The sequence below is a fragment of the Delphinus delphis genome, chromosome 9 (genome assembly GCF_949987515.2).
Source record: "Delphinus delphis chromosome 9, mDelDel1.2, whole genome shotgun sequence".
Lineage (NCBI taxonomy): Eukaryota > Metazoa > Chordata > Mammalia > Artiodactyla > Delphinidae > Delphinus > Delphinus delphis.
Genome location: NC_082691.1, coordinates 65,286,957 through 65,431,135, shown reverse-complemented (window position 1 = coordinate 65,431,135; position 144,179 = coordinate 65,286,957). Strand labels below are relative to the sequence as shown.

Below are 144,179 nucleotides of genomic sequence, written 5' to 3'. Positions count from 1 at the left end.
TGGCAACATATACATAACATAAATTTTAACCATGTTTTAGGGGACAGTTCAGTGGCATTAAGTACTTTCACATTATCGTGCAACCACAATCCCCAACCATCTCCAGAACTCTTGTGACAGATAAAAGAGACTTTAATATAGAAAGGGAACAACTGATGCCTTTCATTTAAAAAAATAAAATTACATATTGTATTTATTTTTCCAATGGACAATTTCTTTTTTCTATTTTACCAGTAAAAATATGAGAGAAGGAAGACTCATAAATGTTGGGACGTGTAATAACTCAAGTAATAGGGGTTCCCCAGGGGGCGATTCACGCATTCCTTCTTGGTGAGACAGAGACCTCTGGGGTAATGTTGCACCATAAGCAAGAGAGGTGTGACATCCACGTGGCCAGTGTTAGTGGTCAAGAGAGGGTATTGAGTCACAGACTTTGGGCCCTGGGGATACTAAAACCAGCTCCTTAGTGTCCCCATAAGGCATACTTCCCAGATTAGAGCACAAAGCTGGAAAATACAGCCCCTCCTGCTAGTCTGTCATGCTGTGTTAAGTGCACAACCAGACAAACCCAGGCATTTTGCTCTCTGGGATCCAGAACCTTCCAGGAGTTAGATTCTCAGAATCAGTGTAACCTTCTGTCTTCTTCTATTTCCTCATCCATAAAATAGACATACATGTGCTTACCACCCACCCTGTCCTGGCCTTGTTATTATTCCAAATAAATCCAGAACACTAAAGTTTCTAATCATTCTCCCAGCACCGTACTGAAAAGTAAAAAACTGACGTTATGAAATGATTCTTGAAGCACCTTTAGTGGCAGAGTCTGTCCCCAGAGTTCAAAAGGTAGAGAGACTCACGGGGTCTCTAAGCAATACTGTGACCATTTCAGGCTGAGTCCAAACTGTATCTTTAGAAGAGAGCTGCCTGGTTTGGGCAGCATCCAGTGGCCAACAGGGCTAACACCGTGAGGTGTGGCTGCTGGCACCTACTTTACTCCTTCAAAGTAAACTCCAAATCCAAGTTCCAGCGTGGAATTTTACCTAGAGGATGAGTAGTTGGTGGTCTCACTGGTGGTTGCCTTGAGTTATCAAGTTCCAAAAAACAAGGAAGCTGTGCAGGAAGGTCAATATTAGGCTTGGGAATCTCCTCTGCAAACCACTAATTAGTTCTTTCTTCCCGGGGGATCACAAAGGCATTTCCACCTGTCTGTCTCCCCAAGGCTCAAGTTTCTTAAGATAAACAGAAACCAGAAAGAAGAGGGTCCAAACTTTAGCCATGGAGGAATAAGACTGCTGCCCTGCAGCTCTGCTTACAAAGTGGTCCCACAGGTTACGGGCACTTTTTCCTCTGTGACTGTTTGGGAGCCTTAACTGAAGTCCCATCATTTGTATTTTCCATTTGTACTGTGCTTATGCATTTCTCTTTGCAGTGAAGAACCCAGTCTGTTCTCACATCACTGCTGCTCGCTGGAAAAAATAATGGCCATAATGACAATTATGGCTACCACTTATTGTCCATTTTCTATGCAGCCATCACTGTACTGAAGGCAGTACAGGCATCATCTCACCCAAGAACATGAGGCTAGATCCAAACTGCCTGCCCTGCACCGTAGTATCTGAGACAAAATTTGTGAGATTATGATGTGAGCTGACAGTGGGAAAAACTTAACAGTGTGTTTGAAAGCACTGATAATGGTCTGTGTGTTATCACTTGGAAAACCTGAATCAGGAAAGGGAGCAGTCTTTGGATGGCATGCTGTAAAATAACTCTACTCCAGAGTAGCCAACCTTGTGTTACGGCCACCCACCTGCTCCCCTCCACATTGGCCAATACACACACTGCTGTATCATCACTAAAACTCATGTTTTACTCCTCAGTTGACCCTGGAAGGCTACATTCTGTTTTGGTTTGCACTTTGGAGGAATGACCAAAACAAAACTAACCATTAAAAAACAGAAAGCAGCATGAAACGGAAGAAAGAGATAACTCACTGAAATCCCTCTCTGCCCCTGCTAGTTATGTGACTCTGGGCATGTGGCTTAACTCCCTGAACCTCAGTTCTTCATTGGAAAATAGTGATAAGAAAAATTAAATGAGACAATGCAACGGATAGGCACTTAACAAATAACTTAAAACACTCCATTTTAAAAATGGATTGTACTTCCATTTTCTTTGTAGAGCCTAGAACACATACTTACTTGTCCAAACAAGAAAACAAGATGATGCATTTTCTAAACACGATGGGAAGCCCTCATTTAACTTTTCATGAAAGCTATGAATCAGCAGTACACCCACTCATTTCTACCTCTTAAAAAAGTCTCCAAAGAGAAGACAGATTTTCTGGATCCCAGGAAAATGAACATGGCTTGCTTTTCAGTCAAGCACAGGCTAATCTCTTCGTGCTTTCCTCCGGCCTTGCCCGAACACTTGGCAGGGAGACTGTCAAGGGGTTGGTTTGTGTAGATTCTATAAACATATCTCCTGTAACCTTACTACTCTGAAATGCTGGGCTTCACATCAGGCTTTTCTGTGGCAGCCCTGCTGCCCCTATGGCCACAGCCCTCCTGCCTGGCAGCTGCAGAAAGAACATTCCCCATAGTTAAGGCCCAACAAGATTCAACTTTTACCATCAGGGTCTGGGCCTACCCTGTGTGATTGCTTTGGAGCCAGCCTCAAAGGTTTGCTTGGCTGGCTAGGGAGGAATTTTTACAATTAAAAAGAAAAAATGTTGTCCAAGACAAATTCTGTAGGGTCCTGAGGGAGTCCCGAGGGTAGCTAATTGGAAAAACCATTTGCCCCCTTCACTGTCCCTCCCCCCACGGCCTCCCCAGCCTTATCCAGAGCAGCCACCCTATCTGGAAATGGCGACCATGGAAAATGTACCCTGGCGACTTGGTGTGAAAGATAGGCAAGGCTCCTAAAAAATCTTCTCGGAGGCTTATCACCTTCTTCTGGCTCCACAGCAGGCTCAGCCTCTGGGCCTGGAGGAAACTGCCTGTCTGTGAGCCTAGACAGGGTCTCATCAACAACTGATAAGGCCCTCTGTGAACGAGCAGGCGCTGTGGGGCTCGCTCGCCTCTCAAATGCCAGAGACATTTGTAGGAAAATATACAGGGTCCAATGACCTCCCGTGAAGGAGGCCGGGCAAGCCTGCCATGTCAGCCGTGAAGCAGAGTTGCCCTACCCCCATCTGGGAAAGGAGAAAACCTAAAGGTCACTCCACAGGCCAGGGGACAAACGTTTGGTGGTCAGCTGGGACATCCGTGCACTGGCAACACTGATATACCTGATGAATTTATCACAAAATAAGCTCCAATCTATTCAGACTCTGAACAACCAAAGAGCTCCTATAACTGGAATTTCTGCAACCCTGTATATGAAGACAAAGAACATTAAAATGATGTGCTCTCATATTGTAAGACCTTGAGGTCCCTTCCAAATGGAACCACTGAGTTCAACAAGGCACAGCACTGGAAAGGAAGAAATCAGATTTTATACCCCAACTCTGCCCTCTAACTATCCATGTAACACTAGATAAATCAGGTTCCCCAGGAAAATGCAAATATTTACTCAGACTGGTTCTCATTATGTGAAAGACATTTATAAATAAATGGTACAACACTATATAAATAAAGGATTACTCCATTAAATATAAAATAGACTATTTTCAGCAGTGAGTGCACTTGTACACCCGGATCCTTTGAAAACTGCCAATTCCTATGCAGCATGGTGAATTCAGTTAATCAAATGCATACCAAGTTCCTTGCACTGTGGAAAATAACACAGTAGAAGAAAAGACACAGCTCTCATACAAAGAACTATAATGTCAGGCATATGCTATAATAAAAGAGTGAACATACTGTAATGGCAGGAAGATTACTGACAAAGTCTCTCAGACAAAGTATAATCTGAGTAGAACCAAATGATGGGATGGCTTTGACCAGACACAGCAGTTGAGGAGAAATCAACAGCAAAAACCAAACAACAGGACAGATGCACTGGGAGAGGGTGATAGCAGGAAGCAGGCTGGTGGGGCTGCACTGAGAGGGGTAATGAAGATACTGGGGTGGGTGGCGGTGGGCAGGGGCCGTAAGGAGGGGTGTTCAACGCCAGGCTGAGGAGCTCCGATTGTATTATGTAGGCATGGAGAGCAACTGTAGGTATGTGAGGTGAGTCATGCTGAGGAAGCGGACTGTGGCAGGAGACACAGGACAGACGGGAGGTGGGAAGAACCACAGGCGCTAGATGGAGGGTGTCAGCTGAGGGGAAGGCAGGGGCTGCTCAGAAGAGGCTTTTGCTGTATGTTGAGTCTCTGATAATCCAAACATGTGCCATTCTCCTTCCTTTCTGGATAAGTAGGGGGTCACTCTACTGAATGGGCATTTTTTGCCTGGGCACTTCCTCAGGCTCAGCTGCAGTGTTAGGTCTCTCTCTCCTGTTCCGGGTCAAATTGATTTCCTAGCCTCTGATTCTACACCAAAGCTTCACACTGGTCAGAGGGGGGAAATAGGTCAAAGAATATACAAGAAAAAGAAGAATAAAAATGGAGAACGATAAACAACTGTTTACGATTTTTATTATCACAAACAAAGTTTAGAAAACAATTCAAGTAGAAAAATGAAAACCACATGTATCTAGAGATATTTACTTTGGTAGATACCCTTCCAGTACTTTCTATATGTGTGTGTGGAGGGCGGGGAGGACCATTATAGTACTGTTTATATACTATTACCATTACAATTACTAATATAACTACTGTACTATTGCTTGTACTATTTAGTACTGTCTAGAGAATGGCACATATTGAGACTTAATCAATATTTATTAAAGTAATAAATGACCATGAATGACTTAAGACATTGTTTTATAAACTGATTTTTCATTAATTACACTGTATATTGTAAACACCTTCCCAAGTATTAAAACAATCTTTTGATAACTACATGATATTCTTCAATATATACAGAACGCTGAACTTCACCAAACCTCATATGGGTGGGCACTTATTTTAAACAAAGCTTCAATGAACGTTCTTACAGTTAAAGATGGACATTCGTCATAATACCTTAGGAAAAAAAAATACCAGAAGGAGTTTTGCTGGATCAAAGAGTGTGCTTATTTTCAAGACTTTTGATCTCCACTACTGGCTTTGGATATCCCCTAATGAATTACCCTGTAAACACCTTATGTCAGTTCACGCCCCCGTCTGCAGTAGATGCAGATTCATTTCCCCAACCAGGCAGTCTGACCGTTGAGGTTATCTTTCCCTTCATCTTTGCCCATTTGATGGGGGAAAAGTTATCCCATCCTAACTTTCCATTTCTTTGATTACTTAATGACTATGAATTTATTTTACTTTTTTTGCCTTTAGTTATACTTTGGGGTGCGGGAGGGATTTCTTGCTCCTATCTTCTAACTCTTCTTTGAAGTTCTTCTTTATTTGTGAAGAATTATAGGCATTAAGAATATTAACCCTTTGTGGGAAATATTGCAAATGCTTTCTTTCAGTTTGTCATTTTGTGTGTGTGTGTGTTTTCAGCTGTACCATTTAAAATACTTATAAAATGAATCCATTTTCTTTCCTTTATGATTTCTGCCCACAGCATCATGTTTTAAAAAGCCTTTGCTGGGCTTCCCTGATGGCGCAGTGGTTAAGAATCCGCCTGACAATGCAGGGGACAAGGGTTTGAGCCCTGGTCCGGGAAGATCCCACATGCTGCAGAACAACTAAGCCTGTGCACCACAACTAATGAGCCTGCACTCTAGAGCCCGCAAGCCACAACTACTGAGCCCACATGCTGCAACTACTGAAGCCCACGCGCCTAGAGCCCATGCTCTGCAACAAGAGAAGCCACTGCAATAAGCCTGCGCATTGCAATGAAGAGTAGCCCCCGCCCGCCGCAACTACAACTAGAGAAAGCCCACGCGCGGCAACGAAGACCCAATGCAGACAAAAATAAATAAAAAAATTTATTTAAAAAAAAGAAAAAAAAGGCTTCGCCACTCCAAGATTAAATATACTTGTAATCATGATATTTATCTATATTTTCTGATATTTCACAGCTCAAAGCCATCTGAAAATTATTTTGGTTAGATTTTTTTTGAGCTCCAGCTTCATTTCTTCCAGCTGGTTAGGTATTTGCCCCAAGATCATTTATTAAATAATCTATCCTTTATCTCTTGATTTGAAATGTCATTTTTATCAAATCTCGGTATTTAATTCCAGTAATTGGTGTGACTGTCTCTTTAGGTACCAGTATTGTATTGTTTTACTTATTGTAACTTTACAACATTTCTTCACATCTCTTAAGGCAAGTCCTCCTTCGTTATTCTTTTTCTAAATTTTCTTTGTTAGTCTCCCTTGTTTATTCCTCCACATGAATTTTTAAAATAATTTTGATGTATTCTCAAAAAATGATGATATTGGAATTTTTATTGGAATTGTACCTCATTTACAAATTAAATAAAGAATTGACATCACTACAGTACCGAGCTTCTGCGAGAGAACTTGGCTTACATTTCCATTTACCCAAATTTGCTTTTATGTTCCTGAGTAACGCAGTGAAGTGTGTTACACATAGATACCACCCAGTTCTTGTTCATGTTATTTCTAAGTGTTTTATGTTTTCAATTGCCAAATGGGACTTTTCCTACTATATTTTCCAACTCATTATCACTGTTATATAGGAAAGCCATTATTTTATCTCCCTGTTACCTGATAAATTCTATTATTAATTCGAATAAATTTTCAACAGATTCCTCTGGATTTCCTCAGTATGACAATTTGTACTGCATCAAGTTGGTTAAGCAGGAACCATGTTGTCCACGAGCCTCTTCTCTGCATTGTTCTGAGTTAGAGTTAGCCAAAAGGGGAATATGGACAACGTTTGGACATGGAGGTGAAGCAGCAGCTGTTATTCTCTGACGGTCGTTCACAGTGAGTGTCAGGCAGATATGGGATCACCACGAACCCCAAAGGCCCGTAGACACTTAGCAGCAGGTGCTAAGAGGTAATAGCTACACAGAGACAGCCTTCCATAGACCTCCCTGTGCTTCACTTTGGTGGCTGGAAGTGCTCGGCCTCTTGGATTGACTGGTTTGTTGACTCTTTGATCCTTCAACTTCCCTCCTGAGCTTTCACTTCCCCAATTTCTTCCACAATTGTGTAAGGTGCAACTCTTGTAATAAATCTCTTCTATAGGACACCCAGCTACATTTGAATTTCAGAGAAAAAAATTTTAGCCTAAGTATGTTCCAAATATTGAATGGGATGTACTTACACAAAAAATTATTTGTTGTTTCTCTGAAATACAAATTTAACTGGAATTTAACACACGTACACTTTTTTCCCCTTTTAAATTTGTCAGTCTTACCTTAAAGTTTACCTAGTTCAGTCTCTTCAATTTACAGAGAACAAAACTTCAACCCAAGGCTGGTAATAGAACTTGGCTAAGGTTACCCATCCTTTAGTGGCGGAACCTTGGAAGAGTCCAAGAGGCCTGACCTCTAGCCCGCGATGTTTTTTTGTTTGTTTTCCCCATTGCATTGATGAGAAAGCTGATATCAGAACTGGAAATTTGCTCTCCTCATCACAACTGCACAATTGGCAACAGAGAATTTGTTTAGTGGACTTAATAGCATATTTGGAGATGGTTCTCACATAGGCAATCTGTGTGGCAATCCAGAGTAAGTTTGTTGGACAAAGATTTTGAACTTTGGTTTTATATGTGTATCAACTATATTTGCTTGGGACCTCAACTGCCAGAATCTCTGACTGAGACTAGAAGTTTGGCTACAAGCTCCTTGTCTTAACAAAGGGTTGCCAAAGGGAACTGTGAAAGGGCAGAGGCCCTCTCTTGAAGGCATGAGTGTTTTGATTAAGCCTTGCATTTCTGTTAGCATTGGTTACCTGCAGGAGAATAAGACTCCAGGAGAAGGAAGGAAGGAAAGGGGGGAGGGGAGGAAGGGAAAAGTGGGTTACTAAATGGGATATTAGATGAAGAGCTGAATTTACTAAGATGAAAATAACAAATACAGGTTTCTCCAGCTATCCAAAAGTAGAGTGTTCCTAAGAAACTTTCATAAAGCAGAAATGACATAAAGCAAAGAAGCACTTTTCTTTTTTATAAAAGAGAAAATTTCTTCTGGGTGGCAAAAACAGGTACTGATGATGGTTTTCATAAGAGTGAAGTGGCATATAGCTAACTTTCAAATAGTAGGGGATCCCTGTGTAAGGTTCTTTTTTTGATAGTAGCCTCTTAAGAGAAGTGAGGAGATTTGCTGTCCTCATCACAAATGCACAATTGGTGACAGAGAATTAATTAAGGATCAAGGAATAGGGGTAAATAAAAATAAGAATTCTGGTGCTAAGACCCTCCTTGTGGAGCTGAGGCTGAGCAGGTCACTTTGCATGCTTCCCTCCCACACAGATGCACACATACATCCTACCCTTATATAGTTGAAACTATTTTATTTTATTTTTTTAACAACTTTATTGGAGTATAATTGCTTTACAATGGTGTGAGTCAGCTATATGTATACATATATCTCCATATCCACTCCCTTTTGTGTCTCCCTCCCACCCTCCCTATCCCACCCCTCTAGGTAGTCACAAAGCATCAAGCTGATCTCCCTGCTACTGGGCTGCTTCCCACTAGCTTTCTATTTTACATTTGGTAATGTATATATGTCCACGCCACTCTCTCACTTCGTCCCAGCTTACCCTTCCCCCTCCCCGTGTCCTCAAGTCCATTCTCTACGTCTGTGTCTTTATTCCTGTCCTGCCCCTAGGTTCTTCAGAAGCTTTTTTTTTTTTAGATTCCATATATATGTGTTAGCATATGGTATTTGCTTTTCTCTTTCTGACTTACCTCACTCTGTATGACAGACTCTAGGTCCATCCACCTCACTACAAATAACTCAGTTTCCTTTCTTTTTATGGCTGAGTAATATTCCAGTGTATATATGTGCCACATCTTCTTGAAACTATTTTAAAATAGTTAAGAGTAATCATGAAAAGGAAGTATGAATTATAAGGTGTATGTGGAAAAGAGGGTTGCTGTCTCATATCCCACTTTATGAAATACTAAGAATAATAACAATAATTATTATTAACTAGGCATCAGGAACTCTGACATACATCAACCCAGCTATGGAACACTGCCTTTGTTCCTTGATTTCTCCTAAATGAACACAATGGGAAGTGGTATAAAGTAAGCATTTACTGATACTAACATTTTGGGGGTCACCATGAAGAAAGAGTATATCAAAATAAAGTTGGTCCTCTTTTGATGTTTCCACATTTGTGAATTCACTTACTTGATAAAATTTTTTTGTAATCCCCCAAATCAATACTCACAGTGCTTTCATGGTTATTCATGGACATGAGCAGAGTGGAAAAATATTTGACTTACCCGACATGCACAGTCTCAGCTGAGGTGAGAACAAGGCAACACTCTGTCTTCTGGTTTCAACTCATACTGTAACTGAGAGTCCTTTTTGCAGCCTATTTATTGCCACTTTTCCACATTTTTGTGCTTTTTGTTGGTGGTTTCACTGTTTAAAGTGCCCCTCAAGCATAGTGTTGAAGTGCTGTCTAGTGTTCCTAAGTGCAAGAGACTCTGATGTGCCTTACAGAGGCAATGTGTGTGTTAGATGAGCTTCTTTCAACCACAAGTTATAGTGCTATTGGCCATGAGTTCAATGTTAATGAATCAAAAATATATTAAAAGGTGCCTTTAAACAGAAACACATGAAACAAGGTTATGTACTGACAGTTGATGAAAATGTTGTGACCAGAGGTTCACAGGAACCTAAACTTGTACCTTCCCTAGGAACAATGAATGGGTCAGAATTCATTAATTCAAGGTTTGCGGTAAGACTAAGACAGAATCGACTGTATGACAACTTAAGAGTAGCTTTTAAACAATTCAGTTATTAAAAGTATCTCCATCATAACAACCATGGGGAACTCTGCATGACTGTCTTTTCTCCTGAGCTTTCCACCTCCAGCTATTTTCTTAGGCTGTCTTTCTCCAGTCTTTTGTCATCTTACCCCCCATTCCCTATTCTGGGACCTGCTATCCTCCTTCTGGAGATTGCTCTGGAAGCCCAGCCGTGGACTTAGGAGGCAGAGCAGCTCTATGGGGTCTTTTTACAACAAGATGGTCCATTAAGGCACTGCACAAAACAAAAACAGATTTCCCCCTGACAAATTCTGCCAATTTTGAAATTAACCTTTTTTCCCTCCGAAACACACACACGCTTACGTGCATTTTCTGATGCTTATTTGATGAGCCAATTGATGGTACTGTAGGCACAACTGTATCTGGGGTTTAGCTTGGAAATAAACTTTCAAGAGACACATTGGGCCACCTTTGTATTTCTGCCAGTGAGGAGAGTAAAGGCAGTGCTGGTGGTAAGAACCAGAGAGTCTTAATTTTCACATCAACACCTATTTTTAAAGGAGGCAGATGAAGGTGATTTAGACAAGTTTCAACTCCATTTTGCCCTAAGCAAGCCAGGGGAGGAGCTGACTGGATAATTTTTTTGTTTTTCTGAACTAGTCTTGTCATCTAAGAAAAAGTTGACAGTCCCCTATCAGTGCCCCTTTATGTCATCACCAAATCACTCCTGCCTCCATAAGAAAAACTTAAGCAGGAGTCCAATCTGCTGTACAGACATGACCTCACAGGGTCTCAGATATAGGGCCTCATTTTATGTCAAGTGATATTTTTTTCCTTTTTTGTCTTGCCACATGAGAAATCTGCTTTTAGAATGCATGGGAGAGGACTGTCTGCTACTTCTTATTAGTGTAACTTCTAAGAGACCTGAGAAAACATGATTACAGCCATTGTTCAAACAAAGAAAAACATCAGACTTAAAAACAGTAAATGCAATGACTTAGACCATGTTAACTGCTTTAAAAAAAGGGTCAAAAGAGGGTGAGGAGAATTGATCGGTAAGCTGGCTGCTAAAACATTTTAAATGAAAAACGTATCTATCTATCTATCTAGCCTATGGCTTCCTGATTTTTTTTTTAATTGAGCATTTCTCTTCCTCTGGTTCTGTAGCTTATGGAGTTTCCCCAACTATTTATTCTCAGTTATGAAGGGGAAAAGTTTGGGATTGGTTAAGGTCAATGTGTAAAACAGGATTATTGTAGATGATAAATCAAAAGTCTGAGTTTTTCCAACATTTTGCAGTAATCTTTCTTAGGAAGAAAATACACATTTTTCTACAACTTGTTTATCAGTTTTTATTTTGAAAATAAATTCTCTGCCATTTAAGAATTGCAAAAAATTCCTATGGGAAGAACCAGACTAGAAATAGATTGTGCTGGACTTGGAGCTCAGCAAGCACTGTGAAAGATAGTGTAATAGGATACATAAGGGTTTGCTAATTGGACTGGGAATTCATGAGGGAGAGCAGCTGATAACTCTGAAGTGATCTGGGATAGAATAACATGTCAGAATTAGAATAAAATGAAAAAATGAGTCAGCATAAAATGATTTTGGAGATCATCTGTTGTGAATATACTTAGATGGGATGCTATTTTTGGCAATAGTTGCAATTATTTTACTTTAATAAATATTTATAAATTGTTTCAAAATCCTTTATCAACTGTCTGTAGTGAGTGCACAGTGTGAGTATTTAGTTTTGGCATATTTACGTATAAGAGTGTGTAGAAGGAGGTGAATATGATAAGAAAAAACAGCAATGTGTATTCATTCAAAATAAATGTCCTAGATTCTGGCTGGATTTTAAAATAAATTCTAATACTTTAAAAATACACTAGAAATGGCGTTCTAGCTCAAAATGGCATTGGCTGGTAGCTCTGTGTTTAATAGTGTCCAACTCCTCAATAAATTAAATAGGAATACCAAAAAAGTGATGAAATATAAAATGATACTTCATTTTTTACCACCACTGATTCAGAGACTCCAGTATGTACCACCCATAAAATTGGGCATAAGTTTTTCCTTCAATGACTGAACACATCTGCCTACAAACTCCTCTGCTCTGTTTCACATCTTCGTACAGTCAAAGAGCAAAAGCCAGATATCAATTGTGTGGAAAATACAGGTAGGAAGCTTTCATTTAAGCATCGTACATGGGATAGGTAACCATCATGAGAAACCATTATAGATATGCACAGACATAGGGTGAAAGTTGACAGACATGGGAATGATGCATGTTCATGCATTCCATCAGTACCAGACAAGTGAACGTCAGACACAGGGAAAGATGTCATCTGAATGGAAAAGAGACACATTAGTTGTAAGCTACGAATTAGACTGAAAACTATGCACATCAATTAGCCTGCAGTTGTCGATCTGAAAAGGGACTTAGACCATCACATAAACAGGGTAAGAGGAGGGCCAAGGTTAATTCACATACCCAATGTCTAGAAAGATTTCACCTTCCTCATGATTAATTCATTAAACAAATGTCCACTGAATCCCTATTGTATGCCAGGCCCTGTTCTAGACAGTGACTGAATAAGAGAAGAAAACCAACAGAAGTTTACTTTTTTGAAAGTACTGCAAAACTGAGGAAAAATCATAACGTAATAAAGATTCAGAACAAAAGCATAAATGTAGGAAATGTCTACTGTAAGATTCAGAATAAAATTTCAGAAAACAAATTGGTATATACAGAAGAGTACAACAGGAAATAACCTTAATAAATATGAGTAAATCTATTCAAAAAAGTCTAAAATCAAGAGAATAAGAGGTAACAAAATAAGAAGGTGTTACTTTGCAGATAAATAACTAAAAAACAAAAACTTTTGGAAGTCAGTAGAAATACAGAATAAGGAATGGCAAATCACCATTTGAATAACAAGTAGTATTTAAAATTGAGAGACCAGAATTATTACTTAACCAAAAAAGCTACGTAAAGCAATAATTATCTAATAACTTTTCTGAGCTGAAGAAAGACCTGGAGATTAAATGAACTGACTAAACTCCAGGTAAAAATTATTGGAAATTGGCCTACTTCTTGGAAAAATTTAAACTACAAAAATAAATTTAAAATGTCATTAGCAGGAGGGGAAATCCGTTTCTTATAACAATGCAAACAAGGGTAGCCTCAGATACCTCTATATTTCTACTTCTAGATGACAGTGAAGCCACATCTATAGATTTTGAAGAGAAAATGTTATAACCTAAGAATTTTATACCTAGGTAAGCTGGCTTTCATGTATGACCAACAGAGAGAAATTTTCAGGGAGACAGGGCTTTAAAAAAGTTTTATGAGAGGGCTTCCCTGGTGGCGCAGTGGTTGAGAGTCCGCCTGCAGATGCAGGGGACATGGGTTTGTGCCCCGGTCCGGGAATATCCCACATGCCGCAGAGCGGCTGGGCCTGTGAACCATGGCCGCTGAGCCCGTGCATCCGGAGCCTATGGTCCACAATGGGAGAGGCCACAACAGTGAGAGGCCCGCGTACCACACAAAAATAAATTTTTTTTTAAATAAATAAATAAAAGTTTTATGACATATGTGGTATTTTCTTTGAAAATAATTAGTTGAAGACATATTACAACCATTTGAATTGAAACAAAATTAAGTGATTAATTATTGAGATGTAATAGTATAAAAATTAAAATACAGATGTCCAAGTAGAGGAAAGGAAACAATAAACACAAGAGCAGAAATTAATAAAACTGAAAAGAGAAAAGCAATAGAGAACATTAATAAAACCAAAAGCTGATTCATTGTAAAAAGAATTATGAAGGTAAAACTATGAACAGATTGACAAAAAGGAAAAAATACAGAAGACAATAATTACTAACATCAGAAATGAAAGAGGGAATATCAATACAGACCCCACAGACATTAAAAGAATAATATGGAAATACTACAAGAACCCTATGAATAAAAGTCCAACAGCTTAGACAAAATGGTCAAATTCCTTAAAAGCCACAAACTACCAAAATTCATCCACAAAGAAATAGAGAATCTTACTAGTCCTATGTCTCTTGAAGAAATTGAAAATTTAGTTTAAACCCTCCCCAAAAAGAAAGCTCCCAGTCCACATAGTTTCATTGGTAAATTCTAACAAACATTTAAATAAATAATAGCAGAAGTTCTACACAATGTCTTCTAGAAGATAGGAGAGGGGAAAATACTTTCCGAGTCCTCTCATGCAGCCAGCATTAACCTGATACCAAACAAGACAAACATAGCACAAGAAAAGAAAACTAAGGCCATACATATATCCTTACAAATAGAGATAAAAGTCCTTAAGAAAACATTATCAAATCAATTCCAGCAATCAATAAAAGAACCAATATATCACCAAAAAATGGGTTTTATTGCAGAAACACTAGGCTGTTTCAACGTTTAAAAATAAATCAATATAATCTACCATATTAACTGACTAAACAAAAAACCACATGATCATATATCAACTGCTGCAGAAAAAGCATTTGACGAAATTCAACGCAAAGAAGATCCTAGGACTAATAAGTGAGTTTATTAGCAAGATCACAGGATACAAGGTCAACATACAAGAATCAATTGTATTTCTATATATTAGCAATCAACAACAATTGGAAACTGAAAAAAATTAAATACTATTTAAAGCTTGAAAAAAAGAGAAAACTTAGGCATAAAACCAAAACAAACAAACAAAAAAACCCAACTAAAACCATGTTCAGGATCTGTATCTTGAAAACTACAAAATCTGATGAAATATCAAGGAAGACCTAAATAAATGAAGATACATTCCATATTCATGAATTGGAACACTCAACACAGTTAAGATATAAATTTTCCCCAAATTGATCTATAGATTTAACTCAATTGCAATCAAAATCCCAGCAGGATTTTTGAAGATATAGACAGGCTGACTCTAAAATTTATATGGAAAAGCAAATGAACTGGAATAGCCAAAACAATTTTGAAAAAGAAGAGTAAAGTTGGAGGACTCAAACAGAAAGAGACCCACATAAATATGGTCAACCTATTTTTTTTTTTTTTTTTTTTTTGCGGTACGCGGGCCTCTCACTGTTGTGGCCTCTCCCGTTGTGGAGCACAGGCTCCGGACGTGCAGGTTCAGCGGCCATGGCTCACGGGCCTAGCCCGCGGCATGTGGGATCTTCCCGGACCGGGGCACGAACCCGTGTCCCCTGCATCGGCAGGCGGACTCTCAACCACTGCGCCACCAGGGAAGCCCCGGTCAACCTATTTTTGATAACTAATAGTCCTTTAAAAAATGCTGTTGAAACAATTGAACAGTCATATGCAAAAAAAAAGAAGAGAAAAAAAAAAACTCAAATTTTACCTCACATCTTATAACATTAACTCAACTAATCACAGCTCTAAATATAAAATTTTGTAAAACCATAGAACTTTTAGAAGAAAACACAGGAGAAAATTTTTGTGACTTTGGGTTAAGCAAAGAGTTCTTGCATATAATACCAACAGCATGATATGCAAAAAATATTTTAATGATAAACTAGACTTAATTAAAATTAACAGGTTTTCCTAATTAAAATTAAAAGATTTTCTTCTGCATAAAACACTCAATGGAATTAAAATAAATACTTGCAAAATATTTGCAAGCCATATTTCTGACATAGGACTTGTACCCAGAATATATAAAGAACTCTCAAAACTCAACAATAAGAAAATAACAATTCAATTTTTTAAAAATGGTCCAGGGCTTCCCTGGTGGTGCAGTGGTTGAGAGTCCGCCTGCCGATGCAGGGGACATGGGTTCGTGCCCCGGTCCGGGAAGATCCCACATGCCGCGGAGCGGCTGGGCCCGTGAGCCATGGCCGCTGAGCCTGCGCGTCCGGAGCCTGTGCTCCTCAACGGGAGAGGCCACAACAGTGAGAGGCCCACGTACAGCAAAAAAAAAAAAAAAAAAATGGTCCAAAGATTTGAACAGACATTTCGCCGAAGAAGATATCTGGATGGCAAATAAACACATTAAGATACTTAACATCATTAGCCATTAGAAACATGCAAATTAAAACCACAATGAGACACTTCTATACACCTATCAGAATAGCTAAAAAAAATTCTGACAATACCAGATGCTGACAGTCAGAGAGTAACAGAACTCTCATTCTTTGCTGGTGGGTCATCAAACTTTTTCAGTAAAGAGCCAGATAGGAAACTGAACATTTCCTGCCAAGAGGCAACATAGAGGATATTATGTAGGTACTGATAGATCAACCATTTAGAAATGTAAAAACCAGTATTAGTTCATGGGTCATACAAAAATAGATGGTGGCCAGATTAGGGCTATGGACCATAGTTTGCCAACCCCTGTTCTACAACATAGCCAGTGCAAGAAGAAAACACACACACACACATACACACACAAATTGAAAGAAGGAGGACAAATTATAATTATTTCTGATGATATAATTGTCTTTCAGGCAAACTCAAGGCATTAACTATTCAACTTGGAGAATTCAGGAAAACGGGTAATTATAAAATGCCCACAAATTATAAAATACCAATAAACATGGACCTAGATCCATTTAAAGCCAGTGGTTCTCATCTGGTAAAGTAGATCTTCTGGGAGAATTTTTAAATGCAGATTTTGGGGCTCCCACCCCAGATTTTCTAATTCAAGAGTCCTGAGTCAAGGTCCAAGGATCTATATTAAAAACAAGCTCTCCAGTTGATCCTAACATAAGTAGTCCACGAACCATACTTTAAGACGTTCTGTTTTAATTCTTCACATTAATCTCTTCTAAATTGAAGTTTGTTAACCTTTTGGGACTCTCAAATACCTGTGAGAATTTTATAAAGATTCATACAGGGACTTCCCTGGTGGTGCAGTGGTTAAGAATCCGCCGGGAAGATCCCACGTGCCTCAGAGCAACTAAGCCCCTGCGCCACAACTACTGAGCCTGCGCTCTAGAGCCCGTGAGCCACAACTACTGAAGCCCGCGTGCCTAGAGCCCGTGCTCCTCAAGAAGAGAAGCCACCGCAATGAGAAGCCCGCACACGGCAATGAACAGTAGCCCCTGCTCGCTGCAACTAGAGAAAGCCCACACGCAGCAACAAAGACCCAACACAGCCAAAAATAAATAAATAAATAAAAAATTTTTTAAAAGATTCATACAATATAAAATGGACACTGCCCCACCCCACCCCCACACTCCCCTGTAAATCCACATATATACCAAGGAGTGAAAGAAAAGTCTCCTATTGCAATGGGATGGGGGACAGATAGGTTTTAGTATGGCTTCACTTGAATAAGGGACTTGGGCTACAATACTGGGTTACACTTGCTTGAATTTTGAGAAACAATTAGGAGAAATATTGGAGGGCAGTGAAGTGTAAACAGAGAACTAGCCCACAGGAGTAGATTTTAAGTCTTTTTGTGCAGACCATTTTGGGTCTTCAAAGGCAGCTTTCTCCACCTTCCCTCAATACCCACCCCCTCCTACCACCACTACCACCATTCACAACCACAGTATATCTGTCCATCTTGTATCTTGCAGTTATCATCCCCAGCTTTATGTACCTAAGGGCATGTTCAGCCTTGAGCAGAAGGTCCAAGAAGAGGAGGAAGTGACAAATACAACTGGAAATCTTACTTGGGGGCAGAAAGTCAGGGAAAAGTTTAGAACTTTATCCTAAAAATAATGGGTAACAGTTAAATGATGGGGAAATTGGGGAGAGTAAAATGACAAAAGGAGAGTTTTCATGTCAATATAATGTCTTTCTAAATGAGTAAAGGGACATTTGCATGTTTTTTATTATTTTCACTTAAGACTTCGTTCACATAATCTCACAGTTGACTGAACACTCCCCTCTGACCTCTTCCTCCTCAGGGACCAACTCAGGTTTAATAGAAGCTTTTGTCTCTATCTCTGGCTTTGACAGCTGGGAGATTAGCAGCAACTTGGCTAATTAGTATTTAACTGTTTGCTAATGTTCCAGTGGGTCTGTCGATCACAATCTAGTTTAAAATGGATTCAAAGTTTTCAAAATCTTGAAAAAGGATGCTGTGTCAGAACTGATTCAATTTCTTGAAAGGATTCAAGCAAGAATCAGATTTACATTTATGATCTTTTCAGTCACATTCCCTAACAAAACCATGTTTTGAACTGGAAATATGCCACAGTCCTCTTTAGGTGCAGGGGCTATGGAATGAGAGTAAAGAATGAATTGAAGGGTCTCCATGGAGACATGAGCTCTCATGGGTCTCCACAGAAAGCAGTCCTGCAATGACATGCTCTCATATGCTTCCCGGGGGGCTTAGGAGACACATGAGGAGATAAGCCTCAGTATGTGATATTTAGCCCCTGAAGTTTACTAAAAGGTACCATTCAACTTGATGCCTACTTTTATTCATTTGGGCAGTCATTCAAAAAAAATTTCCTTCTTATGTGCTAGGCAGTGAACTAATGGTGAGGATACAGAGATGGAAAGATCTGGCCTCTAAAGAAGCTGACATTTTAGAAGGGAGACAGGCGTGTAGACAATTACCACGCTATATGCAACACGATGTCTTAATAAGGCATAGCATGGAGCAGTAGGGGCACAGAAGAAGGAAGACCTAAGACATCTGCTTAAGAAAGACTTCAGAGGAGGTAGCACTTTGACTAGGTCTTAAAGGATGAGTAGGAGATTCCCAGAGGAAAAGTAGGGCAGAGAATTCTAGGCAGAGGGAACAGCATTTTTAAAAGCATAAAACAAAATGTAAGGCAAAAGGCAATGGTTAGATCATGGGCGTTTCATATGCCATGTTAAGGAATTTAGACTTTAGTCTTTAGAGCAATATGCTCTAAAGTCAAGACATGCCAATTGACTAGCTGTGTGAGCTTAAGTTAATTACTCTAACTTTCTGGAACCTAGGGTCTTCATCTGAAATGGGGGTAACCGAATGTCCAAGTGCCAGCACAGTGTTTCACATATAGGAGGTGCTTGAATCTACTGCATATAAAAGTAGCTCAAACAAAACAGGTGTTTATATCTCTTCACATAAGAGTGCAGAGGCAGGCATTTCAGAACTGATACGGCAGCACTGCTACCTTCAGGGACCCAGGCTCCCCTACCCTAGAATGTGGATTCCACCTTTAGGATCTCCTCATGTACAAGGTGGTTATCAGAGCTCCATTCTGAGCAAGAAGAAGAGCAAAGGGGAGAACCTCCCAGCTGGATCAACTTGAAGCTTTAAGCAGCCTTCCTAGAAGCTCCACACAACCCTTCAACTTTCATCATATCGGCTTTCATATGCCTATGCCTTGGCTGCAGGAAGTCTAGACTATAGAGTTTTTTAGAGGAGCATATTTCCATACCAAATAAAACCAGGGCTTTGCTACGAAGAAGGAAGGGGAGAATGGACGTCGGATGGTCATTAAAGGGTGGTAACAGAGTACTCGACTAAGACTCGTTTTATCCCCTCTTTGGCAAGTCAGCACAGTTTAAAAGGAAAACATGTTTTGAAGTCAAACACATTTGGGTTCACACCCCACATCTGCCATTCATTCACTACATAAACTCATTCACCTTAAACACTCTGAGCTTCAGATTTATCACATATAGAACAAAGGCAGTAATGCTGACCGAACAGGCTGTAGAATACCTGACACGTGTACTCAGTAGATAAAGATCACCCCCCGACCCCTTCCAGTCCTCTCTCACCAACCTGACAGAAGTGTAGAGCATCAGGTCTAAGTCCAGCTTGTCAGTCAAGTGTGTTCTTCCATCCTTGGGAGAGAGACACCAGAGTCAGGATCTTCTGAGTGAGTCAAAATCAAAGTCAGAGAGTCCAGGTCTGGCATCTGAAGAAGGAAGGCAGAGAAGGGGGATCAAGGTGTAAGTCAAGAGAATGCAAGCTAGAGAAAAAAGAACATAGCAAGAGACAGAGTCTAGAGACATTGTTGCCACTGGAGAAGCAGGATGTGACGTTCTGGGTGGGGGAACTCTAATTTTCAAATATCAAGGGGACACTATTAAGTAACAGATTATATTAAATAAAGCCTGGACTCTGTGTGAAATGGACCTGATGTTAAATACAATTCTTTGGTGTATGATCTGTCCAATACAAAAGCTCCCTGGTAGAGGGTTGAGGGGTCCAAACACAAAAGCATCTAATAGTGGTATCTAGGGGCTGGTAACCTTGAAGTCTGCAAACAGCATGAAAAATAAGCAATTAACTTCATGAATATCTTAGTCCCTGATATTTGATTGCAAGGAACAGAAACTCACACAAAGCAATTCAAATAAAAGAGAAGTTTATGGAAAGGATACAACTGGCAATTTCACGGCCACTTGAAACCAGAATGGACTTGAATGGTCTCTTTGGGAGCCCATGAGGCCTGGACCTTGTCAGCTAGGAAGGAGGCTGCTGCCTGGTCTTTCATTTCTGGTTCTCTCTGCCCCCTGCTTCATTTCCTGCCTCTATCAGCACATTGCCCTTCTCTGTTTACTCATAACTTGTGAACTCTTTCTTAACCTTAACGGTACACAGCATTTCATTGCAATGGTGATGACTCAGGCTCTTACTCCACAAGTCTCTTCCATTCAAGTGTCTACATCTAATAGCTACAATTTCCTAGTCTCTTAGTTAAACTCAACCTCTAGGTTGAAAATCTTAGCTCAACCAGCCTAGACTGTTTCCCGAGGCAGATGTCCAGTTCTAGTCTAATCAGCTGTGGCTAAAGGGTAGGACAGGGTCATATAGCTCTGTGGACAATCAAGCCTTCTTCTGTTCTCCTAAATTCATGATATGAGTAGACAAGAGTAAATTCAAGACTTAAAGTTATAGTTGCATAGCTAAGATGTGCCATCTACTACCACACTCCTACCACAGTCACCAGGACATGACCTTTGCTGTTATTTCCACTGCTATGACTCCCTCCAGCACTATAACAACCCATACCACAATCATTTCTACTATCACTCCATCCTCATCACCACCATTATCACCACCACCACCCTCACCACCACAGTCCCTACCATAATCACTTGCCATGATTACAATCATACCACCCCCTCCATCATTAAAGCCATCTGCACCTTCACCTCTCTCATCACACAACCACTAGTACCACTACTTCCATTACCACCATCACCACCACTTCTATCACCACCACCATCGTCATCCCCCTCCAAAATTCCCACCAGCACCATTCCATTACCACCATTATTGCTGCCACTACCACCACCTCCATCACTGCCACTACCACCTACACGATTGCACCCAACCCCTACCACAATTATCATCACTATCACATTACTACCACCACTACCACTGCCTTCAACATTGTCATCACCACCATCATCACTATTTCTGCCACTGCCTCCATCACTACCACTATCTCTACCATCATCACTACCACTACCACCACTGCTATCGCCACCTGTAAAAACCTAGGCTGAAAACAGGATTATACTGTGGGTGACCTACTCTTAGCAGAAAGAGGAGGTGTAAATAGGATAGGTGCCTATTACTTTTCCAGCTACAGCAATGCCAGTAGTTCTCCATAGTCATCTAGTCCTGAAAACTGACAGGTGTCTTGTCCTCCATAGCCAATCAGTCATTAAGTAATATAGATTCTTATTTCTAATTTGCCATCTCTTCCTAATTTTCCTTTCTGCTGCCATCATCCCTCATTTCACAAATGGATGATTAACCTGTTTCCTAACTGGCTCTCTGCCTACAGTCTATCTCCCTCCAAAGCATATCTCACATCTTGCCAAATAAATCTTTTTAAAATATTGATTTCATTGCTTTTCTGCTCTGCTCAAAAAGCCAAATTTTCCCATCTAGAACTAAAACTCTAAATCCATATTACTTTTCAAGTCTTATTTCCCATGACTCTCCCCCTGGACCTCTGGGATCCTGCTAGGCTGACACACTCATTATTCTTCAAACCTAACATGGTCAATGCACATCTCCACACTATTGTTCAAACCTGTCCTCTCTTTGGTCTGTCTTCTACAGTCCTCTATTTCTGCATAAATTCTACTTATTTCTCAAAACTGGGCTTAAACCAAACATCCTCCATGGAATTTAAGGGATTCCTCTTAAGTAGATTAAAGGATTCCACTTCAGGATGACAGACTAAATTCCCATGATAGACTCTCCATCTCCTGAGTCCTTAGAAAAATGATGGTAAAGCAACAGAAAGGTATAAACCTATAACAACAAGTGAATAGAAGGATACTCATCAACAGACAAGAGATTTTAAAAAATTTCCAGATGATAGAAAGTAAATGCAGGGGCATCAGTGGCTTGAAGCAGAGCAGGGGAAACAGCAACTCTGAGGAAGCTGCAGGAATCCAAAAGCAGCAGAACCACAGAACCTCCGGACTCAGAGGGAACACACACAAGAGTGGAAATAAGAAGCAGAGCTGAAAACCAGGGAATGAGTGACAGGACTATAAACAAAATAGCAAACACCTCCTTCCTTGCACAAATCTCAAGCAGGCAGGCATTTATCCATAGCCAAAAAAGGGGGGGGGTATTTTTCTTTAAAAAAAAATTACAGTATATCTGGAGTGAACCAAGGCAACTCCTGGAGGTATTAGTGCCTAAAAGTAAAGCAGTCATCATCCTGGCTTTTGGAAGCAGAATAATTAGCTCCCCAACTGCTCGCCTGAAAGGCATGTCTGCCAGTAACAAGTCCATGCCCATGTACAGAGATTTGCCTGCCTAGTCCATACTCTTAAATATCAACAAACACTCAAAGGTTTCCAGACATTTTAGGGGAAAAAAGCAGTTTGAAACAGAAAGAACAAGGGAAACTGAACATGAACATAATTAAAGTTCAGTGATTTTAAGAAATAAATCTAATCAGCAGGCTCAATGAGATTTGAAAAGCTGTTTAATCCACAAATCAAGAATAGGGGAAGGAATGATCAGGGTATAAGAAAGTAGTTTTGGAAATTAAAAATATGATTGTGAAATAAAAATTCAATAAAAGCACTGGGGAAAAAGTCTAGAAAATCTCTCAGAGCATAAAAGTAAAAAGGCAAAGGGATGAAAAATATGAGCAATAAAGATTAGAGACGCAGAGCATCAAACCAGGAAGTCTAACATCCACTAAGAGAAGAGTGAAATGAAGAACAACAAGTAAGTGCAGAGGAGATAATTATCAGAGAAATTTTCCAGACCTAAAGAGGAAAGTGAATTTCAAATTGAAAAGATCTACAAAATACAAAATGGAATGAATCAGAAAAAACTCACCCTTAACCTATCATTGTCAAAAATAGCTATTTTTCATTTATAAAGCCAGATAGGACCATATAACATTTGGTAAAATCTATGTATACATACATATACAACACTTAATATATGCAGTCAAATGTATCTTTAACAAAAATATACATAATACATGCCATCAATAAAAATAAAAACAAAGGTAATGGGGAAAGAAATGGAGGCTTAATATAATTTAATACTAATACAAATTATGCCTACAAATAACTCTATATTGGCTGTTTTGATATCTGGTAGAGTAAGTCCTCCAGCTTTGTTCTTCTTCGATTGTTTTGGCTATCTTTAGTTCTTTTCATTTCTTTATAAACTTTAAAATTAGCTTATAATTTCCACAAAGAAAGAATAAAAACAATGAGATTTTGCTTGGGATTGCACTGCATCTATAGATCAGTTTGGTAGGGAAAGAATACACATCTTCTAAAAATATTTAGTTTTCCAATCCACGAACATAGTACAGTTCCATTTATTTAGGTCTTCTCTAATTTCTTGCAATAATATTTTATAGTTTTCTGGGTAATAGCCCTGAATATCTCACATTAGACATATTTGTAGGTATTTGATGTTATTTTTATCCTATTGTAAATGATATATTTTTTAAATTTCATTTTCTAACAATCTATACAATTGATTTTCATAAGTTTGAATATTGACATGTATACGCAGCCACCTTATTACGCTCACTGATTAATCCAAATCTATAGACTCTTTTGCATTTTCTATGCTCAGCAGTACAGCATCTGCTACTAATGATGCTCAGAATTGGGATTACTGTGTCAAAGGGTATGAATACATTTAAGGCTTTTGATTAATATTGCCAAAATACTGTCCAAAAATGTTGTTTATTATTCTTCAATCAGCAATAAATAAAAGTGCTGATTTCATCATTTTCCCATTAGTATCGAGAATTAAATTTAAAGTGTTTTTTTAATTAATTAATTTATTTTTGGCTGAGTTGGGTCTTTGTTGCTGTGCACAGGTTTTCTCTAGTTGCGGTGAGCGGAGGCTACTCTTCCTTGCAGCGCACGGGCTTCTCATTGTGGTGGCTTCTCTTGTGCAGCACAGGCTCTAGGCACACAGGCTCAGCAGTTGTGGCTCACAGGCTCTAGAGCACAGGCTCAGTAGTTGTGGCGCACAGGCTTAGTTGCTCCACGGCATGTGGAATCTTCCTGGACCAGGGCTTGAACCCATGTCCCCTGCACTGGCAGGTGGATTCTTAACCACCTGCGCCACCAGGGAAGTCCCGAGAATTATCTTTAAAAAACAATATAAAATCAGAGGATATTTTAAAATGAGACTTTTTTCTAGTGTGATCAGTGTTGGTCCTCAATTTTCGAAATTCCAAAGATCCAAGGGGTTCAGATGTGTGTAACACAAGAATATTTCCAAAGAGCTGGAAATTCAAAGACAATGTTATCAATTGGCTGTTTATATACACTGTTTATATAAGTTTTGTGCACTGCTATTTTCTGATAATATTAGTATATTAGCATTTTCCCAGATTATTATAGGCATTTTGTAAAGAAAAGTCATTGGCACTAATGGTATAATATTCCAACAGGTGAATATATAATATTGTACTTTGTCATTCCCATGTTGTTAGTCATTAAAGTTTACCCATTTTTTTTGTTATTATAAATAATGCTGCAATAGACCATAAGGCTGTTCCATTAATCTAGTTAATTTTCTTACACTAGATTGCCAAAAGGAGAATTACTGGGATAAAACGTGAATATTTTTAGGCTACTGATACATTGTCAAATTGCGCACAAATCACTTGAAAAGCATTTTTAGAAACATAAAGTAATATGGTTTGGGGGACAAGAAGGATGTGTTTTCATTTTTTTAAGAGGAAAACATTCCTACAGAGGCAAATTTGCAATGAAGGTAATGAAGCATGGACTGCAGGGCTCCTCACTTGCACAGGCTCCTTCCTAGGCCTTGGATGACCACTGGTAATGTGCTCGCATGGTCACATGTTGTTTGTTTTTTAAGTTGCTGAAGTAAGACATTTTAACCCAATTTGCAAGATTGCTGTATCTTTCCACTCTATCTGCTACTTCATCACACCTCCCATCAGGTTGGTGGTTTCAAAATGTCATGTGCAAGCTTTCAAGCCTCACAAAACCTGCATCTGTCCCTAAATTTCTACTTAAGATCGGCAAGTTGAAAAATGCCGGTATCCATATACTAAACCCTATGGAGTTCATGTTCCCAAACAGAGCTGGTTTTGAGAAAAGCCAAGAGCTGTGCTCTGGGCCAGCTCTTGGATGCAAGAGCAGGATAAAAGCTCCTAAAACTCTATTTGTTGAAAGATGGCTTTCCTGGACAGATGGAAAAGAAGACTGCCAGAGGCTCAGCCTTCAAGAGGAAGAAAAAGTCTCCATCAGGATCCTTGCTCTGGATTCCAGGAACATGATCCAGTTCCTTTCGTCTGTGTGACTGTGCTCACAGCCCTCGGCACCATTCCAATGATCAGCCTGAAGGAAGGGCTCTCCAAAGCACCACGCCAGGGCCACGCTTCAGAGGCACTGAGGGTGCCAAACAGAGATCAGAGAACTGCCCAAGAAGTGGCTGAGATACTCAAGACTAGGATATGGTCTCCTGGTGCCCACCAACTTCATCCTTCATTAGGGCCTTCATTAGAGAAAAGGAGTGAAAAGCGACAAAAAAATTGTATTCTCACATACAAAACTCTGTTCCCCCATCCAAAATCTTTTTGTTTTTCCCTTTACTCTTACAGGAAAGTAGGAATAGGAATTGACTGATTGAGATTTCTTACAGGAAAGACTGACTGAGGAAGAAAAATAGATGATGGTAGGGACATTTAAGGCCCCTTAGAAGTGGAAGGCGGGGAGAGGCACTTCAAGCTGACTAAAGGGCAAGCATATGTCCTTGATTGGAGGGGGAGAGTCTCAGTTCTTAATATTCCCTTCTGTTGTTTTGGTTTGTCATCTGTACTGATGGGATAAGTCTCTCTCCTTCACAGAGTCCCATCTTTGCTATTGGAAATAAGGGCCATAAAAGAGAGAGGAAAGGGGACTTCGCTGGTGGTCCTAGTGGTTAAGACTCCATGCTTCCAACGCAGGGAGTCTGGGTTCAATCCCTGGTCAGGGAGCTAGATCCTGCATGCCATAACTAACAGCCCACATGCCGCAACTAAAGATCCTTGAACGTGGCAACGAAGATCCCGTGTGCCACAACTAAGACCCGGTGCAGCCAAATAAATAAATAAATAAGTATTTTAAAAAAGAGAGAGAGGAGAGGATCTGAGTTTGAGAGGGAAGAGGAGTGAGGGAAAATAGAGGAGGCTTGGGAAAGAGACCACAGGGTGCAGCGAGAAAGTCATGACTTCTAGTTCTTGAATTTTGATTCATATATTAAAGCAAAAAGAGACTTCGAGTCTTTTAAGTCGTCTTTTAAGTCAGAATTTTGCATATACAACAATAATCAATACACAAATTAAAGCTTTCTGGGGGGCTGATTTCAAAACTCCATCTGAGAGCAGTCTCCCTTGTTTCCTGCAGTCTGCTCTGCCTGTGCTCCCAAGAGCTGGACTACAACACTCCAATGCCATGTCTGAGGCAGAATCTAACCCCAGACTTGAAGGATGCTAAATCTCTCCTAGTCCTTGGAATGTCATTACCATTACGGTTGAAAAACGAGGGCGATGAACAGTAGTGGCAGGTTTTTTCAAGTTTACATAAACACTGGCTGCAGGGAGAGGGCTGGAACACTGGAATCAAAGTATCCTTGTCACATCAGTGCTTTAAATCTCTAAGCAACTCCTTGAAGATCATCTGGCCTCTGTGAACACAGAAGCTGATAAAAGGCCCCTCTCAGCTCACTTATCTGCTCCCACAAGCACAGACTGTCCTAAAGTGGCATCCTGGGGAACCCAGCCACCCAGTGGTGCCTGGGAGGTGAGTTGGTCCCACAAGACAGAGGCAGGCTTCTGGGACGTTCCTGCAGGTGTACTGGGCTCAAAAAAGACTCCAGACTGTGGTGTTCTTCCAGGTAAATTACACTTTAATCCCCTGCTAAGCCGTATTTGTTACATCTGGTCAAATAAACTCCCAGGGCTACCAAAGGGCTGCATGCTGCCTGTGGAGAGCAAGGCGAAAGAGGGGGAAAGGGTCTGTGTCCTTTGGCTAAAAGATCAGGGATCTATCACTTGAACAAAAGAAAAAGCTGGACCCAAGAGGTCTTCCCCAGGTCTTGCCCACCAGGGCACTCTCTGAAGCACTTTCACTTTTGAAAAGTAAATACTGATGTGAGCCCAGTATCCCCTGAGGGCCTTGCTTGGCCTCTAGCACTGCTCTTGAGCATGTTAAATCACGAAGACAAACATTAAAGAGGAGAAAAAGTTCCTTAGCCTCAAATCAGCAAGCAGCCAATGACCAGTAGCCATGTAGACAGTTCAAGTGAGTGATTTCAGCCAGCTAATCCAATTTTCCCTCCATTGGAGGCCACTTTAGACAAAAATAACCAATGTAAACTGCCTAGTACAGTGCCAAGCACATCATATTTCATCAAAAAATGTTGGTTCCTATTAAACGCATGCCCTGCGTTTCTTTGTGGGGCTGGCTCTTGAATAACGTAAGCTCAAAGGAAGTCATGACATACAGAGGATATGGGTCAAGATGCAAGATTTTATTCCCACTACTGAGATGGGAATTGTTAGATCAGTTACTAAAATTAATCTTGGGAAAATTTCTAACAATAGAAAAAAGTAAACATCATAAGCAACTTCTTTACGATGGTATGATGTGTGTTATTCTCAATGAAAAAACTGTGACTAATTTCTTTTAACTTTATTTTTTTATACAGCAGGTTATTAGTTATCTATTTTATACATATTAGTGTATATATGTCAATCCAAATCTCCCAGTTCATCCCACCACCACCCTCCCAGCCCACTTCCCACCATGGTGTCCATACGTTTGTTCTATACATCTGTGTCTCTATATATCTGCCTTGCAAACTGGTTCATCTGTACCATTTTTCTAGATTGCACATGTATGCATTAATATACAACATTTGTTTTTCTCTTTCTGACTTACTTCACTCTGTATGACAGTCTCTAGATCCATCCACATCTCTACAAGGGACCCAATTTCGTTCCACTTTATGGCTAATATACCATTGTATATATGTACCACAACTTCTTTATCCATTCGTCTGTCGATGGGCATTTAGGTTGCTTCCATGACCTGGCTATTGTAAATACTGCTGCAATGAAGATTGGGGTGCATGTGTCTTTTTGAATTATGGTTTTCTCTGGGTATATGCCCAGTAGTGGGATTGCTGGGTCATATGGTAATTCTAGTTTTAGTTTTCTAAGGAACCTCCATACTGTTCTCCATAGTGGCTGTATCAATTTACATTCCCATCAACAGTCCAAGAGGCTTCCCTTTTCTCCACACCCTCTCCAGCATTTGTTGTTTGTAGATTATCTGATGATGTCCATTCTAACCAGTGTGAGGTGACACCTCATGGTAGTTTTGATTTGCATTTCTCTAATAATTAGTGATGTTGACCGGCTTTACATGTGCCTCTTGGCCATCTGTATGTCTTCATTAGAGAAATGTCTGTTAGGCTTTCTGCCCATTTTTTGATTGGGTGGGTTGTTTTTTTAATATTGAGCTGCAGGAGCTGTTTATATATTTTGGAGATTAATCCTTTGTCCATTGATTCGTTTGAAAATATTTTCTGCCATTCTGAGGGTTGTCTTTTCATCTTGTTTATAGCTTCCTTTGCTGTGCAAAACCTTTTAAGTTTCATTAGGTCCCATTTGTTTATTTTTGGTTTTACTCCCATTACTATAGGAAGTGGGTCAAAAAAGATCTTGCTGTGATTTATGTCAAAGAGTATTCTTCCTATGTTTTCCTCTAAGAGTTTTATAGCGTCTGGTCTTACATTTAGGTGTTTAATCCATTTTGAGTTTATCTTTGTGTATGGTGTTAGGGAGTGTTCTAAATTTTTACATGTAGCTTTTACATGTACAAGTTTTCCCACTACTACTTATTGAAGACACTGTCTTTTCTCCATTGTATATCCTTGCCTCCTTTGTCATAAATTAGTTGACCATAGGTGCCTGGGTTTACCTCTGGGCTTTCTATCCTATTGATCTATATTTTCGTTTTTGTGCCAGTACCATATTGTCTTGATTACTGTAGTTTTGTAGTATAGCCTGAAGTCAGGGAGTCTGATTCCTCCAGCTCCACTTTTTTCCCTCAAGATTGCTTTGGCTATTCGGGATCTTTTGTGTGTCCAGACAAATTTTAAGATTTTTTGTTCTAGGTCTGTAAAAAAATGCTATTGGGGGCTTCCCTGGTGGCGCAGTGGTTGAGAGTCTGCCTGCCAATGCAGGGGACACAGGTTCATGCCCCGGTCTGGGAGGATCCCACATGCCGCAGAGCAGCTGGGCCCGTGAGCCATGGCCACTGAGCCTGTGTGTCCAGAGCCTGTGCTCCGCAACGGAAGAGGCCACAGCAGTGAGAGGTCCGCGTACCGCAATTAAAAAAAAAAAAATGCTATTGGTAATTTGATAGGGATTGCATTGAATCTGTAGATTGCTTTGGATAGTACAGTCATTTTCACAATATTAATTCTTCCAACCTAAGAACATGGTATATCTCTCGATCTGTTTGTGTCATCTTTGATTTCTTTCATCAGTGTCTTATAGTTTTCTGTGTACAGGACTTTTACCCCTTTACGTAGGTTTATTCCTAGCTGTTTTATTATTTTTGTTGCAATGGTGAATGGGATTGTTTCCTTAATTTCCCTTTCTGATCTTTCATTGTTAGTGTACAGGAATGCAAGACATTTCTGTGCATTAATTTTGTATCCTGCAATTTTACCAAATTCACTGATTAACTCTAGTAGTTTTCTGGTGGCATCTTTAGGATTCTCTATGTATAGTATGTCATCTGCAAACAGCGACAGGTTTACTTCTTCTTTTCCAATTTGGATTCCTTTTGTTTCTTTTTCTTCTCTGATTGCCATGGCTAGAACTTCCAAAACTATGCTGAATAATAGTGGTGAGAGTGGACATCCTTGTCTTGCTCCTGATCTTAGAGGAAATACTTTCCATTTTTCACCATTGAGAATGATGTTTGCTGTGGGTTTGTTATATATGGCCTTTATTATGTTCATATAGGTTCCCTCTATGCCCACTTTCTGGAGAGTTTTGATCATAAATGGGTGTTGAATTTTGTCAAAAACTTTTTCTGCATCTATTGAGATGATCATATGGTTCTTATTCTTCAATTTGTTAATATGGTGTTTCACATTGATTGATTTGCATATATTGAAGAATCCTCACATCCCTGGGATAAATCCCATTTGATCATGGTGTATGATCCTTTTAATGTGTTGTTGGATTCTGTTTGCTAGTATTTTGTTGAGGATTTTTGCATCTATATTCATCAGTGATATTGGTCTGTAATTTTCTTTTTTTCTAGTATCTCTGTCTGGTTTTGGTATCAGGGTGATGGTGGCCTCATAGAATGAGGTGGGGAGTGTTCCTTCCTCTGCAGTTTTTTGGAAGAGTTTGAGAAGAATGGTTGTTAGCTCTTCTCTAAATGTTTGATAGAATTCACCTGGGAAACCACCTGGTCCTGAACTTTTGTTTTTTGGAAGATTTTTAATCACAGTTTCAATGTCATACTTGTGCTTGGTCTGTTCATATTTTCTGTTTCATCCTGGTTCAGTCTCAGAAGGTTATATACCTTTCCAAGAATTTGTCCATTTCTTCCAGGTTGTCCATTTTATTGGCATAGAGTTGCTTGTAGTAGTCTCTTAGGATGCTTTGTATTTTTGCAGTGTCCATTGTAACTTCTCCTTTTTCATTTCTAATTTTATTGATTTGAGTCCTCTCCCTCTTTTTCTTGAAGAGTCTGGCTAAAGGTTCATCAATTTTGTTTATCTTCTCAAAGAACCAGCTTTTAGTTTTATTTATCTTTGCTATTGTTCTCTTTGTTTCTATTTAATTTATTTCTGCTTTGATCTTTATGATTCCTTTCCTTCTACTAACTTCAGGTTTTACTTGTTCTTCTTTCTCTAGTTCCTTTAGGTGTAAGGTTAGATTGTTTATTTGAGATTTTTCTTGTTTTTCAGGTAGGTTGTATTGCTATAAACTTCCCTCTTAGAACTGCTTTCCCTCTTAGAACTGCTTTTGCTGCACCCCATAGGTTTTGGATCACTGTTTTTTCATTGTCACTTGTCTCTAGGTATTTTTTGATTTCCTCTTTGATTTCTTCAGTGATCTTTTGGTTATTCAATAATGTATTGTTTAGCCTCCATGTGTTTCTGTTTTTTATGTTTTTTTCCCTGTAATTGATTTCTAATCTGATAGTGTTGTGGTCAGAAAAGATGCCTGATATGATTTCAATTTTCTTAAATTTACTGAGGCTTGATTTGTAACCCAAGATGTGATTTCTCCTGAAGATGTTCCATGTGCACTTGAGAAGAAAGTGTAATCTGCTGTTTTTGGATGGAATGTCATATAAATATCAACTAAATCTATCTGGCCTATTGTGTCATTTAAAGCTAGTGTTTCCTTATTAATTTTCTGGATGATCTGTCCATTGTTGTAAGTGAGGTGATAAAGTCCCCCACTATTATTGTGTTACTGTCGATTTCCTCTTTTATAGCTGTTAACAGTTGCCTTATGTATTGAGGTGATCCTATGGTGGGTGCATTTGTAATTGTTATATCTTCTTTTTGGATTGATCCCTTGATCATTATGTAGTGTCCTTCTTTGTCTCTTATAACATTCTTTATTTTATGTCTATTTTATCTGATATGAGTATTGCTACTCCAGCTTTTTTCTGATTTCCACTGCATGGAATATCTTTTTCCATCCCCTCACTTTCAGTCAGTATGTGTCCCTAGGTCTGAAGTGGGTCTCTTGTAGACAGCTTATATATGGTCTTGTTTTTGTATCCATTCAGCAAGCCTGTGTCTTTTGGTTGAAGCATTTAATCCATTCACATTTAAGGTAATTATCGCTATGTCTGTTCCTATGACCATTTTCTTAATTGTTTTGGGTTTGCTTTTGTAGGTCCTTTTCTTCTCTTGTGTTTCCCACTTAGAGAAGTTCCTTTAGCATTTGTTGTAGAGCTGGTTTGGTGGTGCTGAATTCTCTTAGCTTTTGCTTACCTGTAAAGCTTTTGATTTCTCTGTCGTATCTGAATGAGCTCCTTGCTGGGTAGAGCAATCTTGGTTGTAGGTTCTTCCCTTTCATCACTTTAAACATATTATGCCACTCCCTTCTGGCTTGTAGAGTTTCTTCTGAGAAATCAGCTGTTAACCTTATGGGAGTTCCCTTGTATGTTGTCGTTTTTCCCTTGTTGCTTTTAATAATTTTTCTCTCTTTTTAATTTTTGTCAATTTGATTACTATGTGTCTTGGCACGTTTCCCCTTGGTTTTATCCTGTATGGGACTCTGTGCACTTCCTGGCCTTGGGTGGCTATTTCCTTTCCCATGTTAGGGAAGTTTACGACTATAATCTCTTCAAATATTTTCTTGGGTCCTTTCTCTCTCTCTTCTTTCTGGGACCCCGAAAATGCAAATGTTGTTGTATTTAATGTTGTCCCAGAAGTCTCTTAGGCTGTCTTCATTTCTTTTCATTCTTTTTTCTTTATTCTGTTCTGCAGCAGTGAATTCCACCATTCTGTCTTCCAGGTCATTTATCCGTTCTTCTGCCTCAGTTATTCTGCTATTGATTCCTTCCAGTGTATTTCTCATTTCAGTTATTGTATTGCTCATCTCTGTTTGTTTGTTCTTTAATTCTTCTAGGTGTTTGTTAAACATTTCTCGCATTTTCTTGATCTTTGCCTCCATTCTTTTTCCGAGGTCCTGGATCATCTTCACTATCATTGTTCTGAATTCTTTTTCTGGAAGGTTGCCTATCTCCACTTCATTTAGTTGTTTTTCTGGGGTTTTAGCTTGTTCCTCCATCTGGTACACAGTCCTCTTCCTTTTTATTTTGTCTATCTTTCTGTGAATGTGGTTTTCGTTCCACAGGCTGCAGGATTGTAGTTCTTCTTGCTTCTGCTGTGTGCACTCTGGTCTCATCTCTGTACATTTCTTGACCAAATCCAGAATCAGCCATTTCTCAAACAGCTTTGATTCCTGTCAAAGATCATCTGCAAATCCAAATGATAACTATAATGTGAGGTTAAGAGCTCAGGCTCTGGATTTGAATGCCAGGTCTACCATTTACTTGCTGTGTGATCTTGGGCAAGTGAGTTCACCTCTCTGAGCCTGGTTTCTCATGTAGGACTTGACAAAACTGTAGCTGGTGTGATGAGCAGCGGTCAGAAGCACAGGCTTTGAGGACAGACAGATCTGGGGCCCTGCACTCTGGTTTCTTTCCAGATCTCTCAGAAATTCCTCAGGTCAAAGAGCAATCAGGGCAGCACCGCCTGCTGGAGAGGAAACCCATGTGTGAGGATGCCCTGCGAGACGGCACCATGGCACGCTATTGCACATGTGCACCACCCAGGGTCCACCCGTGCCTGTGACGAGTTTCTGATGACACTAGCAAAGCAAAATAAAGATGACATTAGGTTTGTCCAGGAATCTGAGATTATAACTTCACAGATTCCATTTTTGCATAGTGATACCTACTCTTGACTTTGAGTCTGGAATGATGTAAGGAGCCTTACTTTGACCATCTTCTCACCTAGTTTAAGAACTACACCAAACCATATCGATCATGTAGATTGCAAATACTCTTAAGCAAAGCAATCATTCTCATTTAACCTGATAAACTAATAAAAAAAGCAATGATCATAAAAACAATTTTGAACTGATTTGTCTAGTGAGAGTGGGCAAGCACTGACTCATTTGCTCACCAGCTGACTTACTCATTTAGTATGTTCTAGGAACTGTTTCAACTATTGAACAGAGATGAACAAGACCCAGTCTCTAACCCACTGTCCCCCACAACCATAAACACACACAGGCATACACATATAGGATCCTATAGTCAAAGGGGGTGACACTCATATAAAGGAAGAATCACAATACCAATCTGATAAATAGCAGAGACCTGCCAAAATGATCCAAGATCACAGGAGAAAATCCAGATTGTCAACCCATTCAATTAAAGAAGTCTTTGCAGAAAAGGTGAGCTTTCCGTTGGTCCTTAAAGCAGCCAATCTGGTTTGCATGTCTAAACACCCACCCAATTAGCTAACCAAGCAGACAAGAACATTACATACAGAGAGAAACTCACCTATTAGTGTCATGAGAATATGATGATAAAAAGAGAGAAAGGAAATGAAAGGAAGGAAAATCAGGAAAAAATGTACTGTTATTTTAAAAGTACCTTTTAAAGTGCACTAATGGCTGCCACTTCCTTGGAGATTCATCAGAAAGGAAAGAAGAATTTACTGATGGATAGAGGAATGGATAGATCTGAGATAAAGCAAACAGAGTTAACTGTAATTGTCCAAACTAAGTGAGTATATGGGTGTTTCCTGTACAATTCTTTCAACTTTTCTGTATGTTAAATTTTCTCATAATATAATGTTGGGGAAATGTTACCTTACATAAAGTTTTCCTGAATGATATGTGCAGTTTTAGATTTTATTTATCTTTCATTAATTGTCCATTGCCATTTTAAGTAGCCAATGAAAAAATATTTTCAAAGGGCTTTATTCTAGTTTTTTCTCCTGTAATCCCCTACAGATTATTTAGGAGCACAGGGGCTAATTGATCTCTAGGGATCCATGAATCCTAGGATAAAATTCCTGCTTGAGGGATTTCATTTAGAAACTAAAAGATAATTTAAATTAGCATCTACATACTGGTGACGGATTACATTTGATTAGCCTGTAGAACCTTAACCGTGGATCAAAAATAGGTGAAGACTTCCATTTTAATATGGCAGGCTAAGTACACACATGTACCTCCTCTCTCTGCCAAAGTCTATTTGAAATGACACAAAATATGTAATTGAAAAATAAATTTATAACAACCTGGGGAACAGGACATGATATCACCAGTAGACCATACGTTTGGGAGAATTTCTAGAAGTTAGAAAACTAATAAGATCAGATTGATAGAGAAACCAGTAGAATAAACTATACACAAAACAGGAAGGGGAAAAGGCTGCTGAGAAGAGAGTTGTTCACCCCAGGAGTTTTAGAATCTTCAAATGCAGAGAATACAAATCAAATCCTGGCCATGGGGCAATGCTCAGGACAATTAAGGGACTGCTAGATGAGCAGCTTGGTCTGTAGTCCCCATCCACTCCTGCATATGTACAGGGAGGCTAGGTGTTTGTCTCCAGGACAAAGCCTTGAGAATACTTTCCATGGTGGAAAGTCCGCCTTTAGTGGCTGTGGGAAGAGGGTGTCCTAACACTTTTTGAGTTTGGAAAGAGAGAAAAGTAGAACAGAGCTCCAGAAAATTCTCGTCCTACATAATGATCATGCAGGGAAGGTAAGTAGGATAAAAAGCGTTTTTCTAGGAATGAAAACACCAAAGTATTCTAGTATCAAGGTAAAAATCTTCCTTATTTTGATAAGTGTGTGGAACCCCAATTTGCCTCCCTCACCCACTCTAAAATGAAACATGCCTGTCAGCAGGCCCATCTACTCCTTATTCCTTCCAATCAGGGAGAAACCTATTATGAAAACAGATATGCACAAAAAAGGAAATCCATGCCAACCTCAAACACTCATCATCCAAGTCTTTCATTTATAAATTTAAATGAGCAATGAAAGATCACCAAACATCTGAGAAAAACCAAGGGTAGCAAAGAAAGAGTCAAGATGAACAGGCAGAAAGAACAATTCTGAAGAAAACGAAAGATATAATATTTGAAAGTGAACTTTAAAAGTTCTAATTAGCAACCTCCAAAATTTTCAGGAGGATGTTTTGCTCCTGAAGAACAAGGTACTGTAAGGTGCTATTTTTAAAGAAGAAATCAAAGAATAAGGAAACAACTGCTCAAAAGAAATGCATGAAATTTAAGTAATTAAAATGGACCACCCAAAGGCCAAATTAGAGATATGGAATACAAAGCAAAGAAATTTTCCATAAAATAGAACAATAAACAAAGAAATAAAAATATGACAAAGAAAGACTTAGAGGATATATTTAGAAGATCCGTTTAATATAAAATGAAGAAAGAGATAACAGACTGGAGAAGGGGAAACAATAAAAGAAACAATACAGGATAATTGAGATGAATAAAGACTTGGGACTTCACTATTGACTGCTGAGCAAAAATATTGAAAAAATATGTTTATCTAGACATATCCCCCCAAATTTCTTAACTCATCCTGAAAATAAAGGAATGAATTATTTACGAAGGAACTACCTTTTGACCACTGTCCAACTTTATTTTTCAACACAGGATGCTAGAAGAATATGACATTGTCACTTAATGTATATGGTAAAATAAATGTATCTTCAATTTTCAAAAATAAATGCAAGGAAATTCTTCATCAAAACAAAATGAACAAAGAGGAAGACTTGAGGTAAAAGGGTTGGTGATAAGCAAAGATAACTAAAAACAATGGCTAAAGGATTTTAATATGGTTGTGAACTTGAGGCAATTGTTAGGAAATATTGAGGCAAACTATGAAATCAAAAGTAAACAGTCTTAAACTAAAATTAAATATGATTTTAACTAAACAAAAATTTGTGGTGGTAGAGAGGAAAAGCAAAATAAACTTAAAAATATTATTCCATATGTACAGTATAGTCCATATGTACAGTATAGTCATATTTATTCAGAAAATCACACTTATTTATGCATCAATAAATCTGAAAGTGTAATATTCATTAAGAACATTTCCAGGGGTTGTAATGGACTTTCACTTTTACTGTTTAGACTTCCATTCTTCTGTAACTTTATAACAATTTGTGTTGCTTTTATAATTTAAGAAATTAATACATTTCCACAGATGTTCATAAAAATTTAAGAACAGTCATTAGAATAATAAAATAACGCTCACCAATGAAGATATACAGATGACAAAAAAAAGCATATGAAAAGATAATCCATATCATATGTCACTAGGGAAATGCAAATTAAAACAATAATGAGATACCAATACATACCTATTAGATGGCCAAAATCCAAAACACTGACAACACCAAATGTTGGCAAAGATGTGGAGTATCAGAAACTCTCCTTCATTGCTGATAGGGATGCAAAATGGCACAGCCACTTTGGAAGACAGTCTGGCAGTTTCTTACAAAACTAAGCATATGATCCAGCAGTTGTGCTTATTGGTAACTAAGCAGATGATGAAAACTGTTCACACAAAAACTCACATAAGAATATACAGCAGCTTTATTCATAATCACCTAGATGTGGAAAAAACCAAGATGTCCTTCAGTAGGTGAATGGATGAATAAACTGTGGTACATCTAGACAATGGATTATTGTTCAGTGCCAACAAGAAATGAACTGTCAAGTCATGAAAAGACATGGAGGAAGCTTAAATGCATATTACTAAGTAAAAGAAGCCAATCTGAAAAGGCTACATACTGAATGATCTCAACTATATAATATTCTGGAAAAGGCAAAACTATGGAAACAGTACAAAGATCAGTGGTTGGCAGGGGTTAGAAGCAAGAAGAAAACAAAACTGAAATTATAGCTCTTCCCTCCGCCGTCACTGAATTGCCCTGGAGCCCGAGGGGAGGGTGGGCTCACTGAGGCTGCCAGCTCTGGAGGGGCCCCAGCAGCCAAAGCAGCGACAGTCCTGGGGACCGCAGGCCGGATCACTCATCCTGGGGTAAGCCAGCTGCCTTGTCATGAGGACACTCAAGCAACCCTAAGGAGAGATTCATCTGGCAAGGAACTGAGGCCTCCTAGCTACAGCCACATGACCAGGTGTCAGGGCTGTGCCTCTGAGGTGGGAGAGCCAAGTTCAGGACACTGGTCCACAAGAGACCTCCCAGCTCCACGTAATATCAAATGGCGAAAATCTCCCACAGATCTCCATCTCAATGCCAAGACCCAGCTCCACTCAACAACCAGCAAGCTACAGCGCTGGACGCCCTATGCCAAACAACTAGCAGGACAGAAGCATAACCCCATCCATTAGCAGAGAGGCTGTCTAAAGGCATAAAAAGGCCACAGACACTCCAAAACACACCAACAGACGTGGACCTGCCCACCCGAGAGACAAGATCCAGCCTCATCCACCAGAACACAGGCACTAGTCCCCTGTACCAGGAAGCCTACACAACCCACAGAACCAACCTTAGCCACTGGGAACAGACACAGAAAACAATGGGAACTGCGAACCTGCAGCCTGAGAAAAGGAGACCCCAAACACAGTAAGTTAAGCAAAATGAGAAACACACAGCAGATGAAGGAGCAAGATAAAAACCCACCAGACCTAACAAATGAAGAGGAAATAGGCAGTCTACCTGAAAAAGAATTCAGATTAATGATAGTAAAGATGATCCAAAATCTTGGAAATAGAATGGAGAAAATACAAGAAACGTTTAACAAGGACCTAGAAGAACTAAAGAGCAAACAAACAGTGATGAACAACACAATAAAAGAAATTAAAAATTCTCTAGAAGCGATCAATAGCAGAATAACTGAGGCAGAAGAACGGATAAATGACCTGGAAGATAAAATAGTGGAAATAACTACTGCAGAGCAGAATAAAGAAAAAAGAATGAAAACAATAAAGGACAGTCTCAGAGACCTCTGGGACAACATTAAACGAACCAACATTCGAATTATAGGGGTCCCAGAGGAAGAAGAGAAAAAGAAAGGGACTGAGAAAATATTTGAAGAGATTATAGTCAAAAACTTCCCTACTATGGAAGAGAAAATAGTTAATCAACTCCAGGAAGCACAGAGATTCCCATACAGGATAACTCCAAGGAGAAACACTCCAAGACACATATTAATCAAACTATCAAAAATTAAATACAAAGAAAAAATATTAAAAGCAGCAAGGGAAAAACAATAACACACAAGGGAATCCCCATAAGGTTAACAGCTGATCTTTCAGCAGAAACTCTTGCAAGCCAGAAGGGAGTGGCAGGACATATTTGAAGTGATGAAGGAGAAAAATCTACAACAAAGATTACTCTACCCAGCAAGGATTTCATTCACATTTGACAGAGAAATTAAAACCTTTACAGACAAACAAAAGCTAAGAGAATTCAGTACCACCAAACCAGCTTTACAACAAATGCTAAAGGAACTTCTCTAGACAGGAAACACAAGAGAAGGAAAAGACCTACAATAAAAAACCCAAAACAATTAAGAAAATGGTAATAGGAACATACATATCAATAATTACCTTAAATGTAAATGGATTAAAAGCTCCAACCAAAAGACACAGACTGGCTGAATGGATACAAAAACAAGACCTGTATATATGCTGCCTATAAGAGACCCACTTCAGTCCTAGGGACACATATAGACTGAAAGTGAGGGAATGGAAAAAGATATTCCATGCAAATGGAAATCAAAAGAAACCTGGAGAAGCAATTCTCATATCAGACAAAATAGACTTTAAAACAAACACTATTACAAGAGACAAAGAAGGACACTACATAATGATCAAGGGATCGATCCAAGCAGAAGATATAACAATTGTAAATATTTATGCACCCAACATAGGAGCACCTCATTACATAAGGCAAATACTAACAGCCATAAGAGGGGAAATCGACAGTAACACAATCATAGTAGGGGCTTTTACACCCCACTTTGACCAATGGACAGATCATCCAAAATGAAAATAAATAAGGAAACACAAGCTTTAAATGATACATTAAACAAGATGGACTTAGTTGATATTTATAGGACATTCCATCCAAAAACAACAGAATACACAATGTTCTCAAGTGCTCAAGGAACATTCTCCAGGATAGATATCTTGGGTCACAAATCAAGCCTTGGTAAATTTAAGAAAATTGAAATCATATCAAGTATCTTTTCTGACCACAATGCTATGAGACTAGATATCAATTACAGGAAAAAGTCTGTAAAAATGCAAACACAAGGAGGCTAAACAATACAGTACTTAATAAGCAAGAGATCACTGAAGAAATCAAAGAGGAAATCAAAAAATACCTAGAAACAAATGACAATGAAAACACGACAACCCAAAACCTATAGGATGCAGCAAAAGCAGTTCTAAGAGGGAAGTATATAAGCAATACAATCCTAACTCAAGATACATCTCAAATAAACAACCTAACCTTACACCTAAAGCAATTAGAGAAAGATGAACAAAAAAACCCCAAAGTTAGCAGAGGAAAGAAATCATAAAGATCAGATCAGAAATAAATGAAAATGAAATGAAGGAAACTACAGCAAACATCAATAAAACTATAAAAGCTGGTTCTTGAGAAGATTAATAAAATTGATAAACCATTAGCCAGACTCATCAAGAAAAAAAGGAAGAAGACTCAAATCAATAGAATTAGAAATGAAAAAGGAGAAGTAACAACTGACACTGCAGAAATACAAAGGATCATGAGAGATTACTACAAGCAATTATATGCCAATAAAATGGACAACGTGGAAGAAATGGACAAATTCTTAGAAATGCACAACCTTCTGAGACTGAACTAGGAAGAGATAGAAAATATGAACAGACCCATCACAAGCACTGAAATTGAAACTGTGATTAAAAATCATCCAACAAACTAAAGCCCAGGACCGGATGGCTTCACAGGCGAATTCTATCAAACATTTAGAGAAGAGCTAACACCTATCCTTCTCGAACTCTTCCAAAATATAGCAGAGGGAGGAACACTCCCAAACCTATTCTGTGAGGCCACCATCATCCCGATACCAAAACCAGACAAAGATGTTACAAAGAAAGAAAACTACAGGCCAATATCACTGATGCACAGAGATGGAGAAATCCTCAACAAAATAAGAGCAAACAGAATTCAACAGCACATTAATAGGATCATACACCATGATCAAGTGGGGTTTATCCCAGGAATGCAAGGATTCTTCAATATATGAAAATCAATCAATGGGATACACCAGATTAACAAACTGAAGGAGAAAAACCATATGATCATCTCAATAGATGCCGAGAAAGCTTTCGACAAATTCAGTACCCATTTATGACAAAAACCCTGCAGAAAGTAGGCATAGAGGGAACTTTCCTCAACATAAAAAAGGCCATATATGACAGACCCACAGCCAACATCGTCCTCAATGGTGAAAAACTGAAACCATTTCCACTAAGATCAGGAACAAGACAAAGTGGCCCAGTCTCACCACTATTATTCAACATAGTTTTGGAAGTTTTACCCCCAGCAATTAGAGAAGAAAAAGAAATAAAAGGAATCCAAATCGGAAAAGAAGAAGTAAAGCTGTCACTGTTTGCAGATGACATGATACTATACATAGAGAATCCTAAAGATGCTACCAGAAAACTACTAGAGCTAATCAATGAATTGGTAAAGTAGCAGGATACAAAATAATGCACAGAAATTACTAGCATTCCTACACACTAATGATGAAAAATCTGAAAGTGAAATTGAGAAAACACTCCCATTTACCATTGCAACAAGAAGAATAAAATACCTAGCAATAAACCTACCTAAGGAGACAAAAGACCTGTATGCAGAAAATTGTTTAACACACTGATGAAAGAAATTAAAGATAATACAAATAGATGGAGAGATATACCATGTTCTTGGATTGGAAGAATCAACCATGTGAAAATGACTCTACTACCCAAAGCAATCTACAGATTCAATGCATCCCTATCAAACTACGAATGGCATTTTTCACAGAACTAGAACAAAAAATTTCACAATTTGTATGGAAACACAAAAGACCCCAAACAGCCAAAGCGATCTTGAGAAAGAAAAACGGAGCTGGAGGAATCAGGCTCCCTGACTTCAGACTATACTACAAAGCTACAGTAATCAAGACAGTATGGTACTGGCACAAAAACAGAAATATAGATCAATGGAACAGGATAGAAAGCCCAGAGATAAACCCACGCACATATGGTCACCTTATCTTTGACAAAGGAGGCAAGAATATACAGTGGAGAAAAGACAGCCTCTTCAATAAGTGGTGCTGGGAAAACTGGACAGCTACATGTAAAAGAATGAAATTAGAACACTCCCTAACACCATACACAAAAATAAACTCAAAATGGATTAAAGACCTAAACATAAGGCCAGACGCTATCAAACTCTTAGAGGAAAACATAGGCAGAACACTCTATGACATAAATCACAGTAAGATCCTTTTTGACCCACCTACTAGAGAAATGGAAATAAAAACAAAAATAAACAAATGGGACCTAATGAAACTTAAAAGCTTTTGCACAGCAAAGGAAACCATAAATAAGATGAAAAGACAACCCCCAGAATGGGAGAAAATATTTGCAAATGGAGCAACTGACAAAGGATTAATCTCCAAAAGTTACAAGCAGCTCATGCAGCTCAATATCAAAAAAACAAACAACCCAATCCAAAAATGGGCAGAAGACCTAAATAGACATTTCTCCAAAGAAGATATACAGATTGCCAACAAACACATGAAAAAATGCTCAACATCATTAATCATTAGAGAAATGCAAATCAAAAGTACAATGAGATATCATCTCACACCGGTCAGAATGGCCATCATCAAAAAATCTACAAATAATAAATGTTGGAGAGGGTGTGGAGAAAAGGGAACCCTCTTGCACTGTTGGTGGGAATGTAAATTGATACATCCACTATGGAGAACAGTATGTAGGTTCCTTAAAAAACTAAAAATAGAGCTACCATACGACCCAGCAATCCCACTACGGGGCATATACCCTGAAAACCGTAATTCAAAAAGAGTCATGTACCACAATGTTCATTGCAGCTCTATTTACAATAGCCAAGACATGGAAGCAACCTAAGTGTTCATCGACAGATGAATGGATAAAGAAGATGTGACACATATATACAATGGAGTATTACTCAGCCATAAAAAGAAACAAAATTGAGTTGTTTGTAGTGAGGTGGATGGACCTAGACTGTGTCATACAGAGTGAAGTAAGTCAGAAAGAGAGAAACAAATACCGTATGGTAACACATATATATGGAATCTAAAAAAAAAAAATGGTCATGAAGAACCTAGGGGCAGGATGGGAATAAAGATGCATATCTACTAGAGAATGGACTTGAGGATACAGGGAGGGAGAAGGGTAAGCTGGGACAAAGTGAGAGAGTGCATGGACAGATATACACTACTAAACATAAAATCGATAGCTAGTGGGAAGCAGCCGCATAGCACAGGGAGATCAGCTCAGTGCTTTGTGACCACCTAGATGGGTGGGAGGGTAGGAGAGAGGGAGACGTAAGAGGGAAGAGATATGCGGACATATGTATATGTATAACTGATTCACTTTGTTATAAAGCAGAAACTAACACACCATTGTAAAGCAATTATACTCCAATAAAGATGTTTTAAAAAATTGAAATGATAAACTACTTAGCAATAAATGATAATGAAAACTCTACGTTTTGATATCTATGAAATGTGACCAAAGAGTACTCAAAAAAATTAACAGCCTGAAAATAAACCAAGTGTTCAATGAATGAAGCTAAAAAAAAATAAGGAAGAGATTAATTAATAATAAGAACATAAATTAATAAAATAGAAAACAAAATACCAAAAAGAGTAGATAATTATAAAATCAAATGCTGTTATTCTAAAGGTCAATTTAAGAGTTAAGGTTCTCAGAGAAAGGCAAATAGTATGATATATAGACAAATACAAATGATTTAACTTAATGTGAAGTCTAAAAAATCCTGAACTTATAAATACAAGAACAGACTGGTGGTTGCCAGAGGTGGGGGTGGGAGGTATGCAAATGGGTCAAGGTGATCAAAAGGTACAAACTTCCAGTTATAAGATAAATAAGCCCTGGGGATGTAATGTACAGCATGGTGACTACAGTTAACAATATGTATTGTATATTTGAAAGTTGCTAAGAGAATAAATTTTAAAAGTTCTCAACACAAGAAAAAATTGTAACTATGTATGATGACAGATGTTAACTATTGTGGTAATCATTTCACAATATAGACACATATCAAATCATTATGTTATACACCTAAAACTAATATGATGCTGTATGTCATCTATATCTCAATTTAAAAGAAAAGAATAAATGGAAAAAACGTTGAAGTTCTGATGTGTCTGATTAGTTTGGAGAAAGTGTGAAAGAGAGAGAGTGAGAACATGTAAAAAATTAGGAATGAAAAAAGAAATATCACTATAGATAGGAAGGAGGTTAAATTTATTAGTAAATACTATGTACAGATACAATGTGAAATGTTGTATTTATAAAAATATAAATTACTAAAATTGTTGCAGGGGTTGCAGAGGCACTAGATAATGCACAAATACAAGAACAACTGAAAACTGTATCAATTTGGGAGAGAGGGAGAGACCAGTGTTTTTTAAATAGAAGTTCCAATTGTCTACCTAGAATATAAAAGAAACCACTTAAAACGTTATTAGAATTGAAACAAAATTTCAAGTACGTGGCTGGATATAACAACAAAGTGGAAAAATAAATAGCTTTCCCACATACCAGCTCAAAAATATAATATTAAAATTTTTATCTCAATAACAAAACCAGACAAAAACATTATGAGCAATATCTCCCATGACCATAGATACAAGAATTGTCCACAAAATATTAACAAATCAAATCTAGTAATATATAAACAGAATGATACAGTATGACCAAGTGGAATTCTTCCCAGGAATGCAAGGCTGGTTCAACATTTAGAAACCAATCATTATAATAACAGGTTAAATAAGAGAAAACATATTATCGTATCAATAAGGTAAAAAAAAGCACTGGACAAAATTCAACAACCATTTATAATAAAAACTCTCAGCCAACTACAAATAGAGGAGAATTTCCTCAACTTGATAAAGAGAGTCTATAAAACTCCTATAACTCACAGTAGACTTAATGATGAAAAACTGAACGCTTTCTCCCCAAAATTTGAAACAAAGCATGATGTTGGCCATCACCACTTTTATTTAACATAATACTGGAAGTCTTAGCCAGTGTAATAGGCAAGAAAAGGAAATTAAAAGGCATACAGGTTGGAAAGGGAAAAAATAAAACATTCCCTATTCACAGATAATATGATTGCCTACATAGAAAATCCCAAGGATTCTCTGAAAAAAAAAAAATACAACTAACTGAGTTCAGCAAGGTTGCAGAATACAAATAAAAAATAAAAATCAACCATATTTCTATAGCAGTGAACATGTGAGAAATGACATTAAAAACACAATACCATATATAACATATACAATCACTCCCCAAAATGAAATACTTATATATAAATCTAACAAAACATGAACAGGCTCTGTATGCTGAAAATTACAAAAAGCTGATGAAAGAAATCAAAGATCTAAATAAACAGATGTACAATTTTCGTGGATTAGGAGACTCAATATAGTAAAAATGTCATTTCTCCCCAAATTGATTCATAGGTTTAATGCAATTCTTGCCAAAATCCCAGAAAGGTTTTTATAGGTATAGATAAGCTTATTCTAAAATTTATATGACAAGACAAAGGAATTAAAACAGCTAAAATAATTTTGAAAAAGAATTAAAAAGTAGAAGAAATTCCACTTTACAGACTTACTACGTAGCTACAGTAATAATATCTCCCTATTAAGGCTATTTTGAGGATTATAAAAATAAAATATGTTAAGAGTTTAGACAAGTATCTTGCACACAGTAAATGCTTAACACACATGAGCTATTAAATAAACATTTTACAGCTCAGGAAGTGGCGTTTAAGAAGCGTAAAGTAAAATGCCCACATTCATATAGATAATAAGTTTAGGAATCAGAATTTGAGCAAAGTCCTGCTGGTTCCAAGTCCCAGGCAACTTACCACCATAATATAAACATAACCGAAAATAAATTACCTTTCCAAAGGCCACTCCAGTTTTATCATTCACGGAGTTTTATTTGCCTGTGGATGATAAACTCTGAGACCTCATCAAAATATCCCACTTCACAAATGTCAGAATCATTTGTGGCCCCAATTGGTCTGCCTATTCAAGTTGTTTTATTTTTATTAGTATTTTTCCTTGCCAGGAGGTCAATCCAATGGTTATCCTTGACTCCTTCAGTAATGGGACTCTGATAGATATTTAAGGATCCAAAAGTCCCACTCTGTAAAACATAAGAAGCCTTGTCCCCTTCCTATAAATGATTCATCACAAGTATTATCCCAACAAGCCTATGATCGATAGGAACATCTTCATTTGTGTGTAAATGACACCCGTCTTCTCCGGCCAGTGCCTTCTCTCACTCCTACACCTGCAGAGACTAAGAGATTAAGTGGGTCTTCTCAATACATCCCATGAAATATTGATTAAAGGTCTAGTTGAAATAAGTGTATTAATGTAGACTTAAAGCACTCAAGTGAGTAAGAACACCCCAAGGGGAAACGTTTCTACAGAGCAAGTGAGACAAAAAATGGATACTTTGGAAATAGTGAGAATGTTCCTGGGTACACAGATCCTTTTTGCAATGTCACACGGCAAAGTAGGACTTTTATCAAATGATCCCAGTGATAAAAGCCTAGCCCTTGGAGGAAGGGCAAAGGTGGGAGAGAGGAGGGGAAGTTAAAAATGAAATATACAGGAGGCAAGCAATGACTTTATAAATTAGTATTTCTCATCAAATTCACTTAAAATCACGAAGCTTTTTACTCTCCTTTTTTATTTGATCTCCTTCCCATTTCCATCCAGTACAAGTAGAAATGAGCCACAGTTTTATGGGGAAAATGAATAAGAAGGAAAAAGATTCTCATCAGTCCAGAAGACCTGCAATGCCTGCAATTCATTGCCTGTGTTCAGTTTCTTTGGGGAAAATCATCTCAGACTTAGCTTTTTCCTGTGGCTTCTGGGGTACACTTAGTCTCTTTTGTAGAATCCAAGGAGACCATTCATTCATTTTTTTTAACTTAGAAATTACAGATTTCTAAGAACTGAAAGAGATCTAATAGAACTTCCAATCCTTTAAATTTTCCAGATGAGAAAACTAACTGGGTCTACAAGGTTAAAAGACTTGTCCAGAAACTCACATTATGGTAGTAGCAAAGCCCAGTCTAGATCCTTGACTTCTGAACATCTACTAGTGACCCTCAATGGAGGACAATATCGTCCCCCAAGGAGTATTCAGAAGTATGTAGGGATATATGATTGTTACCCAATGACTAGGGGGTGCTACTGTACTGAGGGGTTGCTACTGTACCGAGGACTAGGGCATTGTTCAGGGCACTCCTCCTAAGAAGAGCTGTCCTTCCAAAGATGCCAACAGGGTTTGCATGGAGAGATACTGACAGTAACCCTCCCTCCACCACACCATTCTAATTGCTTATAACCACTTTCCCTGGGTACATCCCTGGATACTACTGTTTATCAATATCTTTATCACCCTCCCGCTTCTCTGCAATTCTCTCCTAATATCTCAGTGTCCAAGATCAATCTCCCTTTGTCCTCCATCCCAAGAATGAATTCCTCTCCTCTAAGTGGCAGAAGAGGACCAACTCCAATATAGTTCCTGTGGCTCAAATAGCCTCAAATTCATACCAGGTAGGAAGGCCTTCAGAGTATTCCCAAACTTTATTGAACAAATGGTAGTTTTTGTCCTACCTCCTTTGCCTTGCCTTAGAGCATAAAAGGACATTCCAGGTTTATTTTTTACTTTGACTAGAAGATGTGACATCAGCATATATTATACTAGAACTGAGTCCCCAACATCTACTCGCCTCCCATTAACTCAAAATTTAGAATGAGTCATTTTATATACCCAAAACAAAATTTCATGAGTCCCTTCAAGGCATTAGTTAGAAAGAGCCACCTGTGTCTGTCCATTCTGTTCCCAGTAGCCCTTCCTTCTTTGCTAAGTGTCTGTCTTCATCTGGGCATAGGCCTCAAGGATTATGTGACGGTTTGGGTTGAGGGGTACACATCCCACTTTAGAATTCAAATGGTTGGGGGGGATATGTTGAGTTTCTTTCATGTTCCAAGCAATGTTAGCCAATTGTTGGATAGCTTTCAGTGTTATTGTAAGTGAGATAGTCTTGCTTTAAAGCAGCTTATGTCTTAAAAGACATTTAGCTCTTCCCTGGCACAAAGAACCAAGCCCCAAAGGCTCAGGGTCCTTGGTAACACATTCTTCTGTTGAAACCTGAACATCATGAAGAGGGCTGGATTCTACCAGATACAAACCAGGCAGCTGCTACATTGCATGATTATTGCCCCCCAACTCCTCTCAGAAGGAGCAACAACACTAAGAACTGCTAGAAGAATTTCATGAAAAATAAGGATTCACATTATAAACTAGGAACAAAATGAAGACACCACTTTGGACTTGAAGTTATATATAATAATTCAGCATGTCTCACCTCTTAACAGCAATAAGTTCCCAAAGAAAAGGAGGGCGGAGTCAAGATGGTATACTAGGAGGATGCAGAATTCGCATCTCCAAACAACTAGGGCACCTACCAGGCACCGGTGGGGGACCATAGACACCTAAGGGGACGGGAGGAACCCCCAGCAACCGGTTGTTTCAATCAGTTTTATTTTTCCTAATATATTTTTTATATTTCTAATTTTACTTTGCTTTTTATTCTTTGATATTGTACTGCTCTTTTTTTTCTTTCTTTCTTACTTTATTTATTTATTTATTTATTTTTTACTATGCCATGTAGCTTGTGGGATCTTGGTTCCCAGGCTGGAGGTCGGGCCCGAGCGCCTGTGGTGGGAGCTCTAAGTCCAAACCACTGGACTAACAGAGAACCTCAGACCCCAGGGAATATTAATTGGAGTGAGGTCTCCCACAGGTCCTCATCTCAGCACCAAGACCCAGCTCTATCCAACTGCCTGCAAACTCCAGTGCTGGACGTTTCAGGCCAAACAACCAGTGAGACAGGAATACCCATCAAAAAAAAAAAAAAAATGAAACAACACAAAAATATGTTACTGATGAAGGTAAAAACCTACAAGACTTACCTGAAAAAGTTCCCAAAGAAAAGACATGTAAATAGATGTGAAGGAACCTTTCTCTCGTATCACCGTCTAACTCTTCCACACTCCCCAGTAAAACAGCTACTATACAGATTATTTATTCCCTTTTCATGTCCCCATCATTTTATAGAGGGCTTAATATATGCCAGGATACAAGGGAGATCAAATGTGAATAAAGAGGCAGGATTATTCATGGTGCTCATGCCCCATGCACGAGACACAGATTCAGAGGTACAACTGGATATAAATAGTATAGTCAGGACTACACAGGGAGCTCTATTAGCTCTAACTATCATTTCTATCAGGCTATAGAATGAAGCGCTGGAATCATGCCATCATGATTTGCACTCTGGGATAGAGGGGGAAAAAATGTTGTCATCCTTCAGAAGGAAATTCTCCTTAGATAAGCACCAAAGGTGGAAATACTCCTCTCTTATACAGCTCCAAATCTGCACAGAAGGCTGAGAATCTGCACATGGCCACTTTGCTTCCAGTCACTGGGGATCAGAGAAGGAACGGAACATCCCTCAGGGCATCCTGGATGTCAGGACAATCTGGCCCTGGCATTTGTCGTGTGTAAAGAGCCAGGGTGGATGGGCCTGAGCTGGCTGGCCAGGCATGTCACCCCTGCCTCCCATCTCATGCACTCTGTCAGATAACATGACTCTCAAAAAAAAAAAAAAAAAGGAATGCCTCAGAGGACTCTGTCTTATGACTTGTTTGGGTACCATCCAGAGACACAGGAACAATTTTCTCAGCCAGTAGCTACAAACAAGTCTTACTGCCTACAGCTCCTAGGCCAAGCTACTGAACTGGGTCTACTTTTTTTTTTCTTTACAAATTTAGGCCTACTACTCTATTATAATACTTCTCACTGCATAAAGGGATGAAATAAATATTAATTATAGAGGAAGATAAGCTGAGTTAAGAAAGAAAAAACTAAATATGGCTTATAAAATGCATACCTAAAACATGAGGAACAAGAAAAGTAGAACATAAAATAATTACATATATAATATTCATATATAGTCAATGAAAATGACAATCAAATGAAAGATGGTGTGGCTATGTTAATATTAAACTAGTAGACTTTAGGTATACAAAAGTTACTGGAGATTAAAAATACACTATATAACAATAAAAGGTTTGTTCACCAATGTATATACACCTAAAAATATGGCCTCAAAATATATAAAGAGAAATTTTGACAGAGCTATAAGGAGAAAGAGACAAACCTATAATCATCTCTCTCAGAAACTGGTAGTTACAAGTAATCATGTTGTTGGAATCTATTGTATCCTTATTGACAAAGAAAGGTCAGGAAGAACACAGAAGACATTAACAACCCAATTATATACTTTAACCAACTGACATATGTAGAACACAACCATACACATGTCCTTCAAGCACAAACAGAGGGTTAAAAAAAAAAGGAATATATACTAGATCATAAAGAAAATCTCATCAAAATTTCAAGTGATTGAAATTCTGTGGAGAATGACCTCTGATCACAATGAAATAAACATAAAAATTAGAAAGTATCCATATGTTTGGAAATTAAGAAATACACTCCTCAATAATCTGTGGGTCAAAGAAGAAATCACAGTGGAATTAGAAATCATCTGAATATAATGCTAACAAAAAAATCTACATTTAAAAACTTGTGGGCTATAGCCAAAAGAGTTTTGTGGGGTTTTTTTGTTTGTTTTTTTTTTTGCGGTACGCCGGGCCTCTCATTGTTGTGGCCTCTCCCGTTGCGGAGCACAGGCTCTGGACGCACAGGCTCAGCAGCCATGGCTTATGGGCCTAGCCGCTCCGCTGCATGTGGGATCTTCCCAGACCGGGGCACGAACCCGTGTCCCCCGCATCGGCAGGCAGACTCTCAACCACTGCGCCACCAGGGAAGCCCGCCAAAAGAGTTTTTACAAAGGAAAATTATAGCCCCGAAATGAAAATATTAGAAAATTAGAGAGACCTCTCTTGTTTTTCTTGGTCAGTTTTGTCAGTTTATTTCTTGATCAATTTTAATAGTCTTTTCAAAGAACGAACTTTTGCTTTTGTTGATCCTCTCTATTGTATCTGTGTTTTCTATTTTATTAATTTCTGTTTTCATATTTATTTCTTTTCTTCTCCTTTATTTGAGTTTATTTTGATGTTCTTTTTCTAACTTCTTCAAATAGATGTTGGCTTAGCTCAAACTGCTTCATAATCCCCTTGAAAATTATGATGTGATCTCCAGAGGAAGCCAATTACAACTCATCTATCTGGGAATTGAAAAACATGTCAGTTGGTCAACTCAAGTTAAAAGTGTTCATCAAGTTCATTTGTATCATTTTTTATTAAATTCCACATATAAGTGATATCATATGATATTCATCTTTCTCTGTCAAGATTTTTTTTCTTTCCAAAAAGTTCTATTTTTCTAAGAAAGTAGTATAAAATAAGTGATATGAAAAGACTAAAACTAAATTATCCTTTACCATAGTCCAAAAAATTTACATCAGAAAAACATATCAGAAAAAAATAACAAGGACAGAAAAAAAATTCCACAGGAAACATGACTAAAAAAGCTCAATATTCCCAAATAAGAAACAGAGTTTACCCTTTCCAGCACAATGGGGTATAACTGTGAGGCTACCACAGTGGCTAGAAGAAGCAAACATTCTCTCCATCTCTCCATGAACGTGAAAGTAAGATGATTTTCAGGCTCATTTGTGAATTTATGGAGATAAACCATTCACAGCTTAATATGAGCTCCATGTTCAATCAACAAGCCAGAGAGTCAAGTGGAATATTCCCCACCTATGGCCTTCTTAATCATTTTCTAAGCAAATGATAAGAATAAAAGGAATCACTAAAAGCAGATGAGACCATCTTCCCCAAGCAGATTGAGTCATTTCCCTTGACTCCTGGGAAGTTTCCAGAGGTGCCTAAACATTGCTAAGTTCCTCCATGTCTTAAAAACAGTGGAAAAAAAGCACAGTTCATTTCACATTGGACAAGTGCCCAACTACCCATCAGCTATATCTAAAAGAAAAGAAAATACATGCTACTATGAGAAAACCTGAGAACTCTTAAGTATGATCACGACCATAGCTTGTCACTTTAGCTTTGCAAAAGTTAAACTTCTCCTCTCCTGGAAGGTGTTCAAGAAGAAAAACATTCCTGTGGAGATAAATGATTTCTGCCTAAAGGATGATATGTAATTGAGAGCAAGGACAGGATATTAGAAATCCTGTTTATAGTTTTGTACCACCAAATTACACCATCAGTGTATTAGTCAGGATAATTTTACTAGCTGCTGTAACAAACAACTCCCCAAATTTTAGTAGCCTAACACTACAGTTCTCACCCATGTCATGGTCCAAACAGGTGTCCAGCTTTCAATGTGATATTTTAGGGGTTTCAGTTCTTTTCGTCTTTTTTGTGCTTCCATCTTCTAGGGGTTCCTGAGTCTACCACAGAATCCTTTGCATTCAAATAATGAGTGAGAGAAGAGGATTGTGCCAGGTTTAGAATGGTACACATCACTCATGCCCACATCCCATGGAGAGTCATATAACTCTAATCTAACCACAAGTTTGGTAAATGCAGTCAAAGTGATGAGCACGTAGGCAGTCTGCCATAGTGAGGAAGCACATCACTCAAGCACTCTGGCACTCACTTTATAATGAGCTGGTGGAACAAACGGATCTCTAAGTTCACTCCCAGTTCTGGCATTCTGTGATTCTCAAATAGGAGAATATACCTAGCTTGGGTTCACTGACACAGTTGCACATAAGAGAATACTACTCTGCTGTTATCTGAGACTTTTCTTCAACTTCCTGATATGGCGTTTGTCTTTAGTGCTTTCAGCGATGTCCCCCAAAATAAGGGAATGCATGTGATAAAGCCGACTGAGCTATCAACAGCAAATCAGGGGCCCTTCTAACCCTAATATTCCTCGACCCATTGCGTCATGCTCCTCATTTAGCAAAGAAGTTGTCCAAGAATTCCTGGGATTGTAAAAACCATGAAGGTGTTTTTTTCATGGCTTCTGCAGCAGTGCTTTGGCACAGGCTGAGCTCCACGGTTATTGCTATGGTTGTAAGAGAAATTAAGAGGCTAATGATGTTAGGGGACTTAATGGGTGTTTTTCTGAAGATCTCCAAAGCCTGATTATCTCCATGGATGGGAAACATTGCTGACATAAGCATAAATTAATAATCTGTCATTGATATGTATCTGAGTATTACTATCAAGATTTGAATAAGCATTTAAATCAATAATAAATTTGATGTAAACTGGTTAACTATCAAATAAATCAGCCTAATGCCATTTCCCTTGGTGTCTTATTTTCTTTGTTTTACATTGTTAAGATAAGAGATATAGAATATCTGTTCTGGTGATGTTTTCCACTTTATGTTATCATAATAATTAGTCCAGATCTGTTGTTGATGGGTTTTTTAGTATTTATTTATTTTTTTAAATATTTATTTGTTTATTTACTTTTGGCTGTGTTGGGTCTTTGTTGAGACTGTATTTGTGGCACACAGGCTTAGTTACCCTGCGGCACATGGGATCTTAGTTTCCTGACCAGGGATCAAACCCACGTCCCCTGTGTTGAAAGGTGGATTCTTAATCGCTGGACCATCAGGGAAGTCCCTACCCAGCTCTGTTTTTTACATATTATAAAAGTCAATCAGAAAAAGTTTAGATAAGATACCACATTTTTTATCTAGGATCTTGTGACAAGAAACAGGTTAAGTGTATTTGTTAATTGAGATCAGATGTGGTGTCTTCACAACTAAAACTGAAACTATCAGAAAAAAAATTTTTTATGTCAATATTTTATTAAGTGGGGTTAATAAGGAGAATTTTCAAAAGATAATTGCTAACATACCTTTAAAAAATCTCTTTTCATGGCGTTATTTTATAATTTGACCTTAACAAACAACTCTTTCTGTAATATTTGTTGTTCCTACTACTAATGTATATAAATTGAGATTTGCATGACAGAATTTTCTTTAGAAGATCCTCTCTGAGATTGTCCATGTTTCGTCAAATTCTATGCATGTATTACCGAATATTCCAATAGATTAACAGTTGACTACTGCCATCACCTTGAACCAGAGCTGGGCAGTTTGATTATGTAAGGTAACTAAAGCATCCTGGTATAATTTGGTGAGATCCTCAATAGCACAAATCTGTTTTGTTTTAAATGTTTATGTTATATATATATATATATATATATATATATATATGATTATAGTCAGCTGAATGTTAGTAATTATATTCAGCTGAAATTTTGAAATCAATTAACACACTATACTATATCATAACCAACTTACCATTATCCTAAGAATGTAAGGGTAATTTTATCAAATGAATAACTAATTGTTACACTAATAATTCAAAGGCTAAAAGATCGTATAATTATCACTATAAAAGCCAAAAAGGATTTTGTTAAAAGACAACAGAACTTCTGTTAAAAACTCTTTAAAAGCTATAAATAAAAAGGTATTTCCTTAACATAATACAGAAAAGCTTTTTCTGATCAACAGCCAACATCAAATTAATAGTGAAACACTATAGTGTTTGCATTAAAGTCCAAAGCAAGCCAAGCATTTCCACTATCATCATTATTCAATGTTGCTAAAATAAGACAGTAAAAAAGAATTAGGTTTAAATATTGGAAATGAAGAGGAAAATATTAGGCAGGAGAACACAAACCCAATAAATGCCATCTCCTTTCCATTTGTTCCTGGTGTTAGAACTATATCTTTGGATCAATGGTTTGCAAGTCACAGGTCTCACCCCTAGTCTCTGAAGATTCTGTATTTGGGATTTTTTTAATGTTTTATTTTAAATATTTAAAGTCACTAAAGTATTGGAGTTGGAAAATAAAGAGATAAGGAACTTGGGCCTGTGTTGCTCAGTGTGGGTCCTTTGGAACCCACATTAGTACTAATGAATGTACTGTGGGAATGGAGTTTTGTGGCTAAATAAGTTAGGTGAATTCTACATAAAATAGGACTTCTCAGAACCTACAATGTGCCGCTCTGTGTTATAAACACCCGAGAGAGTATAGTGTACAGTGTTCCCAAATGTATCTTATACCACAGAGACGTTCCCATCTCCCTTTTTTCTGAGAAGTCTCTCAAGGGATCAGTGTTCCATGAAACATATTTTGGGCAACCCTCTTCTAGGCTTATCCTCTCATTTCACAGATGAGAAAGCTGATTCCCAGAGAAAGGAAGTGACCTGATGAAGGCTATGCAGTGACACGATAGCCAGGCATGGACTAAAAGTCATGTGTCCTCCTCTCAGTCCCATATTCACTCTATACACCCTGATGCTCCTCTCTTTGAGATCCTCCTGTAACTGTTTTCCCCCCAACCCACTCAGTATAATTAGGTGCTGTATTAGTTTGCTAGGGCTGCCATAACAAAATACCACAGATTGGGTGGCTTAAACAACAGAGATTTGTTTTCTCACAGTTCTGAAGGCTAGAAGTCCAAGATCAAGGTGTCAGCAAGTTTGGTTTCTTCTGCGGCCTCTCTCCTTGCCTTGTAGATGGCTGTTATCTCCCTGTGTTTTCATATGGTCTCTCCTCTGTATGTACATGTCTGTGGCCAATCTCCTCTTCTTATAAGGACATCAGTCATATTGGATTAGTCATATGACCTTATTTCATCTTAACTACCTCTTTAAAGGCCCTGTCTCCAAATACAGTCACATCTGAGTACTGAGTTCAGACTTCAACATATGAATTTTGAGAGAACACAATTAGCCCACAACAAGTTCCATTTCTCAGTGTCTAAAGTGCCCTGTGCTTCTCTCAGTTATAGCATGCATCTCACTGAGGTACAGAAAAACATGGTATATGCCTCACCTACTAATCTGTGGATGATCTGAGAACAGGAACTGTGTTTGTATTACTATCAAATAGTACAGCTCCTAGAATACTCTGATGCTCAATGAATGATTGCTGAGTACATGAATTATGAAGTCAGAGGACCTGACTCCAAGCCTGTGCTCCTTCACTTACTAGCAATGTGATCACTGAGACAAACGGAGATGATAAGCACCTCCCACAGTTTTGGTGAGAATTCAAATAAAGTATGTCCCTGGCAAAGTGCCTAGCAATAAAACGAGCTCCATAAATGTTAATTGAATTTGAGGTTGTATCTTCTTCCCAGATATCTATAAAAAACTAATTAATAATAGTGATTACAAATGCTTAGTAATTAAATTGCTTTTATAAAACAATAATAACGAGGCATGCTAATCTAGGCCACACAGATACGTAAAGGATTTGTCATCAACAACAATATTCCATAAATTTTATCTCACAGGTTGAAGCCAATTTCAAATCTGGGTAATTAAAAGCCTTTTAGCCAAGGACTCTGTTTCTTCCTGGCATGCCATGGAGGACACTGTGTGACACTTTCCTGGGCAAAATAACGAACAAAATAATGCCCTCTAGAGGAATGGAATGTTGAGTCTATTGCAGTCTTAACAGGACATTCTTGGTCTAGGAGCTACAGCTGGCCAAAACCTTTAAAAATTTTGATGTTATTCAGTGAAATGATTCTTCTCTAGTTTTAGTCATAGAGACACATTTAGGCGAAGACAGGTTAAACTCAGGATACAACAAAAATCTCTGGAGGAACGGAAACCTATTTGCCCCAAGTATGAATTATCTGTTGCCCCAATAATGCTGGGTAACAAACCAACTTAAGCCGCTCAGATTTCCTGCTGTGGGGAGTATAACTGATTAATGGCTCCAGCTGCTGCCCTTCTGGATCCATCCCCAAGTCAGTGAGGGTATGACTCACACTTCCAGTGACTGAACACAGAGGACCTGCTAATGCAGACCCACTCCTGTGAAACATGGGGTTCCTTTCACAGTGACTTTGGCTCAAGAACTCCTGGTCAGGCTGGCCAGAACTTTCTTAGCCCTGTGCTGCAGTCTGAGACTCAAACTACTCAATCCTTCCTTCCCTCTGTCTTCTACAGAGGTCAGACCTGTGTCTCAGTCTGAAGGCTCTCACCTTCTCTGTCTCCCTCCTCTTTATCCCTCAGCAGCATTTCATCTAGTAAATCTCTTGGACATCTAATTCCACCTTGGTATCTGCTTCTCAGAGTACTTGAACTAACACACACCTCAAAGTTAAATCACTTAAAACAATAAGCATTTCTTCTTGCTCATAAGTCTACAGGTTGGCTGTGTGGTACTTATGGCCTGAGTCAAGCTGGGTTGATCTCGGCTGGGCTTGCTCATGCATGTGACACAGTCAGGTGGTAGGTCAGCTGGGCACGGAATGGTCTAGGATGGACTCAACTGGGATGCTTCACCCTTGCTTCGATCTCACATCCTTCCACTTGTGCATATAGCACTGTCTCAAGAGATAGAGCATAAGTGCTCAGGCCTCTCAAGATCTGGGCTTGAAGCTGACATAAACTCACTTCCACCTCATTCAATTGGTCAATGCAATTCAAAAGTCCAGCCCAGATTTAAGGGTGGGGAAACAGACCCCAACTTTTGATAGGAGGAACATTGCAAAGGGCACAGCTATAGGGAGGGGTAAAGAATTGCAGCCATTCTTGCAATCAATCTCTCACACTCCATTTCCCAATATTATCCCCAAACACATTGCCGTGTCTGTGCCAGTAACTGCCTTGCCCTTTGAAGAACTATCCAAGCAAACTTGGCCAATAAGCATCTCTGGTCTCTTCACTTGGGCTTAGCTGCCCATCAAAGAGGCTTGTGCGAGCCTGGGCAGAACTCCCAGCTGGTGTGAGCCATGTTAATTGATAAACATAGCCTGTAGAAGCTGCTGCTACTGGTCCAGTCTTCCTAGTGGGGAACTTGAAAAGGTTTACTCTGAATACAACGAGGTCTCTTTCCCGTCTGTTCCCTGTCACCCCGCATCAGTTTCAGGTCAGGAATGCTAAAAGAAAACAGGGCACATACGCATTTGAACTCAACCTTACTTTCTGAGGAGCAAATTGACAATTAGGACCAGGACCTGCATCAAAAAAGAGCAACCCAGCATGAAGTCCGTCTAATTAGTCATATGAACGGAGGGCTTCCCCTCCACTTCCTCTAGAACATACGCTTGTCAGATCTTATAAGGGAGGCTTTGTGCCCTGACATGCTATTGAAAGGGGATTGGGTACAGGTAGCTTCACATTAATACCATGAGTACCCCTCTCCAGGCCACAAAATGTTCCTCTGAACATCACTTTTAGACTTCTTTTTGGTCTCTCAAGCTGCAAATGAATTTGTAAAGTGATGCTTTTGATTATGCTACGAGGATAGACCCATAAAGAAAGCCAAGCACCCTGGTCTGGTTCAAAACCCCAACTTCTTTAATACCTTGTCTCATGTTAATGGGAAACTGAGCAAGATGAAGAATTCAAGGTGAAGGCTGGATATGGTCTGCTAATCCTGGGAACTGGATTGTTTAGGCTTCTGCACTTTATACTTTTTTTTCCCTTAAAGAGTTTGTGTGTCACCAAAGGTCACCAGGCCTGTCATCAGAAAAGATTAGGGAAGACGTCCACACAGCACCTTGCTCCGGGCATTGCAGAAATGACTCGCCTATTCTGAGGGGTTGTCCAGACCCAGACCTAGAGGTAGACAAGCCTCGACTGGGTATGATATCTTGTTACTGCCTGGATTCTCACAGTGGGATGGCCTGGCTTTCCACTATGCGTCTGTGTTTTATTCAAGTGTTAGCTTTTTGGGCAAGTCACTTCTCTCTCTGTAGGCAGCTCGTGGCCCAAGCACATTGTAACCACATGACTATTAATGTGATTTGAGTCATTTATTTTCCTGTTTGGAGCTCATTTCCATATGTGTAAAATGACTCTCTACTGTAGCCACATGCACACAAGCATGCTTTTATTTTCTCCTTAAATTGTTAGGCAAAGATGTGGACAGCGTGTCTAATAGTATGCGAAGTGGAACATAAGCGCCGCTTCCTCTGGCCTCCCTTCACTTTCCCAACTCTCTCTTTCCTATCTGAGAAAGAAACTCAAGCTTCATCAATTCTAACCAGCCTTGTTAGTTAACTGGGTTATGAATTCCTACCCGTCCTTCAAGATCTTCTCCAGGAAGCCTTCGCATACAACATTCCCACAAGACCTCCTGCATACCTCTTGTACATGTTACCTTGTTGTGACCATTTGCTCTCATGCCCAGTTCACCTGTGCCCCAGAAGACAGAGCTTCTGTTGTGCCAGCTGTGCAGCTCCAACACCTGGAGACCCTCACTCTATCTTTGCCCAAGGAAGGAAGAGAAGGAAATTGCTACACCTAGATGAGACTTAATTATACTACAAGGGAACAGAGATCCTATACCCTGAAGCTTTTCCATAGCACTGCCCAATATTTAGTAAACGGCAGGCCACACTTGCCCAAGTCTGAAAGATTCTGATCATAAAGTAGACTGGCTGCAGAAACCCCTCAGGACAGCATTAAAATGGAGCTCCAGGGTAAGACGCGGCTTTCTATATTCAGACTCTGATGCCTCACCTGCCCCAGGAAAATGATCCATGGTTGGCATGAAACTTCTCAAAGAGGTGGTTCACATCTGCTGCTGCCATGTGTTGGCCACTCAGCCTCACAGTTACCCCTGTGACCTGGCCTCAGCCCCAACTACTCTCGCAAACTGTTCTCCCAAAGATCCCCAATTACAAACCTAATCACCAATTCAATTACCGTTTTCTTTGATGCATTTCCTGTTATTGCGCACCCTTTTGTCTTGAAATGCTCTCATCCCATGTGTCTTTCCTCTAGTAACCCCTCTCCCATGGAGGGAGATGCTCATGTGGTTTCAGCTTTTGTCTCCTTGGACTGCCTCTCCGTGCAGTCATATACTTTTAAATAGTTCTGTATGTGATGTATATGTGTGCTTGGGTTAACTTTAGTCTATGCCGGGGTGCTGGTTAGCTAGCAGGTGAAGAACCCTAATCAGGGATCCACACGTGTGTGTGTGTGTGTGTGTGTGTGTGTGTGTGTGTGTGTGTGTGTGTGTGTGTGTGTGTGTGTGTGTGTGTATGTGTGAAAACCACTTCTAATGTTGTTATTTAAATCTACACTAGAGGGTGGGAAATACATATGCACCCAACATAGGAGCACCTCATTACATAAAGCAAATGCTAACATATATAAAAAAGGAAATTGACAGTAAAACAATAATAGTGGAGGACTTTAACACCTCACTTACAACAATGGACAGATCATCCAGACAGAAAATTAATAAGGAAACACTAGCTTTAAATGACACAACAGGCCAGATAGATTTAATTGATATTTACAGGACATACCATCCAAAACCAGCAGATTACACTTTCTTCTAAAGTGCAGTGGAACATTCTCCAGGACAGATCACCTCTTGGGTCACAAATCAAGCCTTGGTAAATTTAAGAAAATTGAAAGCATATCAACCATCTTTTCTGAACACAACGCTATGAGATTAGAAATGACTTACAAGGGAAAAAATGTAAAAAACACAAACATGGAGGCTAAAAAATATATTAATAACCAAGAGATCACTGAAGAAATCAAAGAGGAAATCAAAAAATACCTAGAGACAAATGACAATGAAAACATGATGATCCAAAACCTATAGGATGCAGCAAAAAGCAGTTCTAAGAGGGAAGTTTATAGCAATACAACCCTACCTCAAGAAACAAGAAAAATCTCAAACAAACAATCTACCTTACACCCAAAGGAACTAGAAAAGATGAATAAATAAAACCCAAAGTTAGTAGAGGAAAAAAATCATCAAAATCAGAGCAGAAATAAATGAAATAGAAACAAAGAAAACAATAGCAAAGATCAATAAAACTAAAAGCTGGTTCTTTGAGAAGATAAACAAAATTGATAAATCTTTAGCCAGACTCATCAAGAAAAAGAGGGAGAGAACTCAAATCAATAAAATTAGAAATAAAAACGGAGAAGTTACAACGGACACGGCAGAAATACAAAGCATCCTAAGAGACTACTACAAGCAACTCTATGTCAATAAAATGGACAACCTGGAAGAAATGGACAAATTCTTAGAAAGGTATAACCTTCTGAGACTGAACCAGGACGAAACAGAAAATATGAATAGACCAATCACAAGTAATGACATTGAAACTGTGATTAATAATCTTCCAACAAACAAAAGTCCAGGACCAGATGGTTTCCCAGGTGAATTCTATCCAACATTTATTTAGAGAAGAGCTAACACCCATCCTTCTCAAACTCTTCCAAAAAATTGCAGGGGAAGGAACACTCCCCAACTCATTCTATGAGGCCACCATCACCCTGATACCAAAACCAGACAGAGATACTACAAAAAAAGAAAATTACAGACCAATGCCACTGATGAATATAGATGCAAAAATCCTCAACAAAATACTAGCAAACAGAATCCAACAGCACATTAAAAGGATCATACACCATGAACAAGTGGGATTTATCCCAGGGATGCAAGAATCCTTCAATATACGCAAATCAATCAATGTGATACACCATATAAACAAACTGAAGAATAAGAACCATATGATCATCTCAATAGATGCAGAAAAAGCTTTTTACAAAATTCAACACCAATTTATGATCAAAACTCTCCAGAAAGTGGGCATAGAGGGACCCTACCTCAACATAATAAAGGCCATATATGACAAACCCACAGCAAACATTCTCAATGTTGAAAAACGGAATGCATTTCCTCCAAGATCAGGAACAAGACAAGGATGTCCACTCTCGCCACTATTATTCAACATAGTTTTGGAAGTCCTAGCCACAGCAATCAGAGAAGAAAAAGAAATAAAAGGAATCCAAATTGGAAAAGAAAAAGTAAAACTGTCACTGTTTGCAGATGACATGACACTATACATAGAGAATCCTAAAGATGCCATCAGAAAACTACTAGAGGTAATCAATTAATTTGGTAAAATTTCAGGATACAAAATTAATGCACAGAAATCTCTTGCATTCCTATACACTAACAATGAAAGATTAGAAAGAGAAGTTAAGGAAACAATCCCATTCACCACTGCAACAAAAAGAATAAAACATTTAGGAATAAACCTACCTAAGGAGGTAAAAGACCTGTACTCAGAAAACTATAAGACACTGATGAAAGAAATCAAAGATAACACAAACAGATTGAGAAATATACCATGTTCTTGGATTGGAAGAATCAATATTGTGATAATGACAATGCTACCCAAAGCAATGTACAGATTCAATGCAATCCCTATCAAACTACCAATGGCATTGTTTTTACAGAAGTAGAACAAAAAAATCTTAAAATCTGTATGGAGACACAAAAGACCCCAAATAGCCAAAGCAATCTTGAGGTAAAAAATGGAGTTGGAGGAATGAGACTCCCTGACTTCAGACTATACTTCAAAGCTACAGTAATCAAGACAGTATGGTACTGGCACAAAGACAGAAATATAGATCAATAGGATAGAAAGCCCAGAGATAAACCCACGCACCTATGTTCAACTAATCTATGACAAAGGAGGCAAGGATATACAATGGAGAAAAGACAGTGTCTTCAATAAGTGGTGCTGGGAAAACTGGACAGCTACATGTAAAAGAATGAAATTAGAACACTCCCTAACACCATACACAAAAGTAAGCTCAAAATGGATTAAACACCTAAATGTAAGACTGGACACTACAAAACTCTTAGAGGAAAACATAGGCAGAACACTCTATGACATAAATCACAGCAAGATCCTTTTTGACCCACCTCCTAGAGAAATGGAAATAAAAACAAAAATAAACAAATGGGACTGAATGACACTTAAAAGCTTTTGCACAACAAAAGAAACTACAAACAAGACAAAAAGACAACCCTCAGAATGGGAGAAAATATTTGCAACCGAATCAAGGGACAAAGGATTAATCTCCAAAATATATAAACAGCTCCTGCAGCTCAATATAAAAAAAAAAAAAACAATCAAAAAATGGGCAGAAAGCCTAAATAGACAGTTATTCAATGAAGACATACAGATGGCCAAGAGGCACATGAAAAGCTGCTCAACATCACTAATTATTAGAGAAATGCAAATCAAAACTACAATGAGATATCACCTCACACCAGTTAAATGGGCATCATCAGAAAATCTACAAATAACAAATGCTGGAGAGGGTGTGGAGAAAACGGAAGCCTCTTGAATGTAAATTGATAGAGCCACTATGAAGAACAGTATGGGGGTTCCTTAGAAAACTAAAAATAGAATTACCATATGACCCAGCAATCCCACTACTGGGCATACACCCAGAGAAAGCCATAATTCTAAAAGACTCATGCACCCCAATGTACACTGCAGCACTATTTACAATAACCATGTCATGGAAGCAACCTGAATGTCCATCGACAGATGAATGTATAAAGATGTGGAAAAAATATACAATGGAATATTACTCAGCCATAAAAAGGAACAAAATTGGGTCATTTGTAGAGACGTTGATGGACCTAGAGACTGTCACACACAGTGAAGTCAGAAAGTGAAAAACAAATGTCGTATATTAACACATACATGTGCAATCTAGAAAAATGGTGAAGATGAACCAGTTTGCAAGGCAGAAGTAGAGACACAGATGTAGAGAACAAACGTATGGACCCCAAGTGGGGAAAACAGGCTGGGGGTGGTGGTGGTGGGATGAACTGGGAGATTAGGATTGATATACATACACTAGTATGTATAAAATAGATAACTAATAAGAACCTGCTGTATAAAAAATAAATAAATAGAATAAAATTAGAGGGTGGGTTATTTTGCACAAGGGCTGTTAAAAATCATTTTAAATCAGTGAAAAGAGTGGCTTACATGGTGTGTGGTTGGCTAGAGAGATTATATGGGCTCTGCTGCCCTTGCAGGAAGAGGTACAGTGAGCTCTCTGGCTGACCCTCAGTTTACCACTCTGCCTGCTCTGTGCCCATCCTACCTCCCAACACCTAATGGGTGACTCTGTTGCCTGATTTGACCAGAAGGTTGGCTGCTCCTGGCATCAGAATATCATTCCATCCACCTCATAAAGAATCAGGCAAGGTGCTTGTTAAAGGGCCTAAGGACAGAACAGGGCTTCTCCAAGCTTGCAGGAGCAGGTTGTATAGCTGTTTTGCACCTGCTTGATACAAATGTTCATACTACTCTAACTGAGGCTTCACTTTCATTGTACCATGCCTTCTTATAAAGGTTGTGAGGAGGACAAGTGCTGAAAGCCTTTACCCACCACAAATCCCTAGAGGTTACCCCGAAACACTAGCAACTGCCACCTCTATTCCTGTTTACATAGTCTTGTGCCATTCAAACTCTGACCTGTGGGTCATTTGCTTGCAGGTGTTCTGATAATCACAATATCACAAACTCTCAAACCAAACTCACCATCTATTCCCTTTCACGTTTCTATACACAGTAAAGTCATATTTCCATCCAACGAGGTATAAACACTGGGAAGTGTCTGAGAAGTCTACCTTTCCACCTTCACTCTCCTTCTAAACTTCACCCACTTTCCACAAAGACAGCTTTGTAACCAACAGTTATCAAAGTCTGCTGGCTCTTCTTTAGAAAATTCTCTCTCATCCGTCCCTGTGTGGCCCGATCTAGACCACCAACGACCACAGTGTTTCCCATCCACTATGCCAGCTCCGTCTCTCCCTCCTTTCACCACTACTGCGTTGATTTAAAATCTGCAAAGTTTACAACTCTCCATTCCTACAGAATAAAATTTTCTATATGAAATATTCTCCTCTCTTGATTTGTTCTCAACCTGACCTTTTAGGCATTTAATGCTTTTATTTTCTCCTGTCCTTTCTTACATCATTCTTCTCTGAAATTTCTCTTCCCATATAAATCCTAATTCATCCATCATTTCCAACTGGATCCCACTGAAGACCTCCCCAGCTTTCTTCTCTGAGCTCCTACAGTTTAATCCCATTCTACTTTTATACTTCTTGGTGTTCAGTCATACACCCCAAAGGGCAGGAGTCAAGTCCTACCCTTCTTTGCATCCCCAGGTACCTAGTTATTGATTCTAAGTTATTGATTATTTACTCAGTAAACATTTACTGAATACATACCATACTGGTACTTGAGATTCAATATTCTGGAGTGAGGTTTGATTTTATATAATTCATATAATTCCAGATTCATATAATTCCCCAAATGCTGCCACTGCACAACTTTGGATTATCTGGAGGGCATGTCTTATAGAGAAACAAGTTTCCTTTCTAAGGCTGCTATCATTTTCCTCACTTACTAATAAGTCACTGCTATTTCAATCTGACAAAAAAGATAGGATGGAGTCATCTCATTTGGCCAACCTGTCACCATGAACTCAAGAGATAAGTACATCCAGGAGAATTTCCTTAGCACCAATCAGCAGCATTTGTGGCATTACATTGACTGTTCTTAAAGAGCATTATCCTAGGGAATGTTAAATAAAAGGAAGGAAAAATCATGATGTCTGAAATTCATTCAGAAGCACTGCTTGTCTGCTTCAGTATAGATACTATAGATAGTATCTATAAAACCACAATAGATAGTAATAAAATATTTTGGATACTGGAAAAATAAATGTGTAATAAAAATATCATACGCCATAATTATCTTATGAATGTTATTATAACAAGTGTTGTCATTATTAGTAGGTACCACTTATTGGGCATCTATTGGATGTCACATTCTTCACATATATTATATAATTTTATTCATTGCCATAACTCTCTGAGACAAGTCTCATTACCCTCACTGTCCAGGTAAGACAACTGAAGTTCAGAGTAACTTAGTCACAAAGTTTCCACAGCCAGCAAGAAATAGAGACAGGATTTAAACTCCATTGTCTCTGTTCTTTTGAATGTGTCATTTATTATTGTAATTGTTAATTATTGTAATTTTAGATTATAATTCGAGGGTATAGTAAATGTGACGGGGGTCTAGCTGGAGCATTTATTGCCTTATTGTTCAATAAGGTTGATTCATATAAGTAAATTATATTATCACCTAAAACAAGTTTGTTTTACAAAATACTTTTCTTGACCAAAAAAGATTTAAATTATTTATTTACCATGACCATGACATTAAACAAAAAATGTCAATCTGTCTTAGTTCAGTTTACAAGTTATATAAAAATAGTAATTCCTTAAATTCATAATTATATCTGTTTTTCAATTTATTAATATTTAGTGCTGGTTATAGAAGGGAGAGCTGGATCCAAATTGGTAGACTCACTATATTAGCAAGCCTTGTCTTTAAATGATGTTTAAAAATATTTTTTGGAAGTATAATATACTTACCATGCATAAATCAGATGTAAATAGCTCCATTAATCTTACATGATTACACACTCATGTAATTGCTACCCAGATCAACATACAGAACATTTCTATGCCTCAAATGCATTCCCTGTGCCTCTTCCCAATCCATACACGCCCTCTCCTGCCCAAGAAACTCGTACTCAGACTTCTATTACCACAAGAACAACAGGAAACTTTTGCCTGACTTTTCATCAAAAACTATAGGTACTAAAAGATAATGGAACAACATCTTGAAAGTGTTAAATTAAATTTTTAAAAAAACTACCAACCTTGTGAAAATAACCTTCGAAAATAACAGTGAAGCTGTAACGACCACTATATGCCACACATCATCAGTATTCCATTCCCCACCAGCAATGTGGACACCGAGGAGAATTATGACTAAATGAAATGTGGTATCCTGGACGGGGTCCTAAACAGAAAAGGGACACTAGGTAAAAACTAAGGAAATCTGAATAAGACTTCAGTTCATAATAACATATCAATAATAAGAATGATGATGGTAATGTACCAATACTGGTTAATTATTTGTAACAAATGTACCATACTAATATAAGATGTAAATAATAGAGGAAACATTGTGTGGTGTATTTGGGAACTCTGTACTATCTTTACAATATTTCTGTAAATCTAAAAACTGTTTAAAAACTGAAGTTTATTAAGAAAATTAAAGATGAATAATGACAGTTTCAGACAAACAGAGCTAAGAAAATTTATTGTCAGCAGACCTGAGCTATAAAAAAATGTCAAAACAAATTCTTCAGACTAAAGGAAAGTAACCTCAAATGAAAGTAGCGAACTTCAGAGAAGAATGAAAGTGTGGAAGCAACCTAAATGTCCATCGACAGAGGAATGGATAAAGATGTGGTACGTATATACAATGGAATATTACTCAGACGTAAAAAGGAACAAAATAATGCTATTTGCAGCAACATGGATGGACCTAGAGATTGTCACACTGAATGAAATAAGTCAGACAGAGAAAGACAAATATCATATGATATTGTTTATGTGTGGAATCTAAAAAAAATGGTACAAATGAACTTATTTACAAAGCAGAAATAGAGTCACAGATATAGAAAACAAACTTATGGTTACCAGGGGGAAAGGGGAAAGAGATAAATTGGGAGATGGGGATTGACATATACATACACACTACTATGTATAAAATAGATAACTAATAAGGACCTACTGTATAGCACAGAGAACTCTACTCAATACTCTGTAATGACCTATATGGGAAAGGAATCTAAAAAAGAGTGGATATATGTATATGTATAACTGATTCACTTTGCTGTACAGCAGAAACTAACAACATTGTAAATCAACTACACTCCAGTAAAAACTAAAAAAAATAAATACATTAAAAAAATTAAAACGTCAATTAAAAAAAAGAATGAAAGCACTGGAAAAAGGTAAACGTGTGGGTAAATTTTTAAAGTACTGTTTAGAACAATAACAGCAATTTTGTCTGTGGAGTTCATAGAATATGTAAAGTAAAATATATGTTAACAATACCATAACAGGTTGGAAGGGGATTGATGGAGTTAAATAGTCAGGAAGTGTTTGCATTGTTCAGGGAGACCCATTGCTGGTGGGGAATGGAATACTGATGATATGTGGCATACACTGACATCAAGATTACTTCAGTTATTACATGTGGTTGCCTAGGATGAGCTGCTGGTTGAAGGCAAGGCTTTAAGAGATCAAATGGCTGCTGCATCCAACCATTATGGTATTAATAAGCAAAGCAAAGATCGTGGAATAGGCTGGATATTTCTAATAGTGCTGGGACACTAACAGAAATAAAATTATAAGTTCAGTGATTTAACTCTCAACTCAAGGCATAGTCAGAGAATCAGAGACATGCTATAGCAGCCTCAAAAAATTTAATTTCTTCTAGCCACAGGGCACACATAGCTAATGATCAGATTTGAACAGAATTATACTGGTTTACTGAAAGTTCAATATACAGCATCAGCAGATCTCTTACGTGAAGGTTAAGATCATGTTTTCCCTGTTTGAAATTGCTTCCAGGGGATACCTTTTCTTTGCAAAACCGTTCTCCATTTCCCTCATTGCCTCCAGCTCTAGAGAAAAGATCAGACCCTAGCACACCTCAGGAGCAGAACTGTAAAGCCTCTTTCTGGGAAAATATAGCTTATATATTGAATATTTTCAATTTATTGGTAATTTATGTTAGTAAGAACCTGGGGAACCTGTGTGGGAATCAATAATTATTAGACCAATACAGTATAGGCTAATTTATCAATATGGGTAAACTTATCCAACTTTCTGAATTTAATATGCTAGCTTACCTGGCTGCAGATGGCTCTAACATCTTTTTTGTTTGAATAACTGAACCTATAGGCTGATGACTTATATCCAATGAGATCAAGATGCTGGAACTTCTTGTATAATGTGGAAGAAGGAATCCAACAGCTTAGTGAGATGAATATATCACAGTGAATTTATTATGGGCAACCTACCCCTGTGTACCTGGGAGGTGTTATAGTCTATTACGGAATTTTAAAATGATTGCGGAGGGAAGAACCAGCATCCAGTGGTATTGGGAGATACTATCACTGAAATAGGCGTGCTGATTTCAGTAGGAATGATGGGATTTCAGATAAGCAGTGGCCAAGTGGCAGCAAGGTGGGTGTAATTATCATGATGGGCAGCACGGCTGAGTGGCAATCAGAGTGTTTAAACACATAAGAATGTATGATGGTGGTTAATTGATCACGGTGCTTCTGGGAATGAAATAGAATGCCTGGCAAAATACTACTTGATTTATATCATCAGAAAAACTGTACGTTTAGTGAGTATGATTCAGACTTGTGTTTCTCATAACGTGAGATAAAGTTCCCAAACTTAAGCCAGTTTCATCTAGTTCCCAAACTTAAGCCAGTGGACAGACCCAGAGCCTTTAATTTTAGCTGAGAGCAGGTCCCATTGCCATAAGTGTATATTGTAAATCTTTCTCCACATCTTCCCCAAAGTGGTCTGTGACCATGTTCTTTTTAGCCAGTGCTTTCTTCATTCAGATTTATTTCCTTTCTGATCATTACAATTTCAACAAAGCAGGTTGCCAAAATACATTATTTCTGATTTTATATATACTCTAAAGTTAGGATACAAAAAGCATTTAAATATCTACAGGCAGCAGACCATTTATGACCTTATAATTTTATGGTTTAAGAAAAGGGGCACAGGGCTTCCCTGGTGGCGCAGTGGTTGAGAGTCCGCCTGCCGATGCAGGGAACACGGGTTCGTGCCCCAGTCCGGGAAGATCCCACATGCCGTGGAGCGGCTAGGCCCGTGAGCCATGGCCACTGAGCCTGCGCGTCCAGAGCCTGTGCATCCGGAGCCTGTGCTCCGCAACGGGAGAGGCCACAAGAGTGAGAGGCCCACGTACCGCAAAAAAAAAAAAAAGAAAAGAAAAGGGGCACAGATAAGGAATATAAATAAACTATAATCTAAAGAGTTACACACATTTCCTTTGATTACTTGTTAAAACCCACCAGAAAAGTAAAAGGAATTCTCTAAAGGCTTTATAAACAGTTGTGAACATGGTCTGACAGTGTTTTCTTCAATTACCTGCTCATATCCCCACAATGTGCCAGGAAGAGAAAAAAGCCAGTAATATCAACACTTCAGAAGTTATTAGACAGTGGTTTTGAGTCTACATTTCACTGTGATCCACTGGACATAGTTAGAGGTTTATGGCAGTCTAAGGTGATAAATGGAGTTTGGGTCCTAGTCAGTCTTAGAATAGGTCTAGAGGGCCTAATTCCCTATCCATGTGGTTATTTTCTCAGAGACAGCATAGTTGGAAAAGACATAATACTAGAGTTGGAAGAATATCTTCATTGTCTCCCTGACTTGATATAAGGACTACGATGGTAGGAACGGCCAAGTTGAAGACTCTGGAATTATCCCTTTCAACCAAATTATCCCCTTTCAACCAAAATAATAAACCAAAAAAATATATATATATACCACATATCTGGAGAAATTGCAGCAGTTAATGGTAGCATCAAAGAGTTGAAAAATTCAGGGGTGATGATTCCTATACTTAACCATTTTAACCCATCTCTTTTTGGCCTGGGCAAAAGCCAGATAGAGATTGACTCCATTTGGAGAATGACAGAAATTATTGTTAAATTAATAAAGTGGTATTTCAATTGCAGTTGGTGCTTCAGATGTGCATACATTTACTGGAAATTTTTAACAGAGCTCCTGGTACTTATTATGCAACTCATGATTTGACAAATGCTTTTTCTTCTATATCAATTAGCAGATGCAATCAAAAGCAGTAGCTTGTAGGAACAGCAGTACACCTTCACTATCTTGCCTCAGGACTATGCCAACTCTCCTGCTTTTTGTCATAGTATCGTCCACTGGGACCCTGACCAGCTGACATTCCAGAGAACATCATGCTGGTCCACCACATTGATAACATCATGTTGACTCGACCTGGTAAGCAGTAAGAGCAAGTATCTTACATACGAAGAAAAATACCATAAAAATTCATGGGCCCACTCGAAAACATTTTTAGATGTTCAGGAACATGTTGGTGAGAGACAAGTGGGACATGTTGGTGAAAATGAAAAACAAGTTGATTCTCACTTGGTGGTACAATGCTTGGTGGGCCTCACATTTTGAAGGCAATAGGCTCCTAATTTCAAGTTGCTGCTTCAAGTCTTTTACTGAGTTACCTGTTAGATTGCTAGTTTTCAGAGGCTCTTTATTTTCTCCATGGTATGAAACAAACTGCTCTGTAACTCAGATCTTCTGACGTCACAGATGTATTAGTGCTGGGAGTACCTGTTGCAAATCGGGATGCTGTATGGGCTCTGAGGTAAGCCACAATAGAAAGATCCTGCACAGACCCCTAAACTTTGGAACATAGCCATGTTTCACTCTGCTGATCTTTTCCTTTTGAGAACAGCTTCTGACTTACTACCAGCCTTGGAAGAAACTGAACACCTAATACTACAGAGCCACTCATATTGAACTAGGGTGTTATCTGAGCCATCAAGACACAAATTAGGGTGGACATGAAAATAATCCATCCTCAAGTGGGAATGGCATACATAAGTTTGGGCTTGAGCAGGCCTGGAAGGCTCAAGTAAAATGCTTGAACAGGTAGTTGACTTAAGACTGTCTGGGTGCTTTCTTCAATGCATCACCACTTCTCCCTCAGTCCAATTCTATGGAATGCAAGAGGAGTCCCCTATGACTCCTTGTTGAAGGAAGTCGTGGTTGGAAGTTGCTGAAGGAAGAAAACACTTGGGCCTGGTTTACATATACATCTGCATGACAAGCTGGGTCCAACTGGGAATTCCAGCTGTCACACCAAAAGTTACACTCTACGGTGGCTCTATAGGCAGTGGGGAAGGGAACTTTCTGTGAAAAAAAATCTTTAAGCAGTACATCTGGTTGTCCACTTTGCCTGAAAGGAGAGATGTCCTGAGGTATGGATCTACTCTTATTCGTAGATAGTGGTTAAGTTGCCCAGCTGATTAAAGGCTTGGAAAGAATGAGGTTGACTACAAGAAAGTATATAGAATATGCAGCTGAATTGTGTAGAACAGCTATAGAGTGGGAAGATATTTGAGTCCCATGTGAATACTCTTCAAAGGGCATCTACTACAGAGAAGACTCTTAATATTCAGGCGGACAAGATGGTCTGTTCAGTGGATGAAATTTGTCTTCTTTCCTTAGCCACCCCAGTGCTTGCTTGCTCAGTGGGCCCATATGCGAAACTGCCAGGGGCCCATGTATCAAATAGCCATGGTGGTACAGGGAGAGGGTAGTCATGGGCCTAACCTTATCTAATTTGATCTGGATACTCTGAATTTACATTCTCTGCCCACAATGCCTCTGCCAACACCATCATCTGTGGGATTAATTCACCATTACATCTCTAACCAAGGGACTCATTTCATAGCAAGAAAAATCCAGCAATGAAATCGCCCTCATAGAACTTACTGATCTTATAATATAGCCCATCACTCAGAAGCATCTGGCCTGATGGTAAACAGCTTACTGCAGATTCAGCTACACAGCACTTGCTGAGAGATAAACACCCTGAAAGACTGAGGTACTGTATTAGTTTTTTGTTGCTGCTATAAAAAATTACCAGAAACTTAGTGGCTTAAACAATGCAAATTTATCATCTTACATTTCTGTAGCTCAGAAGTCTGACACAGGTCTCGCCTGTGTCAAGTCTTTGGTAGGGCTGCGTTCCTTTCTGTAAGCTCTGGGTAGGATCAATTCCCTTGCCTTTCCCCAGCTTTTAGAAGCTATCTGCTTTCCTTGCCTCTTGGTTCCCTTCCTCCTTCTTCAAAGCAACTAAAGGAGAGTTGAGTCTGTGTCATATCTCATTACTCTGACCTTGCTTCTATCATCACATCTGCTCTTCTGATTCTCTTCTGCCTCTCTCTTCTACTTTTAAGGACCCTTTTGATTACACTGGGCCCACGTGGATAGTTCAAGCTACTCTTCCTATCTTAAGATCAGCTTATTAGCAACTTCAGTTCCATCTGTAATGTTAATTCTCTTTTGCTATGTAGGCTGACATATTCACAGATTCCTGGGACTGGGGTGTGGGCATCTTGGTGGGGAGTGAGGTGGGGGGGTAGCATTATTCTACCTACTGCAGACGCTGTCCTTCAGGATGTAATACATACTCTGAACCACAACCGATATATGGTGCTATTTCTCCAACAGCCATAATATAGAAGACTAGATATAAAGGAATGGAAGGAGGCGATATAAAGGAATGACCCCTCTGTACTTAATGACTCCTTGAAGATTGTTAGCTTTCCAACCCCAAGACCTTGGGCTATGATTATTTAGAGGCCTTGGTTCCTGGGGGAGAAATCTTTCCCCTGGGAGACAGAGCAATGATTCTACTAAATCTGGCTCTGAATCTGTGCTCCTTATGGCACTGAACAAACAGGAAGAGAAGGGGGTACAACACTGGTTGAGGCATCAGGTCCTAATTACCAAGGAGAACTGGGTTGCTGCTACATAATGGGAGCATGGTGAACTCTCAAGAACCAGATTTCACTGGGACACCTCTTATGTCTTCTATATAAGTTTAATGAAAGACTACAGCAATTCAGTAAAGGCAATAGCACTACGACCTCAGAAAATTCAAGAATGAAACTTTAGATCTTCTCACCAAATAAAAATCCTTGACTAGCTGAGATGCAAGCTGGGGACAAAGGGAACATGAAATGGGTGGTAGAAAAAGAAAGTGATAAATATTAACATGGCCTGATAATCAGTTACAGAAATGAGGACTATAGTGATAATGCATATTTTGTCATCCTCCATATACACAACATATTATAATATACTATGATATGATATAATATGTACACACACACACACAATAACTTCTTTTCCTTCTCCTCTATTATGTGTAGGAAATTTTGGTGGCTGCTTATTTATAAATTACCAGACCAGAGGAGTCACATGTGATCCTAAAGGGAAGAATTGTATCACCTGGTGATTCTAGACCTTGAAATGGATAGAAGTGGACTCTGAAATGACTGATTTTTGTGTCTCCCCTTCCTAAGAGAGTGAGAGTCTTCATTTGTATGAATAATAGAAGCATGAGGTTGATGTTGTTTGGGAAATAAAAATGGGTGGGAATGTAGAACAGCTGTTGAGTGGCAGAAGAGGTGGACTGAGCCAGCTCGATGCCTGTTTGCTCTCAGATCCATTCCTCACACTTCCCCTGCTCTGCTTCACAAGGTGACGACCCTGGCAAATTGTATTTCCAAGGTTCTGTTTCTAAATGGATTCTGGTCAGGCCAGCTAGTGGTGGGGCTGGTGGGCAATTAAGGCCTGCCAAAGTGGCAGGGCCCTAGCGCTTATCCCATCTCTCTGTACTTAGGGCAGCTCCTCTGTCATTGCAGCTTCTTCTCTATGGTTTCAGCTCTGGCTGTGTAGCCTGCACTGTCATTCCAGTCCCTGGCACACGACAGCTCCTGGTTTCTCCAGTCACAGGGGTGGTAGCAACTTCTTGTTGTTGCTAATTTGAGTTGCCTCCCCTTTTTCTGTTTGGCTTTTTAGCCTTTTCAATCTCTGTGCCTGGATCCCCACCTCAAATTCCCTCTACTGAGCTACCTGGAGTGGGCTGTTTTCCTGACTAAAGCCTGACTAAACCATGTTGGTCTTGGTGAATTCCTCTTCTCCTCATGCTGCTCAGTTGCCTCAACTGTGTGCTATAATCTGTCAAGGGCAACATCAACGTCAAAACACACTTCATTAGATTAAATTACTACATCTTGACATTTTGCCTCTCAAATTCTTATCAGAGCTAAACTGATGAGTAAGGAAATGTGTGCCCAACAGGCTTTCTTGGTTAAATTCTCTAGTTAAAAGAATTCATCAACTGTATCTCTGACATTTTCTCTTCCTGTTAAAACCTGTATCAGTTATTCATTGCTGCACAACAAATTACCCCAAAACTTAACTTCTTAAAATAACAAACGTTTATCATTTCACATTATGTCCAAGGGTGGGGAATATGGGAGCAGCTTGCCTGGGTATTCTAAGTCAGGATTTCTCATGGGGTTGCAGTCAAGCTGTTGGGCAATACTGAATCATCTAGAAACTTGACTTGGGTTGGAGGATCTGTTTCTAAGCTTGGCTGTTGGCAGGAGACTTCCATTCCTAAGTACATGGGCTTCTATATAGGGTTGCTCATAACATGGCAGCTTGCTTCCCCCAGAGAGACAGCTCAGAGAGACAGACAGAGACAGAAACAGACAAGAAACCTTCAGTATTTTATGACCTCATCTTGGAAGTGATACACCATCACTTCTGTTGTATCCTATTGGTCACACAGGCCAACCCTGGAGCAATATAGGAGGGGACAGCCCAAGGATGTGAGGCCAGCAGGTGGGTTCACTGGGGGCCATCGTGGAGGCTGGCTACCACAGAACCTATGATCAGTCATCAAGAAATACCAAGGGAATTCCCTGGGGGTCCAGTGGTTAAGACTCCACATTTTTACTGCCAACAGCGTGGATTGGGGAACTAAGATCCCACAAGCCACGTGGCACAGCCAAAAAAGAAAACAAAACAAAAAGGACCGGTTTCCTTCGTTTTTGATATTTTATATATAATTTTTACTTTGAGAGAGCTGAGGCTAGAAAGAGGAAAATAGAACATAATTGGATATTAAATAGTTATGTAAATGTTTTTACAGTCTCAATAAGCCTGTTTCAACCTTCCAAAATATCTTTTGCTAGAATTCATAATTTTCAAAGGGAAATTTCATATTTTTTAAAATTTCACTTGTGCCTCACAAAAGTACAACTTTTACCACAATTAACTAATAGGAAAAAAAATACCATGAAGAATGTGAGGCAGACATTTTTCTCTTTCATAGATGGAAAAGTCTGAGGTTCACAGCCTTGCGGGGGTTACTCAGAAGGAGTGAGGAGAATGCAGTTTTCTGACTCCTGGTCTAGCAGGCTCTTTACTCACTTTGCTGCTTTATCTTTGAAATGTAAACAGACTCCAAATTCATTTGGTTTTTGTTTTAAAACAACACCTTGTGAAGGACCCAAGGTGGTTATTTTTACTGGTGTAAAATCACTAATGTAAAATAAGACTCGTAATTGGTCTTATGGATTCTCTTTCCAAAGCAATAGTTAAAGTGGTTATCTCCCTTTTAAGAGGGCCAGTCTGCGTACTTAGCAAATCCGCATAATTTATTCTAAGAGGTCTAAGGGGATTTTCATTTTCAGGTTTCTTTTACTCTGCAGCCTTTTAAGCTAGAAGGCTAATCATTCTGCATTATGGTAAGCGTCAAGTCAAGAATGGAAGCCTCTCTGTACCCAACCCTGACAAGTTAGTTTTTTCGTTTTTGTTTTTAGTAGGAGAATATTGCTTTTCTCTAACACCATGGTTTGGTTAAATAAGAGTTTAACTATTTAAGAACATTCAAGATAGCGTTTCTAAAAATTATCATTATTAACGTTCATCTACTTGTTTTTCTCTTTTACTAAGAAATTCTGCTAATTTAAATGAAAATAAAAATACCCATCAGGGTCCAATATGAAGCAACTATAACTTAAATTAATAATAGATTAGTAGTTCCCCAACCTGCCCAACACTTCTCTGCAGACTTTAAATGGAATGTTTGCTTCCACCCACCTCTCCATCCCCCAGTGTCCTATCGCGCTCCCACAAAAAGCAGACAGTACTGACAGGCCTGGCTTATATGACCAAGTGCACAGATTGAATTAGAAAGCTGGCTTTGAGTCATTAGCAAGTATAAAAAAGAAGAAAACGAATGGTGCTTTTCCACTCATGTGACCCACAGTGTCGTGAATGCTGCTTGAACAGTGTGTCTGACACATCACACATCACAACACAGATTCCCCACTCAATTAGGGGTGAGAGTGTTCTATTTCCACAGCTGCTCAGTCTCCACCCTTCTGGGCTCTCAGGTTGGCTGCTCCTTGCTGTTCTTACATTCTGTAAGCCCCAAATCCAAGGTGTGGTAAAGATTCTCCATTCCCCCTTTTTTTCCTTAGCTCTAATATAAAAGCTTCATGTTTTGGAACATTAATGCTTGAGAAGTTTGCTAAAGTTGGAAATAAAGACAACGAACTGAAGATGGATGGCCATCAAGCAAAGGAAAGAATGGAGGGAGAAAGGAAAGAGGAAGTCAACAAAGAAAGGATTTAATGGGGTTTTATAGAAAATTTACCTTGCTACTACATAAAGAACAGATAAAAACCCAATCCTTACTCTTTAAACCTATCTGTACATTAATAGATCTGGCGGATCATAAATGCATAACTGAAATGGGAAAAATGGAGGGCAAGGGCCAGTACGCCAGCAATCATTATGCCTAAATTACTGTCTTCATGTGAAATCAAGATGCTCTAATCAGTGTTCACTCCTTGGAGATTAACCAACAAATAAATAATCTGTATGCTACAATAAATAGATTTTTTTTAAATACAGAATTAATCCTTTGTTGAACAAAAAGCCACCAGAATCTCACTAGCTCTGAGGTCAATTGTTTGGCTAATCCCTGTCCTCAATGTATTTGTCACTGAACTTTTGTTAAAGCATCTACATTAATGGTTCTCAAAAAGAACCACAGAGCTAGAATCTGTTTATGTAATACGCAGATCCCTAGACCCCTGAAAACATGGTTCTAATTCAACAAGTGGGCGTGGGGCGAGAGAGGAGTTCCTCTCAGCTTTCTGTTATAGAATGTCCCAAGAAGGACTGAAAAATCCTCCAAATGTAGTCCATCTCAGAACTTGTTGAAATGCAGGCTGACCCAAACTTACAGAATCAGAATCCATATTTTAACAAGATCCCCAAATGCTTTGTATGCAAATGAAAGCATGAGAAGTACCATTCTAGAGTAAGCAGCAGCAAACTTTTTTTATAAAAGACCAACTGGTAAATATTTTAGGCTTCCTAGGCCATGTGGTCTCTGTCACAGCTACTCTGCTCTGTCCCTGTCCTGCAAAGGCAGCCAATAAAACGGTTCTGTAAAGTACGGCCCGTGGGCCAAATCTGACCAGTCACTTGTTTTTATACAGCCTGCTAGCCAAGAATGGTCTTTACATTTTAAAATGGTTTAAAAATATCAATAGAAGAATAATACGTTGTGACATGTGAAAATTATAGACATTCAAATTTCAGTATCCATAAATAAAATTTTATCAGAACACAGCCACATTTATTTGTTTACATATTGCCTATGGCTGCTATTATTTTACAATGGCAGAGTTGAATAATTGTGACAGAGTCCATATGGCCTGCAAGCCTAAATATTTACTATGTGGCCCTTTACAGAAAACGTTTGCTAACCCCTGCAATAAAACTTTATTTGTGGACACTGAAATTTGAACTTCATATAATTTTCACATGTCACAAAATACTATTCTTCTTTTGATTTTTAAAACCATTTGAAAATGTTAAAAAAACATTTTTAGTTGGAAGGATGTACAAAAGCCAGTAACATTTGAAGCAACCTGGTTCTCAAAGCTTCCTTTGTGAAACACAACCCAGGTTTCCTGAAAAGAAAAAAATCTTCTTAAGCAAGGTTTCCCAAGCTCAAGTGTGGCCAATAGTAATTTCATTTCTCCTTAATGAAGTCACCCCTTCCCTGGTCTCAGTCACATGGTTTGGGAGGACTTCCACTACCACCAAATTCCAGGGGTTACAAACTCCCAAACAAACCAATCAGTGAACTCCTATCCTTTGGATCATGGTTTGGGGTTCAAGGCACATGATCCTAAACAAGGGCCAATGAGGTGTTAATGACATTTTCTGGACTCCTTTCTCTGCAGATGCTACTGATGACTATTTCCTAACAGATGCAAACAAGGAAGAATGTAGCCATGAGTCCAGGGGACAGCCACCTTGTGACGCCCCCAAAAAAAGCCTGCCAAAAATCAGCACCAACACCAAGAAGCCAGAGATGAGAAAAAGAGACTTCCTTTGTGCCTTGAATCACACTTCACCTGAAACTACACCAAAAGTATTTAAGTGGGTAGGCCAACAAATTCCCTTTATTGTTAAACGAAGTTGAAAAAAATTTCCCACTATTAGCAACACAGACTCCTAACTGATGCACACATTATCTCCACCCCCCTTCCTTAATATTTTATTTCAAATACTTGCATTTTATCTGGTCATATGTAAATCCTCCTCCTCCAACCCCACATCCCCCAAAATGAGCAAATCAACCTTGTCAGCCTGTCAACCTTAAAATCCAAAGATCACTGTTGTACAACCCAAATGACAAGGAACTCCTCTGGAAGTCAAACCCTGATGCCAAGGGCAGGACTACAAGTTTTCTTCTATGCTCATGACCAAATGAGGCCTTGCTGCAGAATTCAGGTTTGGTTCTTAGAACAGTTGTGTGGGCTTCATGAGCATCATCAAAGCCTAATATGTGTGAGCCATGACTGAGAGAATGTAGCTGCATAAATTAGGAAACCAATGACAGGTAATGAGAAGGCTTTCCTACCCCTCAGCAAAGCTCCTGTCAGAGGGTCAGCAGAAGTCAGGCAACCTGGTTCAAGGACATGACCAGCAGTGTAGGTGATTTGGGGCATGTCACTTCCTGATCTGGGCTTCAATTTTCCATTTCCTCATCCACAAGATGGGAGGGGCTGAATTTTAGTGACCCTGTTGGTCTTCTCACACATTCTGCAATGTCTTGGTCCCTGCTGCAGTAATCCAAGCTAAGGACCTCACCTCCCACAGTGCCCTCTATGTAATGTGTTTGTGTGTGGTGGGGTGGGGTGGGGTGGGATGCGGGGGGAAACTTGCTGGTGGCTCTTTTTTTCTCAACTTGCATAGAGTCAGTCATGCTTTTCTAGTATTCACCCTTGACAGAAACAACAGACATATCAGAAGTCACCCTTTCCTGTTAAAGGTATGGTGGGAAATGATGAAAGTTATAGGTTTCAGTGTGGGACTTTGATTCATCACAGATGGATTCTCAGAAGAGGTGGGACGTTCTTGTTTCTCACTAGCTCTGGTCAAATCCAAAGCTAAATGTGGCCAATAGGAAGACTGCAGTGCCATGAGAAAGACTAGGAATTCAGGAGCTTTTTGGGGTGCTTGGTTCAAATGTGTGTTCCTTCACCCGCCTCTGCCCTGTTAGGCACCAGGGAACCTGAGTCTAGTCACTCTGGGTAGACCAAGAAATACACAAAATTCTTAGGTGCTTTGGATTCAGGTAGACTTTGAACCACACATTGAAACATCACTGTCCAAAAAAGTACTTTTTTCAGAATGTTTAAAATAAACAATAGCCATTTATAATAACATCTTATTTTTTAAATGTTTCCAAATGATGTGACCTACTGGATCATTACAAAAGCCCTGTGACATAGACAGTATTTATTATCAAATAAAATTTATGAGATTTATTTTACAATGAAATGATGTGTATAAAAGCACCTGCCACAGATTTTGATATACCTTAGGTCTAGGTAAATGTTAGTTATCATTATAACTAGCAGTTATACAATATAAGAAGCATCCAATCATTTTCCAAAAGAGTGAATTGTGGCACAAAGGACAAGTGACTGACAAGAAGTCATCCTGACTAGTAAAGGTCTTCAGAATCCTGCCAAATATGGTAGCCTCCACCCCTAGGTGCCTCCTTAGAAGAAGAGAACTTTCTGAGGTTTGTTGTTTGCTTGATTTCTTCCAGACACATTGGTTTTGAAGTGTTTTTGGAGTTGCAGAAGAGTAGGGGCTAAAAGTGCTGGGAGATGGGAACACAGGAGAAAGGAAAACAAGAATTCTAACCTATGCTCCACCAACTATTAGCTGTGTGATTTATAGTAAGTTACATAACCTCTGTGTGCCTTAGTTTCCTCATCTGTAAAAATTAAATGAGATAATATAGGTAAGGTGCTTAGAATATTGCCAGGCACATACAAGCACTTGAAACAATTTAATCATTATATGGGCCATTTGCTTCACCTCACAGGAAGAAAAGCAGCACTAGGCTTTTGGGGTAGCTGATGAGCTGAGGCTAGTGCTGGCTGAAGCTGAGAGCAGTCCTTAAGTATTGGGCTGTGTGCCCAGCACATCCCACTTAAGGACCATTCACAAACATTCACTACTTAGAAGGTCACTTTAATAATTAGTCTTGCTTTGCTAATTATATTTTACTGATTAGAAACTACTGCTGACAATACTGGGGTTGCTGAGAGTGCTAATTTTTTAGCTGCCATCTGAAAATAATAATGACTGATTTTGCTGTCCAGACATTTACCTTTAAACTGACTGTGTCAATAGCGCACTGTGATGGGAATACAAAGAGGGAACTCTGGAGGCTAGAAGACGCTGTTGTATGATTCCCTCCCTGGCATTTCCAGACCTGACATTTAGCCCTAAACCTGACACCCCAACCCCGACGTAAATATTCCTTAACATCAGGAGATAGTTGCTTGCTTGTAGAAGATTAAAAACAAACCTAAAGAATGTGGTTTGTAAAAACACTTTGCTAATAACTAATAACAAATAACCTGTGCTTAAGGAGACCCTACCCTGTGCTCAGCATTCTACATGCATCATCTCATTTAATGTGCCCAACAGTCCAATAACGCAGGTGCTAGTATTCCATACATTTTACAGCTAAGGCAAAGAGGCACAAAGAGACGACGTGAAGTGCCCAAAGTCACACATATAGCAAGTGGCAGAGAAGAAACTTGAACCCAGCAAGTCATGAATAAAACCAGCAAGTCTATAAGTAATCTTTGGACTTCTTTGGTCCCTCTCCACCCTTTCTTTTTTTTAATTAAAGGGGAAGGGGCTTTTTTTTTTAAAAAAAAAAAAAGAAGATATAATTCTAGTGTAATAATAGTATTAACACCATTTGTGCGCACCACGTGGTCCGCATAACACTCACGATGCATCATCTCAGTTTATCTTCAGGAGGACCTAGAGTTAAGTATCTATCCAGATCCATTCTACAGACGAGAAACAGAGGCTCAGGGAAGTTCAGTGATTTGCCCCAACGCCAAAGAGTTAGAAAGGGTCGAGTTGGGAGGTAGGAAATAAAAGTCTAATAAACTGTCAGCCTGAGAAGGGCTGTGTTGAGACGGCCCAAGCCGCCGCCAGACCCCGAGCCTCGGCCTTTCTCAAAGCGCTCCAGAAGCGCTGCAGCTGAGCCGGGACAGGCGGCAGTCTGGGGACCCAGCCCCCACCCAGCCCTGCGCTAATGGGGGTAAAGCTCGGCCGGCGCCATCCTGCAAGCCGAGTCTGATAATAGCCCTGATTAAATGGCGGGGCAGCCAAGGGAAGGCCCCCGCCGCCGCCAGCGCCACCGTCACCGCGCCGACTAAGCAGGGACCGGCAGCGGCGGGGCCTCTAACTTGGACGTCTGCGTCCCAGCCGCAGGGACTGCGGCGGTCGGAGCCGAGGGCACCGTCTCTGGCCCCGGGCCCTGGGTTGGAGCCGCGTCTGCGGGACGGTAGCCCGAGCGCCTCGAGCAGAGAGGTGGGTCGGGGTCCGCTTCTCCACCATTCGGTCGTTCGCAGGGACCCCTTACAGCGTCACTTCAGGAAGCATCTTTAGGAATCTGAGTCCACCTCTAGAGTCACCAAGTGATGGAACTTAGTGGAATCGAGCATACAGCGCTGTTGTCCCCTTTACTCTGGGCTGTCGTGGCCCCTCCAAGGTGGAGGTCTGGGCCGATGACAGCCGCAAAGGGGATGGGTTGGTGGGAGAGAACCAGCGGATCCCAGAGTCAAGAGGCGAGAGTGAGCCTTGCAAGCCCCTGGGCTCGGTGAGTCTGCGCCTCTCCGTTGCGGAAAGTGTCCTGCCGCTTCCTGCCATCGCATCTCCGTAACTGGGGCCGCCGCTCCCAGTGTGCTCAGCCGGCGCCGGGCACTGTGCGAGCCTCCCGCTTTACGCTAGGGAAACTAAGCCTCAGAGTAGCCAGATGGCCCACGGTCACTTGGCCAATAAAGGACAAAGCTGGCTTCAAACCTCCAAAACTTGAAAGTCGGCCTCCCATACTTGGGGATACGCAGACTCCAGCCAAGCTCTGCATGATCTCCAGGGCCAGCCCCGCCTCCATCCCCCCTCGCCGCCTCCGCTGCCTCCGCGGAGCCTGCAGATTAGTCGGTAATTACCCCCAGGAAAGAAGAAATAATGACAAAGGCCGCCTGGGCTCGCGGTCTATGTGCGACACCGAAAGACCTTTACGTGGCCTGCCTTCTGTTTTGCACGCCGGGCGGGTGGACCGTGGGCATGCGAGTTACATCTGCCCACATTTGAAGGAACAATGTTCTCTGGCCCGGTGAGCATACAACAAAGACAGGCAGGTGTTTACGGGTTTCTGGGGCTGCTATATGCAACAGAGAATTCAGCCCTTTCCTCCGAACTGCCTCTGCTTCCAGAACCGGAAACTAGCCAAGTTAGTGATAGCATTCGATATGGGTTGGAGGTTAAGATTGCGGAGCTAAACGACTTGGGTCACACAGTCCAAGATTGCCTCCCGCTCCACCATGAAACTATCCGTGTGCCCTAGATCAACTGAGTTACTTCGCGTTCTGAGCCTCATTTTCTGCAACTTTAAAATGCAGATGATAATGCTACCCGACAGATACTATTATCAACATTATGTATTTCTTGGGAAGCCTAGTGCAGCGCCAGGCACATATTAAGTGCGCAATAGAAGCTCTTTGCAATGCATTGAAAAACTAGCATCCAGGACTTGAAATGTACGCAAAATGCCTTCAAACTACGTGAGTTAATGGAAGAAGATGCAGCCCAAAGGCCATCTGTGGACCTCCAGTCTTTCCAGCGAGGGCGTTCACAACAGAGAGGCCGCGTGTCTGAGCATCCCCGGGGACCTGGCCGCTTCCTAGTGGTGAAGTATGAGTTTCTCTTACACCACAGAAATCGAGTGAGACCCAGAGCCTTTCACAGACTCCAGAGAGAAAGCTGTTTCTTACATTCCTTACAATTCCAGGGTGGAAACTGGGGCTCTTGGACACAGTTCTCCATCAGATCTAATCTGTATCAATTACAAATTTGTAATTTGTATTAAATTGAAAAGGGGCCTCGCCAAAGTTCCAGAGTTGGCCAATAGTAGTATCTGTGAAGTTCTTTACCCTCACACGGACATTAACCTTCACAACAAACTTGATGTAGGTATTATCATCAGAAAACCATATTTTACAGATATGGAAATAGAGGCACTTGCCCAAACTGGTATTTCTAATGCCAGGCTCCACACCTTCCTCTGCAAGCTTTTTAATTAAGGTTGTTTAGTCTGCCTTTATGCCCTTACATCCTAAGAGTTCTTTTAGCTCAATGTTGAGAAAACTGTAATGTGTACTTTTCATATCGATGTTCTTTTATACATCTCCAACTAGGTTTTGAATCCTTGATAGGCAGGGATAATATGCAAATTATCCAGCCCCATCCCCACCCCAATAACCCAATGCCTTGTCCACAATGAATGAATGCCCATAAACAGTTGAATTGGGTATCTCTGCTCCTTGTTTCCTCAAGTCTTTATCACAATTTCTATTTATCTGTGTGTGTATGGTTTCATGTGTTTATTATTGGTGTCTCCCACCAGACTGTGAGTTGCATGAGGCAGAAATTTTAGGGTTCTGATCACTGGTCTATTCATGCAACCTAGCACAGTACCCAGCCCAAAGTAAGTACCAGGTAATATTAGATAAATGAACAAATACTCTGCATTCTTTATATTTTACTGGATGCATACATCTTTGTTCCCTTACATAATACATGCTTCAAGTCGTCTGGAACATGCTGACATTTGGGAATAGGCACCCAAGCCCTTACTGGGTGTATTTTGCCCTCCGTGGGTAAGGGAATAAAATGAGCTTCAATCAAATTGCTTCTGGGGAGACTTGCAATGGGGGCTGGCAGCAGATACCTTGTAGGACTACTTCCTGCCTGGGTCTTCCCCGCCTTGATCTCCCAAACCTCTTGATAAGGACCCAGACAAGTTGTCACCAAACAGCTGGCTCTAGCTCCTGAAAATCGAAGGCAGGACATGCTCCAGCAATCACCCAGGGGACAGGGTGCAGTTGGTTGTTGGAAGGCTGGATCACCTTCCAAAATGTGGTAATCGCTGTAAGTTTAATTAGGTGACATCTGCAAAACTGACACTACTTTGCGAGAGGAGGGGCGCTGACAAGACAGCTGTGGTTGCTCTTCTACAGAAATTGCCTCATTTAGTTTTCCGTTTGTTTTTAAACACCTAAGAAATCACAGCTCAGGAAGGATGCCTGGGACGCCTGTCTGGCTGTGGTGTGCCCTATCCACACAGGCCCCACGCCTCCCCACCGGTGGGCCAGGGCACCCGGCCAAGATGACCTTCATCCTGATGCAGGGGACCATCCTCTGTCCTCCTTCCTCCTCCTAGTGGGGGTTCCTGCTTAAACAGTTCAGTGTGCACGATAATGGCAGGGGCGATGCTTTCAAAGCTAGAGATTTGGGTGGAAATCATCGCTCTACTGATTATTATCACTATAATTTCGATCAAATTCGTAACCTTCCTGACCCAGCCAAGACTAGGATGAGAGCCTAAAATTTAAGGGGGTGCCAAAAAAAAAACTAATAAATAAATGATATTTCAATGCAGTAATTTAAAAGATCAAAGTTCATGCAAAAATTCATGATGTACGAAATAGCTAAGTGTTAAACACAGGAACGGTCAGCAGCCAGGCGGTTGAGACAGGGGAGGCGACGACGTCCCAAGAGGAGGATTGGAAAAGGAGGGCGGGAGCCCGTATGGAGGAGGAGGAAAGAAGGTGGAGGAGGAAGGAGGGTGGAGGAGGGGTGGGAGAGAGCAGGTCTGGATTCGTCGCCCACAGGGTCAGAAGAGATTTCTTTGCTGTTCTTGGGGTCACGCTGCGAGTTTTGCACCCAATTCTAATGTACAAGTTCTGCCCTGGTCAGGAGGAGACCTGGGGCGCCTAGGGTCGGTCCCTGCAGTCTAGAGCTCCTGCGGAACAAACCTGCATGCGAGTGGTCGAGAGAAGGAGCGGGAGGGTCGCGACCCTAAGGGATCAGCCTGTGAGGAGCTCTGAGGCCCCGCGCCTGATCTCTGCCCGTAGGCCCAGTGGCTCCACGCGACGGGAACCGGGGAAAGCCCCGGGCGTCCAAGTTCCCGTAGCCGGGCGGTAGCGCGCACCCACAGACGCCGACCTCCTCGAGCTTGAGGCCCGGCCGGCAACGTCGCAGTGCCGGGGGCTCTGGCCCGGAAAGATTTTTCCCTTCACTATCTGAGGGCGTAGGCCCTGGAGATGGGCGCAAACTGCCTTAGGCCCACAGGACGTCCCTTTCCTGGGTTCCACAGCCGGGCGCCAGTGTCAAGTCCCGGGCCGCTTGGGCGCGCACGCGCTCACAAACACACACACACACACCCCGCTGGATGACACTCTGGCCGCGCCCCTCGAGGAGCTGATCTATGCTTCGCCCTTAGAACCGGAATTGGGCGAGGGCGCCTCGAGTCGCCCGGCCCTGGGGCCTCCGAGGTGGACCTGAGCTCCGGACGTTCCGGGCCCGTTCTTGCGGCCGGGGCTGGAGGGAGCGCTTCTCGGGGACCACTTGGGTTCAAAAAATCTTAATTCCGTCAGGATGTGCATTTGAGCCTTGGTCCGGGTTCCTCCGAGGAAAGGCTCAGACCACTCCCCTCGCCGCACAGTGAAATCGGAGGCTGCGCCGCGCGCTCCCTACCCAGCCCAGGGATGCGCGCTGTTCACGGCGCGCCCCCGGGACGTGTAGCACCGGCTTCCAGGGGTTGCGGCCGCGCTCCCTACGCTGCTTCGGGTGTCTTTCTTGTTCGGTAAACCGAATTTAGGAATCCAAAGGCACCGAAGCCCCTTTCTTTTGCTTTTAAGGAGTTTACCAAAAAGAGCGGAAAACAGGATGGGGACGAGATCTCGGGAGTAGAGCTGCCCTTGCGTTGAGAAGCGGGTCTCCTTTCTCGCCCTCGGGTACCGGGCTGTGCTCTTGATGTGGCACCGGGTCCTGCCGCTCCGGGCGCAGTCGTCCCACGCGGGTGGAGGGTCCCTACCGCTGTCAGCGGAGGGTTCTGCGTTAGTGTTAACGTCCATTAAGCGAGGGGCTATTGGCCAAAATCGTGAAACCGTTTCTTCCTGCACAGTTCTGGGGTCGACCAACTTTTGAGTTCCGGAGACTACAAATGACAATTTGAAAAGGTAGTGTGTATAAAGAGACATCTCCCAGTCCTCCATATAATCAAACTCCGTATAACCAGACTCAGACATATAACCCCAAATTTTAATTCCTAGGCTCCAAAGTTTAGCAAGATGTAAATAATGGTCCACTACCACAATGTGACCCCAATCAGTACACTCCAAAACTGTCTACACAGCTACCTGTACGTGAGCACGCGAAGGAAAGATCTCTGAGATCGCGAAATTGCAGCTCAAAAACTAAATACAATAAAATGCTGTACTCATGGTTTACTTATATTGGGGTGACTGTTTAGGCTTTTTACGCACCTTAACTCGTTTAATCCACAGAGCGATATTCTAGGTAGGAATAAATTATTGGTCTATTTTAATGTAGATGATGAAACTAAGGCTTTGAGAAATTTAGGTAACCTGTACCAAGTCTCAGGGAGGGCTAAAGTGGGCTAAAGTCAAGATTCAAAGCCTTCTCCAAGTGCAAGGCACTTTCCGGTGTCCAAGAGTCGCCCCCGCCCTCCTAAAGTCAGCCTGAGAAGGGCCTGCAGGGAAGTGTTAATGTGATTGCTTTGTTCCAACCCCCTCGGTGGCTTTACTTGTTAACCCGCGCTAACACCTGGGTTTTGAAGGGACCTCAGAACTGGGCGATCTCCTCTTCGGGTGGGCTTTGAATCACCCTGTGACGGCACCTCTCTGCCAAGCACTGGTTCCCCGTTTTTACAGCACGGTATTGATTTGAAGAGGCAATAAATCTAAGAGAAGGGACAGTGTGCCCCTGATAATTATGTTGTAGTATACATTTTATTGCCGCGGTTTCAACACCAACGAGATGCATCACTTCTTAGGGATCCCCAAACGGCTCACCTCTAGAGCCCGAATTTGTTTAAAGTAGTCCTTTCAATTCCTGTGGTGTGCCGCCTGCCTCCGCGCGCGCTAGCTTAGCTTCCTATTTTGCCTGCAGTAGGATGAACAAAGTTCGCTGCCCACCAGAGACCCAGAATTGGGCTAAGGCTGCGTGGGCAATTGGAAAAGTGGAAACTGATCGGGGGCAAATCATTTTTCCCCTTGCTCCGCCAATTTTTCTAAAAATGTCCCTGTCATGAAATTATTCAAATTCCAGCCTGACCGTTAAGATAATTAAGATGTGAAGTTTCCTCATATGAAAACTGAAACCAGCAAATAAGATCTTCGATGCCCAGTTGAAGCATAAAGTTCTAGACTATGACATCACTCACCCAAAACAAACAACCACCCACCTCGTGCCCCCCCCCCAAAACCTCATGACAGAAATCTCCCTTCCTGGCCAAACAGTGAGAAGGGACAGGGACAAGCTTGCGCCTTACGTTCAAACAAGGGAAATGTCACTGTTGCATTGACTGAGATAGGGTGTGTGTTGGGGTGGAAGCTTTATTAACCCAAGGGTCTGGGCTGTCCAAAAACAGCAAAGGACCAAAGACTCAAGAACAGAAAAGAATCTGTAGGCGCATGCAGTGGTTTAGCCTCTATTCTTACCAAAGTTTAATCTGAAAGCATTCTCAGCCGGCGTTACTCTACTGTGGATCTCCCGTGAATAGCCCAGGCACAGCTGCAGGGCCCGGGTGTGATCAAAATCTTCGCCTGGAGTGCAGGTCTGCGCCTCTAGCTGGCTGGGCCGATTTTAGGGGAGATGCACCACCCTGCCAGCCAGACCCGGTTTCTCACTCTAAAGCAAATGGACCTGGGCTGGAAGACGGCGAAAATCCCTTCCAGCACAAAAGTCTATAGTTTTACAAATTTTCCCCTAACTTACATACACTCTCTGTACATTGAGACTAATATCAGAATGTTCCTTAGTCACTCTCATGCAGTACATTGTTAGAAACTATTGATACACGGTGACAAGACAGGCTTAAATCACGAGTCCCCCAGCTGTCATCATGTTACTTTCATGGACGATTTCAACTTTTGATTTTCAGGTTTTTTTCCCCATAAGTTTATTTCAGGGGGTGGGGAATGTGTGTGCAGTCGAGAGAGAAAAACATTGGTGGGAAATGGGAGCTGCTTTCCTTTCTTTTTTTTTTTTTTTTTCCTTTCAAGACCCACCAAGAGGCTCCTAATCGCCAAACCGACTGACTGGAAAGGAGCTCAAATATTTACATGTACAGCTTGAGTGTGTATGTCAGCCTAAGTTTACACGGCTCCGAGTGAAGCGGATTACCCTGCGAATTCGGAGAATTTAAGTTATTCAAGCTGAACAAGGCCAGCAAGACGACCCCCACAGGCCGTGGGAAGTCGAGGTCGTAACTGAGTTTGTGAAGGCTGAAGGTTCCGTGTCCCCCAAGCCCGGGAGCTGTGAGGCTCGCACTCTCCAACTGCGCGTCGCGTGGTCCCAGCAGGGTGCCGCGCCCCCCGCCCCCGGCACGGCGTCTGCCCCTCGATCAAGGCCCAATTTTCGAGAGTCCCTCTCGAGAACCGGAACCCTTAATGAGAGGCGCACCGGTGTGCAGAAGAAGCCGTGGTTCTGAGATCATCCTTTGTCAAATGCTCACAGCCCTCACTTAGCTTATCTTTTGCAGGGCTACATCTCTCCAGCCCCACTGTCTAGCAGCCAGATTTTGGAGCCCAACGAGTGTAGGTATCCAGCCCTGGGTGCTGCCCGGCGAATGGCGCCAGCTCTACGGCGTCGGTTTCTGCCTTGCTTAGCGCTTTCTAACTTTCTTTTGCAACTTTGAGCACCAGTAAGAAAAAGAATGGAAGGAGGAAAAACTCCCCGAGGCTTCCTCTGGTCTATGTTCCTGAGATCCCAGGTCTTAGGACGCGACCAAAATGCCCCCTCCCGACAGCGATCACCTCCTTCTCACTCCAGGACTGCGAGACCAGGCGGGCTGTGTCCGCGGCCGCTGCGCCAACCTGGCGGTGTCATCCCATTCCCCGAACGGGTACCATGCTCCAGCGGTCTGCTGAGCGAGGCCACGCGGACGCCGCGCCCCGGGCGCGCCCTCCCCACCCGACCCCGCGGCCCCGCCCCCGGCGGCGGAATCAGGAAGCGGTGACGTGTGGCGGCGCTGACTGGCTGCGGGCCGCGGGGATCGCAGCTGCCAGCAAATTAAGGCGCAGGGCGGCGAACGCCCGGGCGCAGTGTCCTCCGCGCCCCTCCGCGCTCGCACGGCTACGCTCCCGCTCCCAGGCAACCACCCCATTTTAGCTGCGCTCGGCCGCTCCGACTGTCCCCAGAGTGGGGAGGGAGGAAAGACGTGGAGCGGGTGCTGCAGGACCCCTGGGCTTTGCGCAGCTGATGCTTGTCTCCAGCTTCCGGAGGCACAGCCTGTGGTCCTACGGAGCGTCCCGGTGCTTGCACACCTAGCTGGGACGGTGGTTGGTCCTCTCCGGCTAGTTTGAAGTCTCTGCGGCTCGAGGCTCTTGCGGTGGGGGAAAGGAGAGGCCGGTGTGGAGCTCTCGGGAGGTTGGGGCTGACTCATCTAGAGTCCCCGACTCCCCTGTGATTGCACTTGGAAACTTTCCGCTGTGTTTCAGTCTCTGTCTCTCTTGGGGAAGCTGGACGGCAGTTCAGCAGGCCAGGTCCCTGGCCAGGACCGCGCACTAGGGGCCATGGAGTTCACGGCGTCGCCCAAGCCCCAGCTTTCCTCCAGGGCCAACGCCTTCTCCATCGCCGCGCTGATGTCGAGCGGCGGCTCCAAAGAGAAGGAAGCTACGGAGAACACTATCAAACCACTGGGTAAGTCGCGTGCTAGACCGTCGGGGTGCGCAGGCATGGGAGTGCTGCACATTTGTCTGTCCCTCCGTTCCCTAGCTTCAGGAGGCTCTCGAGGGTGGCCACCTTTCGCGGCTCGCGGCAGCTCTGACCCTCAGGCCACAGACTATACGTTGCGGGTGGGAGATTTTTTTTTTCTCTTAGGCCCGAATTCTTTGGGGACTTCACAGTCTGTTAAATGCAACCGGTTTCCTATCTCGTACGTATATCGCTAGTCGCTTTCCCTACCTATTTTTCTAGAATCCTTATGTCAAGTCGGACATCCGGTGTGTGTAACTTTGTTGGGATAAAAACATTTAGGGGATAAATAATAATAAAACCCCTTTTAATGACTCAACAGGATTTACGATGCGTGTAACACCTGCTTGTGCATTTGAAACCAAGGAGACTCTGACTTCACAAGAAACTAGTTTAATTTTGTTTTTCCCCCGACTTGAATAGACTACACAAAGTCAGCTGTCAAGTGCTGTAGAATAAGCCAGTTGTCCTCGCATGAACCATTTTCTTCACAGAAGCTCTAGACTTATCTGTAAGACATCATTTCATAACTGCCGTCATTTTCAGTGGAGGTTGGCAAAAACATTAGCCAGTTACCATTTCCCAGATTCCTCAACTTTTAGCTATACCGTTTATTTAACAACCTTTACCATTTATAGAAGACACTACTCTCAGAGTAAAGGGGAAAAAGGTACTATATTCCCCTTACCACGAGTGAATTGTGTGGGAAAGAAACTGCTGGAGATAAGTGTTTTAAGTCCCTTTACAACTGAGGGTTTACAACTGAGGGAGAAAGAAGTGTTCTCATCATCACCTCTTGGGTCCCTGGGTAATAATTATTCCACACCCTGATCATCTGGTAGCCCTAAAACTGTGGAAAGCATCAAATAGCGAACTTAGGGTAATATTTTTAAAACCTTTTAAACTCTAGTCAATTTTTTTCTTCCTTCTCCCTGTCCTTCTCAACATTTTAACATCTCACACCTTGAAACAACGATAATAATATAAAAGATGAAATGTTAGAGATGAAAAATAAGGGGCCTGGGCAGAGAGAGAAGAGAGAACTAAAATCCCTGCAGCAACTTAGAACCAAGGAAAAGGAAACCGGAAGATCTCCAGAAAACATGTCAAAAAGTCTCCTCCAAGGTTTTCACTCCCTTTCCCTGGTTCTTCCCACCTATCCTCCTGTGTAAATCTAAACCTGCCAAAGAAATGGAAACAACCAATCAGACAAACTCCAACTGTTTAGAAAAAAATTCACACCAATTTCAAAGTTATGTTTGTGGCACTTCCCAACATTATCCGCTCCTATTTAGGGGGCCTCTGAATTCTTTATAAATGCCCCCATTATAATTTGGTAGCTAGCAGGAAAAGAGGATTTCAGGTTAAAATTCCTGACAGAAGTACAGACAGTAGACTGGGAAACATGCCAGCTTCAGCTCCACTGTCATTACAACATTGCTTTCCTTCTCTACTTTCCTGAGAAAAAACCCACCCTCCTCTGAATTCTAAACTATAAAACCATTCACAGCTCACGGTACCTCCACCCTCACCCCAGTCTGTAAAGTGAGCATCCTCCCTCCCCTGGGGCTTTTGAGACCGGCTCCAAAAAGAACCAGAACCGTTTTTCAATTGTCAGAAGGCATTCTAGTCCCTTTCAGGGGCCAGTTCAACAGAGCACAATTAGCAGCTGTAAGCCAAGGACTCGGGCATGTGAAATACCTGTTAAGAGAGAATGAAACACTAGCGAGATGCTGAAGAAACTGTAGGGTGGAAGTCACAAGTGTCTCATTACTGCTCATTTAAACACGTTAAATCTACTCAGAAGAACCACCTCAGACGACTAGATCATTAATTTTTTTTTAGATTGAGATATAATTGACATATAACATTGTGTTAGAGCATTTCTGTATCATTTTCTTCTTCCTCCACTTCCCAACCCTGACCCACGGGTTAGTCTGGAGCTTACAGCATTTGCGTTTTTCAATTGTCAGAAAATTTCTAAGGCTACTTGTTAATTCCCTATAAAGATGTTATGTGAATGTGTTTCTGAAAACATTAGTAAAAAATATGATTTTGCCATGGCATGGTTCTCTGAGTTTGAAAACAGAAGGATAAGATAATTTGGTTATTCTTAATTTAAAATGCTTCCATGAGTTGGATTATTATTCTAAGAGAAAAGAAGGTAAAAATTCTCTACTTCCTGCTTGCCTGCCCCAAGTCAAAAGAGAAATGTGAGAAATAAAACATTATATGTGTGTGTGTGTATGTATGTGTGTGCATATATATATATATATAAAACTTGTTTCAATTCCTTGAGGGCACTTAGAGTTGTTTGAAGTTCAGTTTCACATTGCGGATTCAAGTAGTTTCTTTTTTAAAGGATGCAAGATAATTGGGACAATTACAGAGCTCCCCCTGTATTCCATCAAAGTGACTGGTGTAGTCCCAGGCCCTTATCATCTGTGGGGGAGAGTGTTTGGTTCGTAGGCAGTGGTGTTTCAGCTTGATGGTAGATGGCAAACTGTTCTTCCTACTTCAATACTCTGCTCTTCTGGTTTGGCGTTCTTTTGCGCACTTCCAAAACGTTCTTGAGAGAGAGAGAAATACACATATCATCCCTCAAGTACTTGTTTCAAGCCCGGTCCAAAAAATTGGCCCAGAGATTGTACTCCTGTGATTTAACAAGCAATAAATATGCTAGTCTTTCATAAGATCTCAGGCTGGGAGGGAAATTATAAAAATGCCCTAATGTAACATCTGAAAGCCTAGGAAACTGGGAGCCAGGCAGAGAAGTGAAGTGACAATTTTTTAACCCCCCCAACACCCCTTTTTCACTTTTTCTTATGGGGAGGTGACTCCAGGAGGGAAGGGAAGTTCCTCTCAAAATGAGGATGGTGCTGATTTCTTCACTCCCTTGATCTCCCTGCAGAAAAGTGTCCTCTTTGTCAATGAGGAAGAACTGGCACTAGAGCCCACAAGCTGTGAAGTCTAGAACATGGGAGGGATAACAACAGGACTACTTGCTTTTAATTCTTTATGATCATGCCTTTCTCTTTATCCACTCCTCGCATTTCTATTCTCCAAAGTGGGTTTCAGTAATGGTGGTAACAAACCATGGTTCTAAAACTCACTCATTTGGTTCCGTAAGCAAGCAGGAGCCATGTCACTTCACAGGAATTTCAGGCTTAATTTGTATAGTGATGAGTTATTGCTGTCCTTCTGGAGATTCTGTGCGTAACTTTTCCAAAGTTAAATCCAGGAACCTTGAAATTGTGCTGTTCTCCTTTCTGTATCTTTGCTTGACAGAATTAGCTGTCATTCTCAATTCTCTTTGCCTGCAGAACAATTTGTCGAGAAGTCGTCCTGCGCTCAGCCCCTGGGCGAGCTGACCAGCCTAGACGCTCATGGGGAGTTTGGTGGCAGCGTCGCGGGCAACAGCAGCCCATCTTCCTCCTCTCTGTGCACTGAGCCGCTGATCCCCACCACCCCCATCATCCCCAGCGAGGAAATGGCCAAAATTGCCTGCAGCCTGGAGACCAAGGAGCTCTGGGACAAATTCCACGAGCTGGGCACGGAGATGATCATCACCAAGTCTGGCAGGTTGTAGGGGGGCTTGTCGAGTGAGGAGTGGGGAGAAGGGAATAGTGCCCTGGGTGGCAGAGGGAGTTTCCAGGAACTGGGTGAAACTCTACTGGTCCTGAGCTCCAAGAGGAAGCTTCGCTCAAGGAGGGTTTCTTTCGGCAGACTTGCTTTTGGAAAGAGCTGCTGAGACAGATGTCCAGGCATTTGCTTTCTTGGGATCTGGCAGTGGGAAGCCCCACCCCTGCCCTAAGGGCATGGGACTGGGATCTCTGGCCCCCTGCAGCCTGGGATGGCTTCTGGGTGCAGGGTCGGCATCTGGAGGGAAGCAGGAACTCAGCTCATGCCGGGGTACAGGGCGGGCTGCTGGGTGCTGTGAGGGAGGCAGGCGGCTTCCCTTTTATCAGCCTCAATTTGCAGAGGCTCCCATTAAAAACTAAAATGAAAACCTGGGAGGAAGAATGAAATTTGAAACGACCACACTCCCGGTAGGAAGGAGCTCTGGTGCAGGGGGCCCCTTGGCGCCGCAGTGGGCTGACTCAGGGCAGGCAGGAAGTCCCAGGTGCAGGCTGCTCCTGGGACTGGGGCTAAGGCTCCGGGGGTCGGTGGCCCCTTGGCGCCTGACTGCTCCAGCTCTCAGGACTCTGGGACACACCGCCCAGAGTCTCCCGAAACGAAACCCAACTTGAGAACCCTGCTCTGGCGTTCTACTGAGGCAAGAGTGAGTTTTCTCCCTGGAAGGCAAGGAGGTTATAGGACTCTGTCTGCTCTGGAGACTTTGGTCTGGGAGCCTAATGGGCTTGATGATTTAGCACAGGATTTTCCCTAATTGCAGACCTTTGGGTATTAATGAGGACTCCTACAGAGATGACACTTAAGATTATCTAGGCTCGGGAGAAGGTCAGTCTCCGTATTCACATCTCTGAATGGCTTTACAGGAAACACAAAGAATTTGGGGGCTGGGTAGGGAGGGAAGGCGGACCCTTTTCCTCCCTCTCTAATTCGGGTGATTCTCTTTGTCTCACTGTGTCAGGAGGATGTTTCCTACCATTCGTGTGTCCTTTTCCGGCGTGGATTCTGAGGCCAAGTACATAGTCCTGATGGACATCGTCCCTGTGGACAACAAGAGGTACCGCTATGCCTACCACCGGTCCTCCTGGCTGGTGGCTGGCAAGGCAGACCCTCCGCTGCCAGCCAGGTTTGTGCCTCCAGATTTTCCAGCCAAGCAAAATGTGTATTAACCTTGCTGGCAGACTGTCTCCTGCCCTGGTTGTTTGAATTTTAAGCAGGTCTGTTTTTAAAGCTGTGAGTTCTGGTAAGAGAGCTTTCCAAGCCCAGACACTCCAGGATTAACTACACAAAATATGGGTTCGTCTCTGAGAAAGGCAAGAGTTTGTATGCAGAACACTGCCTTTAATTTTATCTTTCATCATAATTCATTTCAAAGTTTTTCTTAAATTTCAATTGGAATATTTATTAGAAATCTGGCCCCATTTCATATGGCATCCATCATTTCTATTTGGCTAACACCAAACAGAATAAAACTACTGATGAAGTGGCTGCCCTAAAATCCTTTTCAGAAGTGTGCATTTTAGTAAAGTAGTAGTTGCTTACAGTAAATATTTGTTATAACGTGGTTATAACTTCATAGTAAATACCATATTGGTAAAATGTGGTTGTTTTTGACCAGTAAAAGGCTCAGAGATTTTTAAGTAAGAAAAACAAACTCTTTTTTTCCCTCATTATAATTAGTGGATAAATGTAATTCGACATCAAGTTAATATTCTTCTACTGAATTTGTTTTTCTCCTTCTGACTTACTTCACTCTGTATGAATATTAAGGTCCTTCCACCTCACTACAAATAACTCAATTTCATTTCATTTTATGGCTGAGTAATATTCCATTGTATACTGTATGCTAACACATATATGTGGAATCTAAAAAAAAAAAAAAGGTTCTGAAGAACCTAGGGGCAGGACAGGAATAAAGACTCAGATGTAGAGAATGGACTTGAGGACACGGGGAGGGGGAAGAGTAAGCTGGAACGAAGTGAGAGAGTGGCATGGACTTATAAACACTACCAAATGTAAAATAGATAGCTAGTGGGAAGCAGCCACATAGCACAGGGAGATCAGTTCGGTGCTTTGTGACCACCTAAAGGGGTGGGATAGGGAGAGTAGGAGGGAGACGCAAGAGGGAGGAGATATGGGGATATATGTGTGTGTGTATATATATATATATATATATAGCTGATTCACTTTGTTATAAAGCAGAAACTAATATACCATTGTAAAGCAATTATACTCCAATAAAGATGTTAAAAAAATATTCTTTTACTGAGAAATTACTCAATATATTAGGTAATGACCCAAACAAAACATGTTCGTTTTTGTGCTATTCAATGGTAATGTTTTTCCAGGAGAACTCCGTTTTAAAAATTACATGCAAACCTTTATTGCTACTGCCCAAATGAGCATTCTGGGGGAAAAAACCCAGCAAGTTCTTACTTACGTGAATACTAACAGTTTAAGAACAGGACTCTAACTGCATACTTTAATACAAACAATGAATCTTAGCTGACTTTACATTTAGGGTTCTAAAACCAAGCCTTACAGCTTTAAAGTTGTTTTATGACTAAGTAATTTTTATAATTGATTGGAAGTTCATATCAGAGCTAAGAATTTATTTAAATGTACAGGTTTAGGAACTCTGAAGTTATAGTTCAAAGTATGGTTCTTTGTTAGTATCTAGTCTGGAGTCTAAGTCAAGGCACAGAACCAACACAGTTTACACATACAGTTCAAATGGAATATTAAGCTTTCTTAGTGGTTGATCATATTATTGAACTTACAGTATATTAAATACACTAGAGAAGAGATTAAAAGAAGCCTCTCCAAGTTTTCCATTCCCACAAGAGACTAGGAAGGAGATCTTCCCAGCCCTTCCAAATTGATATATTAAATAACATATTAAATAATTTTTAGGACTAAAATTTTTTTTTAAATGTCAACTGATTTTTTTAAAGAAAAGGAGCAAGATTTACAAATTTACAATAGATATTTAAATGAATATAATTAGTGTTCTCTACTATTTACTATTAACTAGCCAGTTCACATTACTCTAGAGCTTCTTTCCAAAATTTACAATTTTTTTAAAGGGGGGAGAGAGAGGAAGAAAGAAGAGAGAATGAGAGAAGTATTTTAGCAGATTCCTAACCATTTTTACAAGCAAACCCCTTTTCTTTTTTTTCTCTAAGTCTTTCCTTTAAGAAGTTAATCACTCTTATTTAGCATACATTTTCCTCCTATCTGAAGGTATGGGGAACTGGTGCAGGCCAGTTGGAAATATGACATGCCTTGTTTATGTTACTAATCTGTTCTGGCTGGAAAAGGAAAGCATGTACCAATACACTATCTTAACTGAAGCATGTTTAAGCTATTGCTGGAATTTTAAGTCCCAGAGGACTTGAGAGAAGCGGGGCTTCCTGTATGCTTTTTCATTCATACTAGTTCAGCTTACTTATATTGATATTAGATTGAAATGTTTTGTGCATTATAGGACAGAAATATTCTAGATCATATAAGCAACTGTTCTTTATTATTATTAAAAGACATAGTGCTATATTTTCTAGCTCCATGTGGGAAAGGTGAAGAACTTGGGAGGTGATCATTTGTGAACTGATGGTAGAAATTCCTTGCAGTTCTAGTTCTTTGAAGCACTTTATTTTAGACTGAAGTTTATCAGTCAGCTGTTCCTTATCAGAAGAAATGATGCTTGACAATATCATTTGATCATAGTAATGGAAAAGACATTATATATGACCTAAGTAATGTTATATTTTCATATAGGACATTTCCTTTTTTTAAAAAAGTAGTCGATATTTAAATAAATTAATCTTTATTAATGTTATCATATGTGGTGAACTGATACTTAAAGAGGGACCATCTCATCAACTTCTAGGACTTTAAATATTTTTGAACCTTTCTGGAGGAGTGGGTAGGATATGGTGCTGATTAGTAAAACAACTGCACCTATAAAGTTATAGCCTTGGAGGGGTGACACTTGAAAAGCTATTATGGTTGTGTCATCAAAGAATACTTTAATTGAAAGGCAATTTTGAGCACTCCTTAAAAAAAAAATCAAACAAACAGGCAGACAAACACCTAAGTTCTTGTATGGGTCTGGTAAGAATCTTTAGTGCTGTCAGCCTGTTTTGTGCTTTGCTTCTTGTGGGCTTTGTGAGTTGCAGCACGTGCACCCAATTCTTCTATTCTTAGTCCTCTGTGTGACAAACCACGGCATAGACTTCTTGTTCTTTACATGAATATGTTTTTAATTTTTCCTTGTCTTTGCCCCAACCATAATATTTGTTTAATGATAGTTATAAATATTCTACACAAAATATAGATATAAATAACCCATTGCATGGATAAAGGAATTTATCCCATTAAATCAAGGATATTTCCTTCCTCTATCATTAGTTCTATGACATACCTGACTTCAGAAACGCTTATGTTGAGTGGATACTAGGATTGATTTACAAAGAGCTGTACTTAGTGTGAAGCTTGCAGGCAAAACAAATGACCTGCATTTAACTGTCAGTGAGTAAAAGATTGCCTTGAACATAGCAGCTGATCAATAAACGATAAATCCTTGATAAGTATATTTTTTCCCATCAAAGCCTTTTTTTTTTTTTTTTTTTTTTTTGCTTAGGCTGTTAGATAAATACATTGAATAATTTGAAGCTTACCCAACTTGTTTTCACTCTCCTTAGTGAGCACTTAACTAGGTGATGATGAAAGTAGTAATATTTAAAGTACCGGGAGAAGCAAACAGACTATGTGATCTGTGGACTATTAAAAGTTCCCCAGGTCACTGTATTAAAATTATTCTGTCTTGTTTATAAAGAGCATGAACTTTAAATTGAATCACCTTCAAGTTTAAATGAATAGATTCTCTAGAATTGTTTCCTCTTTTAAATTCTTTGTCTTCATTGCTTTTTAGCAGTGCTTATACTAGGAATTCATTTTGCAATTAGTTATAACCTAGTCTTTCTTTTGAAAATATCTACAACAATAGGATTTTATATTTGACAGAAGCAGACTAGTAGTTGATTAGGTTGATGGGAAAAACCCACCTTTAAAAAAACGGCTTGTTCAGCAAATAACAGCAAATGTATTAAGTACATTTTATTTATTTATTTATAATTGGACTATAATTGCTTTATAATGTTGAGTTAGCTTCTGCTGTACAATGAAGGGCATCAGCTATATGTATACATATATCCCCTCCCTCTTGGACCTCCCTCCCACCTGCCCCCATCCCACCCATCTAGGTCGTCTCAGAGCACTGAGCTGAGCTTCCTGTGGGACAAATTGGGAGATTAGGATTGACATATATATACTACCATTAGTATTACCCCTTTTAAATCATTGGTACACAAAGAAACACATTTAGATGTTTCAGCATTATTTTGGTATTGCTGTATTACTAAATTTGAGATTATACGAGGCAAATAAAATTCACTTTATATGAGATTTTTGTGTTCCTTTAGAATCAGAATATTTTATAACCCAAACATTTTTTTTTTAAAGTCTCAATAAAATTCTCTCATAATTTTCTTAGGCTGTATGTACATCCAGACTCTCCTTTTACTGGTGAGCAGCTACTTAAACAGATGGTGTCTTTTGAAAAGGTGAAACTCACCAACAATGAACTGGATCAACATGGCCATGTGAGTACAGTGCTTGGACTATGCGGATTCCCTGGGATGGAATGGAGAAACCACATAAAGCTTCCTCCCTTGATGTCTCTTCCTCTCTCCCTTTCCCCCTCCCACCCTCCAGCTCTGAGTCATTCTATGAGAACATTAATCTGTTCTACAGGGAACCTTGACTGCTATTGTCAAGAGGTCATTTACAGAGATGCTGTATGCCATTTCTATGCAAGAGGGTCAGGGACCTCTGGCACCATGGATTCCTACTTCTGCAACTGCTTTAACACCTGCACCAACTAAACAAAGGGAATGTGCATTTTGGAGGTTACTACAGCCCATTCTTGGATTAAACATCTAATTTCTATCAGTGGTATATCAGATAACACAGCATAAAGGGAATGGGGCTGAGACCTCCTATGGGGGTTTCCCAAAGTGTGTTGTATAGAATACATTCTTGTGCGATGCAATGGGGCAAAAGGATTTTATGTACAAATAAATTTGGGAAAGTGCTGTTAGCTCATTATATATCCCCTCTGTAGAGAGCCTTATGAATATTAAAACACAATGAAGTCTTGCAGTTAAAAACAAAACAATTTGATTTTACATCAGTAAGGAGTTCATTAAAATGTTGAAGAAAAGAGAAATTGGAATTCTTAGCTCTTATCAACAGTTAATAGAACAAATAGCCATTGACACAGGCTTTTCCATATTTGCTAAGACTGCTTTTTAAGGAACTATCTATGCTGTTATTTCATGCTCTTAAATAAAGATTCACATTTTAAAAAATCTGTTTTAGATTTTATGCTAAGAAAACTTCAGACAGACATGCATGCTTCTTTTTGATGAGGAGAATACTGTTTCTTTTTTTGCCTCGTTTGCCAGAAAGCACATTGGGATTTTCATAGTTGCTTTCCTTGGCTTAGATATTCTGATATAATTATTCTCTCTCTTATCCCCTTTATTAAGGCTCCTGTTACTTAAGGTTTTAGTTTTTTACTGGATTTATGCAATTCAGAAAAAGAGTTTCAAAACTTTTCTCAAAAAAGATGGTTACACATAGTTAAGAGAGAGCTCTAGACATGGTTTCAAATGGTTGATTGAACCTGGAACCAAGTAAATCACTTCAGGCACTGCCACCATCCATATGCCCACAGGAGATCTTGTTTATCTCGACCAAGTCAGAGTAACCAGGTTAACTAACAACTCTGCTGGTGGCACTGTTGGGATGTTGGAAGTAGGTTAACAGGCTTCTGTTACTTGATGTATTGGAAAAGATAACTGACTTTTTTTACCTTCAAGGATGTTGGCAGAATTGTCCTTTCTTTCAGATGTTTTCATTGACAGATTTTTTTTTTCAGGTTAAAATTTATGAAGTATCTGAGAGACATTTTCTGTAGGCCCATGATCATTCTTAATGTCATTCATATTAAAATTTCTTGGGCTCCACTGAAATCTTTGCAGAGATAAATGAAATTTTTTTATGGTTCTAGTATTCTCCAATGTGAAACTTTCATAAGAACTGTTTGAGTTTTTCCAGAAAGACCTGAGAATTCATTTTGAGATCAGTTGTCCAGAACTGATATGTTTTCCTAAATTTTAGCATCAGCTTCATGGATGGGAATAGCACTAAGCTATATTTCAGGAGCTCTGGGTTCTAGTCTGATTATGCTAAGATTAGACCTTGACAAATTGTTTAAGTCTTACATGGTTGCTAATATCCATTTTAGCTTTAAAATTTTATTATTTAATATAACTCTTTGTTACCAGAAATAGTGTATTCTGAAAAGTACCAGGAAATATTTTTAGATCCTGTGGTGTTTAGCCAAGTTCTTTGAATCAGTCCTAAAGAAGCCCCCTTTGTAGATGCATTCCAGGAAAATTTCTTATTTCCAGGAATTTATTTCTTCGATGAAACAACGTCTACATTTTTATCAGTGTTTCTTAGCCCCATGAAAGCTTGAGCAGAGGTTCAAGGAGCCCTGGGATCTGAAACTCAGTCTGCGGTCTGAGTCTGTCCAACACCCTTTCCTAAAGGAAATTAATGTGGGAGTGGTATAAGGAAGAGGGGACCTTATTTAAAGCTTAGGTTTTTTTCCATTGTGTGTGTGTGAGTGTGTGTGTGTGTGTGTGTGTGTGTGTGTGTGTGTATGATTTGAAAACTCTATCTTCTTAGTAGAACATATAATGAATGGTCAGGTTTTTCTTATATCAGGATTAGGAGGCAAATGTTTACTTCTGTCACTTCAAGTTTATTCCAGTTTTATGACTGAGCATAGGTATCTTGAACTCCTTGGAATAAATGCATTACACAAAGAAATAACTTTTTTTTAAGTTTCTTTTGATTCATTTGAACGTCTCATTTGTTTCAGTAATTCCTATTCAGGTCTGGGATCATAAAAAGATGGCATGTTCAAAAATTCAATGCCAGTTAATGCCCTGTAACTTTGTTGGCTTGTATCTCAACATGGAAAGAGATTGATTCTGTATCGGTTATCTCACAGTGACTAGTATTTAACTCTGCTAAAGTCAACCAGTGTTAACACTCACCCACCACACCCAAGTTAGCCAAAGAACAAGAGAGCAACAACACTGCATGCCATTGACCCTCGTCCTGCCACAGCATGTATCAGACACCTCCCCTGAGAGCCAAGCTCTCTGCTAGGCCCTTGGGGTGAAGGGCATACATTGTAAGCCCTGTTATCCCAGGAAAGACATACCCAATTTTGTAGATTTAGGTAGCTGTCTGGGTTGCGGGGCAGGGGGAGATGTGGAAAATCTTTAACATCTGAAAGTAAGTTTTGTTGCTCAAATTTCATAATGGTAAATTATTGTATTTTATTTAAATGATACATGAAAAATACTGCCTGTTAACAGGGTATATTTCTGATCTCTAAGTACCAGACAACTTTTAGTAGCTATGGAATGGAAGACATTCATCACTAACATTCTTACTTAGTTTGTAACTGGAAGTCAGTAATCAATGAAGTTGTCAGAAATGATGACGACGACAATAATAATACAGTTTACTAAGCACTTCCTATTTGCTATGTGATTTACAAGGGTTACAGCGTCTGATCCTCACCACAACCCCTGTGAAGTTAATACTGTTCTTGCATTTAAGAAAATGAGGTAAGAGAGGTGAGATCACTTGGCCCAAGATTAACGAGCTAGGAAGTAGCAGATTCAGTATTCCAACCAAGGTCTACCTTATACCAGACTGCCTTTTAAAATTGTTTTATTCCCTCCATCCCATCTGCCACCCACTCCTCACCCCCCACTGCCCCAAATAACAATCTAGCCTCCTCAAATATGTAATTTCTTACTTTAGAAAATTTAGAGACATACTGCCTTTTGTCTAACCAGACTAAAAAACAAAAAGCATTTTTTAAAAAATAAACATCCTCCAGATGACTTTTTCCTCTATCATTTTAGAAAGGACACTTGAAACAACCTGTATTATTTACAGTTGGTTTGGTAAAAGGTGATTCACAATACTCTGCAGTATCATGTGAAAATTATTTGCGTGAAGAATGGAAAGGGTAGATCCTAATCTTAAAACTGCATTTGACACAGTAGATTTTATGGTTCTTTCTTTGCCTCATTGTAATTTGGCCTGTTTATTAGCACTATAAGTACTTAAAATCCAGTACTGTACTTCCCACTCTTTGCTGCAGATAATTTTGAACTCAATGCATAAGTACCAGCCACGGGTGCACATCATTAAGAAGAAAGACCACACAGCCTCATTACTTAATCTGAAGTCTGAAGAATTCAGAACATTCATCTTTCCAGAAACAGTTTTTACGGCGGTCACTGCCTACCAGAATCAACTGGTGAGTATACCCTTCACAATTTATTTCCCGAATAAGATAAGGCTTTAGGAGAGTTATCTTCTTGGAGAGAAGGGCTATCCCAGTACTCAAAACAGAAATTCACTTTGGAGAAAGCTATGGAGAATCAGCCCCAGGACTTCCAAATATGTTGAGTATCCATGGCTCAAGGTTATGAAGGTCTGTATTACACCATCTTTCTTAGAACCTTTATACTCCTGGTCAGGCTGTTCACTGCTCACATGTCCCACCCAAACCTGACCCAATGTGCCTTCTCAAATTTTCTCAAGAACATTACCTGCTTCCTTCTCTTTCTGGTAGAGCCTCATGACATGTGTTACCATACACTCATTGCTTCATAAAATATAGAAGTTCAGTTTTTCTGCTAAATTAGCACACGTAGTGTGCTAGCCAACTATCCAAACTACTGATACATTAGATATTTTGTGAGATTTATTCAGCTGTAATTCAGGGTAAGATAATTCTAGTAGAATGATCTTAAATGCCTCTTTAGATAATAGACTGTAGTATGTAAGCAGTTGTGTATTTAATTAACATCAAGATATCTAATTTGTAATATTGAGTTATATATTTTCTATTCTCTGTTGTAAATCATATTTAAAATTTATGCATTTCTTCATCCATAAGGCTCAGTCCAACTCTACTGTAAATATTTATCAAAGTGTTGCTAAGGACTGAATCCTGTTAGATACTTCCCCATGTATTCTTTCATGGTCAGCATAATCTTGAAGGCCAGGGGTAACAGTAACATCCTTTAGTGAGGAATCTGAAGCTAAGAGAGGACAAGTAACTTTTCCACAGTCTGAATGGACCAGAAGTAGAATTCCTTTTGATACACTGTACTTTAGTAAAAGGAACTCACATTGTCAGTTTACTCTGGGTTTTGTGTCTTGCTTTTATTTGACTGGTTATAGGTATCCAGGACTCTTGCTCTCCTCATGTCTTGATGTTATATTTTGGGTTCTGAGTGAATACTGTTAGGTGTTGCCTGATAGATGGCTCAGAGTCCAGAGTGGGATGGTCAACCAAGCAAAAATGGTGTTGAGTCTCTCAGGAAAAGCAAGAAGATGAAACTGAAAGCCCAGGTAGCCCTACACAGATGAGGAAACAGGAAGTCAGAGAAGGGATGTAGAAAAATGGCCAGAGTGGGTATGTGTCTGTAAGGCATAAACACCTATAATTTCCATATGACTTTGAGTAGATTTCACTTCACCACTGTGGCTGCCATCTTCTTTGCCTGTAAACTGGGACTAAGAAACAGACCATCTTAGGGAACAACTGTTAAGGATCAAATGAGATGCTGTGCATAAACATGCCTTTGGAAATTGTAAGGCACTCTGTAAATAAAGCACGTGGTGACTGTTGGACTGTCTCTGGAATGTCCAAAGAGGATTTGCCACCATTTGGATTTTTAAATGTTAGTGGCAACTTTTCAATGAAATAAATGAATGCACAAATGTTATACTATTTATCTTTAAGTAAAAGCAAAGTACTATAACTTTTTAATTATCCTTAAGATAACAACACAGCAGTGGCAACTTTCAGAGAATGCCCAAGCTAAAAATTTGGGTATAGAGTGAAGCCCACAAAGCCCTAAAACATAATGCTATTTCTCTTAGAATCTGGAACACTGACATCAACAATCCCATTTTTAATTTATTTGAGGACACATGTAATACAGGTATCACAGGATCTAAAAAGATTCCTGAAACATTTAATTCAATTTACACTAACTGAATTAGTAGCTTTTATATTATAAAACATCAGATTTATACTAATACAAGAAAACCTGCTGATGTTTGAGAATGAAATAAAAACTTGTCATATGGAAAGTTCATTGCTTTTATCAGAATTATCTGTAAAGGGAGCCAAAGCAAGAATAGGTAACTTGGGATTGTTTAGTGAAAATTATGGGCAGAACAAAATTAAGGAAAGTTCTAAGTGTAACACCTTAGATTTGGTTTAACTGATGAAGAAGCAATCCTGAATAAATATTGGCAGGACCTCTCATATCATGGAACACGGAATAGGAGGTTATTATCTACATAATTATAATAACAGCTAATATTTGGGTGCGCAAGGCACCATTTAAAGTGCAGTCTTATTTAATCCTCACAATGATATTATGAGATAGGAACAACAGTATTTCTATGTTGCATTTTACAGTTCAAAGAATGGAGGCATGGAGTTAAATAACTTATCCAATGTGACCCTGCTGCTCCCATCACAGATATGAATCCAGGTAGTTAGGTTTAAAAGCCTAACCTCTTTAGGTGCTTGGTGTCCCCAAGAAAGGGGAACCTCACCTCCTCTCAATGAATGGACCCTCAATGAATGTGACCCTGATGGATTCAAGACATCCTTTTTAGAGGGTTTCAGTTCTTTATGTTAATTTCTTTTCTTTTCTTTTCAGCAAGTGCTCACTGCTTACCTGCTGTGTGCAGGGAGCTCTTCACACTGACAGCAGCCAGTGTAACAAGATGGTAATCAACCTATATTGACAGTCAAAATATCCACTGGCATTAGCTGTTTCTAATAGGAGCCATATGCTTTAGTGACATTACCTCACTGAATTCTTTTGTTTCCGCTCAACATTTATCTAGAAAATTTTCAAATATCCCAAAGTTAAACAGATGATAAAATGAACCACGTATACTCTCCACCCAGATTCAACAATTAACATTTTTCCAATTTGCTTTACCTCCCCTGCCCCATTTCTCAATCTCTGTACATGTACATACTTTCCCCCTTCTCGCAACCATTTGAAACTAAGATGCATGCATCATGATACTTTACCTGTAAGTACTTCTACAAGTTTAGACTGACAATAAGATTACTTTGTAACCACAGTATCTTTACAACATCTAAAATTGAGTTCATATTAAAAATTTCGGGATGGACCTACAAATGTCTTTATAGCCTTCCCCCCCAACCCCCGCCTTTGAACTAGTATCCACCTAAGGTTCATGGTTTGGATTTATTTTAATTTAGAAGAATCTCTCTATATTTTTAATCAATATCTCACTTAATTCTGACACTAATCCCCTGAATAAGGCCCCATAAGCCTCATTTTGTGGATGAAGAAACTGAGGTTCAGAGTGGTTAATACACTTGCCCAAGGTCACAAATCTGGTAAGTGAAAGAACCATCTTCTGGGTATTAACTCCTCCTTTTTGGTAGCATCCTGCTGGATTGCAAGGCCAAGAAAATGACCACTGACAGTGTCAAGGTTGGGAAACTGAATGTGAAAATACTGCTAAATTAAAATAGGCTAAGATTCTAATAAACACATATCCCAACACTAGTTGCTCCTCTTGAAAATGTTTATTTCTAATTAAGATTATAAATAGGCTCAAAATCCACCTACCAGCGCCTAGCTACCTTTCACTGCATCATTAAGTGTAACGATTAATATGATTAGTATATATCATTTCATTGCTAAATAACCCACAATAAGTGATTAAATTCAGTACTGCTTTTCTCAATAGATCCTGCCATGTCTGAGTTTATTTCTGTGCACCCACCTTTAAAGCCATAATCCCTAGCACAATGCTGTATGTGTGTGTGTATGTGTGTGTGCATGTGTGTGTGTTTTTACTTAAAGATAAATAGTATAACATTTGTGCATTCATTTATTTCATTGAAAAGTTGCCACTAACATTTAAAAATCCAAATGGTGGCAAATCCTCTTTGGACATTCCAGAGACAGTCCAACAGTCACCATGTGCTTTATTTACAGAGTGCCTTACAATTTCCAAAGGCATGTTTATGCACAGCATCTCATTTGATCCTTACAGTTGTTCCCTAAGATGGTCTGTTTCTTAGTCCCAGTTTACAGGCAAAGAAGATGGCAGCCACAGTGGTGAAGTGAAATCTACTCACATATATATTTGAAATTCAATTAATAGTCAAAAATTTGATTTGGTATACTAATGAGCCATTTTTGCAAATGGTTTATAGACCTCATAAGACCAATCGAAATTCATGTGGGGTGAATAAATCATTTTGGGGGTTAGTATTTTCATTAGTCTTATACAGTTTTCTGAAGTTATCCTTGATTCTTTCTAGGCCTCCTCACATTTACTGCCTTTTCACTGCTATACCATGCTTGTCTACTGATTTACCCATAATAAACATAAAATAAATATATAGGAAATAAACAAATATGTACTAAGTACAGTATAAATATTAGAGTATTTTCATGCACAAAGAACAGGGAGAAAAGAGAGAAAGAAGATTTAAAAGTTCATACTTAGGACCACCTTTATATCTCTTAAACTTTGGATAGGACATTATTTACATATATATTAAAAGCCAAATCAAATTTTCCATTAGAATTCGTGAAAAAGCTTCTCATTTATTGTGTCTGGTAGTTTTATTTGTAAGTAATGAAAACGGGACCTTTTTCCTATTTTTTCCTCTGGTTTTTGTGAGGAAATGATTGCATTTCTTTACATTATTAGATTAAAGCTAAATACATTATACTTTCAAAAAACTATTTTATAATATAAGATTTAAAGGTCATACATTGTTTTTGAGCAGGCAAGCCATTGCTGTAAAGTTGAAGTGTAGGTCAGGTTTCATTTTTAAATGCCTTTGGACAGATCTTTTCCTGATAATTGGAGAAACGGTCTCTGAGGGCCAATTTCACCTTGTGGCTGGGAACCCCAGCTATATTCAGTCCAGTAATATCACATGGAATAATAACTACTAGAAAAAGTCCCTTTCTCTTTGGTGCAGCTGGCAGTGTCAAAATCTGCCCTCCATTTATACATATATTTATCTATAAAGGAGATGTTGAAAGAATGAATTTTTTTGGTTAGGAAGTGTATTATGTTCCATATTATTAAGATAATACATGAAAAAACAGGTGTATTTTGACCACAATTAGTCAGTGATTTGCATATATGTACATACACTTGAAACAGGATTTCTTAAGCACATACTGCTGTCCTTGTTAATTCTTCTTCCTCATAAAATGAAAAATATTGCTGCTTTTAAAATTTGTTGTTGAATCATAAAGACATACTTGTAGTTTCACATGGGTTCTCTACATACGTTTTTGGTAGCTGACTATTTTTGGATCTTTCTTTTAGCTTTACCTTTGACATGGGTGATGCTGTTCAACAGCTTTACAAGCTACAGGTATTCTATATTAGGAAAATGATGTCCAACTGACATCACTGTATATAACTCAGGTCTTTCTCTCATTGGTTCTCAAATACGTAACTTTTTCGTTCTCCCACATTTCATAAAGGGATATAAAACTATATCTGCAGAAATGAATTTCTTTCTATTAACTACTGGTTTTTATTTAAATATCCATGGAATAAAATCTGTGCCTGACCTTTTAAAAGTGCATGATTAACTAGAATGTTAAAACTTTGCTATTTAAAAATTACTTTATCTTAAAATAGAAAACAAAATGCTTTTTATGTAGACTCAAGAATTTCACCTAGTCTATAACTGGTAAACATATGAAATCATATTTCTGACTGCTTGTCCTGGAAGCAAAGTTCAAAAGACATTTCTGGGGTGCTTATTGTTGGTGCCCCAGTAGATTCAGAGTCTGTGATATCACAGTGAGCACGGTGGGCTCATTAAGAAGTCTACCCACAGTCCCTGTACTGCTAATCAGTACTCCATAAAGCCTGTTCAAGACTGTAGTGGTTAGTTCAGGGCCCCCGTACAATTTTAGTAGTAAGAGATCCATTCAGCTTTTTTTCTCTAACTTCCAAAAGCAATTTTTTTCCCTGGAATTAGATAAAATAGTCCATAGAGAAAGTAAATACCTGGTTACTCTCTTGAGCTCCTTTTCTAATTAACACACTAAAGTTAAATCACTGCTGAACCAACTGGTAAATCTAGCTGTATGAGTACATCTTGTACTATTCTTGAAACTTCCCTTCAGTTTGAAATTATATCAAATGTAAAGTAAAAAAGTTACCATTGATACTCTTGGGGATGATGAAAGAAGGACCAAAAAGATACTGGAAAGAGAAAGTTCTAATAAATGAAAGAAAATTCCAAAGAAATCTGAAAACTTGTGTTGAATTTGATTCACTTCCTCATTCAAAGTTATGGCAGTAATACTAGATATGGTGACACATCAATTGAGCAACTAACACACACACACTGAGAATATTTATTTTCTACGACAACTCCACAATCATTACATTCTGAGCCAACAGTCTACCTCCTGGAAATATAAATAACAACAAATACAATTCTCAAAATCCTTTTCAGGGACAAAGTGGATCAAAGGTGGTTCTTTAACTGTTATAACAGATAGATAATATTTTCTATTCTTTTAGTTTATAAAGACTCAAACAAAGCTTGATATGGTTCACATTTTTTTGTTATATTTATTAAAAAAAATTTTTTTTGGCTGCACTGCGTGGCTTGCAGGATGTTAGTTTCCCGACCAGGGATTGAACCCGGGACCCGGCAGTGAAAGCGCCAAGTCCTAACCACTGGACCACCAGGGAATTCCTGATATGGTTCATATTTTAGAGGGATGGCTGCAAAAGGACTTCGTTCAAAATTTCTCCATCAGATATTATTTGCCTTTGTCTCCAGAAAATTTTATCCATTGGCAAATCCATTCACTTTTTATAAATGAGCTTGTAAGAATTGAACTTGAAGACTTAACTTTATTGCTGTATCTTACAGTTTCAGTTTGAAGCTTTTATCTGGGTTTGGTTCACACTTAACATCACCTAACACTGCAGGGGACGTGGTGCCAGCTTCTTTAGTGGCACTTAAACCACTTCCAGTTCTATGTATGCCTCTGCCTGCTCCATGGAATTTTAGGGACCATGTGATCTCATTTCTGTTGATAAATTATTGTGAAAGTGTTTTCATGAACTATAAAGCACTTTAGAAATCTAAAGTATTTTCATTTATAATTATTCAGTAGAAAAAGATAAAGAAATCCCATTTTTGAGGATTTAAAAATCTTGTTGGTGTTTTACAATTCTAGAATATATTGACTGCTTGGGCTTTAGAAAATGTTTGTAATTTATTTCAAACAAATAAAACTTTTTATCTTTGCCCTGAAAACTGACCTTTAATACTAAATCCTAGTCTGAAAGAATGGCTAGAAGAATGGCTTTCACCCTTTAGAAATCCATGCCCTTAATTAAAGGGGTGGCTGAGTGTGAGAGAATGTTCTCTACAAACTCTTGATGGCCACACTTTAGGGGCAACCTCAGTGGTTCCTGTATATTTCTTTCTATGCACACAAAGACCTGTTGCTGTCCATTAAGAACAGGTTTCTTACTTATCTAGCTTATTTCCTTCACTGTTTACCATTGTCCATTAACTAAGCTGAAAAGGAAATTAGCAATTTTATTTTTGGCTACTCTAGAGTGAATGTGCATGGGACAATAATGAGCATTTCTGAGGCACTGTCAAGTGTCCTTAAAAACTAATATCAAAGAATCAATCTTACAACTTGCCAGTGTTAATGATAGAGAAGTTCAGTCTCTCTGGTAAGGATAGTGTGGGAAGTTCTATTTTAAGTGAGGTAAATAGCTTTTTGCAGCTTGTACATTGGTTAGCGCACATTAAGAAAACTTGAAAAGTAAAAAAAAAAGACTGTCTTTTGTAATGAAAAAAACAATTCTTTAGATGTTAATAGTTTAAAATGAAAAGTAGATACACTCTGATCAAAGGGATAGTTGCTTATTGGCAAAATAGTATTTCAAACTATTATATATCTCAAAATAGATATATTTTTGATTGTGTTTATTCCTTACTTTGAAAGAGGAAGGCATGCCGCCCTCAATCTATAACTTTTTTTCCAGGTTAAGACTATTCTGTGTGTGTCTCTCTTTCCAAAGATGAATGTGGGTTCTCATTTTGACACAAATGAGCTATGACTCTCTTTAAAGGTGTCTGTCGTTCTAATTCCAATAATTCTCCTCCATTCCTTTTAGCTCTTAACACTCAGAAATTTTGCAAGTAGAGCATCTTTTAATCAATGTTTTATTTATTTATTTATTTTCTTTGTAACCTAACATTTTTCCGTGAAGGTGCAGTACATATATTTTAATGGATCTTTCTACATTAATATTGTGAAAATTATGACTAGCACAACATAGACACTTAATACTTCAGACTATGATTCTTATTAGGAAATTTTTTTTCCATATAAGCATAGAGTCTGTAAGTAACATTATATGGGAGGATAATAAGAGACCCACTAATTTGGTTCTTATTTAGTCAGATGGAAAGGGGAACAGGGGTAAATTTATATGCTGAAAGCTTTATATCATGTATTTATGTCAGGTATTTCATATAGTATTGAACATGAAGTTACTATTGTGGTATCCATTATGGTATATATCGGTACCCATGGTATTAACAAATGAGGCTGCCAAGTCAGCATGAGGTAACGTTCTTGTTTTTATTCCCCATTACTCACCAATGCTGGCCTTCTAGACAGCTTCCCTATTCCCCAGTCGAGCTCTAGTCTTTCACTACTCTCTTAAATACTTCACACGGCAGCCACACTGTTTGTAAAAGGCCCCCATTTCAAACTGTCTCTATCGATTGACTTCCAGCCTGTTTTAGGACCAGTCTGTCCTCAACTACTTCCTTCTCTCTGAGGCCTTCTCTGACCATTCCACCCAATTTAGGCCTCTTGTGAACTTCCTTAGCAATTTTAACCTCTATCACAATACTGAGAGACATTAAGATATTCTTGGGGTGCCATGATGGAAAATGAACAAACTTTTTATTTCTGATTTTATTTCCTTGACCATGGAAATGATACAGTTTTGTTACACTTTCTTCCCTTTCCAGATAACCAAGCTGAAAATAGATAGTAATCCTTTTGCCAAAGGATTCCGGGACTCCTCCAGGCTCACTGACATTGAGAGGTAATGAGAATTTTCTGTTTACTTTTTTGCCTAGATAAGATAAAGAGAAGCACTAGTTTGTAAGAGCGCACTCCTTTCAACACCAAAGAGCCATAACCTCACTGTATAGAGTCTCCAATACTCTGTATAGTCTCCAGTTCTCTGCCCCACCTTCCCTTCCAGTTATAAACCCTGTAGATATGCAACTGCTTAAGCTTTGACAGCTGCAGCAGCTGGATCTATTCTATACTCAATTTCTGAGTGAAGTGGTTTCTTTGGACAGGACATTTTTTCAACGGGGCTTCTTTGTTATCAAAGACACAGTCCTCTACATGATATTAAGCTTCATGTCTTGAGTGGCAATCCACAGAGAAATAGATTCTTAATAGCCTTTCCCTTCTGAAGTGGATATATTTGTTAACATAAAGACTATAAAGGTAGTTTGGAATTTTGAAACAAGGAGAGGCCATTTAAATCAAGGGGTATATTTTACCTACAGCATAGACTGCTTATACTTAATAGGAAAGCTATCAGATCTCATGACCTTTAAGAAGGCAGGTGACAATCATGTGCCGTAATTTACCCCACTTTTTATTTAATTAAAATGGTTCACACGGTGTGAGACTGTCTACGTGATGAGTAATGACTATATTGAGGTGCATAGTTTGCCCAAAATTAATGTCAAAAAATGTTTTTTTCAAGGAGAAGATTATTTGTATCCCTTAAACATACTATGTAACTTTCTGTACTTATTCTGTTTTGTTTTTGGTGAGCACATTTAAGTTCCACTCTCTTTACAAATTTGAATTATATAATACAATGTTATCAACTATAGTCACCATTTCACACATTAGATCGTCAGATCTTACTCATCTTCTGTATCTGATCTTTTACGTGGCTCGGAATCTTTTGACAGGTGGGGTACCCTAGCTTTATCTCCAAATCTTTGTGTGATTTCCCTACCGACTGCTACGTGTTTCTGCCACACTCTTTGTTAGCTACCACATGGTCACATCTGACCTCAGCACTTCTCTCTGACCTGTCCTGGAAACTCAAATTAAAGGATGATTACGTGTTTTAGCAACATCTGTCTTATCCTTCCCTCATCCTTCCCAAATGGCAGAGCATAGGCGTGTGGTTTTGACTTGTGGGAACAGATATAGAAGCTCAGTGGGGAGACAAAGTATCCAGCAGGAGAGACTGAAAGTTGGGTAGAACTGTGGCATCTGAGTAGAAAAGATTAATTAGTTGGAGTGCTTGACAAGTGACTGTGGGGTATTGAGAGATCAGGGAAGGAAACTTGAGCTTGTTGAAAAATCCATTGCAAAATGCAGAGAGATGGCAAGGAGATAACTCTCCAATTAGGTGGGACATAGGCGTGCAAATAGGTCATAAGACCCAAGTCAGTGAGAAAGTGGTATCAGCAGCGTGGGTGACAAAGGAGTCCATTTACAAAGGCTACTTGCATTTAGGTGTGGCCTTTTTTATCTCCTATTTCTGGAGTGCCAGAGGTACTGATTCAGACTGGGTTTATGCAAATGGGATTTTAATATGTGAACTTTTTCTCCGTTCTAGTCAGGGGTCAGGCAAGAATGAAAATAGTGGCTCAGTCGGGAAGTAAGTGATATGTTTTTACAGTGGGCATCATATCTTCTGTCTCAAATCAGTGGATGAGCATGGTATATAGAGACAAAGTCATGGGTTAGAGCCCCAGCTCTGCCTTTTCCTGCCTGAGTGATCCTAGAGAAGTCACCTAACCCCTGAATCTGTTTCCTCATCTAGAAAAATGGAGAAAATAACCCTGCTTACTTCAAAGGTTTATTATGAGAACCATGTAAGATGACATTTATGAAAGCACTTCTAAATCTCAAAATGTAAAATAATTATATTTTATTAGATGAGCATAGTTTTACCCCATCTAAGCTACTTTTAATAGTCTTAATAAACTACTCCTAGAGTAAAAATAGCCCCTTTTGTTGCACTTGTGCTCATGAGAGACAAGTACCCAGACTCACTACCCTTTAGAGAGACGGATTTGATAACACACGCAGCCACATTTTCCACTTATTTAATAAACATCCTGATGTGGGGAACACTCACATGTACATGAAGCTAAGAAGCTTTCAATGGTCTGAGGGCCAAGAGAGCATCTTATGTAACTAGCTGCAAGTTTGCAAGATGACCTAAGTAGTGTGAAATTGGCCAAGGTTTTGGATTTCATTTCCAGGTATTTCAGTCTGAATTTTTTCTAAGCAGCCTTTGGGGATGGGACAAATCAGATCAATTGATCTTTGGAGACCTAAAGAAATTAAATTAGTCTGGAGTCAGTTACTGCACTAAACCATCTAGTAATTGAATTGCTCCTTGTAACTGACTGAAAACAGCCCTATTTGTAACAATATAGAGAGCTTTTTTTAATAAGAGATCTGAGAGAAAAACACATCTTTTTACGACATGATGACAGAAATTGCACTTTTCTAACCTAATTGAATATGATGTTATAAATATGTGACCTTAATGATTTCAAGTTTCCTGTTCTAGATTTACAGCTACTGTGTGGGACACCCAAACAAAAATGCCTTTAGGATTGGATCTGTTTGCCTTATACCTCTAAACTCACAGTATTATTCTTTCTACATCTGCACAAACTTTGAGGATACTCTAAAGGGCATTCTGGTTTTCTTGCTCTCATTTTATGAGGTTCCATTCAGATACCTGAATGTCTTACATACTTCATGTGCAGCCTTCTCCAGGGACAGCATCTCCCTCATTTATAAAAGGCAACTCATTACCAAAAGTAGAAAGTGTTTTCATTAGATGCTTTGCACATATACCTACAATGGACAGCCAAGAAGCAAATCAAAAGCTCAAAGGGATTTCTTAATATAATCTAATTTATAGTTATTTAGTTCAGGGAAAGAATTATCTGCTGGTGCCATATAATAAATAACTTACAGACACTCTATCAGTTGGTTTTTCTTTTGTGGGGAGGGAAGGGGCACTTTGTATAGTAAGTGAAGGCATGGTATTACTTCGGAGAAAGCAGAAATGACTATGAAGATATTTAAATGTTCAAAATTAAGTTTCTTCTGTTAAGTTTTTTTGTTTGTTTGTTTGCTTTGTTTTTTACAATTAGAGTTCATGCTTATTGCAGAAAAATACTGACAAGCAAGAAAAAGAGCATAAAAAAAGTAACAAAATCCCATTCACTCAGAGATAACCACTGACAAAACTTATATATTCTTCCAGATACTTTCCTATGCACATATGAACATTAACTTCCTTTGAAGTTTACCACACACACTATTTTTAATCATTTTTCCCTTAATATCAATAGGTATATGTCTGTAGTATACTTTTTAATGGCTGTCTAATTTTCCATTGTGTACAATAATTTGACCAATCCTATAATGTTAGTTACTTAGGTTTCCCACTCTTTGTTATGACAAACAGTGCCAGGAAGTAAAATGTATATCTTTACACATGTTACTCATTATTACTATAGGATAAATACTAACAAATAAAAATGCTGTGTAAAAGGATACACATTATTTTAACCATAATGTTATTTTTAATTGTTAAATTTTGGGGAAAACCTGAATGTTCAACAATAGGAGAATGGTTTAATAAATTTTTATAGTCATGCAATGGAATTTTTTAAAATTGTGGTAAAATATGCATTTTTAAGTGTAAAATTCAGTGGCATTAAGTACACTCACAATGTTATACAACCATCACCATATCCATTTCCAGAATGTTTCCAACATCCCAAACAAATAAATCTGTACCCATTAAACAGTAACTCTCTACTCCTCCTCTCCACAGCCCCTGGTAATGTCTATTCTACTTTCTGTCTCAATGAATTTGTCTAGTTTAGGTACCTCATATAAATGGAAAGATATGCATGTTTTAAAGGCTTTTCATATATACTGCCAAGTTTCCTTCAAGAAAGATTGTCCATGTCATGATCAAGAGTGTCCATTTCTTTGCACATTTGTGAAATATGATCATCATCTTGTTATCTTTGCCAATTTGATAGGTGAAACTCTGCATTTCTCTTTTGTAAATTGACCTATTTATGTCCTTCGCCCATTGTTTTTTTCTTTTGGATTGTTCATCTTTTCTCTTATTCATCTATAAAAGCTGTTCTTATGTATTAATATTTTTATTGTTAATATATATTGGAATTATTTTATCCGTTTGAAATTAGCTTTTTACTTATGTTTTTGATAAACAGAATATTTCATCACCAAATGTATTGTTCTCTTTATGATTTCTATCTTAAAAAGATTCTCTAGTCCAAAAAAACATAAATAGGTAAATATTCAACTACAGATTTTCTATCATTTTATTGCTTTCTAGGTTTTTATTTAAATACTTAACTCATGCAGTATTGATTTTGTATAAAATATAAAATAGATGTTATTGTATATTTTTTATAAGTGGCCCCAAAACTATATATTTACTAATATATTCCTTCCCACTTTTAAAAAATTTCCCCTTTATCATATACTAAATTCTTACCTATAGTTGTTTTTAGTCTCCTTATTGATCTGCCAGTATTGTACTGTTATAATTTTGGTAAATTGGTATAATATATAAATATTTGATGATAGGTATAGATATCTGATATGACAAACTCCAGATCTTTTTTTACTTGTCATTTTCAAATTTTCTTGACATTCTTTGACATTTATGCTTCCAGTCTCTGGAATTTTGTCCAGTCTTCCCAAAAAACGTCATTGGAATTTTGATTGGGCTTGTGTTGAATTTATATAATAATTTGGGGGAGAAAAATGATATCTTTACAGTATTGAGACTTCTAGGAGTATGTCATATGTTTGTCTTTTTACTAAAACCTCTTCTTATGTTCTTTAGAAGTTTTGGTATTTTCAAGTTTATAAGTCCTACACAGTTTCTTAGGCACAAAGCTACATTGTCCAGTTAAATAGCCACTGGCCACAGATGGCTAGTGAGGACCTGAAATGTGGCTATTCCATATTAAGAAATACCATAGGCACCAAAAAACAAAACAAATACAAAAAAACAAGCAACAAAAAAACCCAAACACTGATTTTTAGGGTTTAGTATGAAATAAAAGACTGAAAGTATCTCAACAATAGTTTTAGGATATTGATTACATGTTGAAATAATATTTTGGAGACATACTGGGTTAAATAAAATACTAAAATTAATTTCACTTGCTTTTTCAAAATGTGACAACTAGACTATTAAAAATTACATACGTGGCTCACGTTACCTTTCTTTTGTCTAGAATGTACTAGAATTTTTAATTAGAAATCGGTCTAGTCTGTAAAAAGCTATTGATTCCTATATGTCTTTGGCATCCTGCCATTTTATTGAACTTAAAAAAATTAGTTTTAACAATTTTTCCTTTTATTCTCTTGAGTTATCCACTTAGATTTCTATATCATTTGCAAAAATGATCATTTTATCGTTTTCTTTCTAGGATTTACGCCTTTAACAATGTCTTTTTCTTGTTTTATTACACTGACTAAAATTTCCGGAATACTATTAAAAAGTGATGATAGTTAGCATTTTTCTCTTGTCTTTGACTTATTTAGTAACACCTCATGTTTTATCATTATATATGGTTTTCACTGGCTGTTGGTTTCAGATTGATATGCTTTATCATATTGAGGTATGCCTAAATTAAGAATATTTTGCTATCCTGAATGTTAACTGAATTTATATTAAATGCTCTTTTAACATCCACTGAGACAATTTAAATTATTTTTCTACTTTTAAATAAAAATATGATTAATTCTAGTCATACTATGTTGAGCCATCCTTGTATTTCTGGAATACATCCTATCTGGATTTTATCTGTTTTTCTTGTAATATATTGCTGGATTTAACTTACTCATATTTTATTTAAGACTCTTTGTATCAGTCTTCATAACAGAGATATACTTTGTTTCTTCTTTACTTCTCTGTCAGTCTTTGGTATCAGGTTTCTGCTAGTTTGTTTGAATAAACTGAAATATCTTCCTTCTTTTTATTGTTTGATCCGTTTAAATCCAAAGAAGTGATACTTTACAGTCTTGCCCATAAATTCATCTGGGTGCACTATTCTTTTGAGGAATACTTCTTTAACTCCTTTCTTAGTTTGTTCCATAATTTATCAGTCAAATGATCATTTACTTCTATCCCATTTAATGCCTGTCTTAAGTTCTACTTTTTCTCATCTTATATTGGTATATCTTAACATTTTTTGCTTTTATTTGCCTTCCAATTTTTAAAAATCTTTGTCCCTACAGCAATAGACCCCTCTTTCTCTTGCATAATCAAACAAATATCTTGACATTTCTTTCATTAAGTAAAAAACAACCTTCTCTTGATGCCATGTGTCTCTTGAGTTACTGATTTTCCCAGTTTTCGACTCCTTCTTATAGTAAAGCTCCTTAAAAAGAGTTGTGTGTATTCTCTTCTCAGTTCCTCTCTTCCCTTTGTCGCTTCTACCCTGTCATTTAGAGTTTCACCCACACTACCCCACCAGTCCACCTCTGTCCCAGTCACCAGTGAACTCTCCATTGCTAACCACAATGGTCAATTCTCAGTCCTATCTTACTTCACCTATTACCAGGGTTTGACACTGTTGTTTATTCTCTCCCTTTTTCCTCTTTGCTTCCAAGATCTCTCACAATCTCTGGTTTTTATTCTACTCCATTGGCCATTCTTTCTCCATCCCCTTGTTGGTTCTTCCCCTTGTCCTCCATCTGTAAACAGTAATGTGTTCCAGGCCTTAGTCCTTGGACCTCTTCTCTTCTCAGTTCGCATCCCCTTCCTAGGTGATATCACCAGTTTCATGCCTTTAAATGCCATTATATGCTGACTACTATCAAATTTACATCTCTGGTTCTGGCCTCTCTAGAGTCGAAGCTCTGGCTGGCTATTTCTTTTACTTTTCCGTCTCTGCTAAGGGTACCTCACATCTACAACAGGATGCCCAACTACACTCTTCTACACCTGCTCTCCTGTTACAGTTCCCTTCTCAGCTGCATCCCTCCCGTTGCTCCAGCCAAAAGACTGGGTGTCACCCTTGCTGACCCCTCTTTCTCTTTCCACATGCAGGCAACTAATCATTCTAACTATATCCAGAGGAGTCCAACTACTTCTTACCATTCTCACTGCTACCACTCTTATCTAGGACAATATCATCTCTTTCCTGAATTATTACATTAATTTCCTAATTGATCTTTCTACTCCCACTCTTACTGTTCTTAAGTCCATTTTCAGTTCACCAATCAGAATGATCTTATCAAAGAAAGGAAGTCAGATCACATCACTCTTGCTCAGAGTGACTCATCTTCCCATTCACAGTAAAATCCAAAGTCCAGACAAGGCCTGAAAGGTCCCATAGAATCTGATTCCAGCCCTCCCAGTTACCTCTCTGAACTTACCTACCTTTGTCTTGCTCACTTTCCTTTGAACATGCCCAGACCCATCTTAGCCCCAGTTAGGGCCTTTATACTTACTTACCCTCTGCCTAGGTTATGCAGCCCCCAATATCTGGTCCAATGCCTTGTCTTTTGCTTCCTACTATGTCCCCAGAGCCTAGAATAGTGCCTGGGATAGAGTAAACACTCAAATATTTGTTGAGTAAATAATGATGTGTCTTTAAAGATGTCATACAGAGTATCTGTATTTTTAAAACTTTGTCTGAAGGTCTTTGTGTTTTAGTTGAAAAATTTAATCTATCTCCAAGTACCATGACCACTGATATATTTGGTATTGTTTCTTTCTACCTGTTTCTGCTCTCTGTTTAATTCAACTATTTGTTTTACCCCTTATTTTCTCTTCCTGTCTTTTGTTAAATTTATCAAGTCCCAGCACCACCCCCCACCCCACCCCGCTTTAATTACAGTTAACATTCCACAGCCACCACATGTCAGCCAGTGAGCTATGCAGTTGACACATTTTATTTCAGCTACACTTCAAAATAATTCTCTAATAAAGAATGACTATCATCCCTATTAAGATGAAGCTTAAAGAGATTAATACTTTATTCAAATTCACATACGGTAATTTGTGACAGCTGAGCCTTATACCAGGTTAGTTTGAAACCAAAGTCCTTTCTCTAATGTTCATTATATTTCTTCTTAATATAATTATGCTTTTTAATTCTGAAAGACACAATTGTAAAATTGATATTTCTCTGTTATTGTTAGGAATGAAACTATACATTTTCTTTTCTTGTAAAATAGGAGATATTTAGTATGTGATTTTTTCCTTGTACTGCCCCTCCCTCAACCTATAGCATTGATTTAAAAAATCTGGGATTTAAAATCCAGTTTATTCATGCATCTTCTTTATCTTCTTTTTCAATTCTTTTTCTTAATGTTAATGTAAGGATCACAAATACATCAACCACAATCATTTAAATTTAATTCTAGTCACACTCATTTCATTGTTTAACGCTCATTTCTTCTGTTATACTCTGATTACTGGAATTGTGTTCTGACTTTATTCTCAGTTGTTGAAAAATGTTGAGTAATTGGTTGAGGAAGGATATATGGGTGACCCTCTTTATCAGTTCATACATATCTGAGAGGATCTGTTGCCATTATTATAACCTGACTAGCGTCACTGTCTTTCTCCTCAGAACTCTTTCAACCTTTGTCATCTAGTTTTTAAATACTGTAGATAGGGTAAAAGCTGATGCTAAATTCACTCTCTTTCCTTCGTTGGAAAATTACCTTTTTTTCCTATCTGATAAAAATGCTTTTAGAAAGTTTCCTTTGAAATTCAGAAATTGTACCAGTATTTGTTCAGTTGTAAATTTTTTTCATTCGTATTTACAATGTAACTGAGCCCTTCCAATTGAAAACTCAAGTCGTTACTTATCTCAGGAAAATTTTCTTGTTCTTTTTTTTTCCTCCTCTTCCTTATTCTTTTTGCTTCTAATTGTTCTGCTCTATTCAGACCTACTAAAATTCCTATTATATAAATGTTACAACTCCTGAATCTATTCCCTACTTCTTTCATCTTTTGTTTAATAATTTTTATTTCTTTAACTGTTTACTCTGATATTGGAAGAATTTCCTATATGAGTCTTCTAATTTGTTGATTCTGTTTTCTACAGCATCCGGTATTCTGTTTGCTGTCCTTATTGAGTTCTTTTAAAATGTGGTAATTATTATTTTGTCACTTTCAAGTATACTTTTACATTTTCAGATTGTTTCCTTTTCATTCCTGCTAGTCCCTGCTTTATTAGTATAGGGTCTTCTTAAATCTCACTAAAAACTTGAAACTACAAATTAGAGACTTAAAACATTTGTTTCTTGGAACAAGTCTGTTTCAAAAGAGATCACTTGTTCCGTTTTTAAAAATTAGTTTTCTTCTTTTGAATTGCTGAGTGTTTTGTAATTCCAATTATCTTTCTCTAGCTCATGTATAGAATGGGATGTCTGTTTAGCGTTAGGAGCTGAGATTAATTGTGAATAAAATCATGTGGCTCTTTGTTTAATCTTGCAGGTGCAGACTGAAGAAGGGGTAATAATTTAAACTTACTGTGAGTGTGCCAATTTGGAAATAAAATTATTCTATTTGGGTTAGGAAGTTGTTGCAGGTAGGTGGAGATAGCCTTGGAAAAGGGAGTTTTACCTTTGCATTGATTATATTACCCTGTCTGCCTCAGCAGCTGGAAATCAGCTGTTCCCTCACCATGCCCAGCAAAGCAACCTCATGGCCCTCCTCCAGAGCCGGTGGTGGTCATTAGCCCCGCACCCTTCAATGTACCAAGACCACAGTGTGCTAGCTGAGAGGGTGCTGCTGTGGGATCCCTTCCTCATGGCCTCCAGCCGTGTAAGAATCTGCTTCTCATCAACTGCTCAAAGATCTGCCATTATCATTAATCTCCGCTGCTCCAAGGTGGGGTTTAGGTGAAGCTCTGACAGAGGGCTTTTCATTTCTTCCCCATTCCCCCAAGTAGCTTTCCTCCCTGTACAGCGATGAACCGCACGCTGTTTGATGCTTCCCTCACTCCTTTCCTGTGGCTAAAATGTCAAAGTATGCAGTTGGCACTCTCCCTTCACACTGAGAGTCTCTATAAAATATGTTTAAAACTCCCTGGGATTGAACAAAACTTTCAAACACATGAAATTTGGACACAAGCCCAGAGGGAATCAGGCCTTCCTGCTCAGAGCTCAAACACTATTAGTTTAGATGAAGAAGAAAACTTCAGGAAACAAAGTTGCAAATCTGCTATTCTGGAAATTTATAGTTTTACCTGCAACAAGCCATGGAGCAGCAAGTATTTTGGCAGGTTTGCTAAAGAGGTTCAGTTTATGGATAATTCCTAGGTCTTAAATAATGACTTCTGGTGCTAGAAAGCAAGCAGTGTTGGTTCTAACACAAATCTAAGCTGGCTTCTGGAATTTCTGAGGCAGTAAGGTTTTCATAAAGAGCAGTGTGGGGTGAGTGGGGCCCATCTCTAATCAGGCAAATAGCTTGGAGCAGGGGTTGGCAAACCCTGCTGTCTGCCACCTGTTTGGTATAGCCCACAAGCTAAGAATGGTCTTTACATTTTAAATGGTTGAAAAAGTTATAAAAATAACATTTCGTGACATGCAAAAATAATATAAAATTAAAATATATTGTCTATAAAGTTTTATTGCAGGACAGTCACATTTTTCAATTTATGTATTGTATGTGGCTGCTTTCATGCTACAGTGACAGAGCTGAGTATATCTGACAGAGATCCTAAGGCCTGCAAAGCTTAAACTATTTTCTACCAGGCCTTTACAGAGTAAGTTTGCTGATCACAGGCTTAGAGCTTTAAGGGGCTGTGGAAATGTTGGCAGCAAGGAAAGCTTCTACCCAGAAATTTTACCTCCTTAGGATGGTATTTAAAATGAAGAAACTCAGAATTTCATTTTGAGGCCCATATGGTGATGCTAATTGACAAAGCTGGTGAGATCTGATCTCTGCCAACACCTTATCCTCCCTATCTTTACAATGGTAGTTTTTGAGACATGCCTTAGGGTCATTTTAGCACCTGTAGTTCAAGCCAGAAGATGACAGAGTAGGATGACAGAGTAATAACTTCAGAGATGCATACTTAAGATTCTCTGTAAATTTCAATTATCTATGTTATTTTTATCCATCGTCTAATCTTGTGCCTCAACTATAATGAATAACTGAAAACTAGGTTGTAATTTTTTTTCCTCTTTCAGAGAAAACTTTCAGGGCCTTTAGAGAACAGTATAAAAGGTATTTGGGAAAGCTGGTGTTAGAAAGACTCCGAAAACATCATCCAGTTTATTGTTAAAGAATTAAAACACTTTTACTAATATTTCCCAAATTTGCATTTTAAAATGGAAAAATATGATATTTAAAATGTGTAAGAATCCAGTACTCAAACTTTAAATAAGTCAAATGTGAGCCTCCACTTCTCAGAATCCCCCTCCCCAGAGATAGTCTCTGTCCTCAGTTTGAAGGATATGTGTGTGCACACCCACATGTACTTTAAAGGTAAAATCCTACTTAAGTTCATACTGATACTTTCTATTTCAATTCAGGATGACAAAGTTTTTACTTAACCTCTCTGACCTTTTATCTGTACTTCTTTTCTCTCATGCTGAGCCTCTAGTTCTCAGTAACACCAGGAATGACAGAATATTCTGTCATTGCTCCTTTTTTGCTTTATCTCACAGCATAGAGAAGCACAGCAATCTCAGAATATGTATGTCAGCATATCTCCAACAATGTGCCAACTAAAAATAGTTAAAAATCTTTCTGTGGTTCTTTTTGTCCTTAGTGTAGATTCTGTTGATACTACAGTGTTGTGTTTTTTTTTAAGTTTTGTTTTGTTTTTTGTTCATACCACTAACCTAATGATACACATTTAGGTTCATTTGTTTTATTGTATTTTTTATTTTTTGGAATTTAAAAAAGTATAATTTTCTTATATGGTTATTTAATACATGATTTACATGGTTTCAAGACAAATCTACAGAACATGACTTATTCAAAGACAGTCAAAATTCTACATCTCCTCCATCCTATTTCTTCCCTCTCCTATCGGTAACCATTAAAAAAAAAAAAAAAGCATTGTTTATCCTTGTTTTTTAATATAATATATTATGTTTTTTAATATAAGCAGATACATGTTTATATATGCTTCTTTTTCTTAAATTTTAACACTCTATACATTTTCACCTTGTTTTTTATGTAACAATGTACATTAGTATTTTATTACATATATATATCTGTACTATGTAAGTATATAATATACATGTAATGTATACAGTAATATGTTTGGGCTCAGTTGTGGCATATTGTTTTGTTATATTTAAATAGATATACAAGTATTTTATATAAATAATCTTTTACTATGTGGTCTATTTTATTAGCAACCTTTTTTTTAATACTTTTTTTTGGTAACTAGCAAGATTCATACTCTTGTTCTGTTTTCCTTTACACTAATATCTGTTAAGAACTCCTACTCTCCCTCTAATTTTCTTTTAAGTCCCCTCCTAGAAGCAATATTGAAATTAACTAGTAACTTCTTTTTTCTTCCCCCCTACTTTCCCTCTTTTTCAGCATCTGATTTGAAGTAACATCCTTTTAATCCCAGTTAATAAACATATATAATCAACAACTTTATTCTACTTACCATGTTCTTTCCCCATTCTCCCCCCCATTTTTGAGAACTGTATCTCATCTACCTTGTCGGAGAATACTGTATCCTTTCTTATAACCATGGTTTAGTCTTAGTTCTATAAGTAAATATATATTTAATGTCCCTGATGCATCTTATGTCAGTATCTCTCCCGTGTTTTGGTTGTCTGAAGTTCATTTTCTACTTGGTTCCTCAAGAAAGGCTATAGTGGGACCAAAATTCCTTGTCTTTTGCATGAACATGACAGTCTGTGGCCTCCATTTGTGAAAGTCAGTTGGACTTGGTATACACAATCCTTCCATCACATTTTCTTTCCTGCCATATTTTAGATATGTTGTTACTTCAGTGTCTCCTGGAATAAACTATGGCTGTCAAACTCTGATGACAATCTAATATTCTTTCCCATATAAGTGACAGCCTTTTTTCTGGAATGATCAAAAGATTTCATTCTTTTTCCTTTGTTCTTATTGTCCTTGATCAAAGGGCAGAAGGGGATGCCCAGTTCCCAGAGGATTATCTGGACATGTTGCCTTCTTATTTCTTTCACTCATAGATGATGTGAAGGGACAGAAAGGTGGCATCAGTCTTCTGAAACATTATGCATTTGTTCCTCTTGTACCTCATGCTTTCTTAGAATGAGGAGTCCTTGTAGTACAATCCAAGACCCTCCCTACACTAACTTCTAGTGAGCTTGCCAACGGAATAAATTTTAAATTGTCAGAAGCTCTGCTGATGACCTTAGAGGCAGAGAAGTGGAAAATCATGGTGAAATGAAATGTAAGGATTATGTGGATTTTCCTTCTCTACATCATGGGTCCCATCCAGACAGCTGGCACTTGCATCATTTTGGTGGACTCAGTGGGAAGCTGAATGGAAGTCCTGCTCAGTGCTCTCTCCAGATGTCCTATAGTAGAGCCATTTCTTTAAAAAATCCTCCTCTACCTTTGAATTCTGAACATATTAGTCACTTTTTTCCTTAAAATGTGGTCCAGAATAAGACTTTCTGCAGTATACTTTTGTGTACTTAGTTCATCTCTCCTCCTCATCTTCACCTTCCCCTATTTAGGATACCTGCTGCTGGTATCTGGGCTTTCTTCTAAGCATTCTGGCTAGCTTTGGGAAAAAGAAAATTCTGACATTCAGGGCTCCTGAAGAAGTCATGCGTGTCATGAACTGATTAGTCCAACCTAATAGTTGTTACCCAAATAGCCGACAACATAAGTTCACATATCACTCCTTATATTCTATCTTTAGAAGAAAACCAGTATAACTGATTTATGCAAAGCAGAAGAATATATATATATATATATATATATATATATATATATATATATATATATATATAGGGGGGAGCATTGTATTGCCTGAGAAAATAAATGGATTAAACTACAGCCTAGTGAATAGTGAAATGGTTATGGCTCATAACTTAGTTTGCTAATTCCCTTAATCTTTCATAAATACAAATATACTTGAGTATTATGGAGACTCTTATAAAGTAGATTATGCAGTGTCTGTAATAAAGTAAAAGTGAAACATAATTTCAATGAAGTCAGCTAAAAAAAAAACAAACAAAAAACCCTGGATGTTAAAGGCAGCCACCACCAGTGAGAGGCAGGCTATTCGAAAGTAAAAATACTAAAGAAAGCAAATGGCAAAAGCTAGTAACAATGGTCTCTGCTTCATTTATTTTAAGGCTGGAGTGATTTGGGGAGCCAACCAGTTTTGTCATTATACCAATGAGGCAAGTAGGGCCCAGAGAGTGATCTGCCAGATCACACAATTAGTTAGTAGAAGATTTGGGGTTAGAACTCAGGGTTCTTTGCAACTAGTACTGGACTTTTTCAAAATGACTCTTTTTAATTTTTACTTCTGTTTATATATTTATAGACTCATAAATTGTTAGAGCCATAATGGATCTTAGAGATCATCTAATCCAGCCCACCATTTCCCTACCACACCCTCATTTTATAGGAGAAAGCAAAGCCCAGACACAGATAAGGAATCTGATCACACAGCTTCTTAGTAAAGAAACATCTTTTTATCATCTCCAATGAAGGCAGAGTTAGTATAAGAGACTGTATGCATAAAATGGAAGTTATTTTGTTTGGTAACCAGATTAAAGTCTGCTTTTAAATACAATCTATTAATTTAATAAATTAAAATAGTCTGGTAACAACAACCACAGAAAGGAAGGGATGACTTTCAACAGAACTAAATTTTTCTTTTCAAATTATGTAAGTAGTTACCACAAAATTCTTTTAACTAGCAAGCTATGTTCCTGCATTTAAAACGTTACTCATTTATTCACAGCTTCTAAGAGGAAACATTTATATTACAAAACAGTCTCAAACAAATCAGCGGGTTTGATAGAGCAGCAGAGTTATTCACAACTGACTTATGGTCATAAGTTGTCCTCCTTTTTTTCTTGCTTGTGTCTTTCTTTCTATCTGTGTCTAAAGGATATTTGTTCCCTGCCTCACAATTTACTAAAGTTTATTTTTAGAGGCTGAATAATCTGTACTTTGCATGAGACCTTTGTTCTAGTCACAACAGTTAGACTTAAGAAACTAGTTTTTTTTTTTTTCCACAGTGGTACAGTTTACTTATTTAAGTTGCTAATAATGATATAAAACCAGAAATGTGTATTACTATTGAAAAGAAAAATTAGTAGGATTAAGTCACATAAATAAAAATAAGCTAAAATCTAAAAGCTTTTAAAAAGATTATTTTGTTTTTCCAAAATGTATTGCATAATATATTTCTGTTCTCAAATTAAAATTAATGATTTATAATACAACTCCAATTGTATTATCTAAAGTTTTCATTTATTAAGTACTTTGTGGAAGCAACAAATATTGATATATTGTCTTCCAGTAATTTATAACATTATCTGCATAGATCTTTAGAAAAATATTGTGACAAGGAGTTGTTTACAAAGGCCTACTAGTAAAATATGATGTAAACATGAGCAAACTCATGAGCACGGACAACTTTAAATATTTTGTTTCCTGTAAATTAGATTTGATTTTAATGGATCTGTCATTTTCTCCCTGAATGCAGCTTTTTACCGGGTCTGTATTTAGAAAGAGAGAAAGTTAGAATGTAAATTGAAATAATATTTACTTTTTATTTAATTTTCTCTCTGACATGTATATTGTAGGATGGTTTAAATGAAGCATAGCAAGTTATAGCGACTGGAAGTCTCAATTTCATCTGAAATGATTATGATTATGTAACCAGCTTTAGGAACACATGATTTTGATACTCAATAATAACAGTGATTTAATTTTGTTACCTATAAACATTTATTGAGCACTTATTATATGCCAAGTACAAACATAAACTCTCTATATGTATTTAACTCATTAAATCTTAATAATAACCCTAAAAGCTAGGTCATATTAATATCCCTCATTTTGCAGATGAGAAAACTAAGACAAAGAGTAGTGAAGTAATTTGACCAAAGGCAGACAACTGGCAAGTGGCAGGGCTAGGATTCGAGCTAAGCAGGTTCCAGTAACCACTACACTAGGGCAGCGGTTCTCCAAGTGTGGCCTCCAGGTCAGTAGCATCAGTGTTACCTGGAAACACGGTAGAAATAATATTCTTGAGCCATACTTCAGACTTACTAAATTAGAAACTCTAGGGTGGGGTCCAAAAATCTGCGTTTTGACCAGCCCTCCAGGTAATTCTGATGAACACTGTCTTAGTCTGTTGGGCTGCTATAACAAAAATGCCATAGACTGTGAGTAGCTTAAACAACAGACATTTATTTCTCACAGTTTTGGAAGCTGGTGAGTCTAAGATCAAGGTGCTGGCAGATTCAGTTTTTGGTGAGGACCTGCCTGTGGTTCACAGATAGCTATCTGCTCACTGTGTCCTCACATGGCTGAAGAACAGAAAGCTAAAGCAAGCTCTCCTTTCTCTTATAAGGGTACTAATCCCATTTATGAGGGCTCCACACTTAAAACCTAACGGTCTACCAAAGGCCTCACATCCTAAAATCATCACATTGGAGATTAAGATTTCAACATGAATTTGGGGGACACAAACACTCAGTCTATAATACACTAAAGTTTGAGAACCACTGCCTAGATAAAGAAAGCATTGTTCTCTCCCTCGTTCAAAGGCCAACAGTGTAGTGGTAACGGTGGTCATGCAAACACATGATTGCCATCCATCTAGTAAGTGCATTTAAAGAGGAATATATTGGGTAAAGCAATGGTGCAAAGGAGAATGTGAAGGAAAAGGGAAGGTTTTGCTTTTTGATCATTAAGAAATTTGTACTCTAGTTTCAGAGATAGAGGAAGGGTAATCAGTTCAATACTGATAGAGTATGTTGGTTTTGCTTATCTAGAGTTTCAACAGATAGTTCAGATGACTTCCAATAGTTCTGAACATTTTTGCAGAATCAACATAATCATTGCAGCTACCCTGTATTTTGCCCACCTTCTGGCTATGATTGTGTCTCTTACATGTATATTAGTCTTGGAATTGATGGTTACACATTAGTCAGAAGAGATCTCTTAAAGATACCTAATGATGTATGCTTTTTGCCTAGAAAAATAATTTAGTGTTAGATATTAGAAAGGCCAACCTTCAATAATGGTACCCATTTTACTTATCTATTAAAATCCAAAGTAACTATTGTCTCTTACTTTGGGATATAACAGAACTGAGCATTACAAGGTACTGTCCTAGCTTGTAATACATAAGTCACTTAACCCATTAGGTGAGTTATCCCTTATTTTTCAGAGCACAGTATTCCAGAAATCCTCACAGTAGTCTTCCAGGCTAAATAAATTCTTTGCACTTTTCATTCTGCTGGAAACAGGGATTAGACATAAAGTAAACAACATGAGCTGTCTATTCTTCGTAACATCTTCGAAGAGACGGCCCTGATTTGCACCACTGTTTTCAATCACTTAAAAGGCAATAATTTAATTATGCCATCCTTTATATAAGAACTGCCATTGCTTTCAGTTCCCTTCCAGGCCTGACAAAAATAAATCACTTCAATAAATCCCTTTTTTCTCCCTCTTAGAGACAAGAATAAGTAATGATACCAGTGATCTTCCAAGGACAAAATAAATATAATGTACTTTGTATAGAAAAGCAAAATATTTCACAAGGCAGTGATTCATTGTGTTATTTAAACAATTTTTCTTGTGTATATGTGAAAAATGTTTAAATGATTTTATATAAGGGCATTTTTAGAGCGGCAGATACTACACTCTGCTTTTGAACTCAAATGCTTGGATAGAGCAGTCTATGTGCCTAGGATGGGCAACAGAATACACCTTAGAAATACACCATCCATAATTTCAGCTCATTGATGGTTACTCCTTTATGACTTTACAAAGAGAAAATATTTTCTAGGGTATCTGAAACAAGTTCTTTCCTCATGTGAAAATAACCACCTAATTCTTTTCTAAGTTCATTTTAAATATTAACAGTATGACACATGGCTTAGACTAAAAGGACATCAGCTTGAATGTATGTAATAGTTGTCATTTTATTAAAGGTTACTCATCTCAATTGACATTTTTCTTAATGACCCAACTTACCCAAAAAGACAGTCATGCTCTAATATTACAGTGAATTAAGTCCTTGAGTAAGTGACTCAGCTGTTAAGGCTACAGGGGTCCAACATTACCAGAGTGTGGGCATATAAAACTTAAAATATATGGCAGTTAGCAAATTGATTAGTTAGGGTCCATGTTATACCAAGTTACCCTTTCTGTTAATTTCTTCATTTACTGGTGCCTCTTAGTAAATGATAAAATATTTTCATGTCAACAAGTCCAACTCAAGGGATTCAACAAGTTCACGGGATCTTTAAAAATAGGTTACAGTTTTAAACAGGTGATATGGACTCATTAAAGCTTAATGTTATATTTTATGATAGGTATAATTTTATAATAGAACTGCAAATAACATACTTTTCAAGTTTTCTGCTGACTTTTACATTCAATCACTGAGAAAAATCCTCCTGTTTGGATCACGTTATTCTGAATTAGGATTATTCATATGGGTGAAATAAACTGGAAAAAAATATAATCTAAAAGAATAGAATTTTTACCTGCTTTAGATATACTTTTATAGGGCACTAATATTTACTGCGTACCTCCTATGTGCCACTTTTGAGCAATTCAAATGCCTTACCTCATTTAATTCTCATAGTTATAGTTCTTATCACTATTATTTGCTTTACTTTTATTTTTCCATAGCACTATCATCATCATCTAATATGCTACACATTTTTCTACATATTTTTCTTATCATCTTCTCCTTCTCCCCCAGCCCTCTCTCCCATTAGGCAGGGATTTTTACGTTTTGCTTACTGCTGTCTCCATAATTCCTAGAATAGTGCCTTGTTCATAAAAGGTGCTAAATAATTTTGGGGGGGATGAATGAATGACTTCCCAATTTACAGATGAAGAGAGGTTAAGGAAATAACAAAACTAGAATGTGAAAATGGTTTTAGGTGGTCCATATACTCATCTATCCATTCATCCATTTGATGAGTGACTTTAAAGCCCATGAAATTTCCAATATACCACATTGCCTCCAATGCATTTACTATATTGATATAAAAATCAGCATGATAATGACAAGTTTTATCGATTCATTATAAGTTCCCCAAGTATCAGCGTTAGACCAGCAGTTCTTCTCTTTTTGTCCATTGGTAGGTTACCATTTCTTATGATAGTTTATGATTTGTAATTAATTTTGAATAAACATGTCCAAAGTTCAAATGGTACAGAGGCATATATGGAGAAAAGTATCCATCACACACCTTCTCCTCCACTAGAACCACCTGGGGAGCTTTACAATTACTGAAGCCTGTGTCCCACCCCATAGATTGCGATTTACTTGATCTGTGGGTATGACCTGGTTTTGGAATTTTTAGAAGAGCCTCAGGACAGACTGTGCTTCAGGTAAAGGTAAAGCAACAAGGACCAAATATAACCTCTTGCCTTAAATAACTAAGAAACACACAAAATATATGAAACAATGCTTTTTTAAATGATACTGGACACAAGGCAAAAAAAGACAGTAATCCCTGAAAGATGGGAAACAAATGAGGTGAGCCCTATGATGGACCCAGCTTATAGTCTGAGAGAGTATCTAGGCCATGGCACAGGGAGAGAGAATATAGGCTGAGCCTGGCAGACTCCCTGAGTTGAGCACTCAGAGCTGAGAGTTCAATGAGAGCAAACAGTGAGAATCCACAGGACAGACCACAGGAGAAGAGAATGCCAAAGTCCTACAGGGGGGTCCCTCTTGAGTGTTCAGCTGGGAGCTGACTAGCACATGTGTGAGGAAACTACCAGAGGTTGCGGGGAAGGGAGCACCTGAAAAGACTGGAGGCAACAGTACCTAGTGTCCATACAGCGATAAAAATAACGCCTGTTCTAACTAGATGGACTGGAAAATCTTGCAATTTGCAGGGCATTTGATAGAATACTCAGACGGGTTTTGCTTTAATAGTGAGAACAAAATTAGTCCTAGACTAAACAGTATTCCAGTCCTACCTAACGTATCTTGAAAGCAAGACCCCAAACGATCACTTATTTCCAAGTAGCTTAACTATATCCTAGAACAAAGGTCAAGAATATTTATAAGAATACAGAAATATCCAGCAACCACCAAGATAAAATTCACGTCTGACATCCAATTAAAAATTACCAGAAATGCAAAGTAGAAAAATATAACCCATAAATTAACCAATTGAAAATAACCCAGAACTGACACAAATATTACAATTAGCAGACAAAGACATTAAAACAGTTATTATAACTGTATTCCAAATAGCCAAAAATTAAGTAGAGACACGGAAGAGGCCCAAGTGATCCAAATCAAAATTCTATTATGGTTTATCACAGGATATTGAATCTAGTTCCCTGTGCTATACATTAGGACCTTGTCAAAATTCTAAAGATGAAAACTATAATGTATAAAATGAAAGATACACTGGATGGGACTAATGGCAGATTAGATGTTGCAGATGAAATAATTAGAGAACTTTAAGACACAGCAATAGAAACTATCCAAAATAAAACAGAGAGCAAAGAGAAATTTTTTTAAATTTTAAAAAATGAAGAGTATCAGTGAGTTGTGGGGAAACTAATATAGTCTAATAATAATATAATATAGTCTAATATATATAATATAACTAATATAGTCTAATATATGTGTAACTGGAGAACTGGAGCCCCTCAAAGGTGGATGGGGAGATGAAGGAAGAACTATATTTGAAGAAATAATGTTCAAAAATTTTCCAAATTTAATGACAACTAAAAACACACAATCCAAAGAGGGCCAACAAACTGAAGCTCAAGAAGCATTAAGAAATAACACCAAGGCACATCATAATCAAATTGCTCAAAACCAGTGTAGAAAATATTGAAAGCAACCAGGGAATTAAAGACATAGTAGATAAGATAAGGATGACAGCAGATTTCTTGTCAGAAACAAAGTAAATGAGGAGACAGTGGAGCAACATTTCTAAAAGTGCAGAAAGAAAAAAGTCTGCTCACCTAGAAATTTATACCCAGCAAATATGTTAAAAAAAAAAAAAAAGCGGGCTTCCCTGGTGGCACAGCGGTTGAGAGTCCGCCTGCCGATGCAGGGGACACGGGTTCGTGCCCCAGTCTGGGAAAATCCCACATGCCGCGGAGCGGCTGGGCCTGTAAGCCATGGCCGCTGAGCCTGCGCATCCGGAGCCTGTGCTCCGCAACGGGAGAGGCCACAACAGTGAGTGGCCCATGTATTACAAAAAAGAAAAAAAAAAAAAGCAAAATGAAGACTTTTTTCAGACACACAAAATTGCACTACAGATATGTTAAAGGAAGTCCTTCAGGTAGAAGGAGAATTATATCAGATGTCAACCTAGATCTACGCAAAGGAATGAAGGACAGTGGGAATGGTAACTACAAGAATAAGTAGATCGATTTTTTTCATATTATTCAAATCTTTTAAAACATAATTCACTGTTTAGACAAAAAAAATAACAGTGTAGTGTGGCGTTTCTGTAAAAGTAAAATGTCTGACAAGAACGGTACAAAGGTTAGAAGAGAGAAATAAAAGTAATGTTATTGTGAGTCTTATACTTAAAGTGGTAACTATCACTTGCCAAGCAGATTGTGACGTGTTAAAGATATTTACTGTGAACACTAAATCAACCACTAAAAAACCAAAAGTTATAAATAATAAACAAACCAACAAAGGAGATGAAATGGAATTATAAAATATAACCTAAAAGAAGGCAAAAAGAGGAAGAAGTTTTTTTTGACAAAGATGCAGTGGTAATTCAGTGGAGACGGGGTCATCTCTTCAACGAATAGTGCTGGAATAGTTGGCTATCATCAATAAGCAAAAAATGAACATCCATCCATACCTCATGCTTATACAAAATTAGCTCAAGGCAAATTATATATCATTATGTGAAACCTAAAACTATAAGAACTTCTAGAAAAAAAAATTAAGAGAAACATTTTTTTTTTTTTTTGCGGTACGCGGGCCTCTCACTGTTGTGGCTTCTCCCGTTGCGGAGCACAGGCTCCGGACGCACAGGCTCAGTGGCCATGGCTCACGGGCCTAGTCGCTCCGTGGCATGTGGGATCTTCCCAGACCAGGGCACGAACCCATGTCCCCTGCATCGGCAGGCAGACTCCCAACCACTGCGCCACCAGGGAAGCCCAAGAGAAACTTTTATGGTCTTCGTTTAGGCAAAGATTCTGGGATAGTATAGCAAAAGCATCCATAAAATTGCAAACAATAAATTGGACTTTATAAAAATTAAAAACTTCTGCTGTTTAAAAGACACTGTTAAAGATGAAAAGACAAGCCACAGCCTGGGAGAAAATATTTGCAAGTCATACATCCTATAAGGACAAGCATCCCGAATATATATTGAAATCTCAAAACTCAATAATAAGGAAACAACCTAATTTTTAAAATGAACAAAATATTTGAACAGTTTTACCACAGTTGATACATAGAAGCAAATAAGCACATAAAAAGATGAGCAACATCTTAGTCATTACGGAAACACAAATTAAAACTATGATGACATACTAGTACCTGTGTATTAGAATAGCTACAATTAAAAAGACGGATCACACCAAGTGTTGGTGAGAATGTGGAGGAATGGAACTCTCATACACTGCTGAGTGGGAATACTAAAATAAATGATACAACTGCTTTGGAAAATAGGTTGGCAGTTTCTTAAAAAATTACACATATACCGACCATACGATCCAGCCATTCCACTCCTAGGCATTTTCCCAAAAGAACAGAAATCATGTATATTTAAAAATACATATTAATATATGCAGCAGCGTCATGTGTAACAGTTAAAAACTAGAAACAACGCACATGTCCATCAGCAGATAAACAGGTAGACTATAGTATGTCCATACAATAGAATGCTACTCAGAATAAGAAAGAATGAACTATTAATATGTGAATCTCAAAGTAATTGAGCCAGATAAAAAGATACACATAAGGTATGATTTCATTTTTATAAAATTTTAGAAGACACAAACTAATGTGTAGGAACAGAAATCATACTAGTGTTTTCCTTGGAAAAGTATGTTGGGGTGGAGACCAAGGAGCATGATGGGCACGAGGAAACTTCTGGAGGTGTTACATACATTTATTATCTCACTTGTGGTGGTGGTGTCACTGGTCACGTAAGCCCAAATCAATCAAACTGTACAATTTAAATATATGCCACTTACTGTATATTAATTTTACCTCAACATAGTTGTTGTTTTTTAAGAGCTTTAGGTAACTCAAGTGTATTTGGGACAAATTTGGGAATCATTGCTCCAGTAGGTCCCTAGTTCCACACTACAGAGACAACCTATTCTACGCAGCTTCCTGTTCTGGAAATTGGAACATTCTGGAAATACTGTGCATATACAAACATACATATTTCTTGTTTTAAATTCACAAATGGTAGCAAACTTTATACACTGTTCTGTACTTAACTTTTTTCACTTAATATGTCTTGGTGATCATTCCGTATCAATAAATATGGAATGGCCTCATTTTTTTAAACACCTACATGTTAAGCCACTGGATCTGGATTTTGCCTGATCCCAGTGATTTTGGCTACATGAGGTAGTACTGTATGCTTATTTTAAAACCTTTTAGGAGTAAAGATATAACTTGAATAGTTGTTAGAATTAATTTTTCTTTTAGGCATACCTTTAAGTCTTCATTTGCATGCTATATGACACAATGCTTTAATCTGTATGAGTATACAAGCTTTCTAGAACACCAAATTCACTATTAGTATTTTTTCACAGGTAAAGTCTGTATATCTCTGTGAAATGTTGACAAGTATTACATTTTGAAAAGTTATTATGACATTTTATTTGCTTTCTTTATCCTCTCAAGATGAAATTTGGTGTTCGGTTTGTCCTTTATTCAACACACTTTTTAAAAATCCTTTTTTTGTCCTTTGGTGGTTAATTTGGTGTTGGTCTTTAGGCCACAGCTATTCTTGGAGATGTATACTGTATAAGCTAATCTGTTACCAACTTCCATTTTTGGCAAAGAAATCATTTGGCTAAACTCTAGCTGGGGGCTTCCCAGGTGGCACAGTGGTTAAGAATCCACCTGCCAATGCAGGGGACACAGGTTCAAGCCCTGGTCTGGGAAGATCCCATGCCGTGGAGCAACTAAGCCTGTGCGCCACAACTACTGAGCCTGCGCTCTAGAGCCGGCGAGCCACAACTACTGAGCCCACGTACCACAACTACTGAAGGCCACATGCAACAACTACTGAAGCCTGTGTGCCTACAGCCTGTGCTCCGCAACAAGAGAAGCCGCCGCAATGAGAAGCCCATGTACCACAACAAAGAGTAGCCCCTGTTCACCGCAACCAGAGAAAGCCTGTGCACAGCAACGAAGACCCAATGCAGCCAAAAAAATTAATTAATTAATTTTTTAAAAAAACCTCTTATCCGGTGTTTTTCTCTCTTAATGGCAGCAGGTTGAACTGGCAAATACCAAAATAATTTTTGTTTTTAAAGTTAACAACACTCTTTAGTTTTTAGACTATATTGCAAGAGAAAGACCATCTACAAAGACAATGCACCAATTTATTTGGGGGCTTAAACTCCCTAGTGGCCCTTTATGTGTCCTTCATAGGTTTTCCATAATTTTCAGTCTTAAAGCAACAAGAATCTCAAAGTGGCCATTATCCATACTACCCATATTGTCATATAGTCTATGCACTTACTAGGTTTATTAGTGAACATTGAGTCTTTTTTATGACTAATGATATTCTGAACTTTGGGCCAGTATTTTATCAGATGTTCAATCAGTGCAGTTCGTTATCAGGTGAGTATTTGTTTTGTATTCATTAGCTAGTGAAGTCACAGGATTGCAGCTGTTTGTAGTAAATTCACCAGTCATTTTTTCACATCATTAAATTCCATATTCCTATGGTCAGGTTTTATAGCTCCTTGTTCACCTTTGACCCTAATTTTGTAGAATTTCAGGGAATTGTCCTTATCCTGTCCAGTTAGGTTTCTTGTATTTATATGCCTGAGGTCATGTTTCTGAGGCATCTACAATGAAATAAACGTACATGTTTTGAATGTTATCTTTCCCTGAAGTGGTGGTATTTTTTTAAAATATTTTTAACATTAATTAATTTATTTATTGGGCTGTGTCGGGTCTTAATTGCGATGTGCGGGCTCTTCGTTATAGTGCTCGGGCTTCTCTCTAGTTTTCTAGAACACTAGAAACGTGTGGCCTGTGGGTTTTCTCTTCTCTAGTTGTGGCGCATGGGCTCTGTAGTTTGCGGCACGCGGGCTCTCTAGTTGAGACGCGTGAGTGAGCTCAGTAGTTGTGGCATGTGGGCTTAGTTGCCCTGCGGAATGTGGGATCTTAATTAGTTCCCCGACCAGGGATAGAAACTGCAGCCCCTGCATTGGAAGGCGGATTCTTTACTGAAGTGGTGGTCTTTTGGCTGATAAAATGGTTTTACTGACTGGTAAATCATCTTTAAGACTCCTCTTCTTCTCTGAGTACTTAGCTTTTTAGTTTACTCAGGATGTGTCACTCTCTAATCTAGGGAAAGTGTGGAGAGCCTGATTCAAAAGCATTCCTATGCCCGCTCACCCATCCGTACCTATGGAGGAGAAGAGGATGTGCTGGGGGATGAGGTTCAGACAACACAAAATCGAGGTAAGACCGCTTCTGGGCTATGCAACTGCTGGACAGGGAGGTGATGAGGCTCCTAGCCCTCAGGGAAGAGACTGCCCCAGAGTATTTCAGAAGCCTCTTCAGGAAGGGACAGCCTGAGGCTGATCATTATTTTGTCTTTGCATCTTAAGTGATTATGCTGCCTAAAGCCTTCCTGTAGTTTGTTTTCCAGTAAAAGGACATTGAGCCTCTGAGTCAGGGCCCAGGAGTTATTTGTCTGTGATCTACTACCAAAGAGCTATTTGGACTTTGGGGGTGGCCCCTTAGTCTTTCTCAACCTCAGTTTGACAATCTGAAAATCAGGGAATATATCTGTTTTACTTATATCAGGAATATCTTATTAGGATCAATGACTAGAATGGAAAACACTTTCAAAAAGAAGATTCTCCTAGTGAACACATTGCGTAGAGACGGTGGCCCAGGTGGTGAGAGTAGGGGAATACTATGGAATACTATAAAGTTCCTTTGCTGCAGATATTCATAGAGGAGCCCTCTGCATCTGGGAGGCCAGAGAAAAGAAACCAGAGGGGGGTGCCCAGGCACAGGGATGTTCACATGGGGAGAGTTCTCTGTCATATTTTTATGTCCATGATATGGAATAGCATAAACAGTCAGAACATATGATGCCTCATAGCTAAGTCCAGATGAGCTACTAGTAATTATACAACTGGAAAATTCAGTGTCAAATTTTGTTTAAACTTCTGGATACTGTGATATAAGAAAAACTTAATCTTGCAACTTGTCAAATATCTAATAAAATATTATGGACGCTAAGCTGTCATTCCTGATAGTTTGTAATGATGTATATTACCATTATTACTTAGTATATTATTATATACTAAATATATGATACAGTATACATATATATTTTATTTTATATTGTGACAATTTGTTCTTTTCTATTGATGTGGCTTCTCATCTTGCTCAGTACTATGCTATTTTCATAAATTTATTATTTTGTTTTTGTAACATGATAACGTATTTTTATATCTGGTAGGGAAAATCTATCCTTGTTATAATTTAAAAAATTTTTAAATTCTGTCATTATTTGTCCTGATAATTTTGAGAATCGAGTTGAAGAGGGAAAAAACATTGGCATTTCATTGGCTTTACACTCAACCAATAAATTAATTTGGGAATAAATGACTTTTAAAAAATTTTTATTTTTCATCCAAAAATATGGCATGTGTCTCCAATTATTAAAATCTTTCCTTACATCTCTATTTCAATAGAGTCGTGTGAAAAATTTCAAATAAGTATCATGCATTTCTTTTCAGAGTAATTTCTAAGTATTTATGCTTTATTTTTGACAGTGCTTTTGTTTCCACATAACTCAGCTATGCTGAGTAGAGCTGGCATATTAAAATGTGTTTGGATTTTGTGTATCTGTCTTAAATGTAATCAACATAGTAAATGTTCTCATTATTTCCAAAAGAAAAGAGTTACAGAAGCTAAAGAAAAAAAAAGAAAAACAGTCTTGTGGGTTTTCATAGTGGCTTTGGAAACCAGGTAGCTTTGTTGAGGCTTGTCTGTCCAGCCTTACTTATAGGGATGCTACAGAGGTTAGGATGGATATCAGCTATTTGGAAGTCCTTTAAAGGGAGTCAGGTCATTACCTTCAGGCAGGTTGCTAGTGTTTTGGCCACTCTCAGGGAGTATGCAGGCCATCTATTAAGTCAGTAAATTCTCTTTTCCATATATGGTATAAATGATATATTCTTGTGTGGAAAGCTAGATATGCCTCATGATTGACCTGTCTCTCTTTTAAATTATAGATCTATTACATAATTTTAAAAATAAAATTGACCCTTACAGATAATGTAATTCTTTTTTTTTTAAACATCTTTATTGGAGTATAATTGCTTTACAATGTTGTGTTAGTTTCTGCTGTATAACAAAGTGAATCAGCTTTACATATACATATATCCCCATATCTCCTCCCTCTTGTGTCTCCCTCCCACCCTCCCTATCCCACCTCTCTAGGTGGTCACAAAGCATGAGCTGATCTCCCTGTGCTATGCGGCTACTTCCTACTAGCTGTCTATTTTACATTTGGTAGTGTATATATGTCCATGCCACTCTCTCACTTCGTCCCAGCTTACCCTTCCCCCTCCCCGTGTCCTCAAGTCCATTCTCTACGTCTGCGTCTTTATTCCTGTCCTGTCCCTAGGTTCTCCAGAACCTTTTTTTTTTTAAGATTCCATATATATGTGTTAGCATACGGTATTTGTTCAGATAATGTAATTCTTGATTTGCACACTGGAGTAGAGTTTCCAGTCTAATGAGACTTTTTTTTTCCTTTCAGGATCAGCCTTTACAACATCTGATAATTTGTCTCTCAGTTCCTGGGTATCATCTTCATCCAGTTTTCCTGGATTTCAGCACCCACAGTCCCTGACTGCTCTTGGCACCAGCACAGCATCCATAGCGACACCCATTCCTCACCCTATACAGGGCTCTCTGCCACCATATAGCCGACTTGGGATGCCTCTAACCCCATCGGCCATTGCCAGCTCCATGCAAGGGAGTGGCCCAACATTCCCCTCATTCCACATGCCCCGGTATCATCACTACTTTCAGCAGGGGCCCTATGCTGCTATCCAAGGACTGCGCCATTCCTCTGCTGTGATGACGCCATTTGTATGACTCTTCTAAAAATAGGAGAATCTAGATCCAGAATGTGCAAATGGGTATGGAAATATAAGACAGGGTTGGGTGGGTGGGATGTGGGGTGTTGGAGCCGGGGCTCTCCAGGAGACATGGGACCTATTAGAGAGGAGAGCTGGACTCACAATAAAACCAACCACTGAGGGAAAGCACCATGGACCAGGATTCATCTGTAGTGGGGGACATCTTTTGGCTTTGAGAGAGAATCAGTGTAAAGTTCTTAGCCAGCCTAAGTCCTGCAACTATTGGATATCAATGTACCAAGAAAGTTTAATAATACAAGGCAGATGAATCTTAAGATGCATTATTCCTAGTGGTTAAAAATGCTGTGTCAATGCAGTAATGTATAAAGTCAACATGTATAGGTTTTCTTTCTACTTTCCACAGGTTAAAAGAATCTTCAAAGAGGCAATACTATATAACATACCATAATGCATAATGACTAACTGAAGTCCATTTCTCCCTATAGAAATGAGAGCCAATAGAGAAGTATTTGTAGTGCTGTAGCTTAAGCATGTTTAGTTTTTCTTTGTGTTAGTTTGCTGGGGAAGGAGCTGAGATAATGCTAATGCATCCTAATTTGTGGATGAATAGGTGGTAATGACGTCACAAAGTTCTTTCTGTAATATTGAAGGGCCAGTACCTGACAAGTTCTTTTTCACAGTCTTTTCTTTCTTTCTAATTCTCTTTCTTGCAATTACTTGCCATTTATGTAGGAAAAATCTTCCATATACGAATAAAATTGAGGTTTTATTTTTCTGGGCTGCATTCTAAATACACTGCTGATTTATTCACTGAGGGACACTTTAAAGTCTCTACACCTTGACGCATGAGACTTTCTTTCACTACAATAAAAAGATGGTTGCCCTATTCTAAAAGGAATTTTTCTGCCGTGGGTACCAAAGCTCCCTTCATTTTTACTTCAGCTTTGGGAGACTTTATGGATGTTAAAATGCACCAGGCCAAATTCTCATTTTCAGTAAATCTGCTTTGTTGTTTGATTAGCTGCTGCCACTGACTGACAAGGATTTATGAATGACCATTCTAAATGCCCATATAGCCACCACTTAACCTTTGGTCACGAATAGGTATGTGTCCATCTATCTGATTGGCCCTTTTTTCTCACTGTATTACATTCAGTAATTCTACCATTTTTCTAGGTGCATGAAATTGCATGTTAACTCAATGACACCCTGACTGAAACATTGGAAGTGCTTATAAGTAAATCTAAAGGATTTATCTACTTTATTTTCAACTCTTGCTATCTTCTTAAGCCTTCTTTTAATATTTATAATAGTAATTATATTGTAGTTATATATAATTTCTGTATTATTTTTGAGCCATATATATCTAAGCATTTACAATCAGGGTAGTACATTTGGCATTTTGCAACAGTTCATTTCCCTAATAACTGAGGTTTAATGAAATTTGTAGTCCTTCAATTTTAGATATAATGCATTCTAGCTATAGAATTTAACCTGTCTTCTTCACAAAGCTCCCCAATATTCTTAATTTTTAATGTAATATTCATTCTACTTCATTCTGACTACAAAAGTATTGAATCTGTTCAAAGAGATGGGAAATCTTGCTGCTGAGAGTAGAGGTGTATTTGGAAGTCAAATGTAATATACTTATCACATCAAACTCAAGTGGGATTTTATTTGGTTGTTTTAATGTTAGGCTTTTCCATATCAAATGACTTTCTTGGGCATTTCCAGCCTGTGAAACAAGGTATAATTGGCACAACCTGTCTAAGTGATGCTATTGTTGGACCTTGCAATTGACTTTCTCCACTGTATTCCAAGGTTTGGTTATGGAGAAGCACCAGCTGCGTTAACCAAACATCTCAAAGTCCTATGGCAGACACGGTAGGCTTATTTCTAACTTCTTCCATGTTATGCTATAGTATCCACAGGTAGTTTGTTTTCAGACACAGCACAGGTGTGCGTTTCTTTAAAAAAGTAGTTATGCATAATGTTTAAAGTACATATCCACAGAGCTTAGGATGGGATTTTAATGTTTAATAGTTGGCCTGTTGTCAGTGCTTTTAATACAGAGTACTGCTACTTAAAGCAAGAATAACAAAAGTAAATACTATTTTACATGATACTACTTAATACCCTAATAAATGACTGGTCTACTAAAGCAAATCCATATCTGAATTTTCTTTTCAACAAGCATGAAAGGATCATTTTAATACTATTTTGACATTTTTCCCAATTGGTGTGTCCTAAAAGTAGGTTTATATGTTTTTGTTAAATATGGTTTTATGCTAGTACGTCCTGAATTCATAACTTTATTTTGTAATTAATCAACATAAGACTAAAAATAAATAGCACGCTTAGAGAAGAGCAAAGACTAAGACACCAAAGCATGCTCTTGGAAAATCACACCTGAAATTCTTGGATACACTTTTTAAGTATCTGGTATTATTTGAACAAGAAAGAAGCAGCACAGGTGAAATGGAGCTTAACCTGGTCAGTCACTCTAGTCATGGAAACCAGGGGTAGATATATGACCCCACCAGGGTTCTTCTGAGCTCTTCCACTTGTTGATTATTACTTAACCCCTTGG

The 144,179-nt window shown here is 38.9% G+C and overlaps 1 protein-coding gene across 1 annotated transcript; it reads left to right on the top strand.

Annotated features, from left to right (window-relative positions):
• Nucleotides 1-90,888: 90,888 nt before the first annotated feature.
• TBX20 (T-box transcription factor 20) lies at nt 90,889-141,584 on the top strand. Its single transcript, XM_060019940.1, has 8 exons — nt 90,889-91,015; nt 94,393-94,651; nt 95,664-95,828; nt 100,257-100,365; nt 104,022-104,180; nt 113,007-113,083; nt 138,808-138,920; nt 141,244-141,584. Exons 1-8 carry the CDS (start codon nt 90,889-90,891, stop codon nt 141,582-141,584), a joined length of 1,350 nt encoding a protein of 449 aa, XP_059875923.1.
• Nucleotides 141,585-144,179: the final 2,595 nt, after the last annotated feature.

What these genes read in the sequence shown, in the direction of transcription:
- TBX20 (XM_060019940.1), top strand. Translation starts at nt 90,889, where the DNA reads ATGGAGTTCACGGCGTCGCCCAAGCCCCAGCTTTCCTCCAGGGCCAAC. An exon ending in GACCCTCCGCTGCCAGCCAG is followed by an intron (nt 95,829 to 100,256) that starts GTTTGTGCCTCC and finishes TAATTTTCTTAG; the next exon opens with GCTGTATGTACATCCAGACT. An exon ending in AACTGGATCAACATGGCCAT is followed by an intron (nt 100,366 to 104,021) that starts GTGAGTACAGTG and finishes TCTTTGCTGCAG; the next exon opens with ATAATTTTGAACTCAATGCA.